We start from the raw sequence: 144179 nt of genomic DNA, 5'->3' as shown, positions 1-144179 counted from the left end.
TCGAGTTGTCAGCCTTCTTATAATTTTACTTACTAGTAGCTCTTTTTATAAGAAAAAGTTTCTATCCAAATGTCAATGATTCAAAGTTCCTAAAAATTTTTTCTTGTTAGTAAGTTGCTAAATTCCATTTATGCTTCAGAAAATCTGGATGCTTGCTTTCTTCTCAGTTAACAAAACATTTTTATCACTTTGGATGCAAAATCGAACAAAAAATGTGCTGTCAAAATTTATAAAAATGTTACAGCAAAGTGAAAAATCATACACATAAGCGACACAGTCGCACCCTTCAACACCAATACACAATCATTTATTCCCAAAAATGCACACATTCACACACACACTCATGTAAATTCCACATAACACTTTTCATTGTCAAAGCGCGCACACGTTGAAAATGGCAGCTTTAATGCCATTTTTGTGCTCTTTGTTCCTGTTGTTGCTGTCGCTGTTATTGTTGTTGCTATTGTTGTTGGGGTTGTCATGCTGTTTTGGCAACATTGTTACGTGTGTCGTCAAAATCGTCTGTCTGTCTGTGCCTTCATTCTCCGATTTACCAACACAAACGACGTGTTAAGTAAGAGAAACTGCCATGAAGGGGATTGACTCAGAAAGTGAGTGGGAGTGGGAATTAGGGGGAATTATGCCTAGGGGCCAAGCCAGGTACACTTGTTTTGTCGCTTTGCCAGCAATCGTATTAACCTTATCGCTAGGCTGATTTATGTATGTAAATTTCTCTGATTCCCTTGGTTTGCCATCATCGAAAAAGTCGCAATACCAATCAACGGTAACAAAGCCATACTGAAAATTGACTAATGGTCTTGGCTTTCCATTTGGTGAGAGCACATAAAAGTACGTCATAGAAGTAAGTCATACGAGACATACAGATGTGTTTCTGTTTACTCTTCTTAACTTTTTATTATGTTAGGGTTATTCAGTGGCTGAAGTAATTCAATACAGTACAATCAATTTTCTCATTACCAATTTAAAAAAAATTTCATAAAATGTCATAGGCATGCTGTCTTATAAAATTTCATTTTCTATTTTAAACTAGTCGGCCGGTGCTACAGTCGAGCATACTCGACTGTCGGAGACCCTGTTCTCACTATGGCAAAAACTAATAATGGAAGAAATTATAAAATATTTAGTTAACTTAAATGCATATTCTATCATATTGGTTACAATGTCTCATAAAACATAAAAGCTTTTCATACTAAGACTTGATTTTCACCCGTTCGTCCTATGACAGCTATATAATATAGTGGACCGATTTGAACCAACTTCAGTTAGGATGTATAAGACTAACTTAAATTAATATTCAATAAGTTTGGTTACGATATCTCAAAAAACAAAAAAGTTGTTCATACTAAGACTTGATTTTCACTCGATCGGTCCTATGGGCGCTATATGATATAGTGGTCCGATTCAAAAAAGAAACATACTTGAACTGCCTGCAAGATTGAGGAATCTACGTACTAAATTTGGTGTCACTAGCTTTTTAATTGCTCTTATAATTTGGATATGAAATTTTTTTCCGATTTGTGGGCGATAAAGGGGGCGTGGCCGAATTTTTAAACAAACTTGATCTGCTTGCAATATAGAGGAACCTACATACCAATTTTGGTGTCTCTATCTCTTATAGTCTCTGAGATCTAGGCGCTCATACAGACGGACAGACAGACGGACAGACGGACAGACGGACATTGCTATATCGACTCGGCTGTTGATGCTGATCAAGAATATATATACTTTATAGGGTCTGCCACGCCACGCCTCCTTCTGCCTGTTACGCACATATTCGTTAAAACAAACCCAATAGACCCCTGTACTTTTTTTAAGTGCGGTATGTAAAAATACTTATTGTTTTAATATTCACTAAATATTATTCTGTCTTAAGAAAATACTGATTATACTGTCGAGTTCAGAGAACTGATTATGACATAATAAAAGTATTCATATCATATACAAATAATTATGAAAATGTCGTACTTTACAGTTCTGCCAGCGGGGTACGAAAACAAAGAAGAGATTATAGAGTATGGACATAGACAGACAAAGATCGATTACATGGAATAGGGAGATGAGATGTGAACATTTCGAGTATAAATTGAACATATTTAGCACTTACTGCAGTCAGTATAGGAAGAGTCATTCATGCAAGAACTATAATACATAATTGGGTTTCTGCATTAATTTCAAAGAATTAAGATATTTTCAAAAACTTTGCATATGCTTTAAGTAGTAACTATTAAGAGGTTGTTTTTAATATAATATCAACCTTTTACTTTACTACTTGCAGAATGTGCAATCAATATCAATCAATAAAATAGTAGATCGTTATTTGTTTATACTCTCTGTAGTGAAAATGAAACGCTTAAGTAGTTGATACAAGGGCGAGTTTGTTAGTTAATCGCATTGTGTAAACTACTTAAATGGCATATTTTTCCATTAAATGCAGAATTTGAAATTTATTTTTACTTATTAGATATGGTTTTTTTAAATGTTAAGATATTTTAAAGTTTTAATCTAATATATGTGAAATATTACACACACAAGAACTCAGATAAAGGCCTGCATACTTTATGTGCTTTCAAAATGTATAAGAAAACTGAAGGTAAAGGAATCTCAGGCCGCTCACAAGCTCGAAGGAGCACACAGATGAACACTTGAGTTTAATAAAACAAAATCCTGCGGCGATAATTTACAACACGATGCTACACAGCAAATTGCTTTGATTTAAGCGTGCCAACGTGCCACGACTCGCACACACACAAAGACACACACACATACACATACACGGCACCGAAAAGGAAATAAAAACAAGCAGTCAACATCGGGACAAGGAAAACCTGCCACAAGATGCTCCTCCCCTGCTCACATTTTGCTTCACACTTGAGTGGCAAGAGAAGCCAAAGGCAAACCAATTCAACATCCGTTTGCCGCTAATTCACACACATACATGTACACAAAGCGTCCTGACAGTAAGGATATATGAAATACGCGCAAATAACGTGTTAGGAAAATTGTGTGAAAATTGTTATATATATTATATCCGTACGCTGGAGCGCTTGATATGATTTCTTATGCTCCATTCACTGCAAAAGGTGTTGAACAGTTTGCCATCGTTTAGTCGGATGAGGATGAGGATGCTGAGGATGCCGATGGTGGCGGATGAGGATGTTGTTGCTGCTAATGCGGATATATAGCTGTAGTTTTATGAGGTGCCATTTAAATATTTTTCCATACACCGAGATGTTGCAAAAAGTAATATACAAATTTAAGTAAATAAGTACGTACAAAAACTTTTAAGAAATATTAAATTTATTAAACTCCTTATACTTCGATATAATTTGCTATAAGTTCAAAGAAATAAGTTGATATTCTGCCCATTTGTCCAATAACTAGTTAAGGTCTCAGTTGATTTGATGTAAAATGTAAGTAGACTTTAAAAAACAGGCCTATGCATAAACAAATATTTCAAAACCTAAAAAATATTAAATTTCCGAAAATATTCAAAATTTCGTCTTTTCATCTTTCATCTTTTCCAAAGATTAAAAACTAATAAAGCTCATACTATTTTCAATTCTTACATCGCATATGATTCCATCGCAGTGCAGACAAACATATAGTACTACTTATATTTAAATTACATGTGTGAGTAATTGTAAAAATTAATTGTTACATATTTTATAGGGTCTTAATTTATATTATTTGTAACAAAATAAAACATTTACTTAAGAAAAGGGTCGCGGGGACGATAGTTGTTCATGAATGCATTTAAATCAAGCTCCCTTTATACATATTTAGTTATCATTAACCACCCATTTGACCCTGTTAGTTATATCAGAGCCAAGCACATCCATTACCAAACCATAAGTACGTGTACAGTGGAATAGTCAGCAATTTGCCACGTCGGAGTTTGTTACCACACCGCGTTGACTGTGCGTACAAATGTTTAGCACTTGTTTAACTCATTTGTAAAGAGCAATAATTGCAATTAGTGGAGCAGGGACAGCTAGGAAAGCCAGAGCAAGGAGCAGGAACGAGAAGGAACAAGCCACATCACGAACTGGAACCCAAACACATTCCTGTCATTGTTGTGTGCACGTGACAGATTTATCCAGCAAGTTAAATTCGACGTGAGTTTCGGGTATGAGTGTGAGTACGAGTGCTTAACAAATGCAGAGTATGAGTGCAGTCATTGCTATTTAATGGAAATTTATTTAATTGCCGACATCGACAGTCTTCAGTTCGTAGTCTTTAAGATTGAAGAGCATTTGCTTGCTGTTTGCACCTTGCAACGTTTGCCGCCAGGTAATGCCGAAAATGTCTGTAAAGTTGCACGTGACTTTGCCGCAAGTTGCAATATTTTCAGCTAAGCTGCAAGCTGCAAGCTCTGAGCCTGACAACAGACCACGGCCAACTTGAAATCAAAACTAAAAAATTCTGAAAGTCACATAGCACAAAGTTTGGCATACTCTCGCACTGTAGGTAGATTGGTTAGCTTGCATCCGTGAGATACGTTTTGGGGGCCGCGTCGCGTCGTGGCCAACTCTGTAAAAGTCACTCACTGTTTACCTAAATGATTTTGTAGTGTTTTTTTCTTATTTGCTCTGCTTTTGTTGGCAAACTTTTTCTTTATTCTATTGGCATAAAAACTAATATTGTGCCAGCCAGTTTATTGGAATTCAACGGCCAAAAAACTTTTTAGCAAGTAACACTCGTATCTTGTAGTTTTATGGAGTCGAAGTCGAAGTTGGCCATGGAAAAGTTGTGCGCATGGAAATCGCAGCTGAAATGTCGTAAAAATCAACGCATCGTAGAATGACGTTAAATGTGCAACTCTGTCTCTCTCTCGCTCTGTAACTGTAATCTCCACCGACGGATTTTGGTCTAGCGGTAAGTTTTCGCCATTTTCTGGCCAAGGCAAAAAACTTTCACATTCATCTGCTAACTGCAAGTATTCGGACTCGGACTCTGATTCGTATTCTGCGTATCCGTAACCACAATCGCATCCACATCCTGTCGCCTTTGCCTTCTACGTGTTCCGCATTTGATATGCACGACACGATGTCCTTGGTTATTGGTCCGATTCCTGCATTCTGCTCCTTTTCCAACTTCACATCAATACCTAACTATTTCATGGGTTCGCTTCGATGGCTCTAATTAATGTTTAAATTGCGAATTTTATTATTCACCGAATTTTTGGTAAGGCTGCTGACCATAAAAATCCAGTCAAATGATTTTGTTGCTCATATTTTACGCGCAATGTTGAATCTTTAATATTCGTCCAGGCTTGCAGATTTAGAAGCCAAAATATTACAAATTTTAGCCGCAAATTTGTACTACACTTAATCCAAATCTACAGATTTTACACTTATGTATATCAAGTTCCCAACTTCATCTTATTTTTAAGCTCTTTCTGAGGCAACAGATATCATCGTGTTACTTGTCTAGCATGGCTTGACACTAACATGACCAAAACTATGCAAATTCAATCAGGTAAGCTGCATTGCGGTTACATGGTCTCTTACGGAAAAAGAGCAGATTTTCTGCACCTTTGAAAGAAATTCTTGAGACGTTGCTGCAATGTAAAGTAAGTTGTGAAGCTTTTCTTCTAGTCATGTTATTCTCTCAGTAACAAGACAAAACAACAATTGCCATTGAATTGACCGAAATCAGCTCTAAACTTAAAGCAATTATCTAGGAGCACAATAAAAAAAGTAACACAATGAACCAAGCAAACCATTAAAGTGCTTAGAATGCAGTAAAGTAGCCCCGTAAAATAAATGTACATATTCAAAATTTCTAGAAATTATAATTAAAATAAAAGGAAGACATTATGTTTTTTAGTATTAATTAATTTTCATGTGCTATACACTATATCAAACTAGTAACGGAGTGTGACGATTCAGTCTAGCCTTAACATTAACTTGAATTAGTTGCCACATAAGAACAGCTTTTATTTATTGGGATAATACATAAATATTTTGTGTGCTTTGACAACTTGGCACAATGCCATGCAAATCAACAGCAAATCGCAGCTTGTTAGTTGAGCGTTCGCCGGTTGCAACAGCTTTTCCGAAATCCATTTCATTCTAGAAAAACAGAGTTTTTTCTTTTGCTTTGAGTGTATGTATGTGTAGGGAGTAAGGGAGGGGCTTTCGAGTGGCTGGTGCACTGTTAAAAGGAAACGATATCAAGTGCCTCAATCAAGTCAAACTTGCAATATAAATTCAAACATTTTCAATTCATTGCATTTTTGTGGTTGTTGCCAGTCGAGCGTTGGCAATGCTATGAATATTCCTGAAATTCCCGACCATTTGTACAAACCTACACCGCTATAAAGTATCCTTTTCTACCAGCTCGCAGCTACCTGGCTCAAACTCCCAACTCCTCCGACAAATTTCAGCGTTTCAATCACGAATATACCTTTACCATTGCATTTACTGCTGTTATTCGTGTTGTTATTGTTATTGTTGTAACATTTACGTAGCACGTAAATTGCAATTCTGAGACAGACGGCAACCTGCAGCAGAGGAAGCAGGAATAGCATCAACAAGCCAAATCGTAGTCGCGGTCAAGAGCAATAAATTGGATTGCGGTTTCAGTACTGCCCCCTTTCGGTTTCTCTCAAGAAAACAAATTTTACTATTATTCGTTTTGATTGCAGACAATTACAATGCAGTTAATTTAATTATGTTGAACCAGCGATTCGTTAAATCAACATTACAGCCAGCGGTTAAGATAAACTTGTAGCCAGGTTTTGGCCTAGGTGGAAGACTTTTGCTTGGTATGCATAGTATTGTAAATGATGAAGATTCACAATATTAATATTTTTTCTTATAAATATCACTTAGATAATGGCAGCTTAATATTTTCTTAATAATAAAATTTATTGGATTGGAAGTTTTAAATCAAATAAAATTAACAACTTAAAACAGAGTTGGCTGTAGAATACTGTTTTGTATCATAGCTATAAATTTACGATTGAGGCGATATCTTTCTATTCTTATTTAGTTGCAAAAAAATATAAATTAAATATTAATAAATTTATTTTATTTAATAAATTGGTTCAGATCTTTTTTTTTGCGCATATAATTGCTTTTCTTTTCGCTACTTATGTTATTATTGTTTTTCATGGTTAATTATGCAAAGATTCATAATTTTATCAAAACTAAACCGTTATTGGCATTGTTTATAAACGAAAATATGTAGATTTAATTGTATATTACGAAAGTTTAGTTTTTTTTATCAGAGTAGCTAAAATTTAAATGTTTTAGCCATGTAACAAGTTTGTGTGTAAACATTTTAGATTTACACGTATCTTACTACCTTTTCTGATAAAATTCACTATTTTACCTCTTGAAATTTTGGCAAACTGCTATTTTCAAGCTCGAGCACAGTATTTAAATCACCATCATCATGATTTATAGTAATTTCTTCCCCGCATACGAATAATCTCTTACCAATACTTAATTATCAGTAAAGTCAACTAACAGCTTATTTGAACGGCCGTTTGACCCTGAGGGAAATTTCTCTCTTAGTTTTTGCGTGCGTGTTTGAGTTGTGACCCCGAGCTGATTCGTTTCTGCTGCCGTTGGCTGCCACAACTTGAGTTAATTTAATAAATCTTGAACAACTGAATAAGCTTTAAATTAATGACCCTGTAAAGTTCATATAAATTATTACGTTATCTTGAGAGTTCGCGCAACGCAGTGTAAGCGTAGAAGTCGAACGGAAGCTGATTCTCTTCCTCTCTCTCTCTCTCTCTCTCTCTCTCTCTCTCTTTCTTTTTGTCTCTTTCTCTGCAACTCATTTTCTCACACACCCACAGTTGGCAGCTGCCAACAAGCTCGGATGCCTGCCACGTGTGCCACATTATGCCAACATATGCCTCACCCACCATTTATGCCAAATGATTTCTCATTTTCAATGCCAACCGGAGCCATAACAACAACGCCAGCAACATATTTTTATGCTTTTTCCGAAATCAAATTTGTATCAATTACAATTGCATTAACATATAATTTGTGGGTCTCTCGAATTTCCCAGCAGATGTTGGCCTGAAATGCGTATTTAAGTGCTTATCAAAATAACTGAGTTAAGCTTTAACATTGCCGACTAACAAGAAGTACGTTTCATTTAACAAAGCCATAAGAATAGGGCAAAAAATTTGTTGTTATTTATTGGTACATAAGATTAAATATCAGATAGTAAAATCAAACTCTAACTAAGTTTATTTATTGTAATATATTAAATAAACCGATTCAAAAACTAAAGTACTTAAAATAATTTTAATAAATTACCTTGAATTTGTTATCGTAACTAATAGCTTCTTAATTATTGCATACTAAACTCAGACATAACGGGAATAAATTAGTGCGCCACCTAGCGATCGTTTGGTAACGTGTATTTGCAAATATGTTCGTAATTGAGTCTCAACTTGAGCTTTCTTACGTATACGTAATATATACATTATATACTTATTATATCCTTATTTTTAAAATAATTCGAATTACTCGAATTATTAAGACATTTTACTTATTAATTGGCGGGGTGTAGTATGCCAATATAATTAAATTCAATTAAATTATTAATCTGTGTCAAAAGCACGGAGAGCACGATGTCTTTAACCTTTACAAATTAACGAATTTAACCCTTTGGGTATATGCCAAAACTTCTCGCCAACTGCAGGACAATATCAACAAAGGTGGCTCCCAGTAAGAAAGTGTATCTGCATACAAACATACTTGTGCATATATGTGTAATATGTTATATGGGCGTGTGGATGTGTGTGCTCAACATAAACTGAAAAGCCCCAAGTAGATTACTAACCAAACAAGGGCTACAAAGTTGCCATTGTAGTTGTCGTCTTGGCCTTGCCCTGGTCGAAAGCCAAGCCAAGCTAAGCCAAGTGTGGATGATGATGATGATGATGACGGTGATAATAATGACGTTATTCCGACCCAATTTCCATATGCGCCAGCCGACGGTTTTTGGCTTAACTAGCCAAACTTGTGAGAAGTTTGCGTGCCAAGTTGGCATAACAGCAAGTCAAACAAACGAAAGCTAACCCGAGACCACATACGGACACATAGCGTACACCTACAGATTCAGATGCAGCACGGGATTCCAGAGATCTCAAATCCCAGCTACGGCTTTCACTGCGGTTACGGGGCAAACTGACTGAAACTTGGCTACCACAAACGGAGGCCAGGCCATGGGACACGCCCCAGCAGCTAATAATATTGAATAAAATTGAATTTGCAGCCTTTAGAATTGTTGTAAAATTATTAAGCACGGGACTGGGTCTTGGTTTTGGCAACAATTTCGTTTGTGGTTGTGCCAAGTTTGCCGAGGATTTGCTCCCAAACTGCCGCATACATAATTCAATTAAACTCTTTGCCACAACGAACATTTTCTGCATTTTCAGGAAATGGGCAAATTGTAATAGTTTTGCAATTATGCGGCAATTGCAATTGCAGAGATAATTGCTTAACTCCAGCGTCTATGTGATGTGGTTTGGCAATGGAAATTGTAAATTTTTCAGTAGATCAAAGTACGTGTGTTTTGAGATGCCAAACTGAAGTTTATGCTCATATATCGAGCATATAATAATTTAAATGTTGAATTATATCTCGCTTGAGTTGAAGCCAATTTCAATAATCAAAAGCAAATATGGAAATGATTCTTCGATTTGTATTAAGCATTCCTTTAGTACGGCCCACGGGACAAACCACAAAAACAACACCCAAAACCCATTAATACAGTTTTCAATTTTTAAATAATAAATAAAGATTCGTATTCCAAAATAATGAAGTATACACTTAAAGCTCAATATTACTAGTATGTTTTTTAATAAGTTTACTTTTATTTCTTTACCAGAGCTTTGTTAAGTCTACTTTAATGCAATAAATTAAGTAAATAATTTCAATATTTATTCAAAGCCTTATAAATGCAAGCCATGCTTTAATTTATCCAAGTAACCATTAGTTATATAAATCCAACTATTATTTTGTTTAATTTCCATAGATTATAGCATTACTTATCCGGACTATAATAAAATATTGCCAATTTGCATACTCTTTTACAGATTTAACTCAGGTCAAAATATGTATAATAATAGAAGTAAGTATATTGTATTCTTTACACGTGAAATTTTTAAGTGTGTGAATTTATTCTGAGTATTATTTAAGCTTGGATTACAAGTTAGATTGGTTAATAATTATATTTAATAGTTTTACTTAATGTTCATTGGAAATGTTATTGTTGAAAAAGAGAAAGTGTGAAAAAAATAGATTGATCTTTTATTTCTTGCATTTGGCAGATTTTTAAGTGACTACATATCAAATTCAAATTAATTTTAGAATTTAATAATATTTCTAATTTGTATATATTAATTCATCAAACTACTAGATGGCAATATCCATAAATAATCTACAAGGAATGCAATAATACTATCAGTATTTAGTGTTAGAAAAATGGTAACTTTAATTACATTATAGTTATGAATTGTGAGTAAGCTCTTGCGAAATGCGAAGATTGCTGCTTATTTGATGCTTTATTTGAATGAAATTGAGAATTCGAATTTGCCAGCTGTGGAAACAGACATGCCACAGATTTTGCCACAATGTAAATATTCAGCTATAAATCCGCAAATCAAATGCAATCAATTCAAATTTCACACTTCAATATTCATTAGAAAATTATTTTGCATTTTTCAACAGTGAAACTGTGTCTGAAGGACCTGCAGCAGCACAGCTGTGGAGCTCAGCAGGATGCGAAGCGAGTGCAGCGGATGGGAAAGGCAAGGCGAGCTGGCAAGGATCCAGGACTTACTTGAAATGCTCAATCCACCAACGGTTGGCCAACAGCAGTAACAAATCGAACATAAAAAATTGCAAATTTTGCACAAAATTAGCTGCCAATTGTTTTCAATACCGCCAACAACTTTGCTGCAACACTCCAGATAAATTGCAAGCGGAAATTGTGGAAAACCAAGCAAGAAATGTTTAAATTGCCGACAGCTGCAGTTGCTTTTGCAGCTGCTGTTCGATGCAAACTTAAAGTGAACAAGTTTTAACAAGCTGGCAACAGCTAATTTATCTGCAATTTATAACAATTAAATACGCCTAAGCAGCTGTACGACCAGCAGAAAACGAGAAACACACGCTGCGTATGCTCAATAAAAAATACTGTGTCTAATGGCAAAAGGTGTGTGTGTGTTGTACACATAACTTAATTATGCAGAAGTGTAAACGTTACCGTCAGCATAGCCATCACACATAGAGTTCTTTGTCTGCGACTTTCCCTGCAAAGCTCGGCAGACAATGCGCCGCTTGAAGTCTTTTCATAAGCTCAAAGTTCATAATAGGATTTAGTTGCCTCCTCATCATGATGATGATGATGCATGTGCCAGCTAGGCAGCAGCAGCATAAAAATGCAGCAGACGTTGTTGTCGCTTATGCTGCTTTATTCTTCTGGCACTCGACGAACAGTGGAATAAACTGACCAAGCTATAATAACTCACATTTTTAAATTTGTTTTTCAGTAGTAAAAAATTTTACGCTTGCTATCTATTGAGCATATTTTTAGTACTTTAATTTTATTAATTTATTAGGTATTATAAATTAAATGTATCTAGTATATACCATTGTGCTATTTTCTGATTTCACTAAGTCCACACACCACACATTGTCCGAGAGTCCTGCTGCGGCTATGAACCAACTGGACATCATATTTAGCAGTGTATTTTTTCCAGTCATGGGGTATTAAAATTTTATTAGAAAATGTGAATGCTATTTCCGATTAGAAAAATATACCCTATGTAATTGCTTGTAAAAAAAAAATGAAGTTAGTTTTTTTTAAATATATATTTGATAAAATCCTCAGAGTAGAGTGTAAAAATTCGTTATCATGAAACTGTTAAATATCTCTGTAGTCTCGTTTGCTTTTAGTGCAGTCGCTACTTTCGCTGGCAGATAAATTATGCACATAAGACAGAAAAAATGCAGGTCGAGTAAAGTTGAGGACAGTAGATGAAATAACTGAGACCTCTGTCGACTTTTCTCCAAAAAAAAAAGAGGGCATAAAGAGGGCTGTCTCTGTGTGCCTGCTTGCATCTTATAATTCTTGTATGAAAATAATAGCCAGACTAAATGTTAGCATGCGATAATGGAAATTCATGTGCCACAGACACGACACTCACTTACCAAAAAGAAAAAAAAAAAGAAGGAAACACTACAAATTAAAGGCAAGAGGAGAACTAAACTATCTACAGGTCATGCATTTTTAAGCAGTTGTCTCATTTCGTAGTTGGGTTGCCCACAGAAACCTTAACCCGAATGTCAGTCAAGTCAAAGTCTCAGTTAAATTAAGGCCTTGTACTCAGCTTCAGTCAGAGGACAACAATTTTGGTACTGACTGCGTAATGTATTGATAAACATTAAAAGCCAATCAGCGTAATGGCTTGTGAAGTGACGTCTCTCGTCTCTTCTTCTCACTTCTCTCAGCTACACACTTCATTTTCAACAGCTCATAAAATTGCAATTGACTTTGAGCTCTTCTTGAGCATGTATATATGTATATATGTATATATAGTAGATCAATTTATTTGTACGTTTGTATAATGGCAACGTGTCTGTGTCCCAGTGTGTGTATGTGTGTGTATCAATTAGTGTCACTGTGTTGGTTCATAAAATTGCGCAGTCACATATGCGCTTCATTAAGTGTATAAATTGATATTTGGTACAAGTTTATGACTGCATTGCAGTAATGTCCTGATTATATCGCTTTTCCTGGATTGAATACTTATGTGCAGTCCTTTGCTTTTATTTGTGGTAAGCACTTACTTCAGTCCTCTCATAATAAAATCCTTCGTGCATATTTAGTAACATGCAATGTGGTTTTAAAATAACAAAATTTTGTAAAATAAGAAAAGTTTATATTTAATATCCGTATATTCCTGTAGATCGGTGGAAATAGAGAGAAAAAGGTCAGTACCAATCTTCAAAAACGTATAAAAAATAAAATTACTTTTTTATAAAAAATAATAATAATATACCTTTTTACGATTCGGCAATTATTTATGTTTCTATCATTTTATCATTACTCGTTATCTTCTGTCATTGCACTCAACTTTATTAATTTTCAGATCGTTCAACGTGTTGCCACTATTTAATTCATAAATTGACTTTACTTATCAATTGATTGATGCACCCAATTCTTTTTTATAAAAGTTTTTTTTTACAGACCACAAATACTTTGTAATCATCAAACAAACTTGTTTATAAAACGCTTAATAAAAGGTTTACTTAAAGGAAATGAAAAACTTTTGACGAACACAAGTCAGTTTCAAGTGTAAAGAAAACGTTGTGAATTTTTCCACTTGAGTCGCACTCAGCTCAGAAAACTTGTAAAACGATACTCATTAAACAACATATTAATTTCAGAGACTCGTTGCAAACATTTTGCGGTACATCAACTTTGATGAAAGTTCGTTTAAAACAATTAGAGATCTCTCAGTGGCGCACTCGAGGGAAATTATGGCAAGTAAAAGTCGAAAATGAAAAATGCAGCACAAGTTTGGCCAACTGGCACTAATAAGCGCTAATTTTGTTAGTCCAGAAAGAGAAGCAGAGAACAGGAAGAGAGAGAGGGAGAAAGAAAAAGAGAGGGAAGACGGAAAAACAGACATTTCTGGCATGCCAAATACGTTGACTGACTGAATGACTAACTGATGCGACTGATGGACACTTTCACGGACTTTGAAGGCGCTGCCCGGACGATTTAACAAAGTCAGTGCAATGCTCAGACACTAATTCCATTCATTAAAAAACTTTTTATTTGCCAATTTTTGTTGTTCTCTTGCCATTATGCAGTTATGCTTCCCATCGTTCCGAGCGCCGCGGTCGTTTAGCTCGCTCTACCAGTCCTGTGGCAGTCCTTATTCTCTTCTTTTTTTTTGTTGAAAACAAGCGAATACAAAAAATAAAATATGATTACTTACTGCTGCTGTACATCATCAGTCACATAATGAAGTTGCAGCTGCTGAAAAATATTCGTAACTTCGTAACTTTCGAGTTTATGGCATGTCCGAGCCATAAAAAGGACTCCACTGGCCAGCCTGACAGCTCCAACTGCTTCTCCTGCTGAGACAACCACCACGCAGAACAGTGCGAGCAAATTAAATTAATTTTCTATAAGCTACGTGGTATGCTAAGCATTTGGTTTCTTGTCAACTGCTTGATACTAAAGTGTTGGTCTATTAGCGAAAATTGCTGGCAAGATCTTGACATTCATTTCTATAATTCATGGCCGAAAGTCTTTTCCAAAGTTTGAAAACATCATTAGCCGAAAAAGTCCCAACGATCAAGTTAAAAATATAATATTTTATAAAACCGATGAGAACAAGTAAAATTTCATAATATTAAATACATAAAATTCCAAAAATTAATTGCAAATGATAGTTAAAATATTAACAAAGAGATTGACAAGACCACAGGAGTGCATAAAAATCGCAGCAGGACATGACAAGGAGACAGGCCACAACCTTTCACAACTCGGAGTCCAACTCGACAGGGAGCCACTGAATAAAGTGGTATTGAGCGCAAGAAGCATCAGGCAAGCCACAACGGAAATCGACGAGCAATAAATTTAAATTTATGTTGCCATTTAAAATGGCATAAAAAATTACTATAAATTTATAACCCAGGCAACCACAAAATGTGGTCAGCCAGACAATAAAAATGTGGCAGATACGAGAAAAATGCGAATAAAACAACAAAAACTATCCGAATCGGGAGGACAAATAAATCAATTTAGACGTGAAGCATAAAACAAAAAAAAAGAAAACAGAACTAGTCAAAAAAGTATTTGGAGCATTTAATTCTCACAGGCTGTCAATTCAATTGAACTTCATTTTGTTTTTTGTGCAAAAAAAAAATAAAGAACCTCACGAAATGAAATTAGAACAATTGAATTGTAAATATCAGAGCGCAGCGTAAAGAATAGGAAAAACTGTGAAAAGACATAAGAGAATGGGATGATAACGACAACGATATCGACAGCGACTTTGACCAAATTGCAAATGTTTGTCACGTATTTTACAAATTCACTGCGACGACAACCGTGTCTTGGTAGCAATGTATCTGTATCCGTATCTATGCCCGTAAGACGTGCATGTGCGAATACGAGTATTCGTAACTCTAGAGTTGCCCCAAACACATGAATGAACAACGTGGGCTTGATACGAGCATTGTGGCCAGTGTGTCGCCAGCCCCATCGATTGCTCATTGATATCCTGTGCTGGTTTTTTTGCGCCAGGGTCGAGTTGAGTTTTGGGTGCCTGCTATGGATAGAATTGAGACCGGTATTACTATGTAGCGCGTGTCTTTATGTGGGGCTGGTTGAGCCACAGAGCATTTGGCTATGACAATTTTGTGCCCGTAAAACAAGCCAAATTATAGTTGGGAATGCAACTTTAAATCGGACTCGATGAAAGCAATTGTCAAAATTGCAAGAGAAAGTATCTGGGGAAATAGGCAACCTAAATTTATTTCTGGTTTATTTACAATGTGAGTGAAATATCAAGTACTATATATGCAACTGGAAATAAATAATATACTACAGACTGAAACTTTAAGATATACATTTAAATTAGATATTATTATTGTACATAGTTTTAAGGCATATGGAAAATGCAGCCAATTGGAAACAGTTTTAACATTTTATAAAGCAACAGATTGCCTAATGGATAAGTAATCCATGGCCATGAAGTGTTATTAGCAAATTAACTGTCAATGGCGGCTTTGTGCACTCGACATTAAGTATACGCCCTGAGTGTCAATAGCTGAGATATCTGCAACAGAAAGGTGAAAGCAAGAGTAAAAATAAAAGTTGCCAAGCCCCATTCAACAAGCAACCATAATAAAAGCAGAGAGAACACACTTATATAGCCAGGACATATGATGAGTATTCCATATGTTTCAATGAATGGGCTTAAAGCCGTATGAAAAAGCGCTCAAAGTACCCGAGAAGCGTGTGTGTGATGGCCAAGAGCATTATTGAGTTAACTGGTATATTTCATTGCAGCTGCAAAAAGTTGCGCATTGTGCGCGTTTAAACGTAATGCGAGTCTTAAACTCCCACCTGCGGATGAGTTTAATGCGCTTACACAACGCACACCACTTGCAGTTTCAATTCCATTCTCAGTCATGCTTGATGTCGAGTTCTGTTCTTAAGTGCTGAGGTGACTTAAGTTACGCAAAAGCTGTTAAGGTATTTATGGCCAGCGTGAGCCATGCCATGAGGTGTGCCCAGGCAAGGCGAGTCAACATCCGGCCCGGCGACTTATTGTGTCTTTTTGGCCAAAAATACAACCTTGGGCTGCTGCTTTTATTTTACAGTTGATGTTTTGCTGTTTCAAGTTGTTGCTTAACAAACTGTGCTTAGTCAACTTGGAGTTTCACATACATACATACCATATATACAATTTATGCACCCGACATCAAAAATCTAACATAAAGAACATGGATAAACTGGGATTGGACAATCAGAATCATAACTTATTTGTTGTGTGTAAAAAGCTTGAAATAAAACAAGACATCCCAACAAATGCTGGTGCAGTTCAAACAGAGAGTAAGTTTTTGTTGAATAGAAAACTTTTAGGTTGAAACGATTTACTTCTTCTTCCTCTCACATATTGTGATGAAAGATCTCACCTTCAAAGCTTCTAAAACATAAGTATTTAGATTTTGCCTATCTCACGGGCTTATCGGTCTGATCATCATCTGCACAAACGTGAAATGATTCACCGTGTCCCAGGAGTTCCATTTGATTCCATTATAATAATTAATCTTATCGTCTTTATAAACTCCGTTAAGATTACTAAAGATTAAAAAAATAATTATTAGATACAGTTTTTTAAGTTTGTAGACATAGAATACTAACCTATGAGCACAGCTGTTGTACCACCAGCCCGACAACCATTCAGCAGCACAGTTTATAGTCGAATTATCATTATCCTGATCGAAGGTACAGAACTTCATATCAAGGTGATAAATCAACGATAAATCATGAACTATCATTTGTTGAATTCCAGTCTTCTTAACCAAGCCACTCGAAATATTTGAGTCAACTTCTTTACTTTTCACCGTAGTTTTACAGTTAAGTTCATCTTGTACATTTTTTATTCTCAGCGATTAATTGATCAAGATCAGCTTTATACTTTGCCAAAAATGTAACTTGCTCATTATCTATTTTTTCATATATTTTCAATTGTTGAATTTGGCCATCAACTGTTGTCTCAAGATGAGCTTGGGTTAATTTTAACTCATTTATCTCATTCATTAACTTTGCGAATGTGATTTCTTTCTGTTGTGCTTCCTTTGTGTACTTTCGTAGCGTCTGTTCAACCTCATAACAATACTACTGACTGTCCTCTGCCTTAGTGATAGAGCAATCCTGTAATGACAACTCAGTTGCTTAAAATCAATTAATTTAATTAATAAACTAACAATACTGCATAAATATCAAGAAACACGGTAAGATTTTTAAGTTATTATTCATTTTTACTGCACGAATTGATTTCTTCAACTTCCATACAATACGATTGAATCTCGACTGATTTTTAGTGAGCGCAGAGAGAAAGATGAGAGCTCTTGTTTTAAATTGAAAAATCTCTTATCGCTTTAAACAAAAGTTCAAATACAAGTACGACATTTTATTATTATTACTTAATACTCGACTAAAAGCAGTCGGCAATAAAAAAAAAATGTTTAGATAATAAAATAAGACTAAAAATTATATTAAGAATTAACAATTAAAATTAATATAAAATTAAATTATTAACTATTGCACTCCCCCCAACCTTCAGATACTTTTTTATTTAGCAACTCAGTCTAATTCGATTAGTTATTCAAGTTCTGTGACTTTTTGCTGGAACACTGCAGCTGTCTCGGCAAATTTATATAAATGCCCACAAAATTGACCTGTGGCTGTCCCTCGGCAATTATAACAAATTATCAAGTCGCTCACACGAATGTCGCCGCAAAGGCAAAATGAGAGAATATGCGGACAGACACAGCTTCCGTTTAGAGTTCGACACACACCTACACACACACAGCTAGACAGGCATTAATTATTCATAACTTGAACTCTGTTTCGCTTGCTTATGCCCTCTCCCAAGTTTCCTGGGCTTCGAGCTGTGGCTGAGACAGAGACAGAGACAGAGAATGAGTCTGAGGCTGAAGCTGAATGTGAGGCTTGTTTGGTCATTGTCTCCATTTCCATGTCGTTGTCTTTGTCTTTGGGGAAATCTGCTGCCTTCGCTGTTTCTGACTGTGTGCCGCACCTGGCCTGGGGTGAACTCTTGCCAAAGTCTGCCAACAGTTACAGTTTAATGTCTTCAAAATGTCAAGCCAACTGACCTGAGGCAGAGACGTGTTGTGTTTTGGTCCAAAATCTTCTTCCCCCCCTCTTTACTCACAGTTTGATATGGCTTTAACACATTTTGAAATGCCGCATCGTGCAACAGTTGCCACGTCCGCTGACCACATGCAACTAATTATGATGCACGCACACGTGTAATCCACTTACAATTACAACGCAATGCTCCAGCTTCTGCTTGGCTTTATTAAGGGATGCCTTGCAGTTGAAGCTGCGGTTATTTTAATTTTATTTGGTTCACTTACTGCATTGCAGCCACGTGGCGTATACTTAATTTGGCGCGCTGCCCATTTCCATTTGCTTCTTAATTATGTTGCAAATCTGCAAGTTCACCCTCCAGCTCCAGCCAATATCCCATTCACATTCCACGTATATGCAACGCTGCAGGGCAACGACGATTACTTTCTTTACCTCCAGTGCTCCCACTCTCTCTCTCTCATTCTCTCTCTTGCATTTACTCATTGGCTGTCTCTATCTCTCTTTTGACCATATCAGCTTACACTTGCGACCACTTCCGCAGCACGCGCGTGTTGGCAAAAATTTGCGAAAATATTTACTTAATTACACGTTGTGCTTACCAAAATGCAAAATGAACCAAAATGAATATGTTCGCTCATTATAGTATGTTCCATGTTCCGCATATTCTACATCAAATTCCGTTATGTTTCTGGGCCAACAGACTATAATCTATTCAGTATACATTAATAATATGTTCATGTTGTGGCTGCCGCGCTCTCAATTTAGTCAAAAGTCTTATATGTTAATACATAATATTTTTGGCACATGTATTAACGATAAGGCAATCAAATTTTCGAAGTCTAACAATAAATACTTACCTAAACACATCAAATATTTTAAAATAGTTTTTAAAACATGTTGAGATATAAGTATTGCAAGCGATAAATATCTTTTAAAATACTTTAAAGCTTCTAAGAAATAATTATTTTTACTTGGTCTATAAAAAAAGCTACTCACATTACCTCTAGTTCTAATAAAAGCATACATCCACTCACTCTTTAGTTAATCAAGTTGGCATCATGATAAAAGCTTACCCATAAATATTAACTAACGATGATATGTTATAAAAACCTAAAAATATTTAAAATATTTTTATGATATGTTAAAAAAACTTAATAATATTTATATATTTGAAATATATATATATATATATATATATAGACATCTCTTTATTTATAATCATGTCAGAAACGTTACAGCCGAGCGCGACAATCTGATACCCTGTACCAGTCCCTACAAAAAAGTATTTTGATTTAAACTAATATATAATTTAAAATAAACCAACGAACAAGTGTATTTAATAAAAATTTCTTAAGATATTTCTGCCACTGCGATCGGCCAAGCCGATTTTAATATTGGCAGTTTAGACAGATAGACAGACGGACGGAAATGTCTCAAACGACTTGACTTTTAACTCTGACTAATATACACATGTATATAATTTACAAAATCTCCTTTTATCTGTTACATACTATTGCACAAAGCTAATGTTGTTCTTGGTACATGGTATACAAACGGTTGCAAGTTATGAATGCTCCCATAAAAGATAATTTACTAGTCTCTTGGTCTGATCATCATCTGCACAAACGTGAAATGATTCACCGTGTCCCAGGAGTTCCATTTGATTCCATTATAATAATTAATCTTATCGTCTTTATAAACTCCGTTAAGATTACTAAAGATTAAAAAAATAATTATTAGATACAGCTTGAAAAGTTTGTAGACATAGAATACTAACCTATGAGCACAGCTGTTGTACCACCAGCCGGACAACCATTCAGCAGCACAGTTTATAGTCGAATTATCATTATCCTGATCGAAGGTAGAGAACTTCATATCAAGGTGATAAATCAACGAATCATTCCCAGCATTTCCAGAATATTTGCCAAGTGACTTGAGTTTGTAGGACTCGCTTTCATCGCCAATTTGAAAGTGATCGTAGCGGGCGAATCGAGTTTCGTTCTCAAAACTCTTCAGGTGTATATAGAGTTCGTGGGGCTGTTCGTTGGTGAGAAGATACAGCTTTTCGAGTCCTATGAAGAAACTGCCTTCCAAATCGCCAAATCCTCTACGATAGTCATTCCAACCTCGTTCGAAGCTTACACTTGCGTCCTTACGTCTCTGAATAACTGTCCAGCCAGAGTCGACCAAATCGGAATCACAGGACACGGGGAAGTTGCGAATATCATGAACTATAATTTGTTGAATTCCAGTTTTCTTAACCAAGCAACTTGAAATATTTGAGTCAACTTCGTTACTTTTCTTCATATTATTTTTATATTCAAGTTGATCTCGCATACTTTTTTTCTTCGTTTCACTTAATAATCGGCTAGTCTTAGTATTCTGAGCAATTAAATTATCAAGCTCAGTTTTATATTTTGACACTAATTGACTTTGCTCAGCATCTTTTTTTTTATATACTTCCAGTTGTTCGATTTGGCCATCAACTGTTGTCTCAAGTTTGGCTTGAGTTGTTCTCAACTCATTTATCTCATCCATTAATTCACCGAATGTTTTTGCTTTTTGATTTGCTTCCTTTGCGTACTGCAAAAGCGGCTTAACAACCTCATAACAATACTTGGAACACTGACTGTCGTCTGCCTTTTTGTTTAAGCATTCCTGTAATAACAATTCAGTTACATATAATCAATGTACTTAATTAATTAACTAACCACGTTATACGCATAACAATAATGTATAAATATCAAAAAAATCGGTAAGATTTTCAAGTTAATATTCATTTTAACTGCACGACTTGATTTCTTCAACTTGCACACAACACAACTGATTCTCCACTGATTTGTAGTGAGCTCAGAGAGAATGATGAGAGGTATTGCTTTCTTTTGTCAACCCTCTTATCGCGCTAACCTATGGTTCAAATGTATGTGTACGTTTCAAAGCTGTGTTATTAAACAGCCAACCACATTACTTAAAGATCTGCTACAATTTATAGAAATAAGTACTCGTATATTATAAATTTTTTGTCTTTGTACAATAAGAAGAAACTTAAATCAAATCAAAACTAGTCGGAAAGGCTATAGTCGAGATTCCAACTACGGGATACCCGTTGCCCATTTCAATATATATTAAAGTACTTTAAAGTAATTACTTGTATTGCTTTGAAAATATCAAATCGCCATTACTGGCTCTCTACTATTCCGATTTTGCTGCGATTCAGTGCAATAATAGATAAAGTTAACTACCACAAAAAACATAGCATCTTAAGAACTGTGGTTGTGTTGTTTTTTTCGTGATTTGCGAGGGAGGAAGGGGACGTGGCAAAAATTTGAAACAAGCTGGTGTATACAGAAATCTGTGAGTCGACTTTGGTTTCACTATCTCTTACAGTCTCTGAGATCTGAGACGGACGGACAGCCAGACATGGCTATATCGACTCGGCTGTTGATGCTGATCAAGAATATATATACTTTATGGGCTGGAGATGTTACATACATTCCAACAAGCACAATATACACAATATACCCTTTTTTTTAGTAACGGGTATAAAAAGCAATTCCAGCACATTCTAAATGAAATTTCAAATATATAATTTTTTGTATGTATCATGAATTCATAAAGTTAACAATTAAGTTTAGAAAAATATGCTTTCTTTCATTTGCACTCTTCTTCTGCCGCCTGTGCTCTCGCAAGTATTTTTTTTTGCATTCTATTTTTATGTCGCGATGTTTAGCGATTTTCTTATAGCAATTGTTGACTATTCAATTGAAGTCAAATTCATATGTTTGCGAAGCATGAGCGCCAGATTGAACTTTCATACATAGACATAAATGCTTATCGCCGCCTTGTGCCCTCTGATAGCTGCGCTTAGCGCTTCATAAACTCGTCGCTGATTTAATAAAATTAAGTTCAACGTCATAAAATGCTTGCGTTAATGCTGTTCAGTTAACATTTTTATGCTTGCCCCATAAGACCGAAGTGGCAAAGTGGCAAAATTGATGCCAACGTTGACAATGAGCCAACAGATACACAAAGAGAGAGAGAGCGAGAGAGAGAGAGAGCGAGAGAGAGAGAGAGAGAGAGAGAGACAAAGAGAAGTGGAGGTAGCAACAGAGATAGTGAGTGTTTGTGTTCCGCTTTCAGTAGGACTGACAGACAAGATTCTATAGCCGAGCTGACATCTGTTGTTTGCAACATAATAATCATTATAATTTATTTTAAAATGCAATTTACGCAGCAACGAGTTGAGTCGAGTTGAGTTGAGTTGAGTTGAGTCGAGTTCAACGAGCTGATGTTCTGCATGTTAAGCAGCGATGAAATGACGAGGACATTTCACTACTGAATTGGATACTGTCTGTTTATGGCGCGGGGGCTTCAAGTTAATTAGCGCTGATTTGGCTTTTGTTTTTGTTTTGTGTTGATTACAACTGCAAAATAAATACGACTATTTAATTATTAACAAAACAAGTCACGTCACAGAGAGCACAAATAAAAATCGACACCGTAACTGAAACAGTAACTGATACAAGTATCCACTAAAAGCAATGTCCCGCCACTTGGCTGTTGCCAATATAGCATTTAGGTCTCGTCGTTTGTTTTGTTGCAAAACCGAAAAAGGTAAATAACAGGAAACATTTTACACTAATTAGCGACGCACGCAAATGGGCGCCATGGTTTCGGGCACGGGAATTGGGGCTTAGGGTTGGGGGTTGAGCATTGGGGCAGGACTGCGGCACTTGACTATTAAAGTCACTGCCATAAGCCTAATTATGTTGTACCACGAGTTGTCGTCAGAGTCGTTTTGTTGAAAGCCTCAATTTCGGTGTACAGTGTAGTGGGGTAACCCCCTCCCTTACAATCTTATACGCGGTTTTAAGCTGCCACTTTTGTGTGGTGGCAGGGGCCCCCTTAATTTGCATTAATTAGTCTTGTAGTCGGATTAGCTTAAATGGGTCAATTTTGCGAACGAAACTTAAATCTGAATTCTCAAATTAAGCTAGAGAATATGCTGAACTTTTTAAATTTAAAAGCTTAACTGCTAGAATAACAAAACAAATATTTGATAACATTTTATATGCACGAAAAATTATTTCATTTACACAAAAATTGTTAGCATTATCATTATCACTTAATTTAATTATAAAACATTTGCATTACTCAATAAAGTTTTTTCTAAGCTAGACTCTGCGTGTTGAAATCAACTTTGTATATATTTAAAACCTTTTAAGCAAACAAAAATTCGTCAATTTTTTCAGTAATATTGCTAAGAGTTCTGATAATAATTTAAAAGATACTTTGACACAAAAAAACATAGAAATTAATTTGAAAATAACTCTTTAATAAAATTTAGCGGCCTTTGAAAAAAAGGTAACATTACTATCTTGAAATGTATCTTCATATTTATGCATTACGACATATAACATAGGCCAGAAACGTTAACAAACTTCACCTGCGAACCATTTTCATCCATCACAGTCGCTGCAGAGGCAGATTAGACAAAGGAAAGCCACAGCATGTGGAACTAGCATTTAGGTCAGAGGTCAGAGGTTGAAGGGGTAAGCTGTAAAGCCAAACTGTGGCCACTTTGTCACAATTTCTATAATGTTAAATCGCTGCAGTTGAAAATGCCGTTGCTCTAATGGCCAAATGACCACAATTCGCGGCTCTTTGTCATTGATTTTTGTCATTTTGATTTTTGTCATTGAGCAACATTCACCGGACAATGGCCAATGACTATGAGTATTGTCCTTGTCCGCCGGCCAGCGGTTGTTTTGGCCATTTGCCATAATTAAAGTGCAAATAATTTTGGACTGGATTGTGTGTTGATGGTGGGGAAAACAGTCGTAATGACGACTGTCAATTTAATTACTAATATATTGCATATTCCTCAACGTTCCATTGGTAAGAATTTCGCATGTCATGCGGTCGTCATTTTGGCACATTGTTTAATTTATTTTAAACATATTTAGTTTGTGGCAAGTATTGCTGTTTGTTTCTATTTTAACAAGTACTTTGTTGCGGCTTTGAAATTTGGGTCTTTCTTTTGTCCAATGCATTTTTAACCCGACATCGTTTTGAAATAAATGCTTGAATCAACTAAAATATTATATATGTTTTTCAAATGCTTTAATGATGATTGTATTTGAAATTAGTAAAGTATTGTTAATAAGTGTTTAAAATTAAATATTTTACTATCTATAATATAGATGTATTTTTTTTTATTTTTGTCATTCAAGTTGATGGCTTTTAAATAGCAAAAACTGATCATTCGTTAAATTTGTATGCTAAAGCTTTCGGCATATTTATTATGATTAAATAATAAATAAACCATAAAATATATTTCTTAAAAGATGGAGTATTTCTTTTTTTTTTGTGAGTAAAATTTAAAAAAAATGTTGGTATTAGTTAATATTAATAGTAAATAAAAATTAATTAATACTTGTATACAATAATTAAATAATAAATTATAGTTTCGTTACTTAATGATGAATATAGTATTTGAGTATAATAAAATTTGTAGAAGTTTTTACTATTTCAGATTCCGTTTCCCATTTTCCATTTAAGCCATGAGCGAATTGCAGCCACTCCTTAAGCGCCCTGTACTTAAATTTCATGACTTAAGCTTGACAAAAGTTCAAATTTATTTGTAATCCATTTCTGCAAAAGCTTCAACACGCTCACACTTATGCCGGGTGTGTATAACTATCTGTCTTGTCCGACTGACCCTCGACGCAGTCGGGCAATTTAACTAAAATAATCCCCATTGCATAATTTCATAGAATAGCTCAACAGAGCAATTTGGAGTGCATATAGTTTTGGGCCGGGCCTAGCCAAGTCTACACAGACATAAACATATTTTACGAGTCATGAGCCGGGTATCCATACAATTTATACCCGTCGTCCGCCGGTCTCCACTCCACAGTTGAAGTTGGCTTCAGCTGCTGCCCCAGAGCCTAACTAGCTGCCACTTTGGCCTGTCATCATGCGTCGCTTTGAGCAGCTGTTGCTCTCTTACTTTTCCCTCTCATTTTCTCCCTGTGTATGCGAGCGTGTGTGTGTATTTTCCCTGAAAAAACTTTATTACCGCACGACCTCGAAAAACTGTAAAACGCTGCTGTCATTTGAAATTTATGTGACTTTTGTGAGCAACTCTCAAACTCACCCAAAGAAACTCACACTCATAGGTTTAAGATGAGACTATATATGGCTGCTCCAGTTTGGCGCTTTTGCCAGTTTATGATATGGCAATGGCGCAAAATACTTTGCTAATTTTTCCTTTTCGGAAATTAGAGCATAAAGTTCGCTCTTAAAACTTGCGACCCCAAAACAGAAGTAAAAGTAGGAGTACATATGCCATCAGCGCCAAAAACCGCGTGCTTAACACTTCTGCATAAGAATCGCAGCTGCAACTAATAAAAGTACATAAAAAAAACAACTTGCTTGTCGGAGCACAACAACAATTTATTTGCATTCGTTAAAGTTTAAAGTTTACATACCCTGTAAAGTTTGTATAAGCATTAAATTAATTTGAGGGAGAGAAGGTTTTCGAAAGTGTGGCTAAGCTTTTTTTTAAATTATTTATAGTAATATAATTGATAATTTCAAGCAGAGCTACTTAGAAAGAAATAGCAGCAGCCATGTCAATGTATTAGTGTGCTCTAAACTTAGAGAATCGGTCGAGGGAATTTGTGGGTGCATTTTAATGTTAGTTATGTTAAAATTTGACTAATGTTGTTTTCATGAATATCAACATTTCCGATTATATATCTATTTTAATTTGTCAAATCTGTCTTAAGAGGAAGTAAAAATGTAAATCCTAATCGCTATCTCAATGCTTCAATATTTCATATTTAAAGATGCAGCATAAAATGTGTATATGTTTTACTTTTTTTTAATATTCTTCAGTAAAGTACTGAAAATACATATATATTTCAATCATAAAATTAAATATTAATGAATATCGGCACTATTGAAGTTAATTACGTATTATCTCATAGTCGAGCCCTCACGAACATTGCACAACTCGCACTTATTTGGTTTATTATTAACACCCACACACACACACACACATACAAATACACATACAGAGAGAAAAGTACAGAGTGTTATAAAGTTTTTCTCTTTTGGGCTATTGTGGTCTCTCTTTAGGTCCTTTGCCCTGCATTTCGCACCATCTCAAAGTAAAAGTTATGAGTTGCAAACAAAGTTTATGCTACAGTTTGGTTTTTGTTGTCTTTCATGTTTTTGTTGTCTTGCACTTGCCAGGAAGCTTTAATTACAGTTAAGCTTAAAATCATATGCAAAGTTTGTCTGAGCTAACACGTAATTGTTATCAATGTTGGCTCGTGGCCAAAGTCAAAAATGTTCCAACTAAAATAAAAATTTAAAATTGACACAACTCTGTGAAGCTACGAAGGAACCAAAAGTACCATAATATCTAAATTAAAGCCATAATGAACTCATGGTTGAGTGTTCATAGAAATTAAAATTAAAGAATAAGAAAGAAAAAGAGAATATAAATTATAAATTTCTATTATTGGTTTTAACAAATGTAAAAAAAGTTTAAATAGCAATAAAGTGCACACTAAATGATAGATAAATAAAATAAAATATGTAAATATGTATGTAAAATAAATATGTATCAATCAATGTTATACCAATTCATCTTCTAAGTTATTTACAGAAAAAATTTACTAAATACTTGTCAAAATTGTTGTTGAAGACAGTGAACCCAAAGCTAGGCATTAAATTCACTCTCAACATAAGTGATGATCATAGCCAAATATGTGCACAGTTTTTATGCAATGCTGCATTCAAACACACAGTGGTTGGGAAATTAATGATTTCAACACAGTTGATGGGAAATGAACGGTTTCATATTTGCATGCTTCAAAATAGCAGCAGGAGCAACAACAAAAGCGCCATCACCAAGGCTGAAATGCATATTGTGTATACGCCGCGTGCATGCGATATTCGCTATGTGCATTGACGGAAATTGGGATTTGTGTTACTGTATTATTTTCTGCAAATACACACATATATACGCATATATTTTTGCACTCATATTTTTTATTGACACAACAGGAAACGGGCATAGCAAGAAGGTGGTTCACATTTTTATGCGCGTGTTCATTTCCGGTCGACTGGCGAACGTGCAAAATAAATTTAACAAAATAAATTGCACAACTCAATGAAAATCTGTAAGTCAAAATAACAATAACAACAGCTCTGTGCCAATAATAATAAGAGCAATAATAATAATAATGAGCAAATGGTATTGGCCGCAAGTGTGCAACAGTTTGTGAGTGTTATTGGCTTTATAAAGATACAATCGCTCACTTGGCTTAAATCGGCAACTTTTTGAACAAACTTTGGCATACTTTAAACTTTAAACACACTCAATTAGATAGAATGAAATGTTTAGCCAACTTTTTTTTGGGGGCAGGACACAGCTTGACCCAAGGGTCCAACTTTTTGACTAGCTGCAAAAATGTTGGTCAAAACTTTTTTTTAACAACTTTTGGCAATTATCTTGTGAGCCACGCTCTGTTCTAAACATTTAACTATATATTGTGTGATGGTATAGTATCATTCTGGACTCGTTCCAGTTGCAGCTGCAGCTGCAGCTTGTCAACAACTCAACTCAGCCTGCAGCTGTTGTTTAGACGTAAGCAGTTTCACTACTTTTTTTGTAAAGCTTGCCAATCCGGTTGAAGAAAACAGAAAAAACAAAACTTGGCAGAAAACAAAAAGGAAAAATCACTTTTTAAATATTTTTTAAAACAATGACACAATGCAATTGAAATGTGCGCGTCTACACACGCCTAATATTGTCAATAATGTGTGTCACTTTTAATCTCTTAAGTGAATTTTTGAGAAGCTCTCACGCTGAAAGCTTTACAAACAAAAATAATTTATGCATAAAAGCCCAAAAGATTATACAGATATTAATAAGCTTGCTTCCTGAAATTTATAACAAAATGTGCTATACTAACTTATTTCTGTTATTTATTGCTATAAAAACGAGAGAAAAATAATGAAAATGAATTAAGTTATAAACTTCATAAATATTGTAGTTCAAATTAGTAATATATTTATTTATGTACAAAATATGTACAAAAAATATGTAAAATAATAATAATAAACGTAAAAATTTATAAACGATGTTAAATAAAAATACAGACAACAAAACTACATATGTTTTTATCAGGGAATCAAACCGAAGCAAATATAGGTTACGGTTTCGGTTCCAGTACGTCCCGAAATAACTATATCTTTCGGTTCCGGTATCAGTACCGGTACGTAACGGCACAACAAATCAATTTCGAAACATTTTAAAATTTTAAGATGTCGTTTAATAATAAATATGACATCGAAAAAATCAGACCTAGAACAATTCAATCCAATTCTTCATGATTTTTTACAAAAAAATGAAAGGTCTCAGAATCAAGTTTAAAGTGTTGTTTTATACCAATTACTATATAAGGAGTTAAATAAATGTGAAAACTTGAGATTTAAAATTTTGAATATTCGAAATTTTAAAGGGGGGACCCTAACCATCGAAATCAAGTCTTGGTCGAAAATAATTAAATTTTCGAAATGAACAAAAATTGAATACAGAAAGAATCAATTGGCCAAATCATGTTCAAAATGACATTCCGTTTGAAAATCTTTTCACTTTTGATCAAGTTATGACAGTTGGAAGTTGGACAACTCTTTGACATAGCAACTTTACCAAAACCGTAACGGTACAAGCGTTTCAGTATTCGGTTCTTGACAGAGAATTTTCATTCGGTTACGGTTTCAGTTCCGGTACTAAAAATGAAACGGTTAGTTTCGGTTAACGGTTCCGGTGTTATTGCCCGGTTTTTATGTTAAAATAAAAGATAACCTGTTAAAGACAAAGATAAAATAGAAGATACAAAATATATAAATAATTTGTAAATAAAAGTTACAAAATAGGTTTTAAGTGTTGACTCCACAACTCTTTTTTTCGGTCCCTGAATAAATAATTAAACATAAACAAAACTGCCAATCTGAAGAGGCTTTGACTTACAACAGGACTCCATAAGAACACACACGACTACCAATAGAAAGCAACATAGGCAAGAGAGTAAATGCGCTCTCTTTAAATAGCTTACTCTCTCTTAAGTAGACTGGAAAGTTCCAGTTAAGTGTTAAGAGCAAAGCAATGCGAAGAGAGTGTATGCACAACGCAGTCATTTTCGAAACATAAACAAAAAGCGACAGGCAACTAAGTAGCCTGCATATGCTATTACACACACACATATGCACTTGCACACAGACACACTTACACTTTGAACAAAATTGGCTTGCACTACAAAGCATGGTCGAAAGGCATTACAAAAACGCCGAAAAGCACATAGGACAATAAACGGGCCATGCGACAGTCGCAATAGCAAAGTGCCAGAAACAGAACAGAAACAATAGCAGAGATCTCGAAAAACAGTAGAGAGAACGGAGAGCATACGAAACAGAACAGAACAGAGACAGAGTGAAATGCAACGCAAAACACTTTGGTAAATAATGGGGTCAACGTGGCATATGCTCGATGTTTGTTTGTCTGTTAAATGAGCCAAATGGACGTAATGCATACGCAGAGAGATGCTGTTGCTCGAGGTGATCAAAAAAGGAACCTCCCTGACATATCTCATTTAAATATAAATAGTATAAGCACATAAAGTCAGCATACGTTTTTAACGCATTTGCTTGACTTGGCAGTTTTTAAAAGTCTTGCCTCAGCTTATATTGTCGACTTTTGTCATGTCACAAAAAAGAAATGTAGAAAAAGCAGAAGGAAATGCATAAAAACTTGTTGAGATTTATCTTGCCACACGCGAAGGATGCTGCAACTTCTACTGCGTACTTCAGCAGACACTTCAACGTGCAGCAGCAACAGCAGCGGCAGCAGCTGTAACTGCATTAGAGCTGATGCAGAGTTGTTGCTGCTGCTTCACGATGCATATGCCAGTTTATTTATGGCAGAAATGTGACTGGCATTGCGGCTTGTGCTGAGCATTTAAGCGCCTTAAAGTATGCAACGCATTTCTTTTGTGCTGCATTCTTGACACTTGTTGTGGCACCCACAATTCTTCTCATAGTCGCATTGTGTGGCATTATGAAAAGTCTCTTGAGACACTTGACTGCCAGAGTAGATGCAATAATGTGCATAATTGGAGGACCTTAAGGTGGAAGTTAAGCATGGAAGTGGGTCAAATGTTATATTTCGTTAGACTGGTTAAACCGCACAGCTACTTTAACAATTTTTTCAAAATTTCCCTAACGTAGATTTTGCTAATCAACTTATAAGCCTCAAAACTGCTAGTCTCACTCTGTGGTATCCACTTTCCGCTCACCACACACACTTCTAATCGCTTTTGCTTTGTTCAAAACCCTCACAAAACGTGGCCATATTGTATACATTGTACATTGAGTTTGCCGCTGTCGTTGTTGCTGCCACTTCGAATGCCTCTGGTGTCCAGTTCGAAACAGTTGGCACATCCGTCGGCATGTTGATAAAAACAATGGACCACAATGTGTTCAAAACAAAATACCAAAAAATTGTACAAATAAATATATACACAATGCAGCACAGTGCAACAAACAAAACGAAAACGATAAATTTTGTCCGAGTATCGAGCACACAAAATATGCACTCATCGGTGGGTTTTGCCAGGCTTCCTGATATGGCGTGAAGCGTGTTATGAAAGCCGTCCAATTGTTGCTTTTCTTGTTGTTTTGCTCACCAAGTGCTTGTCTATGGATTAACAAAGTGGTATATGTTGCACTACAGCCCAAAGTTGACTTATAGAGACCAATTAATACTCTTCTGAAAAAAGGTTGATAAAATAGTGAGAATAATATCAATACGTTCAAGAAAATATTTAAAAAATAGTTATAAAGTAGATAAAATAATCAAAAAGTTTGATAATTTCCTCAAAAGATATAAGCTTAGAATAACTTTTAATGAAATGTTTGAGAAATGAAATGAAATGTTTTACCAAAAATTTGATCTCATAATTAGCATCAAAATCAAATAAGAAAAAATGTAACATTTATAAACAAATTAAAAATAAACAAATTATTTAAAAACTTAAATGTTTATTATATAATTATCTTACTACATTTAATAATCAAATTGAGCTTTCAATCAATAAAGAGAACAGCGAACAATTTAAAGCTAAAGTACTCGGATTTAACTAACAATATGTAAAGCAAAACTGAGAGCTACAATTGAAATATAACCTAAATATGCAGAATATTTCTGCCAGCCAGATAAAAAGTGGAAACCCAATTCGAAGCGAGCCAAGCCAAACCGTACAATACCGAAGAGAAGAGAACGAAACAACTGTTGAGTGCTGTCCGGCAAACGCCCAACAATTTGTATTTGTTAGCATTTAAATAACCGGAAGTGCTTTCCCCCCGGCAACAGCAATAGTCGTAGCAACAACAACGCGAAGAAACAGATCAACAGCAAAACAAATGAAAAAATGTTGGCAAAAACGAGGAAAAACGAGGAAAATGAAACCAAATATTTGAACAGTGCCATTGGGGGAGATCTCGAGTATGGAACGGGAGATGCAGGAGTTTGGGGACTTTGCTCAACTATCAATAACACTTAAAAGCTTTTTTAAATATTTTCTGGTTTTGTTGATGTAGTCACTTTTGTTGTTGCTGCTTGGCATTGCCATTCTGTTCATTTGGTTTTTTTTTGCTCTGGCATATTTATTATTTTCTCCTTTATTTATTAGTGAAAGCTCTCTTTGCCTGCCCCAATCTCAAATGTATTTAAAAATGCAATTTTGTTCGTGTTGAAATGAAAAATGTTCTACATTTGCTGCTGCTTTCTGCCACCAGGGAGCAGTAGCAAGTGGGGATCTGTGGCAACAACAGTCGTTCAAGCAACAACAGTGGCAGCAGCATTATGAAATATTTGCCTAGATTTATAAGTATATCAATATTTATTGATACTACGTCTGCATGAGAGTGTAAGTTTATGTGTGCTCTTTGAAGCATTAGCAAAATGTAATGAAAATATCAATAAGAAGCATTTACATATTACCTAAATATTTATTTACTTTCAGTGCAGAAGTAAAGTTACACAACTAGTAATTTTAGAAATGCTTCAGTAATAAATATTATTTTGTGGTACAACAAAATCTGATTAAACTTTAAAAATAATATAGCTTAAAGTGAAGGGACTGGTCCATTATAATTGTTTCGGAAGCATGTTAAATATACTTACAGCTGCGAAAAAAGTGAAATTAATTGAATGGTACAAATTGACGGCAATCATTAAATGCAGCAATGTTCCCGTAGAACTAAACTCATTATACATATTTATGTACTAAAATCTGCATTTATGTCTGTATATACATATATGTGGTTGTGAGTACTCGAATGTCGGACATAGTTTGACTAACTGACCGCAAACAATTTGTGTTTTGTGCAACAAACAATACCACTAATTAATTTAATTTTATTTTTTAATGTACTCCCTTTATATTTTTGTGCAGCATTACCAACAAACTAGACCAAAAGATAAAGAGAAATGGCGAATAACGCAACGGCAAAAACTTTTACTGTTTTTCATTTTTTTCGGCTAGATAAATTAAAGCGTAGTTGTTTCAATTTACTTATTTTGACACAGAATAATAAAACAATTTGCTTACTTGCTTTTTCATGATTTTTCATGTAAATGTAAATTTTCATTTCAGTGATAAAAAGTTGTATATGTTAATTGTTTGTTTTACGGAAATTGGGGAACGTCTTAATCTGATATCTTACATCTCTTTTGAGATTGTTTTATTTACTTTAAAATAATTTTTGAGGTAATAATACAACTTTGTTGATACTTACTTATCATATAATTAAAAGTATAGCTAATTTATTTATTAAAAAGGGGTCGACAGAGAAAAAAATAATGAAGTTCAGCTAAAATATAGTTAAAAAATAAGAATGTAAATAAATACTAAATTATTATTAATTATATTATAGTCGGGCCTGTTCCGGTTTTCACTTTCGGCAAGATTTATCGAAAGTGAAAATCTTTAGCTTACTATAATCCTATAAAAGTGGAAGTGAAAATCGGAACAGGCCTGATTATTTTAATATCTTAAAAAAAAATCAGAAAAAAATAAATTAAGTTAAAGTATATAAAGTAGAAAAATTAAAATATTGACCAATAGCATATTGTTATAAAATAAAGCCGCTTTTCTGATTGGACAGATGAGCGTAAATAATAGTGTCTACTACAAGTATACAATTAGACTAAAAGAAAGGCTCAATATTTCGAGCTGTTAATCTAATTGAACAAAGCAAAGCATATGCAAACTCAATTAGGCCTAAAAACAGCATCCATAGTTGGCCATTGGCATTGAGCAACAGTTACCAGACGTGCAGGAGTGTGCACATCGAATGGTAGTCGGTCAACACCTGCTGCTGACTATGAACTATAGATACGGACAAGGACATGGACATCGAGATGGAGATGGAGATGGAGATGGAGATGGAGATGGAGATGGAGATGGAGACGAACACGTCGAAGGGATGGCAGATCTGGGCATTCGTGCGTGCGGATGCAGTCTTTGACTAAAAATATTTAAACGCTTGACAGCATTCGACAAAGACGTTGCAAAGGACACATGTAAACGTACAGAGCCTGAACTTGGACTGGCAATTAACTAAAATGTATCCAGCCTTTTCGCACGTTTCGCAATGTGTGTATGTATTTGTATGCTTGTGTGTGAGAGTGTTAGCCATTTCATTTGAACCAGACGACCGTTTTATCTGACCGACCGGGTCAAGCATCAGTTCATGTTATTGACATAAATGTTTATGTTTATTTGTCTATGTTTAAGTATTATGTATATTGTATAATACTTAGTTGTTATTGGGGTTGTTGTTCCTGCTATTGTTGGTGTTGTTCAAATAAAAACAGCAACAACAACTATATGGGCAACATTTTCGAGTGTATTCATATTTATGTATTACAAGTGCCTGCTCGTTTGGCATGAATATCTAATGCGTTTTTCCATCTATTTAATTAAATGTTTTTTGTTTTCATAATTAAACAACATGTAATTATGTTAATTTTGAAAAAATAAATATGCACATTTGTATGCTGTTAATTTTTAATACAATCAAATATTATACATACAATAACGACTTTTTTAAGTTCCTGCATAAAAGAATATAATGCTAACATGCGTGGAACAGATACTCTAATTACAAGAGCTTCCTTGCAGAAAAGCTTTTGATTTAAGCTAAGTGAACAAAGAAAAACTAGACCTCGCAGATTTCCTAACGGAAATAGTGTCAGGGCTTGTATCCATCAAGAAAGGATATCACCAAGTGAACAAATTAGCTGTTCATCATGTTTCGAAAATTAGAAATGATGGTAAACACCATTTCTTTTCAACAAACAAGGAACAAAACTGTGCAAACTGTCGGCAGACGGTATTTGATATTTTTCTCCTAGCTTTCGTTCCTACCAACTTTACTAAATAAAACTTTAGCTTATTGAACCTTTATTTACTTTAAATAAAAATATCAGATTGATTCAACGAATATTTTGATATTGTCTATTCAGTTTGCTATCATGCAAACTTTCAAATTATTTGCCACCCGCCTTGTTGAATTTCAGTATTCTTTTATCGAACACTCAATGCCTATCGTGAAAAACTAAGCAATCATCCCTATTATCAGCTGTTATGTCCAAGAAAACATATGCACAAAATGTGCGCCAAGTATTATATTTGAAATAAGATTTGAATGTTTCTATTTTCTGTCATATCCGCTTCCCAGTCATCGTCCAATTGTTCTATATTGTGAAAATTCTTAAGTAACTTTGTTTGTTCAATTCTTTGTTATTTTAAGAGATATTTTTCTTTATGTTATTATTCGGTTATACCGTTGTACCTGATTGATTTATATACAAATACATAATATGCTGTCTGTTTGTTATCCACATAGTCAATATAAAAATGATGTACTTAAATTAGGAAGTACGTGTATATATCAAAACATATTGGTGGATGTGCAGCAAACCATATTGCTGCAACTGAAAAAGTTTGACTTTGCCTACAATCAATGGTTTGAAAAAATTAAGTTTTAAGGGCATAAGATCAAAGAGCTCAAATATTTAATTAAAATTAATTAAAGTAAATAAAGTATTAAATTATTTAAATGTACTACATTTTTTGCGCCTCTTTGCAGGATTTTTGTAGATTTTTTAGCGTCTTTTCTGTAGTGCTGTAAAGTTCAGTTCGTCAACAGCTGTTTTGTGTATCGATGTCGCTATCGATTGTTTGGGCTGCGGTCCAGGGATGGAACTCCACCTGAATACCGATGAGCTAGCCGGCGCGAAACCAAATCAAAAAAGAAGTTTTTAATTAGAGAAGCTGATGCTTTGAGAAATATGAATAATATTTAAATGTGAAAAAAGTATTTATTTTACTTAATAATCTTAGCAAAAATAAAACCGACTTTAAATTTGTCGTGTTACCACTTAAATTTGGTAGTGTCAAGGACACTATTAAAAAAAGTTATCTTACATTTTGTTTATTACTTTAAATAACCAAACAGCTGATTTATTCTGGGCAAATGATATTTTGTGACCGTTTCACGTTTGGTCGTGGTATTTAAAAAATCTGACACTTTCGAATGTGAGCGAATGCGAAAAAGCCTTTAAAATAGATCTATTAGAGAAAATGGAATTTGCGATAGTTAATAATTTAAAATTTAAATAAATATTAAATATTAAATGAAATATTTTTTTCAAACAGACCTATATATATTTGTAATTGGTTCAAATTTCCTTTGAGCCTTTTTCCTATGTAGATTGAACCACATACTCCCTTGTCAGCTAATCCAATTTGGTGGCAAGTGAATTCAATATGGGCTCTCCCGCTGACCTCATTACACACTTATCCTGACTTTTCCTCCCTCACCGAATGATTCTTCCCTCTGCCTAAAGAAATAAGACGATTTCTACCCACTGCGCATGGATTCTCTCTCACGCTGTCATAAACAAATTAAATCAGTAAAATTGAAAGAGATTTTTGCTCTTGTCAACCAGTTCCATAAAGTAGAGTAGTTTGATCGGACAGAAATATCTCATACTTACTTTATCTCATGCTAGAAGTATAGAAAATAATGTTGCCTACTTTTAGGTGGTAATCAGAAAAAATTGAGTTTAAGCTGAACGGTGGATTTCATGGATTTCTGTCACTCAAATAGTTTAAGATTTCAGCAAATTTTTCCATATAAATTTAAAAACTGTCTATTCTAGTTTTTACAAACGTATAATTAAATATTAAACATTCTACTTCTAATAAGTTTGTAGCCAAAATGATTCATCGGAAGTAAATACATCTTAATGGCAATAGCAAATATTTTTTATTGCTGTCATTATAGAAAGATAATCACGCTTAATCATTAACCAATTGTCTTATAGACATTATAACTCGTAAGCTGCATACGTAAAGCACGAGATTTTTTTTTTCGCAAATAATAGATTTTGCTGACTTGTTGAAAAAAGTAGATAGATCTACTTATAATACTAAAAACTTTTAACTTTAATACTATTGCATTTAATAGAAAATGCATAAAATACACTCACACATAACTAAACAAAATCAAAATCAAAAAATAAACATTATGAAACCGGTTGGTTTTTGCTCAATACACATGCAAAGATATCTATGAGTTCGCACACTGTCTTGTTTATGTTTTGAATGCTCTATAGACTGATTATATACCTAAGACTTTTTACTCAAAACAAAACTCATGACGCGGGCAGCGCTGCCAACGTTACGCTCACAGAATCGAGTGCGTTTTGAGAATGGGGGTTGATGTGTAAATGGTTGATAGTGAATACGCCAGTCGTCTGATCCGTTCAAAAAAATTGTGAGCTGCTCAGACGTGCAGCAGACATTGCCAGAGGAGGTTGGGATTTGTGCCTAATACTTTAAGAAATTCATAAAAACATTTGAAAGATAAAATGGTGTCCGCCGTGAAATGCAGTTTTGCCGTGGCAGTTATGATTAGCTTGGCTTGTTCGGGTGTGTATTTTTGTTACTTGATTCTCAAAAAATGCTTGAGTCGAAAAAACAAGTTTTAAGAAATATTTATTTTGTAATTTGTAGCTTTTGCCATCAAGTGCTACCAATGCGAGTCGCTTACAAAACCCAAGTGCGGCCTGAAGTTTGAGGCTGATGATAGTATGTTATTGGATTGCTCACAAATGGGACCACATCGTAATGTGCAGAACTTCTTCATCCAACGCAATGCAACTGGCTGCATAAAGAAGACCCTCGAAAGTGGTAAGTAATTTAAAATCACAGCCGTATCATAGAGATTTTATTGCATCTGTTAAAAGTTGAATTAATGTAAGCAAATGGAACTCGCATTATGCGGTGCCTTTTTATATGATGTCATTTTATGTACATACATAAGTTCTTCTATTGTTTGACTTTTGCGCAGTTGCTGGATTCGATTGAAGTATTTTAATGCTTTTTTTTTGTCATTTGTCACGATTTTTGTCTGTTTTCGTGTAATTTTGTACAAATGGGAGATTATTGTGGGTGCGAATTTAAATAATAATGACGTAATTGTGCTTGTAGTCAGTTGAAAATTTTGAATGACTACATAAAATATTTTTCAGTTTAGTTAAATTTCACAGGGGCTGCATATAATTAAAATAGTTTGTTAATATTGTTAAATTAATGAATTATTCACGGTAAAATGCGCTTTACCTGAATTCAACAAAGCGAATTGCTGATTAACTCAAGCGCAAAAATACTTTAAGCTGTCGGTTTGCTTGACTTCAAAAGCTAAATGGCAATTACAAAAAACCTGTTGACTCAAGAACTGTAAACATTGCTCACAGATCGTAGCGAATTGTTGTAGTACTCGTATTATTGCCACAACAATGACAATAACAATTGTCACGGGTGCCACAATCGTGTGGCATTGTTAACACCAGCTGCTACATAATTAACACATTTGTTTCGGCTGCAACACAGTGAAAGTTGCCTATTGATAATACATATTTTTACATATACATACATGTTTTCAATTCCATTTTGTTACTTCCAGGTGTGGGTCATCCGCAGATCGTTCGATCCTGTTACTTCGGTGACATCAACAACATTCAGAGTGGTTGCCAGGCGGATCCTGCCCTGCCCTTCGTCAAGCAGCTGGGATGTGATGTCTGTACCAAGGATGAATGCAACGGTTCCGCCTCTCTTGCACCTCTGGCCGGAGCCATTTTGCTGTTCTTTGGCCTAGCCTACCTGTTGGCCTAGATCTCTTATCTTTACTTTTGGTCCTAGCTCTAAACATTTTGTTGTATTTTTTGCAATTTGCTTTCTTTGTATTAACTGCATTTGATTTAATCAGTTCTCATAGTTATGAAACATTATCGTTTAAATTTGTGTCTTTCTTAAATGCAATTGCAAAATAAAGTTATACATTGTATACTTATGACTATTTAAATAAAACCTTAAAAAAAAACTAAATAAAAATAGTGTATTTATTAAAGTGTTAATTATATTAAACAGAAATATTACAAAGTTATGAAAATATATTTAATGGACAAACCAAATAATGAAACACTTATGAAAGTCTTAAATATTGAGTACCATTTAATGCATTGGAATTTAATCTAATTAAATATATAGTACATTATGAGTATTTTTATAATCAGAATTTTTTAGTCATTAAATATTCCATTTGCTTATATAAGTATTTTATAGTATGTAGCTACTATCATCAATGACTATCTTTCATATTTATTTGCATTTATATATATAGATCATACTATGCTAATTACAATAAATAAACAGTGAACACTCACTTTTTACAATTTCCAGTTAAATATTCGGAGAATACGTGCGTAGTTGACAAGTACCCGACGTTTATTTAAAGAATTTACATCATAAGATGCGTGACTCATATCCAATTGCATGCTTCATAAAACTTCGCACAGACCGAATTCACACCTGAGAATTTTTAATTAGTCTGAATAACAAACAGTATTTATTAGTCTCTTCCGAAACTGAAAAAGGTCAGGCAATCCGTTGACCCTCTTGGAAAACGCCCTCATACTTACAAATGAACCTTTGTGTGGGTTGTGCGTATGAATGTGTGCCTTCATTGTTAATTATGCTTAATTGAATTTAATTTCTAGCCGAGTCGAATCTGAGTGAACAAAGTGTTAAACACACACATGTATTACAATGCACAACATCGATAAGGTCAAGAAACTGCAACTTCGACGGGAGCGAGGGAGTTTCCTGCCGTTAAAGCAGCTGCTTCGGCTGCTCAATTAACCCAAACTCATTTGGCATAATTTAAGGGAATTAACCAATTGAAGAAAATATAAAATTATGAAAGAAATGCACTCAATGGTCGCTTGGGAAAAGCCACTTGAACCGATTCTAAGGGCTCTAAGTGAAATTATAATTTTGGTAATGAGAAACTCGATTTCTCCCACAAATAAAGTTATTTAAATTATTTATACTTAAGTGTTAAGACAAAATCGTGATATAATTTATCAATAAAACTATTAAATCTATTAAAAAATATTTCAATTTTAAAAGAAAAGTTGTTATAAAATAACAATACAAAATTATAATAATATGTGTTGTATTTGGTACCAAATGTGGAAATGAACTTTTATTTATACAAATAAAATATATTTTGCTTGAGTCATTTTAAGCGAGAGCTTCTCTTTGGTTTACTACGCAGCATGAAAAAAAAATAAATAATACTAATCGAACGGGATGACAACTTTTAACGACACATGGAAGTCAAACATACACTTTTTCGCTAAAATCAATTTAATATTACTAATTAACAATATTAAGAAGAACTACAGCTTTAGTCGATTGACTTCAAATAAATAGTTTCTATATGCTTATGCTTCGCAAATTCATTCATATTTTCTGTTGGGCAATATAAATACACGTATGTATATATAACACTCTCGCTTCTTACACTTAACTTTAATTAATTATTAATTTTAATGTGAAGTTTTTGCATTAACATATTTATACAAAGAGATTATTCTCTAACAGATTTTTCATTTAATTAAATGGTCAAAATTTGGTTCGCAAGAGTACACATAATTATGTCAATTAATTTTTATTTCTGAAGCAGGAGATGATTTTACAGATGAGTTACATATTTCATGACAACAGCTTACTGCCCTTTAAAGAAAGTAAATAACATAAAACTGGTTTTTACTATTTATTTTAAATGTTGATTAACTCGAATATAAATGAGTGAATATTAATGAACATTTAATAAAGATAGCATAGTGATTTTAGTTATTTTTATCTTACTTTAAAAGTGTCAATGATGTTTGTGTATCTTTGTTTTTCAAACCGCAGAAATTTGGACAAGAAAAGTAAAAACGTAAATAAATAACACAAAACGAATGTGACATCACCCAAATCAAGTTCTACCAAGGCGAGGTATTCACGTACATTTATAAATGTTGCAAAGTTGCGATTTACTAATACATATGTATACTCAAGCGTTTCTGTGTCAATCGAAAGATTCTAAAGGCGGTTGAGTGAATTTAACTCAAAATATATGAATGCAATGCGGTTACTGGCATACGTTTTTGAAAATTCTAGGTTCACCAGACGCTTCGTAGTCGTCGAACCGTACAGGTCTAAAAGTTCCGTGTGTTTTTCAGAGATCCACTTTAATTTCAACTTACAAAAATGGTGTCATGTGTAAAGAATTTATTGGTGCTCACCATTCTGGCTGCTTTGGCCTGCACGGGTATGAAACAGTCAGTGCAGAAAGTATAGAAACACTTTGCTGACACATTCAATTACAGGGTATGCCATCCATTGCTATCAGTGCGAATCTCTGAGCAACCCCAAATGTGGGGAGAAATTTGAGGCCGATTCGAGTTTTTTGCTGGACTGCTCCCGCGTAGCCCCTCCACGTTTTATTCTCAACATCGTGGGACGCAATGCCACAGGCTGCATGAAGAAGACCATCGATGGCAGTAAGTCATGACCTTTGCTAAAATTCGATGATAATTTATTGAAAATTCCGTCATGTCATATACGTTGTTATTTTTTCAATTATCTTTATTAATTTGATTCGTTACATCGCAATAACACAACTGGGCGAATGAGTAACACAGTAATTTTACAGATTTGAAATTGAAAAATGATCTTTACTTGCAGTTAATTTATAAGCTATAAGTAAATATGTATTTTGCAATTCACATTCATAGGCATTTTATTCATGAGTAAAAAATGATATATATTTAAGCCCCAGCCTTTTTTGTTGGCATCAACAAAATATGGAATAAAATGTAGAAATCGTGAGAGCTTTTTGTTTAGCATTTTAAAACAATTATCACTCATCAGTTGTGTTGTTAGAATAAATTATATTTAATGACGGGAGAGGCAATTGTTATTCTCAAGCACTTAAATATTGTTTTATACATATATAATTATAAAATTTTAAAATTATTTTATTACCTTTCCGAATTAAATCTGAAATCCAGTTCAGATAATCAAACTTATATTTTTATTAAAAATTAAGTAAAAAGGTATATTGTGTTCGTTTGAATGTATGTAACAGGGAGAAGGACTAGTCTTCGACCCCATAAAGTATATATATACTTGATCAGCATCAACAGCCGAGTCGATATAGCAATATGTGTGTCTGTCCGTCTGTCTGTATCTCAGAGACTATATGAGATAGAGCAACCAAATTTGGCACACAGATTTCTATACACCCCACGCAGATCAAGTTTGTTTCAAATTTAAGCCACGCCCCCTTCCACCTCCACAAATTGCGAAAAATTACCACACCTCCAGTTTTAAAGATAAAACACTTTTTGTGGTAAATAAAGTTAACTATTATTATTATTATCTATTATCCCACTGAATCAGCAAGATCGGACTAGTGGTACAGCAGTAATTGCAAATTAATGTTTTCAAAGCCAGACAAGTAATTTCTATCAAGTACTTTTATATATATTGAAATAAGTAACGGCCATTCTATGGTCGGGATCTCGACAATAGCCTTTCCGACTAGCTTAATATTATTTTTATTTATAATTAATATTAATAATATTTTATTTATTGTCAATTCAATATTATTGCTTCAGTTAAGCTCGAACTCGGATTATAACATAAAGTTAAATTTATATATACAATCATTTATGCTCATGTAATTAGCTGAATATCGATAGCTTCGATCACTCTTTATTAATTTATACCAGATAATTAATAATCCAATCGAATAAGAGACTTTTATTCAATATTTTAACCAAAATTATATAAAAGTACAAAGTATTTATTAGTCTACTTATATTTATGAGAATTTCTTTAAAATCTCCTTCATTTATAAATATGCTTATCCGCTGCTCCCGACCATATAAAACAACTAAAAATTATAACTAATGCAATTAAAAATTGTAATTGTTACTGAGTTGTTTGAAGAGGGTTGTCTCAGACAATTAAGAGTCTAACAAGTCGTCATCTATATATTAGTCACAGCTATTTTTATAGCTGTAGTTATAGTCGTCAATTACACAGAATGGAAAGCTACCTCATCAAATTTAAATATGGTTTTAATTATAAATAATCGATGAAAAAAAAGGGCTGAGCATTGACAGCAATCTTCAGCTGATCACAAAAGTCACATTCGTTGACCAACGAAAAATGGCTTTGATTAGCATTTGTTAGCAATTCTATGAAAATTGCTTTAAAGTGCTAACAAAGAGTGCATTTAAATTAGCATTCAGGCAGTGGAGATTTATTCAATTATAGCTTTACAGTTAATAACGAACTCTTTTCCCATTTCCAGTACCCGGACATCCGCAAATCCTGCGCTCCTGCTTCTTTGGCGATGTCAGAAACACACAGTCGGGCTGTGAGAACGATCCCACCATGCCCAACATCAAGCAGCTGAGCTGCGATGTGTGCAACAAGGACGGGTGCAATGGTTCCGCCTCCTTGGCACCCATTGCTGGAGCCATCGTCCTCTTTTTCGGAGTAGCTCGTCTCTTGGCTTAAATTGCTGATGAAATGAAAGCTGTCAGCTTCTGCTTTTGTATTAATAACTTCAGCATTCTACAAATGTCTTGCATATCATTAAATTAAATAAACATTTCCAAGTTATTAAGCCGCAATTTAAATTCGAAATCAAAAATACAATCTCAACCAACTCTAGGTACACATTCAAGCACTTAAAATAATTGGAACATAAGTGGAAATATTAAAAATATAATGTAAAGTAAAATTATGGTTATGGCTTTACAATCGTTAAGATTTAGTTGCAATTTGTTCAACTTATGTAATTATTATATTTTTTCTAGATCACATAAAGGTTTGATTATTTAACTCGTCCTTTAACGTAAACACCATCATCATTGTGGTAAATGTACTGAAAAGCTGCAAAAGCTGCCCTTGCGTGTAAGGCCATAATTAAAGCTCCCGCTCACTCCGCTATACACCAACACCCACACTCACATACACTGACATACAAATATATACATTGTCTAGTTTGTTGTGCTCTTTAGCAACTTTGTTAGCTCTCTTTGCTATTAGTAAAAGTGGCAAAGAGTGAAAGACGACTGCCGTCTGCCGCCTCCTTCCATATGTATGCTATAAATTCTATCGAGTATAAGTAAATTTGTTTTTATGGCGCGCGCGACGAGCGCCTGAGGAAAATTCATTAAAATTAGACAATTTCAATAGGTGTCTGCGAGAGTTGACCAAAAAAACATTAGACTAGGGAAAGAGAGTCTCGTCGAAGTGGAATTTGGAAACGTTGCGGCATTTTTCAGTATAATTTTGAACGTGGCCGTCGACTGACAGACTGGTTAAGGCGTCGTGTTTTATAAACAGAACTAAAACAGAAAGTATCGACAACAACAACAACAAGAACACAAGTTTTCATAGTGACCACAGAACGGGTGGATGTTGATAAACGACGGTGCGGAAAATTATGTGAAATTTGTCATAGGCGCTCTATGACTGAAGGAAAGGCGCGTGTTTTCCGTAACGTGCCGAATAAGAGCAGAAAAATAGAAAAATAAAAATGAAAATAAAAATATGTCAGAATACGAGTAATTTATAGAAATATACGACTTACACACAGCGAGAGAACATATGTAGGCAAAAAAAAAACACTTTCAATTCAAATCGTTCGTTTCAATTGCGCCTCGAGCGCTGAGTAAATAAGTTATAAATACAAAGAAAGATTTTACATAAAAAATCTGCATAAGAATTTTCCATAAAGCACCCAAAGACCAATGCGTCAATTAAACCGAAATTCGCCTTAAAAAAACGTGTAAATTTCCATTAAAATTCTATTTATATAAATAAATAGTGTGGCAAGTGGTTTGGTGTGATTTGGATTGGTTTGTTATTCGGTCTTCAATTTGAATTGCTTTGATATCCCGCAATACACATATAAAGAAAACATCGCTGGAAATGCAGTATTTACTTTGGTTTGGCGCGCTCGTCACTCTGCTGGCCACAGGTTCGTTGCCATTTTGTTCCCCCTGCCGCCCACGACGAGACCTTAAGCCATAAATCTTAAAGTGTATATATTTCAATGCCAATAGCTTACGCCATCAAATGCTACTCATGCGAATCCGTCTACGAGGCGAATTGCGGTGAAAATTTTCGAACTGAAAACTATTTCAAGTACGATTGCGACTTCACTGCCCCGCCCCGATTTCTGGAGAACGAGCTGTCCAAAAAGAATGCGACGGCGTGTCTTAAACGTGTTTTCCGTGGTGAGTTTTCTTCAATTGTTTTAAAAGTCGGTTCGAGTATTAAGTTTCATATTTTTTTCGAAGATCTAAAGAATAAATTAAGTTTTATAAAATGAGCTTGGTTTATCTCATGTTAGATGTAAAAGTATCAATGAAATTCATGCAGCGAATTAGAATATGAAACTGAATTGAAAGCTGTAAAAATAAAATTAAATAAATGAGAGACTGTAAAATCGTTCAAAGAATCTCTGACAAAACAAAAGCATAGCAACTTTAGCTGCTTTCAAGTGTCAAAATATATTTTTGAGAGAGCTTAGTAAATTTTTAATTAAGTTTATTAATGGTAAAAACCAGGATAAAATAGAACTTTATGTATTATTGTACAAGAATAATATCCTATGAATTAATTTTGTTGATGAATTTTAGAATGATTTCATTTCAGTCTATTTCCAAGGTTTTTTTGTTTCTAATTCACTGTGAAACACAAAGAACTTATGTATCCCATTTTATCGTTAATTTTACTGTTGTTTGCAAAGGATACTATTGTTGCTCAATCCCAAGTTCATCGTTTTGTTTAGTCTTTATTCCCAATTCGCTGTTAAGTCCACAAGGCTAAAGCTATTTATCGACCCATCCTAAAAGTATGCTACAACATTGTTTCATTTGTTTATTTGACAACCACACTCAGAAAATGGCGTAATCAAATTTGTGCGTGGCTGTTACTTCGGCGAAGTCAACGAGACGGACATTGGCTGTAAATTGGATCCCACACTGACCGCAGTGCAGAATGCGAGTTGTCACGTGTGCGATAACGAGAACTACTGCAACGGGGCGGATCAGCTGACGACGAGGGCGTGGAAGCTGCCTGCATTTGGTATCTGCATTGTAATCGCTGCAGCGCAGTTGCTTAACGGCGGCCAACGTGACGTATGAATAACATTTTAGTATTATGCATTAGTTGTTGCTGAAAATGGCCATGGCAAACAAATGGATGGCACCTAATAAAAACTATATAAATGTAAATTAAAGCAAAAATTTGTTTATTTATCCGCACTGATCTTTGAGCGCATACGTGAGAAATGAACAAGGGCGCGACGCCTCCACACAATGGACTCTGTTTTTCACCAATTTCATGTTTCATGTCAACGTACATTTATTTTCGGCAATCAAAATGCCGCTCATTCCATTTCATTTCATTTCGTATATTCGTCGTACTCATGTGTGGCATGTACTCGAACTAAACGCGCTCAGGCAAATGAAATCCCAAATGTGTTATATGGAAAATAACAAAGAACAAATACAAAAAGAAAAAAACAACAATAACAAAAACAAAAATAAAAACAATATCGTCTCATTCAGAATGCGAATTTACTGAGTTCAGTCTCGCGTGTGCAGTACGTCCGGCTGGTTCTCGACTGACCATGTGACTGAGCGATCAACAGGCTAACCAAACAATCTGGATACTCTTCAATCCATCATCTGTTTGCCATACACGTACCTGGGCATCCCAGTCGCTCCGTAGCATTCAACGATTGGAGATGGCGCTGATGCGGCACACGGTGTTGGCACTTGGCCTGCTGTTCGTCACGATAGCCGCCACAGGTGAGTTGCCGACATACACATTGTTGACATACATTTTTACCCATATGTCGTCATCATCATTATTACAGCTTTGGCCGTTAGTTGCTATGAATGCGATTCCGTAAATGATTCAAATTGCGACGATGAATTCCATGCTGACGACATTGCCAAAACGGACTGCGACGCCATGGAATTGCCGGAAGAACAACGTGCCCTTTATTCACAACGACCGGACACCGCTTGTCTGACCAAGTACTACAAGGACTGTAAGTAATCATCAGTATATACGGTACCTAAAGCCAAGTCTGATAAAAACGAAAATAAATTCTTAAACAACAAAAATGGAAATGAAATAATGGAAACAAATACCTGGAAATATAAAGGAAAAAATTCTGAATATACAAGTTCGAAAACTATAGTTTATTGTTATTTAAAAAAGTAGCTTTGGATTATCTAAGTTTGCTTGAATTTTCTTGTGCAATGATTTATGGATTTTTAATCTGAATTTCTTATTGGCATTTTATATCATTTTTGCTTCCTAGTTGCAAATTTGACTAGTTTGTATCGTAATTCTAATCGATTAGACAATGTTCAAATTCTCAGATCTTTCAATATCTTCTTATTTACAGCGGAAGATGATTTTATATTTGTGCGACGATCCTGTGCATTTGGCGATTTTTCCGTGTGTGATCAGCGTCCGGATCCGGTGGTGCCACATCTAAACTTTCTGGGCTGTGCCTTCTGTCACAAAGATTTGTGCAACGGTGGCCAACTAATCCAAAGTTCTATTGTGGGCATTATGCTACTGCTCTGTGCTTTAATCAACTGAAAAAACGATGTTAACAATCCATTTTTTTTTTTTAAACATTTTTTATTTTATTTGATTTAGTTGTTTGTTTTTATACATCCACTAAAATGATTTAACATACATATAGTATTATATATATTTCATATTATTAATATATAATCGGGGCGTATATTGTATTGTATTTTTGTTTACTGTATGTGTGTATATGTAATTAAATAAAATACAAATAATAATAATAAAAGTTAACAACACGCTATTTAATTCAAACAGCAAACAACGCATAGTTTATAAATATGTATATATATATATATATATATATATATCAGTATTAATAATCATATATTGTTTTAAATTTAAATGATGCATCACCATATAATGATGGGTTATTGTATAAAAATCGAAACCTAACCACAGCTACACATAAATAGAAGAACAAACAGTATAAACAATTGTATGTACAAAATATAATGAATAAGTTGCTTGTTTTCTAAAAGTTGTTTGATTGTTTATTGGTTGGTTTGTTGCCTTTGTCAAATACTGTTCAAATGAGCAAATCTTCCTCTTTTGCCTCTGCTCCTTCGCTCATTAACCAAAAACTAACACAACAAGCATCAACAATATGAATAGTCAACCAAGTAAAGTAAAAACTATTATCAACAACGCAGAAACAAGTAACAACTATATATTTATAAATCTTATGTTTTCTTTTCTTTCATATTTTTGCGTTGATTAACGTTTCAACTTCAAGCTTTTATATGATATATTATAGCGTTATATATAATTTAATGCTGCTTGCATACACAATTTGATTAACAACACAGAGAGTTTAATTTAAGAACTAAAGTTATGTAATTATACAAATATTTTCTTTGAATATGATGCTGCCACAAATCTATTAATGTTCCGCAAATTTGATGCTGCAACACACCTCGGAAATATGTGTAAGGTTTGAGTCTGGGTATTTACGTTGTGAAAAATCCTTAATCATGTGGAGTACCAGCTCCGAAATTTAATTGAAATTATATCTATGCACTTCATGTGAATTAAAATTGAGTAGCGCATAGAATTTGAATCTCATGAGGCAGCTGCAGCAGCAACAGCAACAGCAACAATTGCAGATATTGTTTTTTTGTTCTCTTTTTTTTGGCATAATTTACAAATATATATGTATATATTGTAAGTTTTATATATTTTTAAAATATATTTATGTATTCTGTATTCGTTGTGTTATACTAACAGATTGTAACAATTCGCTTGAGTGGTGCAAGGAGAAGTCGCTAAATGGGTGTGCCAACGCCTACAAAATTGTGCACAACATGTTGAATTTTTGTTATTCTGACTAGAAAAATTCAAAACAAAATTTGGAAAAAACACACAAAATGGCAAAAAAAAAAAAAAAAAAAAAAAAAAAACAGGAGCATAACTGTTCTTGAATTGTTTGCAAAAATTGAGCTTGAGCAATACGTTAATGGAATGAGTCTTACATAATCATTGAATTCGTTAGCTAAATAAGCATAAATGAGATCAATTTGACATGTGTGCACATTTCCCCGACCCCATAATTCCTCCATTTGTCAATCAGAATTTTTTTTACCTTTCTTAGTTGTTGCACGCCCAAATAGCTTCAGTGTTGTTCATAATAGTGGATTGGGCTTACGATTTTTGCTTTTATATGTATGCACGTATGTTTTACTATTTAACTGCACTGCATCTTTAGGAAAGTAGCTTAAAATTTACGAAAATATTTTTTTTAATTATATCATCTAGAAAGTTCCATTTTGCGGCATGGCTTGTATATTGATTTAAGCCTAGTAAGAAAATAAAGATTTCCGATGCAATCTACAAAATAAAAGTTTTATACACATAATAATAATAACATTTATAACAAATTCAGTCAAGTCGGTAAATTTGGTTTACAGAAGCAGAAAAAAAAATAAAGTACAATTACACAAATAAACATAAAAATATTAATAGTAATAATAACCATATTAATCAAAACAAAATGTGTAAACAAAGTAGCAAATTTACAAACTCCATATTCATTAAATTAATTTTCTTGTTTCATTTCGATTTAAGGAATTGATTTTGTTTTGTTTTCGTGTCTGCCTGCCTTTTCAACTCGTATTATAGATATAGGTTTACGATTTACATTTAAATTTACACAGATATATGCATGTATATATATAGTGCTATCATATAGAGTTTGATTTTATATATTATACTTAAGCATAACAGCTATTGTTTGTATAATTTCAAAGCTTTGTGTTTTGAAACATGAACTCACAGAGTATTTCCATATTATAATAAATAATAATTTGTTTTTTTTTTTTCTTGGTTTAAACATTTAACATTAACACGACAATGGAGACAACAACGACTGTTGCCTCTTTTAGATACATATTTATAAAAAAATTGTTATAAATTTTACATTATGCTTATTCACTCTTCTCTATCAACATTTCTTCTGCTTCTGCGACATCAGTGAAATAAATATGTATGCAAAATAAAAGAAAATGTAAGAAAATAAAGTTTAAGACAATTACTATTTTTATATAACTTTTCTTTAGTAAGCGTTAAGCGTTTTTCTAAGTGGAAATATTCCAACAGAAAATATATCTTTGTGATCCTTCTCAGGCGAAAATTTTTAATTTTTGAGGAAGTTCGAGATTGTGTTCAAATAAAACTAAAAAGCAACAATGCATACACACTAATTTCACTGATGTATATAGATATAATAAAGTTTTTGTTTTTATATACGTTAGCATAACAACTATTGTTTGTATAATTCCAAAGCGTTGTGTCTTAAAACGTGAACTCACAGAGTATTTCCATAATAATATAATATAGCAATTTGTTTTTTGCTTGGTTTAAACATTTAACATTAACACGACAATGACGACAACGAAAACTGCTGCTTTTTTTCTAGTTTAGATACATCCTATTTATAAATAAATTTTTATAAATGTTTACATCATTTCCATTCCATTCCATCGTCTCTATCAATATTTTATCTGCTTCTTTCTGCTACTGTTTCCGTTATGGCCGGAAACGCAAGCGTTCCATATTGTGGGGTGTGTGTGTGTGTATTATAACGTATGTGTGTAGGTGAATGGGAGTCTGAGAGGAGCATAGTAGGTGCAGGTTGCTGAGCACTTTACAACATCGGCGGGCAATTTGATTTCATTTTTATTTGTCGGCCTAAGGGCTCACTTGACCTTAGATGCCGACAAAGCCGTAAACCTCCAGTACGCGTATCTCAAAGTCACCCGATGGGCAAAGAGGAGGATTGTTAAAGGTCTTGCAGCGATCCGTCTTGCCAAAACGAATGTTCTCATCCATCCAGATGGCTTGGCCCTCACTGTAAATACAATAAACACGTTAATTATCAGTTGCAGCAAGTAAGATACCCAAACAAGAATTTGCACTCAATTATATAAATATATATAAAGCATATAAATAAAAATGTATCTATTTTAATCGCACTTATTAAATGTTTATTGGCAAAACCGTTTCATAACGGACCGTTAAATTCTTTAAGTATTTTTATAAGACAAGAGCAGTCACATAATATATTGAACTTACCCGCCTCCAATTGTAATCATTTTGGAGTCAGCTGCCATAAAAAGTTCGGAGCTGTGTCCCAAATCGCGATCGCCCTCGATACCCACCCAGGGGTATTTGGCACGTTCGGGATAAAGGGAGAATAAAAAGGTTTCACCGGTGCCAAAGTAAGCCTGTCTCTGGCCCTTGTCATCCTTGACATTTCGCTCGAACCAGCGAGAAGAGCAATAGGCGCCAAATACCTAAGTGAAAAGAGTAGGAATTTATATCATATTTGAGTATGATAAAACGGAATCTTCATACTCACTTCATTATTGCACGTTTTGATCATGAGCAGGGTGGGTTCATGCTGCTCAACGCGTACGTAGAAGGTTGTCAGGGAGCAGCCGTGCTCCTCGGTGGTGTAAAGCAGCACCGGTTGATACATCGTGATTCTTACGGGCAGCCATGACCACAGCGTAAAGAGCTGTGGGAAGGACACAATAGGGGACACAATTGGAATAGTGGCAAATTAGTAAAGCACTCTATCATACACGGATATATTAGGCAAAAAATAAACTACAAGTAACTATTAAAAAAAGGTAGCATTAGCCAATCTTTAAAATCGGGTGAGAGAAATATATATACACAAATACGTACATATATACAGTATGTCGAAGATAAAAATTCACATATTTAATTTTATGTTACATTTTTAAATTAAATAAAAATTATGTGCATTACTTGGCATACGGTATATATCCATGTATATGATATAAGCACACACAAAAAAAACAAAAATCAATGTTTTTGGGCGGGGGGTAGTTACAGAGCAACAAACACAGGTGCGTGAAATATAGAGACATAAATAAAAACATGAACTAAAAGGCCAAACGTACTAAAGCCAGGTTAATACAAGAATTAATCAAAAATATAAACTAAAATATTTATGAATAACTATGAAATTGAAAACTACATTACAAACACAAAAAAAAAATACAAATTGCTATTAATTTTTCGAATTTTTCCATTTATTTTTTTGTAATTGCTGTTTTTGGCCAGCAGCAACAGCGCGCAGCGCTTGAATTGAAGCGATGTCAAACTGTATGGAATGACTGTCAAACTGTCATCCTGCCAAACTGTAAAATGGTATGGCATGTATTATAATTATATTTAAGTGTGGGATCTAAATGTATGGTGATTGCGATACGTGTAGGCTCTATATATGAAGTTTAGTTTACCAATAAATGGGACGCACACACACACACAAACACACACAATTACAATGTGAGAGAGAGAGGCTGAAAGATTTGTGGGGAGTATAAAAGATAGAGAGAGAAAGAGCTATGGAGGAAACTGTTAAGTTGTCTTATAAAACGGCACAAAATGTAACTGCTTTATTGGATAGGGGGAATTTTCTTGGATGGATTCATTCACGTTTTTGAAAGTTTGAAGTGTTGGCTCGTAATAGATATGCTTACAAATTGTCTATCCGTCCAGGTTTTAATGAAATTCGTTGTGCCCGGTAAACCAAAATGCTATGGAAAGAGATGATATATAGCAGTGTCAAAATTAGATGCGTCTCGATTTGAATGATCCAATGAAAATTTTCTACATGGATATATAGATAAGAATTCTTCGGTTAAGGATATTTGGGTTGATTTGATGGGCGGGGCTTTCTGCTGCTTAAACTGTAAACTCTTAACTGCTTAACGACTAATAAATTTAATTATCAAAACAAAAAAAGAGGAAATAACTGAAACTGGAACGGAACAAATGGTAAAAAAAAATGATGTAATTGTAGAATAAAGTGATAACAATTTTTGATAATTGCACGCACTAGCATGCAATGTGGGTTGTGGCTCAACTTCTTAAGGGCATCCACAGACATATTTAGAGAGAGAGAGACAGAGAGAACTGAGTGTGTGTGATAGAAAGAGAGTCGTTTGGAAAGAGGTGCAATTTAAAAGCATTACATTCCATTGATACTCATGGATTTTAAGTGTATACTTTAGCGATATTACAAAAGAAAATGGAAACTAGCAAAATTATCAAATGGCGTTCAGTTACGACTGCTCTCTGGACTTACATCTTCGTTCTTACAGACTTGACTTTTAAGGTTGTGTATGGGATAGACGCCCATGGCGATGGCTCTATGACCGGGCGACTTTTCGCCCTATATAATTAATGTGTAGCATAGCAAAGTATGTACATATGTAGATCAGATTGTGCGTATGATAATGTCAGTTGAAACGTATTGAATTATGATATTTCATGTTGATAAAGCGCACGCATATTATTATTATTTTTGTTTGTTATTTTGTTTAAAGATTTTTAGGTTTTCAGTTGTTATTTTTTTTGATGAGTTTTTTTTTCATTTATAGTTTTGCCAAGGCAGCGCAAAATACAAGAAAAATAGAGATAACAGTTTATATATATATATTGATATAGGTAATGTTAACATAGTATATGGAACAATATTTGTTGTGGCTGTTGTTGTTTGTTTGTTGTTGAGTTTTTTTTTTTGGCCTTGGAGTGCAAAACAAAAAATAAGACTCATATGCAAATTTTTTATTAAACAACGGAAAAGTTTAAGCGGCGTTTTCAAATGTTGTTTTGATTGTTTGTGTTGTTGTATGCAGAAAAGAAACGAGACAAGAAAATCAACAACAAATTGTTCTAGTTATTTAGTTATATTATTGTCTTTAGCATGAAACATTCAGAAAAAAAAATAAAAACTGCGCAAATTAGTTAAAACACAACACAAACATTTTGACGGCAAAACCGATAAATCATTAACTAAATCAATATATAAAATTCAGTTTAATCATTGAAAAAAACATAAACAAATTAGTTTTAGCATGTCCTGCGCATTTTTAGCTATAAAATAAGCAAGAAAAAAACTTTTTATTTAGGCGCAGAACATGAAAGAAGTTTGACTCCTTAAAACTCAGAAATCAAAAAGTTGCAAATGTTTTCTTGTAATTAGTTATGAAAAACAAAACAAGCAGAGTTTTGAACATCAGTCAGCATTATCAATCATATCACATAGTATATATACAATGTATATACGTATACGTAATATACAAATTAATAGCCCCATACCAAATTGCGACAGCTCTCGGAGTGCAGCTTCTGGTTTTGTTTTTCAATTTTATTTCATGTGAGTTGTTGAGTTGTTGTTGTTGGTTTTGTGGTTGTTGTTGTGCAAGTTTTGAAAGAACACAAAAACAATAAATCAATAGAAGAGTTTTACAGTTTTAATTAGTTTAAGAGAGATATAGTACTATTTATAAGTAAGAATTTGTGTGCAATGCTGTGTGTGGATAAAGAAAAACCATTTTCGTTTCTTATTTATTATCGAAAAAAAACCTAAGCTAAAGGACTGAAGAAAACTGAGTACGGTGAAAAGTTCCAAAGACCCTTGAAGACTTGTTAAATATGTATTCATATATTGAAGATGTATGTATGTATGTATATAGTTGGATGTGAGTATGTATTTGCCTAGCTTATATGTGTGATTTCTTCATATTAAGTTTAGTTTAAAGTTGTTTCTTGGATGGATTGGGATAGACTTTTTTTTATATCAAAGGATCGCTATGTTACGTACCTCACGTATGGTCAATGTATGTGACATCATTTGGATGTTGACCTGCGACTGACTAGTAGGCAGATTATCACTTGAACGCGATTTAATTAATTGCTTCGAACCGCTATTAAGCACGGAACGGCTTTTTAGTAGCATTTCAGTCTTGATAAATATTCTAGAAATATACTGGGTACTGCAATAAAATAGGGAAACAAATTAATGTTAAATAAACCCTATTAAATACACCCTATAAAAGGTGTACTCACCTGAGTCCCCTAATACTAAAAGCGGCATGAAGCAGCTTCGCCGGCGATACTGGTATCTTTTTGCAGAACTTGATGAGCGCATTGCCAATGTCGTTTTTAATATTATCCGGACTCCATTCGTTGTTTGACTGGCATTCCTTGTGGAAGAGATTGAGTACGACCAGTGCAATCCGATATAGCACCTTGATGCCCTCATGAAAATAGCAATCCATTATTCGCACCAAATGCTGAAATGGCAAACCAGCTAATATCCACCAGCACCAATCCATAAAAACGCGCTCTAGCTTTTGGCCCGGACAGATGCGTTGGAAATACGCAACGGCACTTTTCTATTAAATTAATGAAAATATATTAATAATTTAATTCAATTAAAAATAATTCAAGTGCTTACTGCATGTTTCTTGGCTATCTGCATGACTGTTTTCCAGGTGACTTCATGCTGCAGTTTGGTTTGATTGATGAATGTCTTCTCCTTGCTGCCCACAAGTCCGGCCAGGCACAAATAGGCTTCCTCCTCTGAAATCAGGGAAATAAACATATTAATTAATCACTACTTTGAAATTTACCAAATTTTTTAAATATTCATTTCTGTATAAGCTGCGCTAATTGAATACGATTGAAGAGAAACTTAGATAAAACCGGAGGTTTCATTAAAAAAAAAAAAAAAACAATTTAATTAATTTTGTTGAAAAAAGGTTCATTCATCGATTTTACGCATGTTTTTAAACATTTTAAGTTTTTTTTATTGTTATTATATATTTAAGAAAATTATAATTTTTTAATACTCAAGTCTTGATTTCTAATGTAGCTTCACTGTAATCAGAATGAAACCTACTTTTAAACTGTTAATCAGGGGTTCCACAGTAATCGAAACCAACCGAAAATCTTCCAATCTTCATTTTTATTTGTGGCACCCCTGTACAAAATGCTTTCTGAGTATATTACCCCTATATATATTTTTTAATTTAAGTAATGTTGTTGCATTTAATACGACAGTTGCTCACAGCGTGCACAGTGCTATCAAATTGCATTTGTGCCGGCAATTAGGTATACAGAGCTAACCTTAGCGACAGCTAAACCCACACATATCTGCCTACCACACACACACACACACACACACAGATACAACACACTTTACCCCTTAAGCTCAGGCAAATATTGTCTCTAATTTAATTACACAATTTCAAATTGCAATTTGCAGTGCAGTTGGTTGTCTGAGGTCGTTTCTCGATCCGCTCTCATCGCTCAATGGATTTGGATGTGGTTGCGGTTGATGTACGTTGTGTGGTTCGAGGCGATTTTCGTATTGGTAGCTGCTGCAAATTGTGCCTCGAGAGAAGGCGTTACCGCAATGACGTTGCAGAAATTGCATTGAAAAGCCGTGCATGTAAAGCATGTTTAAGGCAGGTGTTTGGCTTTAAAAATACTCTATAATATTTTTTGAACCATAATTTTTAATAATTTATAATTATACTTTTAAAATACAAGAATACTTTTGAGTTAGTTAATTGAGAGTGTAGTATGTGCTCAAACTAAAAATAAATATTTAAAATTTTCAAAGTGAATATTGTTGACAATATACTCCTTCAGCAAAGTTCAGACAATACGGGGTATATAATGCAACGCAGTAATTCCGCAGTGCACTTTGACCTTTATTCAATTAACAGATCTCGCTGTTCTGGTTTTAGTTTATGCTTTGGCAATAGAATATTCACTCTCTCTCTCTCTCTTTCCCTCTGTTTCTCTTTTCGTTCAGTACGTGCTCCATAATCAGCTGTCATGTTCCCAATTTGTTTATTAAATTAGTCATTATTGCGCTCAGTCAGTGCGAACATATTTGATTTTTAAATTAGCTCAAGTTATGCTAAAAATAATACCACAGACTTTGTTGCTTCTTTTGCCATAAAATTTAAAAAAAAATTTCGTGAGTGGCTCATTAACAGCGTTAACTGTTTACAAAACTGATTATTATATTATATATATATAAAAACATTTTGTAAAGCATTTAAAATGCAATTGCACAGCGAGTTCTATTTTATCAGTCAATTAACAATCGGCGTTCATTTCGAGGGCTTTAAATGCCATTTAGATAGTTAGATATGACTGTGTCGTTACATTGACTTACAGTAGTAGTTTAACTGATAGCTCACTTACAACAATAACAATTTCTAGATTTGTTGCAGCAGCCAGTTGACTGTTATCAGTTTATGTGACTGCTTCTTATCAGTAATTCAGTTCGGTTTGGTATTGGGCGGTTAGACTTGGATTGTGATTGCCCTTAATAATTATTTATTTATTGTTTCAAATGTTATCAACTGTTCTCAGACAGCCAACAGATACACATCATCATCCTCATCCAGCTTATCTCTGAAATGTATTTGTATCTATAAGTTGCGGCTTATCAGTTACGGAAACACACACACAGTTAGCTTTGATAAGCGACTTTTCACACTGCATTTTTGTTTAATTTTATTTTTATCATTAAATATTTGAATTGCGGTCTATTTAAAGTGTCTGACGCAGAGTGCAAAACTTATGTACACATATCTTTTATCTAGTTGGAATTAAAATCTTGGTGAACAGTTAAAAATGTATTTATCAGTTGCAATTAATCGTGCATTAATTACATATATTAGTTCGTTGTGTTTAACTATAAGTACTCGATAGCTGTAAATGCCACTGGCTATTGAGGTGGCAACTTTGAAAGGGAAGAGGGTTTTTTAATTTTATGACACCAATTGAACCGATAATATAAAACTGGTTCACGAAATCGCAGCTCGTTTCACGTTTACAATTTGACGTCAGTAAAAAGTGAACACGTGTCCACGTAAACACAACTTAGATGCTCAAGAATCTTCCTCATGGCCCAAACTAAATCATGCAATGAACAAAAAACAGCAACCGACGGCTGTTTTAATTTACTCAACCAACCAATAAATAAAAACTGAAAAAAAAACATAAGCAATGTTTAAAAGACAAAAATAGACGTGGCTCGTATAAACAAAAGTTTAGATAAAAGACCTAGACATAATATAAATCTTTAATCTGAGGCGCTAATTGGGTTGAGGCTACGCCATGTGAAGATTGCAATGCCCTTTATAGAACGTGATTGAACGTAGAATCCAAATGATCTTGAAATGCGTTAAAACATTATGTAAGAAAAAAAGCAGGTAAAGTTGCCGTGATTTTTTAAATTCTTCTTAATAAAACATAGCTAAAAATCTTTAAATGTCTGTCTGTCCTTAAATATTAAAAAAAAATGCTTAAGTTATTATAAATCTAATTTTATTTCAATTGTAAATGATTAGTGAAGTATTGATTATTATATTGTTTCTCCGTTTTTTATATAAGTTTAGCTGAAATCAATAGTATAGCCAGCTAAAGTTAATCTTTAACTTCCAATTGAATTATAATAATATAATAATTAGACTAGAGTAATTCTTAAAGCTTTCAACTACGTAAAATAAATGAAAATTTTATAGGCTTCGTTACTGTTTGCCAATTTGCAAGTGAGAGCTTTAAGGAACTCACACCAATGCAAACGAGTCGCGTGATGGTATTGGTGAGCTTTTAGCTTCATGAATATACAAATGTGCAGCACAATGTTTCACCTTTGTGTAGAAGTTTTTAGAGTCGCCTGATATTTTTTTCCCGTAACTATTTTATATCACAGAGCACGTAATGCTCAAGTATTTGAAGAGTGGCTAAGGCAATAGAGTTCGGGCCATATAAAAGCCGTGCAAAAACAAATATGCATAGCTCGACAATGTTTGGGTAGGGCATAAACAGAACAACAGAATAACAAACAGTCATAAAACAAAAGCAAACGCAAAGATGATATAAAAAGTGCGCATTTGTTTGGCTTCGTTGGGTTCGGGATTTTAAATGGGAATCCGAATACGAATTCGTATGTGAATGTGAATATGAATGCGAGTACGAATATATATCAGATGGGTAGCCCAAAAATTATTTTATGTGAATTTTATGCTCACGTGCTGGCGTCATTAGCTAAAATTGCAAATATAAATCAACTAACACGTCAGTAAATGCTATTGATGGGCAACGACGATGTGATACCCTGTAGTTGTAGGCGATGTGTTTTGCACTCTAAAGAAAAATATTCACTTAATTATCTTCTTTTGTGACTATAAATTTTTTATACATTTGCGGAATCTATTCTAAATTCTGTCAGACCCCTTTTGTCAACTTTTACTGGGTACAAGATATAAAAATAGCCAACGACTATTGTTATCTATTCCAGAATTGCTGGGAAAATGTATGTCACATGCCAAACGAGTCTCAACTACTGCAAAAATATAATTCTTTCATCGTTTTGTTTGAAAAGAAGAAAAAGCAAAACAAAATTTGCATAAAATTGAATGACAACGATAACGAGTAATGACGTCAACAAGATGTCGAGAAGCAATACAAATTGCCAATGTAGACACATATATACTTATATGTTTATACTTAAATACACTCTCGTATATATAGACATAATGTACAATATTTTTTTTTTTTTTTCATTGTTAATGTGAGACTCTTGAACTTGAAATGTACAAAATGCAGTTAAAATATTGATTGAAAATGCAATTTAAATTTTATTGCATTTCTTTTTATATTTTAGCAGATTCCTCAGTTGATTTATAAGGGGCATACATAGGGAAAGTTCGCCTACTTTCTCTATATTTGCTTACTTTGTGCGACCTTCAGTGATTTTGGTCAGTTTACATGTTCGGTAATTTTCCATCTCAATTTGTCTGCTTAGTGTAAACATTGGACTTTTGTACCGCATTGGGGAATACTATTTATAGAAACTTTGCCCACTTTCATGATTGTCTGGCCCGGAATTAGACGCTAAAAAACTTTTTCTCGCCATGTAAACAAACCTCTAAAAGCAGCGAGACAGATAGACATAAAGACAGACAATCAGACTGAAAACAAAGAAGAATTAAATGTTGTCAGTTATTAAGCCGACCTCCTTCCATTCCGTTCGACTCGAGGCTTATCAGTCGCAGTTCTATATCAGTTGCAGGTCTGTCATGTGCCTCTCTCTCAAGTAAGTCGCAGAAGCGATCCCCCTCTGTTCATGCCAGGCATAGGTATAATTTTTTTCCAGAGATAATCCATATTCTAAATTAAGTGCTTGACATACTTGAACCCAGATTGAAATCGATTGATTGTCTTGTTATTATTGTTTCTCTTCCACAAATGGGGGGGTGTTCAGAGTTCAGCTCAAGCTGAGATTACAAGCATTATTCTCGATACTATACTGTTAATGAATATATTTATATGTAAAATGTATGATTTTTAGGGTTATAGAACCCGGTCATGCAGCTGCCATTTGTAATCTCAGACAGGTGATTGCAGCATGAGAACTACGGAAATTCGAAAGGTTGACAATGAAACTAAACCGAAACCTTTTTCCGGTTTTAAATATGTACAAAAAGCGTGAGTACTTCCGCAATTCACACAGCTTCCTCAATACACACTTGGTTGTACCTTAAAATGTTTTATAAATATTTTTAACACATTTTATGAAGAACATAAAAGGTGAAATTCTGACATGTTGAGTGAAACCCTAAATATTGAAATTCATTTAAATTGACTCATTTAAAAGTGAATAAAATTTTAAAATAAATTTAAGTTAATCATTTGAATAGTCGATGATCCACACATTAAAACTTTTTTGCAATAAAATAATAAAAAAAATTAAATTGCAACATGAAAATTAATATGAATAAAAAGCGCTTCCACGCAATTGAACTATTCATAAGGAAATATGAGTACTACCCATAGATTTTGATTAATTTATGGTACAGTGTTTGATTGCTTGGCCGGAATCAAGCGGCTCAGCCAATCTCTGCCCACATGCGACCAGATTAAACCAATTTGGAACAGCTTACGTGTAAATGAATACATTGAAATTATTGAAAGGCATAAAAAATATGTTTAAAAACAAACATAAACAATTTATTTGACCAGACGATGTCTACTTAACAAATACGGAAATATTTGCTTAAAGATAAGAAGAATATACAACAAGTACATCGATATTATGTATGGATATATACACATACAATGAGGGCTGGCTATTGATTTTGCTATTGACCAAAACAATTAGCCAGAATATCACGATACACCAATTTGCGCAGAGTCGCGAGTTGCTAGAGAAGCAACAGCAAATGTATGTGAATTCCAATTGTATCAATTATTTGTGTAGTCAAAACTAATGAGAAAAACAAATATTGAAAAATAACCAAAATGAACTGAACAAAGTTTCATCAAATTCCAAGTCTTTGCCACAAATTCAACGAAAGGGCACGTGAGTCACGTGAAAATGTAACAAGATTATGGTGAATGATTTATTCAACTTACCCGACATGAAATGCAAAAGTAATGATGTAATTGGATACAATACTGGACTGTAGGTAATGTCGGGACAATCATAACCCAGCACATTCACAATGCGATCGGCAACAGCGCGTCCCGTGGCTGTCAAATGATACGGCAAACAATGTGTGGCATCCACAAATGCGGGCAACATGATTGGCTTTTCCGACAGCTCTGTGGTGCCAAAGACCTATAAATTAAATATGATTAAATCAATTTCTATATAGCAACGGAATTCAATTGCACTCACCTGATGTACCATCTCCCAGTAGAAGCCATCGAGCATATTTTGCTTGGTCAAATGTTGGCCGCAGAGTGTTGGCCATAATTGTGAGCGAATGGGTGAATTAATTGGCCACGAATTCTCTCTGAGTATACTCTTAACGATGTGTTTTTTGCCCAGTTGCAGCAGCTGTTGAATTTCGGTGTATGAACGCAGAGCTGGCTCTTTGCCTGGAATTGAAAAGAAAAGAAAATTGATTATCAACAAGAGTCAAGAGTTTCTCGATTAGGATAGGTCATGAACTCTAATGCCTAATAATAAATAAAAGAAACATTTTAACTGACGTGCCGCACGAAAGCTCACATTGCAAATCATGCACCAAAGCACTCGTACTTTTAATATATATTTATGTAGTCTACGTGTTATATGTACAATCATATATTATATTAAATTGTTTTGTTAAGTTAACGTTTGTTTGCTGGTCAGTTTCAGTTCAAGTGGCTGCTGATAACTCGGCTAGTTGCTGCTACCAGACCAACGCCACTTAACGCCTTTCCTGACAATGTTGTTCGATAAGAAACAAAAAACCTTTAAAGGCTTGCCCCAAACTAATGCCCTCAAGTTTAAGCATAACAATTGAACTTGCAGCTGGCGGTCAAATAAACTAGTTTTGCTCTAAATAAGTAGCTAAATTTGTCAACTATAACTCAGAAAATTACGCATACGTCAGAGTGGCAAATAAAATACTTAAGTTTGCAATTAATTTGTCTATGTAAATGTGAGTGTTTATTGTATTGTATGATAAGCTTTATTGATAGATGCTTGTTCTACTTATACACACACCGATAGTTGACTTTAAATGGTCTAATGAACTTGCACATGCAATTAAAATTGAATTGAATTGATAACTGAAGTGCAGCATTGACAGTTATCGGCTTAGTTTAAATTATATAGATATTTCTTATCAATGGGCATTCATTTAAAGATAATATGTAATTAAAAATGAATTGCATGTAAACAAAAATTAAACAGTAAATAGATTAAAATTTAAGTACCAACTATTATCAATTTAATTTGCCTTACATTAAATTTTAAGTCCTTATCTATAATTGTGCTCAGCTTTTACAGTTATAAATGTGTTCACTAAGTAATAAATTCAATTAAATGCTAATTAAAATTGAAATTAGTTGAACAAATTTTATGGTAAAAATCATTATGGTATTCAATTAGTTTCTGCTGATGTGAAACTAAATTATTAAATAATGCTAGCCGTTATTGAAATTTAAATACAAATTGTATAAGGATTAAAATCATAAATAATGATAGAATTCAAATTAAAATAAAAGAAAACACAAGTTTCTCTCATCGACTATATAAATTCATTCAATAAAATCTAATACAAAAATAAAAAGATATCACAAGCTTTTGAATGTTTGGTTTAAGTACAGGTATTTTGTGATTAACTACGTAATGCAGAGTCACTTATCAGTGTTGGTCAGCTGCTATTTGGGGTTAAGATGTAGGTTGGGGGAGACTTTGTCAATTGACGCCATCGATGAAGCACAAGACCCGCTCGTGGAGTTATCGATGTGGAGCTGCCATATTGATTAGTTATCGAAAGTGCGGGTAATTGATTGTGCACTGGGTAAACGTTGTCTCATTACGACAACTCGACAGCTGATCGATTTTTGCATGCCAGTTGCTCGTCCGCTTATCACAGTTATCACACGCTGGGTTTATTTGTTATTTGTTGATATTAGATGGCCCCCGGGCCAAACTGATAAGATGTCAAGCCCCAGCGCCAGTCATTAAACAAATTGTTAATTTCAACGAATCAGAACTTTACATTTTATACGGGAATGTAGTTATATCAATAGTTGTACTTTTTACTACGCATTGAAAAATATTATTAATATCATTTAACCAAAATTGACTCGGTTATGAGCATGTGAAAGCTCTGCTGAGAAATATCAAATGACGCGAGAATTTTATACTGATAGATATAAGTGCTATCATGGATAGGGGTAACGAGGGATGTCTACAAAGTGCAAATGCAATAACAATAAAAACTGGTATAATTGACTGTGGCTCGTTTGAATTTCTAGCGTTCGTCTCTGTAATTAATCCCCTGCCTCAGTTCATTTGCATTTGTAGGAGTCTTGCAATAAAATGTTTAAAGAAAAATTCAACAAGATGCACACACATACACACATAAACACACACATACTCGTACATACAATGATGATTTTATAAGGCATTAAATAGTTGTAGATGTGGTAATTTTCCGATCGCCAGTAACAATTTCATTCAATAGTTGTTGGTATATGCATTTTTCTATTCAAATAATTTTCATTTTGTGAAAAAGAAAAAGCTGCTTACAACTGTTTTTAAAATGATTTGCATTATGTGGCTATAAATTTGTAATTGACTATTAAAAAAAGCATTTAGTTTAGTATTTAAAATGCCTTTATAAACATACTATTTTTTTTTTTTTTTAATAAAAATAAATAATTTAGTTAAGCCTGTTTGTACTAATAGCTTAGTATTGAAAATCTTAATCAATGTGTAAAAGTGTTTTATAAATTTGCCATTTAATTATTCATTCAGTTATGTATATAAAATATGAAACTTTTTTGATCAAAAACTTATTAGCTTCCTTATGATAATTTTAAAATATATTTACAGCTCCTGCACGATTTTTAACATTTGTGACGTCAAACTCGCTGCCCTTTTGCAGCTTGAATAGAGTAATTAGCATTATCTGTTTATGCGACTTAGCTAACTAAAAAAACTGTTTTTCGTGAGATACTTAACTACTCTTACTCTTACTGGTAAAAAAGCGCCGACAAATCTATTTCTATTTTTGTTTAATAGGTTAAATTGTTTTATTGTATTGTTTTCTGATCCCAATAAACACTATGAAAGACGCATTAGACTTTTGATAAATATCTCAGTTATTGTAAGATTGTTGTAACTTTTATATTAAGCAAAATTCGATAAAAATTATAAGTATGCTTTGCCGTCGAGAGTTGAGTAAAATATGTAACATTTTATTGAGTTTGCTCTCCAAATTAAATAGATTTTGTTGTGCTTGTTGTTGTTGATTGCTGTTTGCTGCTGTTAATGTTTATGATCTGTGATCTGTGTGGAGTTTATTACCTGGACTAAACTGCCAGCACTGGCATTTGGTTGTTATATCATTCGAGCTGGCCGCTATGAAGAGAGGCAGCTCAAAGAACTTTTCGCACTCGGGATCGACGTAGACGCTGCTCCGTCGACTGCTGAACTGCTCCAAGTCGCGAATGCCCAAAACTTTGCCAACCATTTTTAAGTCGCTTCTTTAGGTTGTTTTTCTTGTTGTTTTTGTCTGTTGTGTTTTACTTGATGTTGTCGTTTTATTTTCTCTCTTTTTTTTGGTTTACTTTGCTTTTTGGCACCGAGTATTTTATTTTTATTTTACTTTATGTCACAGCCACAACAAATACATTTATGTAGATTTTCGGTTGTCTGTTATTTATATTTCGCCGCTTGTTTTTTTTATTGTTTTAATTTATTGCGCTCTGCAATTTGCTTGCCTCGTTTATTCGTCGTGCGAGCGGCGCAGCGCAGCACTTGAATTAAACTTGTAGTACATTCAAATATATCAATTCACATTTTATATTTTTACTGCAATTTTTATTTCATTCTCTTAGCCTTTTGTTTTTGGAAGAATTTCAAAAATGTTATATTAAAATTCAAATTGATTGTCGATTGATTTTTTTTAGTGAGTTGAAAAACATCATTAAAAAATGGTTTCGTGCGTTTTTTTTTTTTTTTTGTCAATCGAAATCAATTCAAATCAAAATCGATTCGATTCGACAAACTCATAAGTCCGTAGGCCTACATACGTCCGATTCGTTTAAATGCGTTCAATGTTCTGATCGGCCGTCAAGTTTATTGCGGGAACGAAACCGAAAGGCACACCAATTGGGGTGGCCAGTCAGCCAGCCAAGAGAGAAAACAAAATCAAGAGAGCGCGACCAGTGTGAGAGAACCAGCATGCAGTCGTGTGTATTTGGAGCGAGCGGCAGAGCGACGCGTCGTGTGATCACTGACTGGCGCGTGCAAGCTTTGCTAAAGCTTGTTTTCTTGCTTCTCTTTGCCTGTGTGGGTGTATTTGTTTTTCTTTGCGATGCACTGCGCTCGCTATTCGTATTCTTTATTATTTGTTTCGTTTAGGTTTTAACTTTTCGTTAGCGCCGACAACGCTAACAGCGACGTCAGCGTCAACAGCTGTTTTCTGTTTTCGTTCTTGCTGCCTGTTGATCGCCCGTTGACAGCTTTAACTCTTAACATGAAAACGAAAGAGTGTGAATGGGAGTGTGAGTGTTAGTAAGAAGGTAAAACTGAGAGAGAACGACCCAAATCTCAGTGTAAATTCTTTTATAAATAGCCCCTGTAAAGTGAGGGAAATTTCGTAAGCTCACGATTTGGCAATGCACATATCGTGCATATGAAATTAAATGCTTGGAAAAGCCACAAAGAATGTTGGTATTCAAAATTCCTGTATACGTTACGTATACGTAACGAGCTCAGGTTGGGAAATGCCTCGATAAAATTTGTTTATGGCCAAGTTTCTATTTTAGACAGCAATTTAAATTTATGAGCCTTTGGCCCGCATTCATTGCCTCAGCTTGCCGGCCCAATAGGTGGCAAGTGGAAAATAGTCAAAATATTTGTGGAAAATTTTTGTGTTAACCTCTGCCTAATACATACCGATTTATTTATGAAGACCACAGCATGATACTGTTTAACAATGGGAAATAAGAAATAATGAAAATGGAATTCATTTTTGAACGCCATATTAGGGAATGCTGAAATTGTCTTTCAAAATGCTGTTAAGTTGAAAAATATTAAGGGAAATTAGGTTCAGCATACAAGTATATGTTTAAATTTAATTTTGAAATTAAACTATTACGTAATAATATAAAGTAATCAAAGTATTTAACAAATTCAGAATAATCAAGACACATTTCATAATATTATATTTTGCTATCCATTCCATAATGTTTTCAACTATTACGATTCATTCAAAAAATTTTTATTTACCTACATGCAGATTTCTTGCTCCATTCATACCCCAAAGAACATCTGTAATGTTTCTGAAAATCTCACGTGATATTTTCTATTTCCTTTGCTGTGAAACGCATTTCAACAACAACGAAAAACATTTTATTTGCCGCTTCCCATTTGTGTTTACCTTTCTTTTTACGCTTTTTAGCATTAGTTGAACGATTCTCATATACACAAATTGATTTTTCACATGTTTCGTCAGTGAAGGTACGTGAAATCTTTTTGCCATTTGTTTACACACTCATTATACATATATGAATGCAAATATATATTTATCGAATATAATGTATATATACCAGTCTGTATGTATAGCATTATATATGTATATTAAAAATAAACAACGCGTGGCCATTGTGAAAATTTGTGTTTTTCATCGTCGCACACAGAATAAGTCAAATGATTAATTAGCCAACCCGTGTTGCAGCAAGAGAATGAAAATATGTATGAAAAATAAAAAAAAAACTTTGGCAATATTCTAAAAATGCTTGAATCAGCTTTTCCTAAAATGTATTCTCGGATGAGTCAAAATTTTGAATTTCGAATGCCAACAATATCTTGCTCAACACCTTTAAATTTCCTAAAGATCATTATTTTTAAAAACGTAGGACGGAATAAATCAAATGTCTTGCAAACACTAATTTCCGTCACGTTTCGCCGACATTTTAATTGGTCAACAACAAGTATAATGTATAACGTATGCGTCATATTAACTTAATAGTAGTATCTAGATAAAGGCTATAAAAAATGAACCTTTGGCATTGTTGCGCCATAACAGAGATGTAATACATACTTTCGTAGGGCCTCGATTTCGTCGTATGCTTTTAGCTATTTAAAATTCATTTAAACAGAAATAAAAGTTCATATTTGCTTAGTAAACTTTCGCTCAATCACTGAAAGGTGTAATGCTCTTAGCTGTTACCAGTTCTTTCTTATCATATATAAGTGCAATAAAGATATTTTCAGTTGAGGGGACTTTTCTGGACTTTTGAAACTATAAAAAAGATTGCTCTAATAAACTGCATACAAAATAATCAAAGTAATTTTTGACTCAAGAGTTTTTTAAATGAGAGTAAATTATTGGCAAAGTTCTATCAAAAAGACTAGAAAAATTATAAATATAAAGTTTTTCATTGGTTGAAATACAAATATTTAAATAATTATGACTTAATAATCGTTGCAACTGATAATCAATTTATTGTAAAAGGAACGCTTTAAAAGTCATAATAAATGGCAAACAATTCCGAGATTAATCGCGGTTATTAAGTTAATTCGCAGTTAATTGAGTACCTATTAAAGATTACTATTTATAATATCAGATATCTTTATAGAACAAAACCATTTCAGTCTCTACTACTTATAATAAGTATGCCGAAATGTGAGATATGGACAAAGATTGTAGTCCAATTTAAGTGTACTAATTCTAATTGACGTAGTTTATTAACCAATTCATGAACAGATTCTAACACACAACTCACGATTTCTTCACAATTATTTGCAAGGTTTGTTAATTGATGGACACATCATGCGCGCCAAAGAATTTATTCGTGATAAATATACCAAAATATAGTTAGAATCTTGTGGCAACGAAAGTCAAAAATGCTCCAAATTACTAATAAATAAGGTAGGAGCTGAAATTCAAATGGAAGAAATCAACATCAAAATGCGAAGTTGCGGGAATTCTTTATAAAAAATAGTTTATAATTTCTAATAATTGTTAAAATTAAATGCCTGTTTTCTTGGTTAATTTTTTGATAAGCTCAAAGCTAAATTTGCACAAAAGCAACGTATGGCATTTACATTTATCCATAAGAATTTCCGAGAACTTTGCGGCATCGAAATAAAATTAATTTGCGCACTTCTATTATAACTGCCACAGAAAATTATTATGGAATAACGCCAATTTAAACATAAATATTTGCCCGAATAGCAATTGCAAAATTATCTTTACACTTCTTCAAAGAATTGCATTTTCCCTGTAATTCCTATATCGTATACAGAAATACATACTTAGGTATATGTATTTCGCATTTACTGACATTTGCATGTCAAGAGAATTGCGAATCAGAAGCAAACTGCAAGATAATTTGCAATTGAAATCAACAACAATAAATGAGAAACAAACAAATAAAATTATTGTGACATGATCTAATGTGCAATTTTTAGTACAACCAAAAGAAAAGCGGAAACAATATAGAAAGGAAAATGCAAAGAAAATTAACAAATTGCGGGGAAACCTTATTCCTCAAGCGCTTGCATGGGAGGTCAGGTAAATTGCAAATGCAGTTTATTAGACCTTTTTCTTTGAGGTGCTTCAACTTGACTGGTTGACGCTTGACGACATTCTCGAAGCTGCCAACTACAACAATTATAATAACAACAATTGCTCATTCACAACAACGACAACAACAAGACAACCGCCGGCAGCAGCTAAATTTAAGTTTGCTACAAACCAAAGAAACCGCAACCCAAAACACGTTCCACCATTTTAATCTTTTTTTCTTCGGTCTTTCCTTTATTCATTTGAATTTTTTTTTAGTTTATTTAATTTTGTTGTTGTTTTATTTTGTTTTGGCAAGATAAACAGAAAATTCGTGTTGCGGTTGTGTCTTGTTTCGTTGATTTTCACAGTGACAAAGTTTGCTAATTGAAACAACGCGTCTTCGAAAATAGATTTAAGCACGCGCTTGAAGCAAACTAATTCCAAGTAATATGCTAAATTTACCTCCAAATTGACAACAGTTAACCCATTAAGTTGGCGACATTTAATTCTATATTTCGCCAAAAAGTGTGCTATAGATTTGACCATGAATAGAGTACAAAGTGCAACTCGAAATAGACCCCAGAATTTATTTTAAATTTGATGTTGAATATAAAAGAAACTTAAAATTATTTAAAAGCTTGTCTTTTGAGCAGCCGAAATTGTAGCTTTTTTGTAATTTACAGTATTTGCACCTAATAACATTCATAACATTAAACATATTTTTAAAATTAATATTTTTATTTAACTGTTAAATAAAATGTTAAGCAATTTCTGTATTTTAACTAACAAATAAAGACGACTCAACCTTCAAAAAACGTAAATATTTGATATGAAAAATTAATAATTTACTTTATCTGTCCATATATCTCAGTCATTCTTTACTTGGATTATAGCAAAATTATTTAAAGAGCTTTATATATACTGAACCATATTTAACCTATACATGAACCGGTTCACAACAGAGCAAAAGGGAGAGCACGCTTTCATGGGAGTTCTCTCACAGCACACTTGGACTATTGCACGATTTTAATCAGTTAATCAATTAAATTATTTACTGCTCTGAATGAGCAATCGTCCCGTTGCATATTTAGCATGTTTCTAAAAATAAATACGCACAATACACATAAACATTCATAAAGAGACAGAGACACAATTCAACGCGCATGAAACTCAATTAATATTCGACTCTGATGGAGTAAAAATTAGCACATTCAATTCCTTTTTTTCTGAGCGTAAACCAAAACCAAGAGCTCATGACAAAAGTTCAGAAAATAAAGCACACATATTCTGCAAAGAATTCTTTCTTTATTTCTGGGTAGTTTTCCATGTGAAAAATTGAATAAGTTCTGATCTGCTCCGAATAATTTGCAAATGCATAATAATTAAATTTGCGTTTTAAGTGGGCGGCTTTTACTGCACAGAAAGACACGAGCAGCTGCCGTGTCAAATTTGTTTAGTATTTAATCAAATATATGATAATATAATAAAAATATCAAATGGACAAATTTAGCAATTGATTAGTTTATTGGCGACTCTTTGAGCCTGGCACAAAACCGTAAAAAAAAGAAATTTTATTAGAGACATGTGCCAACAAATTGAAGTTACTTTTGATCTGGTTCTATTTTATCATGATTTGTGTGAGATGCATTAAAAAATCACAATATTAAATGGGTTCAAAATTAATTAAGGTTATGTTTTTACGTTGTGTTTTCATTTGGTTTGCTGCCAATAAGCGTGCAAGTAATTTGCATATTTAGAATTTTTGTATTTGCCCTAAAGCCACAAAAATAATTTATATCAAGAGGCATTCCAAAGGTAATGAAATAATGCACAGTTTCTGTTGCAAATATATATGAAATTATCAATTCTTTTTAAGATTTTATTTATGTTTATGTTTTATTTTGTTTTTCAACTTTATCAATTTATATCAAGAGGCATTTCAAAGTTCCAAGCTTCAATGAAGTATATTAAAATATTGTAGCTACAAGTTTTAAGAATTTATAAAATATCAAATATTTTGAATTCTAAAGTATCTTTTAGTCAAGAATAAATTAATTTTCATACGATTTACAGCTCAATTATTTTGACTGAGTTGCGTTCTACTTATTAAATATCCATTATATCGATATTTCAGTAAATCATCCACAGCTGCGCTTAATACGCGCCGTATGCGTAATATTTGTAATGTGATTAATTGATTGACTGACTAACTGATCAAATGACGAACTGGCTAGCTGGCTGACCAACTGATTGGAATTGAATGCACGAGACACAGAGACCGACAGTTGAGTTATGGCAAGGTGCGATAATTAACAAGTTGTCATTTTAAGTCCGATTTTGGTTTAATGTGCATTTCGATTGCATTTTTGGAGGCTACAGCACGCACACACAAACACACTCACGCAAAAGTGTGTGTGACTATTTACATAACAAAAACACACACACGAATAGAGTGCGTATGCAATCTAAACATACTTAAAGTAATTTTATACAGCAATCAACTGACACGCGACTCGTTTCGTTAAATGTTCGTTGTGTTGTCAATATGTTGTTCTTATTGTTGTTGTGGCAAATTGACAGTTGAACGGTTGACAACTTTTGGGCAAAAGGCGCGCGTCCCGAGCTTTTGACGACAAACGAAACCGCAACGCCCGAGGGTTGAACTGAAACTGAGCATACGAACGCGATCGCCGCTCAGTCATCAGCCACTTTTTGCCACACAAGTCAAGCAAGAGTTAAATAGAGAGCGAGCGAGAGAGAGAGCGCCAAGCAGAGAGGAGCAGCGTGAGATAGCGAGAGTTACGTTTCCTAACGAACAGGTGCATAGCGTGCGCATCAAATTGTGTTCCCAAAACATAAGAGGAAACGATGATAAAAAGCTCGCAAAAGTTTATTCAATTAGAAAATCAACTCTTCAAATTAGACAAAGAAGCTTTTTGGCAATTTGAGGAGGAGAGAGGGAGAGAGTTCGTTCAACTTCACTTGATTCCGGGGGGCGCGACAGTAATGATGAGCTGAGAGCTGAGTAATATCTTTATACTGCTGCTCATTTTCTTAACAATTATTCTTTAACAATTAACATTGTTGCTCTCTTCCAGCTATCGACAATTCAATGAGCCATAAAAGGAATCGCTGCACATTTTAAATGATATTGGAATTTTTATTTATATAATTTATCGAGTTTATGCGATTGCTGTTTCTTATAATTGTTTATTGAAATGAGCTCTAGTGGCAAAATCGAGTGTGCTTATTAGCCATGGTTAAGTCAACTTTGTTGTCATCATGTGATCTCAGCTTCGATTGTTAAATTATCGTTGTTGTTGCTTCAACTGTTGTTGTTATTGTATTGTGCAATGCGCAGAGAAGTGTGAATCAAATTTGACATTTTCTATAAACCAATGTATCTGATAGCAGTTAACAAAGGTAATAAACTAAGCCAATAAACACTCAAAAACTACAAAAACATTTAAGGAAAATGTGTAACAGCAAAATAAATTAATAAAATATATCTTAAGCAGGGAAAGCATCGAAAAAGAATTCTTTTTACTTAATAAAAGTTTAATAATAAAAGTTTAATTAATAAATTTAAAGACATCATATATTTTTTATTTTAATTATAATAGCTCAGTTTCCATTTATATTAAAGAAAATAATAATATTCACATTTTTGAATTTTTATAATAAAAATTGAATGCCAATAAACAACTAAAATTGCTATTCAGTTTCATTTTTGTTCAATACAAGCCTACAGTAGCGTCCATAATTGTCATACCGGCTATAGTCGGACTCTCTTGCGTACAATTTTGTAGCATGCTTTTAGGCAGTTGATCTAAAAATATTAAAAAAGCATTGCATACACTTGTGCATAAATTGTGCCTGTTACAAATTTATCTAAGTGCAGTTAACATAAGTAAGAGTCTCCTATTTTCACTTGTTAACCGCTGCCATAATATTTAATTAGTATGCGCAATACCATAAATGTAAATGACAAATTAAAGTAAAAAACTAAATAAATAAAAGCATTGCACTTAACGCTGCGATATAATAAAAAAATATACATATGTAGTATTTATTATAAACATTACATCATATTTGCAAAAATAAATGGGGCAGCTGCATTAAAGCAATCGACGCTTTCTCTCTCTCTCTCCCTCTCTGTCTTCTCCTCTCTTCGATCCGCTTCTGCTATGGCTTCCTGTTATCTTAACAAAGCACCAACAGTGTTATCTATTAAGTAAATAAGAGAGCCCAACGAAAGCTGCACAGTAAGAGCTAAAGATAAAGAGAGAGAGAGAGAGAGAGAGAGAGAATCGGAGATGGGTTGGATTTCAAATATCTAGCAATCTTTTGCCGGCTGTAACTAAATTTAAACCTACGTTGTGGTTGCATGTTGTTGTTTTCGTTGTTGTTATTGCTCATTTTTTTATCAACGAGTATTTGACAATCGAAGAGCATGTAAACAAAGCAATTCGAGAGAGAGAGATGTGACGACACTAAATGCTTGACCTCACCTTAGACACACACACACATACAGACACTCAAACACACACAAGCAATGATGTGTAATTACTAATTAGTAGAGACAATAAGATAAAGGAAAAGCGTAGGGAAATGTTTAACACTATTTTTGTTGCAACATTTATCGATTGCTATTTAATGAATGAGCCACTTTTAATGAAGGTCGTTTGCCTCTTTCAGTGCCAACGATATTGGATTGGAAATTTGTAAAGGGTATGGAAATGGAAATGGGAATCAACGCCTCATTGCTATCAATCAATGGTGGCGGCTGGCAAATTTCAACAGCTGTTCCCGTCAAGCACTACAAATATTTATGACTTTCAATTAGACGTGTATTTGATTTTTACGCTTGCGAATTGTTCAAGCGTGTACAACATATAATATAACAAACATTAGCAATAGCTGTTCAATTTCTCAATTGTGATTACATGAGATTTACCACATGTAACTAAGTAAGAAGGAATTGATTCATAAGGTTAATTTAATTCCATACACTAATATGGCTCAAATTTTTATTTTTACCCAAATCGATAAATTTAGTCAAGTTCTCATAGGTATATAATAGAAATAGTATTCAGAATTTGGTATTTGCAAATTGTATTAAATGTATATAAAATCTTTTACAAATGCTTAAACTTGTCTTTCATTTAATTCAGACTTTTAAAAAAAATTTAACTTAAAGCGTTGATAGCTAAAGATCACATGGTTGAATATCTTAAAGCTATCTTAAGTCTAGTCCAAAGCTAAGGCAAAGTTTGGGAAAAAGCAATGAGAATTCTTCGAGAACTCATGAGACGACAGTCGCACGCAAGCTGTCGTGACTTGGCATACAAATACAATACACGCTCGTTTATACACTCACACACTCCCACACAAAACACACACAATGTTGGCAGTTATTATTAATAAATCTACGACGACACACACACACACACACACACACACACACACACACACACACACACACACACACACACACACACACACACACACACACACACACACACACACACACACACACACACACACACACACACTCAACAAGCTCTCTAGATGTTGATTGTTTTATGTGGATGCGGATCAAAGAAACAAAAGCACATAAAAATAAAAAAAAAGAGCGCATATAAAGTGAAGACAGAGGAAGGGACAACAAGTGGGCGTTTCATATCACTAACGGATTTGATCTCTCAACTTTGCTAAAAATGAAAAGAAAAAAAATGGTTGGTGATCTTTAAATAAAGTTCATGTTATGCATATTTGAAATTTGACAGAGCTCATGGAATTGCTTTAATCATTTTAATTGGACTAATCTAATCATAAAGAAAAACAAACAAAATTTTAACTTGAGAGAGCGGGAGAAAACAAAGCATATCCCAGAATAGAGTGAGCATGCAACAAATATTTAGAAGCACTTGCTATACCCTGCTTTTAATCTTTAATCCATTCGAAAGTTATAAAAATGTTCAAGTGTTTTTTTCTGATTTCCAATTCAATTTTATTTTTGCTCTGGTTCATTTGCCAGCGGTCAAAGCGGTCAAATTTTAAAGCAACAAATTTATTGAAAAGAATTTAAAAGCACAACAAAAAGAAACTAAACAAAATGTTTGCTTGAAAAAAAATATAATACATGAGAATGAGAGACAGTAACTTATAAGAAAAGTTACGAATTGCAATCGCCCCCGCAAACATAAATAGACAAATCCTCTTTTAAAAACTCATAACAACTAAAAATAAAAACCAAAACAAACCGTAACCTACCAAATTGGCAAATTCACAAAACAAACTGGTTTCTGCCAGTTACAGAATCATCTTCAATGGATTCCTCACTAGGCATTCGCACACTTTTCGCATATTTTTAGAGGAGGCACGTGCTCAACTGACGTAGCAGTTTCTTTCAAAAGTTTTTACAGAGACAAAGAGAGAGAAAGAGAGAGAGAGAGAGAAATACAGAAAATATTTTTTTCTCGATCTTCGCATTCATTTCATTTCAGATTTATCGATTGACCACGCAGCGCGTGTGGCACTTATGAAATATACATATCTATATATATATACAAATAGCTATAGAGATAGATATAGAATATAAGTTATCATCTGATTTGAAGGAAATTTTAAAAATATTTGCGAAAAACAAAAACAAACACCTATAAAAAATACTTTTCATCGTATTTGGAGAGGTACACAGCATGTCTCAAAAATGTATATTTTATGGTTGTTTTTTCTAATTCTTGTTTTTAATTATGAAAACAACAACATATACGATATAGTACTAAATACCATATAACTTAAGTCTATACATAATTCAAACAAATCTCTCGTCGTTTCGCGTCACAGGAGCAAAAATACTTTCGTTGTGTTTTGCGTAAGCAAAAATTGTGCTTGGCAAAAACAAATAAATATCAAATGTTAAGCTCATAAAGATGATGTTGAATATTAGTATATATCCGATAATGCATATACAGTAATATATATATTTGTATATATAATTGATGTTATAGAGATGGCACGCGGCCATTGACAAGCTCTTTGACATATTTTTGCAGATACAGTAGAAGTTAAAATAGGAATAATAATTTATTTGGATTGAATATAGAAATAGTTTTTGGAAAGTGTTTTTAGATTCGTCAAATTTTTTGTCTTTAACAAAAGTGCGTAGATAAATCATATTAATCATATGCGATGATTAAATGCAGCAACTCACAAAAAACTTTTAATTTTCGTATCTTAAATTCGAGTTCAAAACATAAAAAGTACAAAATGCTGACTAATTGGTTATATCTATATTATTTTTCATTTGTCAAGGATAGGTTCTAGAAAACTATAAATAGAAAACTACAGTTAATCCATTTTTGTTTAGTGAAAGAATTTTAGTTATAATTTCCTTAGCATTTTACATTCAATTTTTATCAGAATGCAAATACGAATTATCAACTTAAGGATAAACGTGAAAAATGAAAAAATAATATAGTGTGGAGAATGGCAGAAAAGTAGAATTTATTTTTAAACAATTTAATTGGCAGTTCGCCAGCTGCCATAAAAACGTGAATCGTTTTTGTTTTTCTTTAAGCAACAATCAACAGAAAAACAACAACACTAAGAGCTACAATAAATATAATGAAAAATTCTTTAGCTTTATGTCAAAAATATATATTTGTATTAAAGCGATATTGCAATCGGATTTTCCCAAAACAATTTCGCATGTGTCGCATAGAAAAAAAATTTCGTCAAATGATAATTGTGCCAATAGAAGTCCCGAATCGAGCCAAAAAACAAATACACTATGCTCACACGGACAGTTTATATCCGTATGTGCAAGGCCTGTTTACAATATATGCGTTTGTATATATAGAGAGAATGAAATTGAATTCAAAATCAAAATCAAGGCCAATGCCGTCAACGACTGAGAGGAGCCTCCACTAATGGATTGGATTGGCCGCACAATTGCATTTCGAACTGCAATTGGCATTAATGCAAATTGGCATCTTGACAAAATATGAGTGGGAGATGGGCTCTAAAATACAATATATGTGTATACATTATGCATATATGTATATGGACAGCTAATCTGAGCTATTATTAAACTACTCTCGTTGGACGTGGCTCTTCAAATATTGTGCAAATGTAAAATTTAATTGCCTTTGATGTGCCATAAAAATGAATTGATTTTTGGCTTTTTCCATTTCATAAAAATTATCGCGAATACAAAATTGATTTTCATATATTTGCGACAGTGGAAAAATTATTGGAAATACACAGATTGATTTCTTTTTCCTTTGTATTTTTACTCACTTAAATTTTCTGAAAGTTTTCTAAGACAATTTTATTTTAATAGATTTTGATTTATATCTGTTTTTTTTTTTTGTGTAGTTTTCTATTTTCTATTTATCTCCAACTTCTTTTTATTTGTTGTGTTGCTTACTTAAAAATGTAGGTCAATGAGTTGTATAACCTTCATTATCAGCTCATATTTAATTTCTATTGATAAGTTGTGATTGCTGATTGCGCTACCAGACCAACGGCAAAATTCTTTAATATTTATTTGGCGGCCCTTTTCAAAAGGCAAATACCACAAAAAAAAAATGAGTCAGCAAAGTGCAAAATTTCATAATATACGTGTATATATATGTATAAATATTCACATATAGAGTATATGTAAATTGCAATTTGCATTTTTCAATACAAGCGCAATATCAACGAAATTCCATGGCTCATCGAAAATAAAACCGAATTGAATAACCCAAAGATCAACTGAGCGTAGCCCAAAATCAAAACAAAAACAGAATTAAAAACTTTTAACATTCCCAGTAAAAGGGTCAAATTATTCAATCAACCAAAAAATAAAAGGCAATAAATTTAGTATTAAGCATATGCTCAATCAAATTGCAAAATGTTGGCACTTTCAATAAATGAGAAAACTAAAAAATTTAAGAAGCAGATACAGAACAACTTAAGATAGTCGTGTAAATAAGTATTTAATGGGTACTCGTATATCAAATATTTTTCAACAAGCATTTAATTTAGCTTTGACAACATAACATATATATGTTTTAAAATATATGGTTTATTGATTATTACCATAAATGTTAGAGTGTGTTGAAATATAAAAAGAGAGTTGACTTTTACGATCCATTATTTAAAATAAAAATCATAAACATAGTTTCTATTTCAATTTCCTACAGGTCATCTTATAGTCCAGCTTATTCATTAAATTCATTTGTAATTCTCGATTGCCAATTCGATTGAATAATGTTTTGATGGTTATGTTTACCAAAAGTTGTTAACATAATTTGACATGAAGCCTTCGAGCGATTTTCTCATTTTTTCTCATACCCTTTAACACTTAAAATGAGTGCGGTATGCTAAACTTGCATACCAGCTGTTTATATTGTGAGAGTTATCGATTGGCCTAACTACAGGGTATCTGCTAGTCCTACATTATTTTCACTTCTTTTCGTTTTTGCTTGCGTGTTATAATGGCAAGAAAAAAATCATATAAAATAACAGATTGATATAAGAAAAAAGCAAAAGCAAGTGTGGAATACATCGTACATTAAATCCAGTCAAACCGTTCGGGCCAGGCCAATTGGCCGGTTCGGTCACTTTTTAGGGGGCAATGTGGAAGCAGTTGGCCCGGCCCGAACAGACGGTACAGCCGTATTAGCCGTAATTATTACAAATGCCTATATTTTATTTATTTTGCTATACGAAATTGTTTTGTGCGTTTGCTGCTTGTTTTCTGTTTCTTGCGCTGTTTATTGATTAATGTATTTTTGTCGGCGGCAAAGCACAAACAAATAATATTTCATACAATACATAATGCAGCATTTAGAAAACACGAGTTCCCATTAAATTCTAAATAAAAAGATATCTATAATAGCTATTGAGATCACATGCCTCATTTCTTGTGCAGAGTAGTTAAAGATCGAAAATTCGTCTGTTTTTTTTACACTCTTTGCAAATGGAGCTCATTAGAATTTGAACTTGTTGCTACTCGTATTTATTTTATCAGAATTTATGCGCCTTTTCTTCACTTTTATAATGCATCTATATATCATTTTTGTTTATTTGCTTCAATCCTTAGGTGTTTGTTTATTCTAAAGGCTCAAATTATGACCGGAAAGTGTAGATACCACAAATAGCTTTAAATTGTAAATATTACATTTAAAAAGTCAAATATAAAATATTCTTTCATCGAACAAGAAAGTTGTACATATTATAAATTATTTAAAAGCATTCATACAACTCACCTGTTGGCTTTGGTAGATTGTAAAAATCGAGTGTTTTAATCTCCGATGTTTCCACATGTGGCGCGAATCCTTCATATAAATCACTCTCCTCCACAATGCCGCTCAACTTATCGGCCTGGGCCGACGTATCCGCACGATGATAGGGCATTTTCTTTGCCAGTTTTACTTTCTTTGTAAAATCCGTTGTCGCTTTGTTTTTTTTATTGAGCAAATGCTATGCTCAGTTTTAATCCTTAATTCTTAGAATTGTAGTTGCTATTCAAAATTTGAATTACTTGTGCGCAGTTTTAACCAAGGTATGATATAGTTATAGTTAATGTGACTAGATCAACTAATTTGTTTAGTTTGTAATTTCTTCTTGTTATTTTTCTTGGCTATGCAAAACTTATGGAGACAGAAACACTCCAATACGATGATGCCGCGCGGAATTCATTATAATGAACGATTTAAAACAAATTCTGCGATAGCATAGTGCTGAACGAAATGAAGTCTAACGCTCAAATGTCTGAAAAAAATAAAGAGAGATACAAGATTATTAGTATACGATAAAAAGTTTTTAAGCCCAAAAAATGTTCAAACAATTTTACTGATATACAAACAGTAGGTAAAAAGAGAACTTATCAAATAGAACAGATAACTCATTTTGTCTTTATTATACTTTCCAATGTTTGGCATTCCAAGTTATCGAACATAAACAAAATCTGTATAATACAATCAACAACAATCAATCAAATAAACCGATATACACATTTTACAGATATAAGTTGTTGAGCATGTTATTGCAGATATATAGTCCTTGTCACTCACACCCTCACAAAGATCAGAATTCAAGAATTGGTTCAATGACACACAAGTGAAAACAACAACTCGCTGAACATTTCATTTCATTTTGGGCCAACAACAAGAAGAACAACAAGAGAACACAAAATTTATTTCAGATTGTAGACAAGACAGGCACAATGCATAAGGCGCCTCAGTACCATAAAATACATGAAACGGCAGCAATAAAAACTCAACCGGACAGTGAGTTAAATGTGCTATATATAAATACACAACGAAAATACTTATGAGGCTCCCAAATGTCGCCCTCATCTTTGCCAATTGTCGACTCACATCTCAAGGGTGAGGGTGGTCACGGTCACAACAGCAACCAGTTCTGAGATTCCCATTCTGACGCTGATTCCTCCAATCTGATTTCAATTACAATTTCGATGTTTCATCTAAAATCCAAAACCGGCACAAATATATCTGTATTGGTAATTAAAAACAAAAACGTAAAGTATATGGCTGCAAATACAAATCATTAAAAGACATATATAAAAATAAATGTCAGCTAATACATATTTATTTAAGGACTTGCAAAAATTCTTTAGACATATTCAAAACACTACTGAGAAAATTTTAAAATTTATTCAAGATTTTTGAAAAACTCTAAAAGCATAGTAACAAGTTTTTTACTTAATTGTTTGATAATTTGATCTACTTTATGAGTTTCCATATTAATTACTTTTTTCAATAATAGATGCGTTTTAATTGAAACTAAATACTACGACATACACGACGTATGCTTAATAAGCTTAATATTAGGCTTAAGAGGTCGCTCATAAAATAAATTATAATAAATAACAAATAATATTAAAATATGTTTCAAATGCATTAAACAAAATATATGCATAGTCAACTGGCTTATGCAAAAAACAAACACATTCATCTACACACTGCGTATACTTAATATTCAGATGCAGTGCCGAAACTTGCCGGCTAAATGGCAACCATAATCCGCACACGCCAGACTAAAAGTCCATCAATATAGTTTTTAAATATTTTTCCGTATTTCGATTCTGCATTCTTCTCGACGCGCATAATTTTGGTCGAGTGCTTTCGTTTCATCGCCTGTGCCGTAATTCGCATGTTAAATAGCTCCCCTCATTCCACTCGCTACTGTTGGTAAGTAAAAACAAAAGCTAAATGCGAAAATTGAATTGCAAATTTCAATTGAAATTCTGCGCACGTATCAAAAAACCAAACGAGCAACAACAACAAAAATACGAGATCAACAACAACAACATCTTTCAATTTCATTTGACACTTTTAATGATTTCGCTTGTCAGCAACAACATTTAACTGAAAGGGGAACGTTGGGGGGAGCTCACATTGACTGACTAGACAGACGGGTCTGATAAATAGATCGTTGCGTTCGACGGACTTGTCAGAGGTGTTAAATGCTTAGAATGTGAGAGACAGCTGCCTGCCAATTCAACTTGCAACTTATCAAGGAACTGAAACGATATCAAAACCCAAAACAGGGTTGCACAAAACAAAACAAAAACTTTTGAAATTACTTACATCATGACAGCATTCTGTGCAGAGATTCAAGCTCAGCTTAGTTTTTATTTTAATAAGGTAAAGTACATTTGGGGTAAAATACTTGAATATTTCTCGAAGTGAAATCATAGGGGATATACACTGCGAATTTTCAGCTTGCCATTGTTATCAAATAACATTTTCGACAACAATAAAATAAGTCTATAGAGAACTTCAAAAGATATATATTTTATAGTTTTCAGAAAGACAAATGACATAATTATTGCTCTAGAAAAAATTCTGTGCTGTTACTTAGTCAGACATTGTGTTTGTACCTGCCGGAAGTTGGGTCATAGCCTCAATATCAAACTTATAAGCCAACAAAACTGACGATCCCCATTCAAGTTTAATTGTTATACTACAGTAGCCTCATTAGGGGCTTTCATAGGCGCATTTTACATTTAAGTATGTATTTAGTTTACTTTGAATTCATGTGCAAATTTCATATGTATGTCAATATTATGATAGTTTTACATTTCAAGGTGCCTCAATTTATCAACAAGTATTAGGTGTACTATAAAGTTATTAATAAACGTTCAAATAACAAACGTTTTATTTGTTTATTATTGAATGTCTTGTGAGACATTTGTTGACTTTTGATGCGTGTGCAATTGGCAATCATTCGTTTATCGTTATCTATTCTCTGGCAAATGTTGAAGCTAATTTAAGCTAATTAAATCAAATCAAATCAAGTCAAATGAAATCACAGTGTGCACAGAGTCAGCCAAGCAACATTTAAACGTTTGTCGCAAGTCAATTGAATTCAATTGGACAACAAAAAATTGTTGTTTTTACATCATTTGATTACCCGCCCTCAAGAGAACCCACAACACAGCACAACACTGCATAACACACAACACATAGCACAACATGGTGCGGCTAATTAAAACGTTTATGCAAATTAGCTGACACGGGATGTCATGTCGCATTGGAGGTCAGTTTATCTATCTATCTCTATTTTCCTCTCTCTTTTTAAATATCTAACTATTACTATCTCTCTCATTGCGACAGCTGCGCAGATTAAACATGGCGGCTGCCGCTGGCCAAGTGTCAGTGTTAAGTTGTTCACTGACCGCAGCATCGACAACTCAATTGTAAGCATAAAAACAGTAAAATTAGGGTATGATAGACAATATAAATAGTCAAACTGTAACAACAGTTAAATCTCTATAGATTTCTCATTTACATTTTTTGGGTAACTTCTAATCAAGCAACTGGCATATTTTGACTTGTTCTAAACATAAATATTTAGCACGATGTAGCTTTGACCTTTGCCTCCTATTATTTACATTTCCTAGGGTAACTTCTAGTCGAGCAATCAACATACTCTTTTACATTTTGCAGTTTGCAAATTTATAAGCAAGCGCCAAATGTTTGTGCTAATACAAAGCACATTCGGTCTAATCACTAGACAAATGAAGAAATACACATAACTCAAGCTCGCTTACACAAGCTGCCTGCTATGCAACGCGTTTGCTGTTCACCCACGCGAGTGACGTAAGTGTAACATGGCATAACCCAAAGATGAATGGAAATTTTACTCGACTTGCAGTTGTCTAAACAATTTTTACGTCATTTTGTGAATTGCACTTCTCGCTTAAGGAAAACTTTCCATTGTTTTCCTGTGCTATGAAAAGTTATAATTGTTATTAGACTGACGTTGCGTCGACGCCGTTTTCATATCAAAGTGCATCCACTGCATGTTTGCACAGGACACACCTAATCTAATCAGAATCTGAGTGGTCAGCAAGTGAAGCGTAAATTTCATATAACCAATATAAAGTATACGTACATAGAAGAAAATATTTAAGCAAGTAGATTCACTCGATAGTATATTAATTAAAGACCATCAATAAGAATATTAAGATAGATTCCTAACTTTTAAACAAAGAATCAAGCCGAAACCAATAAAGGTTTAGGTTTCGGTTCCGGTACGTTCCTAAGCAACTATTTCGGTAAAAGGTTCTATTTCAGTTTTCTTCTTTCGGTTTCGGTATCAGTACTGGTTACTAACGGTACACCAAATCAATTCGAAAACATTTTAAAATGATAAAATGTCGCTTTATAGTAATTATTACATCGGAGTAAATATCTCGATCTAGAGGAATACAATTTTTTGTACGAATTTAATACATTTTGAATGCCGAATAAATTTAGACCAAACCATGATCAAAATGACATTCCGCTTAAAAATCGGTAAAGTTTTGACAATGTTATGATAGTTCCAAGTTAGTCACACCCTTGACCTAGCAACTTTCAAGTCAAAATAGTTCTTAATTTTAACATGAATTGTTAAAAGAAAATGAAAGGCCTCAGAATCAAGTTTAAAGTTTCGTTTTATACTAATTACGATATAAGGAGTTGATTAAAAGTAAAAACTTAAAATATAAAATTTTTAATTTTCGATATTTCAAAGGGGGGACCCTTACCATTAACGTGGAACCATGGCTATGATGGTCGAACAATAATAAAATTTTCTAAATGCAAAAAATAAATGCAGTATGAATAAAGAGACCGAATCATGATCAAAATCGGGTCAGTTTTCTTTAAATTATAACAGTTGGAGGTTATAATTTTTCAGTTATAACTTTGACCTAGCAACTTTACCACAACTGTACCGGTACAAGCGTTTCGGTTTTCGGTTCTTAAAAGAGAATTAATTTCAGTTACAGCTTCGGTTAACGGTTCCGATACCGGCTACGGTGGTTTTCCCTGCTTTTAACAAAGCAGTAGTAATCAAATATATTAAAAATCGGAAACATTAATAGTTTATATTATTCTATATGTTAAATTTAAATAAGTTAATACATGCTAATATCGATAATATATTGTCTTTAGAAGGTTCATTTAGGTTAGGCGAACCTTCTTCAGGCTCAGTTGACATAAAATGTACTCAGAGAAGTCTTAAAATTAATAATAAAAGTATTTTAAAAATTTGTTAAGGCCATCACTAGCGACATTTAAAATTATCAGTAATTTTGTTGATAAGGTCAATTAGTCTTTACTTGAAAATACTCTTGATGTAAAAACTAATTACATTAGTAGTTAATTGTGTTATTGCCCAGGTTTATCAAAAATTCCCATCGTAAACACCTTTCAAGCCATATTTAATTATAGTTGAGTTGCCAAATAGGTCACTAAACTGAACCGTCTATACGTTTTATGACTTTTAGACACACTTGGGCTAAATTTGCATAGGATTTTATGTTTAAGGTATAATGTTTTGAGGGCCTTGCCTACCGTTTAGAGTAAGTGTGCTACAGAACTAAACTAGGCTAAGTACCTGGCAGCTGTCACTTTTCACAACCCTCTCCGGCTGCGAGTGCACTGACTTGGCCATGCCCACCCACGCGAATCTCCAGGGACATAATAAAAAAGGCAAGAAAACGAAGAAGAAATTTAGAAATTGTGTCAATTTAGAAACAGGCAAAATAAAAGTATACAAAAATATGAATCATGTCATCGTATGCTTTAAGTAAGACCTTAAAGTACATACAGTATGTCAAGTAAATGTGTTGACAAAGATAATATTCAAATATTTAATGCAAAATAAAGAAAATTCTTTTTGATTTGGTTGCCAATAATTTTCAGTACCAATTACAAAATAAATTCTAATATTCCTTATGTTTTGCAAAATACAATTAAGTATCGACATTTTTTTTTTTTGTTAAAAGTGTTATTTGACAAACTGTACATACAAAACAGTCACTGAATGTGGGCCAACAGAAAGCATATTGAGAGTGTCGCGCTCCATGAAGGGGGGTGTAATGTATATGTGCGTGTGTGGGTGCGACAGATGGAAAGGACACTTTGCGTCAGCAGCATAGCAAATAGAATTACGTAGTGAGAGAGCAAAAGGGAGTGAAAGAGAGAGAGAGAGAGCAAAGTGATGGTGGAGTGTACGCAGTGTGGGCGAGGTTGTATTTAAGAGAGCAAGTTGTGGAGAGTGAGCGCAGGTTGGAGTGTGGAGAGTGAGCGCATTGTAAGGTTGAGTAAATCAATGAATGAACTCATCCAACATACGCGTGTGCGAGCGAGACAGATAGTGGGCGACAAGTTGCTGAATCAATTTATGCTCCCATCGCCGCCGTAGTTGCTGTCGTTGGGGAGAGGCAGAGGGCAATCAAAGGACACGCACAAGCGGCGCCAAGGAAATCAACTTGTCAACTTTGGCAAGGGCAGTCACAGACAGACAAAAGTTTATTTCAGCCAAGTCGAAACAATTAAATTGGAGCCAAAATTCCAACACCAAAATAGACCCCTAACCCTACACCTAGCATAGCACAGTCCAAAGGACACAGCGAGCCTTCAGGCTTGACCTAATTTTACGAGCTACCTGTTTTCCTTCCCCGCTCGCTGGCCAACAAATTGGCCAAGTTTTGTGGCAGACGCTGCGTCGGTAAAAATGCCAACATCCAAGGTTTTTTTTTTCAATTTAGTTTTTTTTTTTTTGGCAACACAAAAGGAAAACCTGTATACTGCACTTGCCGCAACAACAACAGCGACATCAACAATGAGTAGAGGAGGGTCATTGAACCATGGCACATAAAAAACAAAACTGCAACTGCAGCAGCAACAACAGTGGCAACAATTTTTTATTTTTTTACTTTTTGTATTTCATAATAATTACATACACGACGGCATAAGCGCAATGTAAGCGCACTCTTGGCTAGAAAAATCACGTGCATTGGCCCAGGCACAGTTATTTTTGCGGGCCTCAACTCTTCTGCTTCTTCTTGCCACGCTACGAAAAGAAAAGCAAGAAAACTAACATAGCATAGCGAGAAGCAAAAAGCGATTGCCAGAAACAAAAGTAGGAGGAATACACAATCGACTGAGAAAGACCCTGTACATATGCAGCAAAACGGAAGTTTTGCACTAACATCTGATTTTATATCACGATTATAATAATATTTTTCAAAACTCAAAGCTCAAGTTTTAAAATGGATCTTGTAAAAAATTCACGAAAACAAATAACAAAATAGTTAAATCAACTTTACTTTGATATAGAAAAGCCTACAAAAAAGTTTGGTGTTTCGAGCTCTTATAATCTCTGAGATCTAGGTAACCATACAGACTAATTGGACCCTTTGTACTTTTTAAGTACAGGGTCCGAAAAGAGAAAAAAATTAAATAATGTTGCATGTGGGAAATAAAGAAATGAAGCGGCAGCCAGTTTGCCAAACAAAGGCAGCGGCAACCGATTCAACATTGAAGCGAGTTCGCTTCACTTTTCAGCCTTTGAACACCCAACAAATCTTATGTAAGTGCAGCACATTTTCTTGAAATTTTTTTTATTTTCTTTCCAATTTTCTTTTGCTCAGCTTTGTAAAAAAAAAGTTTTATTCGATTGTTGGCAAAATGCAGCGACAGCGTGTATAGAGAATTATTCTCTCATATGGGAAACAAGGGGAGCGAAACAACATGAATCATCGCAATCGTTGAGTGTCGGTCTCTTTCTACTCTTTTACTTCTCTTCTTTCCGTTATTTGTGGTCAACATGGCGTATGAAGGAGCTGAGTAACAATTATCGTTACGCATACGTCATGTTGGCACAGCATTTTTCAACATTACTCGCATTTAACGATGCATGTTGAACATTTCGTTTACCTAATCGACAAAATATGTACTAACAAGTTAAAAGTAATGAAGTTTACTTGCAACTTAAAACTTTAATGAAAGCTTAAGGAAAAATTGCTTAAATCTGAAATATTATTTCCGAAATAGTTTTATTAAGAGTATTTGAGTAAATCAAAGAAAACTGACTCTAAAATTACGTGTATTTTACACTTTTATATAAAATTTCTGTTGTAGTTCATAATAATATTTTACACATTATATTATCCTCCATGGTTACAAATTTGTTTAATTTAAAATTTAAGTTTATAAAGTGAAATAAATATTAAATTTGTCATGCTAAAAATTTTTGATCAATAGCTTTAACTCCGAATATTATTGCAATCATTAAACGCATAAAAGCACTTGAATTTTGTTTCCATATGTTAATAACTTAATTAATAAAGCCAAAGCGACAAAATTATAACGTCTGTCGTCTAATTGCATGCTACTGGAATTCTCGACACTTGCTAATCAAACGAAAATATGTTAAGTGCACTTATTTTAAGGCCATTTGCGGAATGGTCAATGAAATCTTAATAGCAACTTTAGTGGCAATAGCTGTACCTAAATTGCAGCTAATTACAGACACTTACGGCATTTTATGGTTGGCCCCATATGTTGCCACACTTAGAAAACTAATGGGCCCGAAAATATGAAATTGATGACCAACTAAAAACGGCAAATAAATGAAACGGAGCGACGATATTGTTACAAAGAGACGAAGGGAGAACTAGAGATTAAGAGTATATGCTGTGTACAATATGATGTAAAGTGTAGCGGCCCATATCGAAGGGATGGGGGAACTTGAGGGGTCTGCTTGGGACTCTTGCTCGTCTGGGGATCTCGTCAAGGCCAGCGGCAAACAGCAGGGTTGCCTGTTGCAACTTATTTACATTGCAACACAGACAGGGGCAGAGACGAGAAATAATAACAACAAAACAGAATGACCAAGTGTTCGTTTGTTTAAATAAATGTTCAGACAGTCAGAGAAATATAGCCATAAATGTCGATGTGGCGCAAAACTTATAAAATACTTGCATCTAAACACAGAACGCAATTGCTGATATTGTCTTTGCAACCTGTGTGTGGATATATGTATTTTTTATTTAAAAATTTTAATTTATGGCAAAGATGAGGTTGAAAATTACTTTAATCGAACAAATGCTGAAAAGAATCATAGTATGAAAGTACATAAACAAAAATACTATAAAATTTGCGATTGGACATAATTCGGATAATATATACTATATCGCCCGGGCAAAAAATTGGCAATTGGTAACATGGTAAGCATCTTAGACTTATCCTGGCATTCAAAGCGACGAGGGTAAGAACGGATTAACAATCTGTGTCTATCTTTTAATTATTAGTCGTATTCTAGAGATTTGAAGGTGATAACTTCTTGGATTTTTTAAAATATTGTGTGTATTTACGGTTTTTTCGAGCGTCTAAGCTATTAAAGATAAGTATGGTTGATTATAAGTAAACTGTGTATATCGTATAAATTCATAATCTACTACATAGTTGGGTATAAGAACTTTACCGGGTATAAAACGGATAAAAGTATACTTTTTTGCACTTTTTTTTAGCAGAAATAGGTGTTTAGATCGTAAATGTACTTGAAAATGACACTCAATAACTTTAAACGATGACGGATAACGTAAAAGGAACAACAAACATGTTGCTAATCTATACAGCTTATCAGGCTTTCCCCATGGTAGAAATAGCTGTTTATATAATATAGATGACAAGTATAAAGAATTGCTGTGACAAAAATGCTAACAAGTTTTAAAATGTATCTTGAAAACGCTCGTCGATGGCAACAAAATATGCAAAAGAGACGAGAATATAGATTGATAAGATAGACTCGTACTACTTATGAACGAGACGAGTACAAATACTAGGCTTTCGTTGAGGTAGTTGGTAAATTCAACGCCGTTGGTTTGCACCCAAAAATTAATATAGAATACAAAATATGCTGATAAGAAACATTAAGAGACTGAGTCTCTAGGGTTTTTGCTGTCTTTCTCTGTTTCTCAGTCTGTTCATTTTGGTCACATTGATAAGCTATGTTAAATAACATGGGGAACGACTCTGTCACGAGTCGTTCTCGTTCTCGTTGTCGTTGCCGCTATCAAGCGCATAAACCAGCTGAGCATTTGACTATTTTTAGTAACCCAAAGTTGCTGACATTGGCTGTAAATCTTGGCAATGGCAGCACTCAATGTAAAAAGGGGGCGGGGCGAGAGAATATTGCGAGATTACAGGCACGTCATCATGAGACACCTCACGGGAATTTGTTACTTTGTTATTCCATCTGCTTATTTTTTATTTTTATGACTGCAGCCCATAACTTCATCATCCCCATCAATCAGCAACAGTTGCGGATTCAATCGCTCTTCGATTGGAATTTTGTCATATTTTATTTTTTGCAATCGATTGACTGTGAAATTTCAAGATTTAGCTAAGGGGGGAAAACCGGTCCGATGTCATCATGATTTCATTTTGTACGTACTTATGCCTGCCATATTTTTTTATATTACGGCCAACTGTGTGTGTTGCCAAAATGTGTAAAAATCGTATAGCAGACAAAAATAAAGCGCTGACTACAGATGTGAGCGTGTAACACGAAAATCTTTAAAGTCAAATACTTAGACCACCTGAAAAACTCTACCCTTTTTTAATAATTAATATTTATTTTATGTTACGAAGATCATTACAGTTTAGATTTATTGTTATTATTCGTGAATATTTCAATTATTAACGACACTTTTAATACACTATGAAGAATATGTTAAGTTTATAATGAAAATGCTTAAAAATAGATATAGCTTTTATCCGAACTCTAACCATTATAGATTTATTGATAATATTTTCATGTATTACTTATCACTAATAAATCTAAAGATAAGAGTGCTTTTTCCAACATATTAAGAAGTTTTTACAGTTTGTTAATAATCATCATCCACAAACGATTTATTCATGAATATTTCTACCTTTGAGTTACCAACTTTTTTAGTCACGCGCTCATCTCTAGTGCTGACTCAGCTGACACAAGTTGGCTTGTACAATTGTTCTACACTTGTTTGGCATTCCAGCGAACTTCAATGATATTCGAGAGCTCAAAGCCTCAGCTGAGCGCGAGACTTCGTGCAAACTGAAACTCACTGCACCATCACGTGCTTTCAAATATACGAGTAGTCGACTTATCGCCCCGTTTCGACTTTGCAAATCGCCTCTGTAGTATTTATTTTATATTTTTCGTTTTTCATTTTATATTTGTATTTTTGTAAACAATGGGAAGGTTTGTTTCTAAATATTTATGGTGTCGGCTATTAGACAATACCATTTCAGGTTGCGCACGAGTTACGTTTCGGCCAAAGATACTTTTTTTTTGCTACAGAGTTCATTAGTTTCGAGTGGGTGTTGTTTTTTAATATGTATTTGTAATTGTTTACAATTGCACAGTGTACACTGACCAACTGCTTAATATAGCTTCTGTATTGTGCGATCACGTTCCCCAAATGCTTTGAGACATGCGTATAAAAACTTGTTAATTTCACAAGCACGTAAAAAGATCATTGCACGATTTGCGTCATTATCGCATGAAATGCAACAGTTCAGGAGGAGGATATGCGGAGTAATTATAAAAATCGAAAGACAGGAAAATGGAACCGATCTACGAAATATTCGTCTAAAGAAAATATTGTGGATAACAACGAATAGCCGAATTGAATGCATGTTAAATAAACATACCTAAATCACAAGTGTCAAATTATTTGTTTGCATACTATCCGTCTGATGAAATTGTAGTGCAAACCAGTGGATAATAATACTTGTTAGCTGAATAAGTTTTAGCTTTATGAAACGTAAAGGTAAAAAGCACATAAAAAATTGATCGGATAACAACGGATAATAAGCAACAATAATCAAGTAAACGGTTAATCTCTTATGAAAAACAAAAAAATTGTTCAGATATGAATATAATTTAAATAAGAAAAAAAGCTGTCGGATAACAATGATCATTTGAAATTATACAAGTATCAAATACATATTATGTTCAGATATGAAAGAATTTAAGACATAATTTACATTTGGTACATGAGTTCAGCTAGACTGATTGTTTTTATAATATCGTTATCGGGATTGTCAAAAAAAAGTCGAAAACGAACAGTACCAAGTAAAATATTTAATTTATAACTAAGCCTACTGTTTAGACTTGAAAACAAAGCAGGAAACATTATTTACAATATAGACAAACGATTGCTTAAATTATGTTCCAAAAACTATTTGATTACGTCACATGCTGTGGAGTCTAAAGCTTAGACTCTAGACCTTACCCAAAGTCATGTATATATTGCAAAATATTTGCACGTGCACAAATTCTAAAAATGCTCGGCTAATTGTTGGGGTATTGTTATTTTCGTTTTAGTTTTGCTAAGAAACCAAAACTAATTAATTAGTAGGCATATGTGACCGTTGGCCGCACACAGATGTGAACGTGACATTTACAGCTGCCTCAAGTCTCCAGCCTCAGTCCCAACACGAGAACGAGTCTGAGTAGCAATCGCAATCATAAGACGACAAACAAATCTTTTTAAATTATGAAGAGGCGTGCGAAAAATTCCTCAACTAAAAGACGCCCACGCAACTGGGACAAAAAATTGTTCGAGAATAAATTGAATTAGCGAAGTAGCTCATGATCCCATAGGGGATACATGTATTGAAAGCGCGTCAAATTTGCAAAAGAAAATAAACAGAAAAGGAAGAGAGAGAACCGGAGAGAAGGCAAAACAATGATGGGCTTCTGAAAACAAAGTAAAGCCCAAGAATTTGCTAAGCAAAGTAAAATTCTAAGCTGGGCCTGGTCCTCCTCTTTGTTCAATTCTGGTGTTCAATTCAATTAAGCATTGGCTTATGGATTTGAACGGTGGTTCAAAGGAGAAAGAGAAGAGAGGGAACTTCTTTTGTATGTAATTCACATTATTCAAATAATGTATAATATAATAAATGCCTGTATGAAAAATACAATGGGCAGAAACAAGTAAACTACGCGCCATTGTCATCAACTCGAGTTGTTAAAGCCGCTGGCTCGTTTACCTCGAGAGAAGGAGAGAGAGAGAGAAAGAGAAGGAGAGAAATACAATGAGAGAGACAAGAGCTAGGGGCATTGGGGACCCTGGCTGTTGCTTTTGCTTTCGTGCAGTGAGGCCGGATGTTTTTATGGAATCGAGCGCTTCACTATGCGAACTGAACTTATCTCAATGAAGAGTGACAACGGCAAATGAAGGAACGTCTCTCGTTGATATCGTTTGCTTTAGCTTAATACGGAATATGTCGCAACGGATAATCGCAACGGGCAAATGGTGCACACAATGTGAGTACTTTAAAGCCTAACTGCAAGCCACTTGTCAACAATAAAAATACAGCTTATCCGAGCGTATTAAAGCAACGCGGATAATGGCGGATAACTGACAACAGGTCATGACATTTGTGTCGCATTCGTTTAAGTAAATTACAACTTATCCAACTTTTCGCATAGCAACAAAAAAATAAATGTTGTTGTGGTGTAGCAAATCAGAGCGATAACTTTGTTTGAGTTTATCCGATCATAATAAGAATGTTTAAAAAAAAATGTTAGCAACGGATAGCAGGTCAACATGCATAGTAGATGTTTCCAGTTTATGGTGTAGATAGCCATCATAAATTAATGGTCTATCTGTCAATCAAATCACGAGTAATACAATTTGGAGGACAGTAATGGAATGTATGAGAAAAATGGCTTGGCAACATTTAGTAAATATACCTAATCAGAATACAGGCCATAAATAAACTGTTGATCCATGGACTATCAAATACAAGTCCCGATAACCTGTACAACACACATAGACACACACACACACACGGACACAATCAAGGTCATTGAATGGAGTGTAATGTTAAATCGTTTACACTTAATGTATTATATGAATAAATATATATATAAGTAATATAAAAATGTGCCCATTTAGTTATTAACTTTTAGTATTCATTAACTGAACAGACCAGACAAATGTGCATACATACATATGTTTTCGTTTTTTCATTTGCTTTTGTTGTTGTCAATGATGGAGCCACCGTCAATGAAATTACTTGCACAAATTAATGCCGTACAATTTCCCACATCAGAGACGGACAGAGCCAGACAATTGATTGTCGGCTTGTAGTGGTCGTATATATAGATCTATATATAAACACACACTTATACTGACATGTTGAAAAACTATATCTGATATGCGTTATTTTTTTTATTTTCGGCTTTCTCTGTGTGTAGGAAATTGTGGGCGTATTTTTTATATTTTTATGTTATTCTGTTGCGTTATTAACACATTTGAGCCGCACACACGAATTGTACTTGATTTATTAAATTTGATTGGGATTTATGAGCGTGTGGGGGTCTTATAATTTTAGATCTAAAGCTTGCGTATTCACGAAAATTATATAAAGTTTATAGCTTGGCTATAGGACGATCATGTGATCGATGAAGCGAGTATAATTTAGCGAGTTTAACTAAAAGCGTGAATAATTCTACATTAGTTTATTTATTTACGGATCAATTAAAAATGTGCCCAATCCTGTTTTTAGACTATTGTGAATATGCGCGGAGAAGTCTAAAATGTCAAATACATATTAAAATTTAGAGTATATGACACTAGCGGATAACATTTCATTGTTGATGATACAACTTATAAATACGGATAATATTCTATTTGCTCTATAATTCATTATAGCATACAGAGGTGAATTATAAATGCAATTACACGTATAACATTTCAGTAGTACTCCACCGAGTGATTATCACTACAGATAATATTGGATAATTCTCCAACATTTTTACATACTGTGCATATCAAACAAAATTTGTTTAACCCAACTGTAGATTACAGAGTATTAATAAAAGGGTAAATTAATTTGGTAACGGATAAGCTTGGATAACAGTTCAATAAATTTTTATACAAAACATATATAAATGAAAAGCATGTGATTTATTAATTGAATTATTTTTAAACCATTATAGATAAGAGAAGTATTGCGTTTTCATAAACAAGAAAACAGCGAATAAGTTTAAGCTTTAAATGTACTAAAATCAGTTAAAGAACATTATCCAATCTGCGCCAGATATCATTTAACGCTTGTTAAGCCAGTGCATTATACTGGCGGACAGCGTATAAATAGAGCAATCGTATGATAGAAGACAAATAATGTTATATAAACTGTGCCGGATAATATTACTGTCAAATTGAATTAAACGAGCTTAATGCGGATAACACAAATGGCTGCTTAACGCTAATAAAAAACAAATCTAGAATCAATCTCTTTAAACCAATAAAATTAGTATGTGAATTAAAGTGGCAATCAAATCGAATCCAATCCAATAAAATTCACAGACATTGCATAGCAAGTGACAAAAGTGAATTATTATCTAAGTTGGTAACCCAAAAAGCTGATACAAAAGTCAAGCAACTAAATAAGTATGTATGTATGTACCAAATATATTTATTTGGCAGGTCAACCGTCATGGATGTAGGGCTGTCACCTATAAATAACGCACAGCTCAGCAATTTTAGACAACCGAAAGAATAACAAGAACAACAACTAAAACTTATCGATTTTTGTGAAAGAAAAACAATCACCTGCCAGCGCGACACACAAAGTCCAATCATGGGGTGAGTTTTTCATTGGGTTAGTTGGTCGTTTCTTATGCTCAAATAGAAATAGAAACACAAATAGATAAAACAACTAACAAACTAAAAGTTGAATGAACCGACTGTCATGCTAAAAGACTTGAGACTCGCCACGATACGACGAGCTATACGAGACCCAAAACCGTTCTGACTTCTAATAGTTTGTTGTAACTTTTAAGCTGATTTTTCATCGACTCACGATGATTCACAGCATAAATCAAATCGATCGTCGTGGCGGTTGTAGTAGTCGTTGTTGTCTAGGCACGTACACAAATCATCGGCGACATTCGCGATATACTATTTGAGATTTGAGATTTCAGTTTACGCTCTGTCGACTTATTGAAATCGATTGATTTTGCCCCTCCTCGGAGGCGTTTTCAGTTGCATGTCCATTTATTTTTTTTTACTTTTTTCATTCCCTGTCCTAGAAGTGGAAGCATAGGGTATGGCAGGTTGCGAAAAAAAAAATTGGGAAACAAAGACGAATTTTTAGCTCTTACCGTTTGGGCTTAATGTTGATAAAAATGCACTTTGAAGATATACAAGTTTCCTTCATTTCAAACAAAAAATCTTTCTGATCAAAACCACTCGAGTTATAGTAGATCTGATCCATGTCAGATAATATAGATTGGCTAAATAAAATAATAGAACTGAACCACAAAACAACAAACACAATTCTTAACTTTGAGGTGATTGTAAAAATATTGTAATACAATAGCATATAGTGTATATCATTAAAATTATTTCGCAATCTAAGCCTACAGAGTATGTCTTCGTCTATCACTCTCTCTACACGGTTTTATCATGCATAACTGTTTTTTATTCGCTTGGATTGGATCTGTAATAGCTATATTTCTGCAGTTGATTGCTTAGTTTCACGTACGCGTACATTTGAAAGCTTAAATGAATCGGACACAAGCTTTAAAAGTCGTTTTGCAGTATTGGTCGGTCACGTGAGCGACTTGGACCACCGCGCCCCTTCAGATATAGACGGATCCAGTTTGAGTTTGAGTTTTGGCGATTTGAGCGAAAGATCCAATGGCAATTTGTGACAGCTACCCAAACATAATTTGTCTATTCATTTTTGAGATACAAAACAAAATCTTTGCTGTCTGCGAATTTAGGAAACATTTTTTTTTAGACTCACTCCTGAAACCTGTTAAGCAACTTAATTGGGTCGTCGGAGGCGAGATAAGATAAGACCAAGCTATTTGCCATAGAAATTGATTTTAGCTAACTTTTTTTTGTCGTTTTTCATTTGCTGGTAAAATTCAGTAAAGCTCAAAAATTAAGCTGTAAATTAAGCAATTACCTTGTTTATTATTGCCATTGGCCGAAAAATTTGTAAAATTATGGAATTTTCAGTATAAAGAGTAGGGCAAATGTTTAGAGTGCAAACTTTACGGTTTCAGCGGAAAATGTGGGTGAAACTCAAGACTTACAATCTTCTCCTCTAACGATTGTCTTCATTGCATTTTGAGCTTATAAAACGTTCAAATTTCAGCTTTTAACAATGACAACAACATAAATACTTAAATAAACAAAGTGTAAATTTGTGAGTCATTTAACTGACAATCCAAAAAAAAAACGTTTTTTCTTCTTCTTTTTGTATTTATAAGTTAATTTTATGAACATAGATAATGAGAGATAGCTACAACACACACTCGAAATAATGAACTTATCAGTGGAACGTGCTTTAATCATACAGAAATAGTAATTCTATATTGTATGATGATTCAAAGTAAACTGCAAAATTTGTCAATATTTTTATAATATCGAGGAATTGAAAAGTTTCAGCTGTAATATTTTATATTATTACGTGTATGCAAAACATCAATATTTCAGAATTTAACTCAGTAATTTTATCAATAATAAAATAGATAAGACATAAATATTTTATTGCACTGATCAGGATCATAAATTTTAAATCTTCCGTTTCACGGCTAATTTAAAACCCTCTCCACAGTTATAAACTAAATATCAAGTCAAAGATTTTGTTGCAAAGATTAAAAAAACTGTCGTAAATTGTGCAACGTTTTAAGTGCCAACCCAAGAATTTGTTTATCTTATCAGAATCAATGGGTCCCCATAAAAAATACATACATACATATGTAGATTATGAGCCTAAAAAACGTAAAAATAATTATTCAGGTAAAAAAAAAAAAAATACCCAAAGTCATTTAAATTTGTGATAGAACTTTACTGAGTCATCGAACAACTTTTTAGGATCAAGATTATATGAAAACTCGGGAAACACAGCTTTATAATCTGAGTCATAGAAAAGGTCGGCATTAAATGAAATTTTTGCATACCCCGGATGTAATTCTAATTTTAATTTTTTCTTTACAGTTCATAATTTATATTTAATTTTATTTTTATTTTTAACTTTGTCTTGCCGACTGCTTTTAGTCGTGCATAAATAAATAAATAAAAAAAATAAATACATAAAGGCAACATGATGCAAATTCTGGAGTTGCTGTTGGAAAGAGCGAGAGAGAATGAGATGCATTTACCTGATGGTGGCTGTGTCAGTTGTTGTTATTATTATTTTCGTTGCTTTTTCGTCTACTCTTTAGTCCACTTAGCTGTCCTTCTTCTTTTTTATGCTTCGATGCTGCAGTTGTCGATATTTGTTTTCGTTTTATTTTCGGTTCTTATGTTGCACAGTCTTTCTCTTTTGCACTCGCACTCTTAGTGTTGTCTCTGTTTTTTATATTCTGATTATTCTTTTTTGGTTTTTTTTGCTTGCTGCTTGCACACACGCGTTTTGTTTTGCTTGCCTCGTTCGTTTTCGTTTTCACTTTCACAGGTAAATGCTACACAAAAAGGAAGTGGTGAATAGAGAGAATTTCATCGGCTGCACGCACACAATATTGTTTTTTTTTTTACTTTTCTGTCTTTGAGCTGAGAACAGAAATGCACAATAGGACCTCTTTATTTTTTCCTAACACTCGAAGAATCGAGCAAAGTTGCGACGACTACCTTGCGCTGCGAGCGTTAAAAATCAACTGAATTGTGACGTTATGGCCAGGCCGCCACTGAGGCGTGAGCGCGCTTTTGATTCCGTTACAGGAGAGGGACAGAGGAGACGAGAGCGACAAAGTTGCGCAAGTGTGCGTGTATGAATGTGGGGAGCAGGCAACCCAAAGAAGTCACGCTCTCTCTCTTGCTCTCTGTGTTTCTGCCTCTGCTGTGCCTCTCAAATAGAGCGACGCATATGAAACGCTCAACATGTGAGTGTAATTATTTATTCTTATTTGTTTATTAATTTATACTAATTTACCGGCTGATTAGTATATAGCGTTGCCCTTACGACAACAACAAGCGATATGAGCGACATTCTGATTGGTGCTGCTGTTGTTGCTGCGTAAAATACCAAATAAATGCCAAATATTTGTTGGATGCTGCTCGCTGCACAAAATGCAGCGCACGCTCTCTACACGTGGTTCTTATATTGCAACTTCACGCAACACAAATTCCCAAACACAAGCACAACATACCCACACACACACATGATTACCAAAACGGAACACGTCACAATAACAACAACAACAACAAGCACAACAGAACTGAGAGTTGCGCTCAGTTTAGCACTGCTCTCCCTCTCTCTATCACGCTCATGGTGTGCGTTGTTGTTGTAGTTGTTGGCTGGTCAAAAAAATCTTTTATAAAAGTTATGCGTTTATTTTTATTGTTGTTAGCGCTTGTCTGCATTTAGTTAGCACCTTTCTTTATAAATAATCGCCACACAAGCCGTCACTTAATATTTTTTAACGCTTTTAATACTTGCCAATAAATAAGGTTAACAAAATATTTAAGCAAGTTTTATATTTAGCACAATTTTTGCGTATCTTTTCAGCATACATATATGTGTGTACGTTTATGAAATTAATAAATAAAAAAAATGTGGGGCCCTCCAAAATTTACAAGTTTGCGAATATGTGTGAGACAGGCCTCCACACGCACACAGACACGCACACACATTACATTGCACACGCAGATTAGAAAAGCGACACAATTGTGATTTGGCCTAAATATCACAGCATCAATTAAAATAATATTGATAAACATAATCTTTAGCATTCACATTTTACACATATTCTTACACATATCCTGACATGTTTTCAATTTATTTATTTCTCATTTCTTACAATAAATAAATAATACCACTGTTGTTTACTTCGGAGCAAACTGAATAGTCGAATTGTATTTTACTAACGCACACACACAGACGCGAACGATTTTCGACAGTTTTAAAACGTGTGGCAACCTTGGCTTATCGAAAAAGGCTCCGTTCCCATATTCCGCTCAAATTGCCAAAAAAAAAATTTCGAATATGTCTCATTTTTAAGTTTGTGTGTTTTGCAGAATTCTTGCTAGAATTAGTGAGAATTTCTGATAAAATTAAATTAAATTATGCAACTCCCCGAGGCACCCGGAACACCCAACAATCATAAAAATTATCGCCTTTATTTTGTCTAATATCGAATAAGAAACTAAATAAAATTTGAATTGATCAACTAAAGAAGATTTACATGGCGCGCCGGGACCATTTAACGATCCGTTGCCGACTTTTTATTGTAACGAGTGGCAGCCTTGGTTCTCAAAGAAAAGGGGACGATAGTCAGTTATAGGTCTTATTTTGAAAATTTACCTTTTTTTGGCACTTAACCTAAAGCTAGAGCTTAAAATTGTGTATGCATTTTTGTTAAATTTTGTCAATTTATTAATTTAGGATCCAAACCCCGCCTGAAGACAGATCCGCAAAAATCATAAAAAGAAAAGTGCACTGGCTATACTAGATTTGTTCGGAACTAGTTCGAATGAATGAATGAAGACGGCCTTGATTGTAGCTCTAATTGTCCGCCTGAATGGCAGCGCTGTGCAAAACAAAAAAAAAACGCGGTCTTTTTGAATTCATACTCGACGAAATTTAATCTCTGCAAGTTTACAACTACGGTGAGTCTTGTTCTCTGCGCTTTTTGTATATCAATTAATTATTAAACATATTAATGCGATTTTAATCTCAGGCATTTGCAAATATCATGTTGCACATCTCGTTGTTCTTTTGATTCAAAGCGAAAGTGAGACCCGCCGATTTGTGCGTGGTTGTTAAACGCAAATGTTTGGCATACGTTTTCTCCACATTTTGCAGGTAAACGGAACGCACATTGGAGTAACTGTGAATGAAAAGGATTATCAAATCAAAAAAGGTTCCTTAAGGATATTTTAATTATACTGACGTTAGCAATTGCTCGGGACGTTGCAGTTGCATGCAGAGTTTGATGCCGCTGTAGAAATCGAGATCCGCCTGGAGACTCAACTTTGGCTCATGGGTGAGTGTGAAATCCTGCTCGAGTTTGGCATAAGTGAATCCCACGGAAACGTGACTCAGGACAGCGCTGCCCGTGCTGAACAAATGACGAAAGGGAATCAATTAAGTTGAAATTAAATAGGTTAACCGATTAATGCCTCACTTTTGTTGTATCTCCGTTTGGGCATTGCGATTCCACAGACTGAAACCGACTTTGCCATTGAGATCGACACTTCTGGCGCCCAGGACACGCCAGTGCAGCGTTGCACCCGATGCCAGGACAATATATTGCTCATGATCCTGAGCCAGTGTCGTCGCCTGATAAGCTGGCGTCGAATCTGATGCACTGCCGCCCCAGACATGACCCATGAGCTCGGTCTGGCCAGTGAAAAAGATCAAGGGACGCAGCTGGGCGCCTTGGACACTAATCTCCATGCCGGCGGTGACAGTTTCCTCGCCCTGCAGCTCATCATCGGCAGGAATGCGATCGTTGCCATCATCCGCATCGCCATCTCCAACTAAAGAGCCCAATCCGGCGGTGTAAACGCCCAGTTTAAAGCTGCTCGCCTGATCCCGTCCAGCGTGCAGCAGAAACTCCACGGATCCACGCTTCAGGATGCCCTGATAAACCTCCTGCGTACTCAGAAGCGTCTCATTGAAGGCGGGCGACTGCGAAAGTTGTCGAGTGAGCACTGTGGTGAGACCTGCAAGGGATTTCAAAAAATTTTGTAAAGCCAGAGATTGAAACTATTTTAAGTTTTTAAATACAAAATATTGTACATCAGTATAATGATTTGTATCTAAATGTGATATTCAGAAAAACTCTATATTTTCTATTAAATTAAAAGTTGCAAAAAAGTATTGATTAATAAAAAGTTTTTAAATTAAAAGTTACGAAATAAGACTTATTTTTAATTAATTAATAAAACATTAGATTATAAAGTAAAAGTTACAAAATGAGACACACTTTTGAGTTTTAAATATAAGATACAGAATGACAAAAAATTAATATTTTTAGTTAAAAAAAATAAAGATAAAGAAGAACTCTTTGAATTTAAAATAAAAAAAAGTGTTGTTTGACCCACTTGGCGAATATTTTACACTTTTTAAAATTAAAATGAATTTATTTTTTTAATGGGAAACAGAAGTAATTAAAAATTTTAGATTTGTTAATTATTGTTTAAATTGAAACTAAATATTTAAATTATTTTTTGAACGCGTCGATCTCAGAAACAATAAGAGCTAGACACTTCAAACTTGGTATGTAGGTTCCTGAAAACCATACGCAGATCAAGTTTGTTTTTATTTTTGAAGCGGACCACTATCTCATATAGCTCCCAAAAGAACGATTCATCGAAAATTAAGTTTTGGTATGAAAAAGTTTGTTTGTTGAGATATCAGAACTAAACTCATAGAATATGCATCTGGGCTGATATTATACATCCAGACCAAATTTGGTTCAAATCGGTCCACAATATCATATAGCTGCAATAGAGACGCTCAATCGAAAATAGAGTCTTAGTATGAAAAAGTTTTTTGTTTTTTGAGATATCTTAGCCAAACTGATAGAATATGCATTTTACATAGTTTTGTCCATCTGACCGAAGTTCGTTCAAATCGGTTGACTATATCGTATAGCTGTCAAACGAAAGATCGGTCAAGATTTTTTGAGATATCTTAACCAAACTGAAAGAATATGCATTAATGTTGTTTTTTTACATTCTGACCAGATTTGGTTCCATACATCATATAGCTGCCATAGGAACATAGGCACAGGGTATCCTACTATCGAGCGTGCTCGACTGTAACCGCCCACTTGTTAAATTTTAATTTCAAATACGAAATAAATATGATCAAAAAGTAATGAAATGCTTTTTTTTTGGTTTTTCTAAAGAATATAAAAAAATTAGACTCGCAGCGGACTTCTATATCATACATATATATGTAGCAACCATAGGAACGACGAGTGGAAAATGGACTACAGGGCTGAGCAAGAAAGTCGACCCCTTTCTTTTCTGTTTTTGATTAAACTTTTGAGATATCTTAGCCAAACTGATAGAATATGCATTTTACATAGTTTTGTCCATCTGACCGAAGTTCGTTCAAATCGGTTGACTATATCGTATAGCTGTCATACGAAAGATCGGTCAAAAATCAACTTTTAGTATGAAAAAGTTTTATGTTTCTTGAGATATCTTAACCAAACTGAAAGAATATGTTGTTTTTGTTGTTGTTATTAATGTTGTTTTTTTACATTCTGACCAGATTTGGTTCCATACATCATATAGCTGCCATAGGAACATAGGCACAGGGTATCCTACTATCGAGCGTGCTCGACTGTAACCGCCCACTTGTTAAATTTTAATTTTAATTTCAAATACGAAATAAATATGATCAAAAAGTAATGAAATGCTTTTTTTTTTGGTTTTTCTTAGGAATATAAATAAAATTAGACTCGCAGCGGACTTCTATATCATACATATATATGTAGCTACCATAGGAACGACGAGTGGAAAATGGACTACAGGGCTGAGCAAGAAAGTCGACCCCTTTCTTTTCTGTTTTTGATGAAATTTTGATGCCCATGGTTGTTATTTTGTGTCCCTGGATGAGATAAAATAATGAACAATTTAATGATGGATAGTTACCCTTCTGTCCCAGCACATTGTAGTTGTTGACATGGTCACGTTGGAGCAACGCCGTTCGGAACATGGCCCGGAAACGTGGACAGATCTCGGCGAGCATGCGCAGCTTTTGCAGCAGATAGGTCTTGATCTCGAACTGTCGATCATTGGAGGCGAGGTAATCTAGGAGTTGTCCCAGCTGCTCAGCACTGGGACGCATGTCGAGGAGCACATCCAGTGCTATGGTGCGAGCGGAGCTATCGAAGCGTCGTTGTCGCTGATAGAAAATGCTCTCAAATTTCTGGCGATGTGACGTCGCATAACTGGAAGCTGGAAAGGATTTGAGAGCTTGCAAGGCAGCCACCGATAATTTGGGTTGCTCCGACTGCGTCGCCTGTTTGAGCAACTCGTCGATGGTCAGAGGATCACGTAGATTCTGCAGAGCGCGTATATAAAGATCTGGATCCTTAGAGGTGGCAAGTCCATCGAGCAGATGATCACGTATCTGTTGCAACAACGGATCGTTGACATCAAATCCACTCTGACGGGTCAATGTGGCAAGCGTTTGGAGCACGCTGTCCCTGAGATTCGAGTGCTTTGCATTAATCTTCTCCTGCTGCACCAAATCGAAGAGATGCTCGATGATTTCGCGCTGCGGATGCGTTGCCACTGCCAAGGATTGCAGATACTTTTCCAGCCTATCCACAGACTCTGGGGTTGTCCCCCTTCCTCTAAAGAAATGCGCAAAGGTGGCATTGTGTGCCTCATAAGTTTGCACGGCGCCGAGAAGATCCGCCAGTTGGGAGCTCATATGGAAATGCGATTCCAGCAGCTCCAGAAGCTGCGGCTGCTTTTTGATCCTTGCCAGCGGCAGCAGCTGCACAAAGGTCAAAGCTTGCGAGGATTTGCCCACATCCTCCGCCTTCAGTTGCTTCACATTCTTTTCAAATTGCTCCTGCAACTGATTCAAATTCAAATTCAATAAGCGATTAACGATCAATTGTTATCGATACTCACTGTTTGCTCTTTCAGCTCGCCGATTGCGCCATCTACATCGGCTTCCAGCGGAAACACGCGATACCATTCCAACAGACTCTCAATGGCCGCTTCCAGTGTGGAATGTTCCAGCTGCTGCACCTGCTCGTCACCCTGTGCCACATGTTGCAGTCGCAGGTTGCCACGCACCAAGCTACCCGCATCCGGCTTCGCTGCGAGTGTCAAGCGATGCGTCTCCGTTGACTCGGCACGCAGCAGAGTTCCAGCCGAGGTGAGTTCGTATTCCACTTGCTCACGGGAATGCTGAGAGACACTCAGCGCCTGTTCGGGATGGTCGTTCACCCGCAAATCCCAGAGAGCGCAATCCGTTTTGGTTTTCACCACACTCGTGGGGGATTTCACGTTGTACTTCACACGACAATGTCCGGAAACATCGAGTTCGCTCTCGGAACTAGACGAGAGTCGCAGCTGCAGCAGCGACGCAATGCCGCGTTCCAGATTGAGCAGCGATTGATCCCGCGATGTGTGCGCTATCACCTGCTCCGGCTGACCTTTCACCAGCGCTATGTAGAAGGGTCTGTCCGGCAGACTGCTGATAACACGCTCCTTAAGCTGAGCTTTCGCTTTTCCCGGCGCTCTCACACGATTCTCACTGAGGTGAATTTCCAGCAGCTGCTGGTCATCCTTGCTCCACACAGAGTTCACCCTCAGCTTGGTCTCAAAAGTGTAACTCACCTCTTCTGAGGTGGATTGCTCGGCATTGAGTTGCTCTAATCTCACTTTGCTCTGCAGCTCAAAAAACTGCTGCGTTCCATGGGGAATCAAAGAGGCGCTTGCCGTAGCTGCTAGAGAGAGAGAGATCGAGCGAAAGAGAGCAAAAGAGAGAATGGTACACGTCATTAGCAACTAGAATTAAAACTTTCACATATCTGAGCCTGCTGAGCTTCAAAAATATTGTGCGCCAAAAAGGTTCAAGAGTTTATCAACAAGTTGCCGCTGCGCTGCGTCGCTGCCGACGCCGCTGCTGTTAAATCAGCTGTCGTTAGTTTGTGTGTGTGTGTTTTAGTTCTTCTTACTGCTTTTGTTGTTGCTTTCAGTGCGTGTGTGCGTTACAACAAAAAGTTCATTCAACTCCAGCTTTCTACGTGCTTTGCATTTGTTTGTTTGCTCAAATTTCTTTTACTCTTTGCCAATTACTCACCAAAGCAGGTGACCAACAACAGCAAACAGAAAGTCAATCCACTGTTGTTATTGTTGTTGCTGTTGTTCGTTTGCCGGCGCTGTTGCATTTTTGTTGTCTTTGTTCTGCGGCTTTTTTGCACACACTTTGCACTTGAATATTGTACACTAAGCCGATCAGTTTTACATTGATTGATCGTTTATTTATTGGCGTCTCTCGCCGATTGTCGTAGCTTTCAAACGATCACACTTACTGAGACTGAATATGAACGAGCAAAAGACAAAACCAAAAAGCATATGTTCTTTTCTTCCAACAACTTAACAGCTAGCTCATCTGTTGATAACAGAAAGCTGCTGTGCTTGGCTGGAATGCTGCCGTTACTTGTGTTTGCAGTATTGCAGAGTCTTAAATAAACAATTTTATCAAGTATTACAATTTAATTTCTATTAACTGTTAATAGTGTTTTTGCAACCAAAAATTAACTTCAATTGTACATACGTAAGCGCCAATGCTAAATTTGTAATACAGCTGAATAACAATGCTTAGCTGTTGCTAACATAATCGATTATTTAATTATGCGCCTTTATTTTATTGCTGTTAACAAACAGCGCACAAGCATGTTAAAAGTTTGGTATTTAAAAACTACTGCTGCGCTAAGAGAGTTGCCATATCAGTGAAAATAGAAATTTGAATTTAAAAATATAAAACGGTTGACAATTTATCAATTCGCTTATCTACATTTTATAAATTGCAGCAATCCACATAAATAAATATGCACTTGAATAAACATTAACAACAGATCGTCAATTGGAATATTTCATATCAATAAGCAAATAAACAAGAAAGATACATATTGTTAAATAAAAGGGACCACACACACACACAAGATATTCCTCCCTGCTGCCTGCAGCTGCTTATAATCTTTGTTATTTCATTTAATTTTATCTTTTATTTACACAAATGAAGCGACCACAGGGTTTAATTAACCGCAAAAGTGGAACCCTAAAAAAATGCAAAAGGTAAATAAGAGAAGTAAAAAGTAGAAAGAGCAGCAATAAAATTGAAAAATATTGATGCGTACATATGTATACACAGCGTGTGTGGGGAAATAATAAGGTAAATAAATATATACACACACACAGAAATAACTATCTATAAGGCGATAAGAGACAACAGTGACTTAAGTGGGGGAAGCAACGGACATTGACCGTCATTTCCCTCTCGCTCGGCATTTATCAGCAGCAGGAGAGGACGTCGACGTCGCCGTCGACGCAGCGTGAGTGCGCCTGTCACTTAAAGCAAACATATGTTTCGTTACAAATTGAAAGAGCGACTGCAACAACTTTAACTTTGCTTATCACTGCCTGCTGATGAAAGCAACAAAAACAATAAACAGCAACCAAGCAAATGGACAACAAAACACAACAAACAAATGAGAATTAACAAAAACTAAATTTAAGCACGTCTTGCTGTGGCTTTGAAAGCAAAAGAGAGAGAGAGAAGAAAGAGCATGCGTTTCATTAGCTGCAGCTGCAGTTGCTGCTTACTGCGGTCGTTTGACAAGGTTAACGGCGCGTATGCTCGGTCTGAGGGAGAGCAAATTGGGAGAGACCGACAGCATTGGAATAAAGAGCACAGAGTGTAAGTGAACTGACTTTTCACTGCGATTGACTTCTATGCTTAAAGCTAGGCACTAAAATAAAATCTATTGACTGAAAATGGTTAACTAAAATACATTAAGTTTTAGTTAGGTTTCGAATATGCTGTCATATAAATTGATTGACTGCTTAAAGCATAAACATATTCTTTAATATGTCTTATCGATTCCCCATGCTCATACATATATGTACTTCATTATGTGTGAGTGTATGTTACTACGGCTAGCTACTTTCGCCATTTTGCCTGCTTCTAAGCTTCGCACCTGCAATCGCTGCTAGCGCAGGCTAACGCCGACGCTGGCGCCAACGTTGCGTCGCTGCGACGCGGTGTGAACAGGCAAAGGCAAACAAGCAAATAAACAAACAATCGAAGTTCGGACGACGGGGCGTACAATGTGCGTATGTGTGTGTGTGTGTGTAGCTTTCGGTCAAGCTTTTCAAAAGGTTGCCATATCTATGTGTGTGCATGTGTTTGAGTGGGTAAGAATTAAAGCGGGCAAGAGAAGCGAATGCGAGCAAATGCGAGGGTTGCTTGGCGTGTGTGTTTATTTGAGTGTGAGTGAGCTGTGGTTTGTTGTTGCTATTACTGTAGCTGACCTCTCCACTGTAATGGGGAAAGTGGGAGCGAGAAGGGACGATGGCTAGCTGCTGGCCCAGCAGGAAACAATTAGCTCTAAATAAAATTTCAAAATAAGCAACTGTTTGCGCTTAAATCCGGTGGCCAGAACCAACTAAGCGAGCTGTGTGTGCACGCGAGGGCTTTTAGGCCCAACAACAACAATAACAACAACAACACAATCGCAACATAAATAGATACCATGCTATCACTTAATTACGGTATTTAAATGAGCAACAAATGATATGCTACAAATAAGCACACAACCACACAACATATACACATACACACACACACACACACTCACTCACAGACACACTAACACGAACTTACAAACTGAAACGGGCGCTGAAAACTATGCAACATTTTGTTTGTTGATAATAATTTCTGATGAATTCAATTCCTGCAGTTTTGGTTATAATTTGGTACTTTTCATGGCTCCATTTGGTATGTGAAAATGTAATTGAAAATTGTAGGCGGACAAACGCTAATTGGAATTGTTGCATTATGCAAAAATTGCAAATGCCGGCCGCAGAAAATGCTAATTAAAATGTATGCAAACATATTAGCCACGTTTTATCCATTTTTTTTTATCAGCCACGTAAATAATTTAATTAACCAATTTAACAAAGCACTAACAAAAATATGCACACAATATCAATTGAGCAGATAGTTCTGCAATCCATTTCCATATCCAATTGCAAAACGCAACTGCTGACCCAATTAGCAAAAATAATTTCCTCTAAAATAAGCAAGAAAAACATTTGTAGCCAAAAATTGTTGAAATTCGGACTGGACATAGGTCAAATTATGCGTAGATAAAACGTTTTCAGGTCGTAAAACTTTTGTCGACTCCCCTGAAATGGAAATAATTTTTGTTTCTGTTTAACATTTCAACAACTTAATCCGTGAGGGGCTTTAATTAATGCGCTTGCCGTTTTCCAACTGCTTTTCATACGGCATATGCATTATGTTTCAAACAACTACATATTTACATTTTGCATTTTATTCACATAATATTTTGGATAGGAAATATCACAGGAGAGTGCTTTATTTAAGCAAGAGATTTTAATGTTGTTTTTTGCGACTTGACAAAGCCAAGCTGATTTATTTAATGCCACATAATAGTATTTTCGGTAAAAGCTCTCGATTTCCCCATATTCGTGTGCTCTTATCACCTGCAGTCATTTAAGCTCTTTTCATTTTTGTTTCAGCTTTTCGAGCTCGCGGGAAAACAATTGTTAATAAATAATTTCAGTGTAAAAGTGGAGTTCACAAGTATTCAAAAGACTACCCAATTGAAATAAAGTTCAAATATAAACCCAAAACCTTACCAAAAATTCATTTAGTATATTCGGAATTTAAGATGCTTTTACTTTATGGATTTCTTGAGTTTCAGACCTCCGTATTTTCATTATTAAATTCATTCTATGTAGAAAAATGCTCATAATTGCAATTTACTTTGCTTAATATTCGAATATATATTAAAGTCCAATTAATGATATAATGTTTGTAAAAAAATTGAATGCATTTCAATATATCATTACTTCAACCAATTCTTCAGTATCAGGTTTCCGTTATGTTATTCTTAGATTTATTAGTATATCTGAAAAGTGCTTGTTCATTTATTCCCTCCAGAATATTAAATTGCTTATTTTTTATGTTTTTACCCCGATTTTATTCTTAATGAAGCTCACTTTCAGCTTCGTTGGGAGTTGACCAAAAAATAAAGCTTAAAAAACTTTTTGGTCCGCCCACGAAGAATTTTGTTTTTGTTATTAGTTTTGTTTTTGAGTTTTCCTCTATATTTTTGGGTTATTTTGTGTCCTTATTCGCATGTAGTGCAAACATAAGTACGTACATGATTTTAAATTTTTGTGCTAATGAAAATGGAATATCCAAAAGCAAGAGAGAGAAAGAGAGACACACACTCACACATGCATGCATTTATACAAACACGCAAATTATGCAAACGGCCACCGCAAATAACATAAATTTCACAAACTCGGCGGCCCGCAACGCACCTGACGAACAGGAGAAGTGATGAAGAGGAGATGTGTGGGGAAACGGGAAACGATGAGGCAACAACAAAACGACGACAATGAAGGTGTTGGGCAACGTCGTCGCATAGAAATGTTAACAGTTGCATTTATGAATGTGTGCATACAAACACGCCTATGTATACATATATACACGTATATGTGCATTTGCGAGTGTGCATTAATCAGCATTCGTGTGTGCTTTGGCGTATTTAAAGCGGGAATAACTTCATATAAGCAACCGCTTCTTACAACATCTTTTTTCTGGTGCTCTTCAGTCAGGCGAACCATAATAATAACAAAGGCAGCTTACGAGAGCTGACAGCACATTGTCAATACAAATACAGTAGGCAGAAGGAGAGCAAGAGAGAATGAGAGCAGATGAGCTTCACAGAGTTGTCAACGGCAGCAACCAATTGGCGTAAATTTGCATTGGCAATCAAGAGAGCAGCACGAGAGTGAAAGCATAACGAAGATCAAATGCTCTTAAAAACATATGCGGAAAGTAACAACAAAAACACTCAAATATACTTAATATGCAAAGAGCAAGATTTCAGTGTGCCGACATGTCGTTAAGAGTTAAAGCTTTAAGAAGATTGAATTGAGCAATCTTGATTACTTTAATAATAATGCAATAAAGAGCCATATTACCCGCATTGATAGTGTACAAAAAAATCAGCGGCAAGCGCTTAAAACTAAAGATCAACAAAGCGTTTAAAATTATGGGTTCCCACTGTTTTCTGTTGTTGTGTTTCGTGTGTGCTTTCTGGTATTTCCTCAGCACCTTGCCGCCTGCCTCTCTTGCCATAGCTGCTTTTTCTCATAAGTTTCTGACATTAATGCGCTTAATTAAAGCAGCGCGCGAGTGTCAACAACACAGAGAGCGGAGAGCGGTAGCGGGAGAGAGCAAGAACAACGACTCACATACGCAATTTGCATTATCCCTCACTCAGTAGGGTGCGCTCAGTGCAATTCCCTTGGGGCCATCACATAAACAAAATGGCAGGCGAAAAAGAAGAGAACTGCAAGCGATGATTTTTTGTATGCTCGTGTGTGTGTGTGTGTATTGGTTGAGCGCGGGATTAAATCAAATCAAATTGAAGCCACGAACGGGCGAATGGCGACGACAAAGCAGAAAATTAAACTGCTGGAGCTGGAGATTTTGCATTCCCATTCAAACAATGCAATACAAATTGGGTCAAAGATCAAGTGGAGCTCAGCGTCGCGTCGCGTCGACAACAGCAACAGCAGAGTTGTGAAGCGGGTAGAAACGACGTCGACGTCGACGTAGACGTCAACGTTGACGACGCAACGGCGCGTGGCATGTGCATGAATGCAGTAGCAGAGGCCAGAGAGGACAGAGAGCAGAGAGGGCGGATGAGAGCATAGGTCGCCTGCCAGGCATGATGGATATGCACACAAGCAAGAGCAGCGAAGGAAGCAGCAAGACGGCGCAAGCAAAAGATTAAGAAATATGCGCGTCAGTTTTCTATGGGGCGCCCCATTGTAGTTGCTGCTGTTGTTGTAGCTCTCCATGTGCATGGGTATGCATATGGCAAGTGGCAGAGAGACGAAGATGGAGGCAAAAGGAGAGATTGCAACTGCGGGCGCTTTGCTTGTCAGCGCCACAGCTGTGACTAAGCGGCGCATAACTACCAACTGTGAACTACGAGCCAAAGCCGCTCTCCACACTCTCTACTTCATCCTCAGCCACTCCCTCTCTCACGCTCACGCTCCCGCTCTCTCCCCTTCTGCCGTTCTGTCAAAACACCGCTTTGCCTTCTTTTCGCTTTCGCTGCGCGAGGTCTGCGTATTTTTTGTCTCTTTTTTTTGCCTATGCATTTTTCACTCTTTTTGGCATGCTCGTAGGCGTTGATGATACCAACAACAGCATGCAGGCAATGCATGCACAGTGTGCAAATAGTGCAGTGAAATGTAATAAAATTTGTAAAGCGATGCATGACCATTTAATGTGGATCAAGAAGATCTAAAAATTAAGGTAAATATTTCTTGACATTATTATTAATGATTTTGAGACCTTTCTTTATTTTGTGAAAATCCTGGCAAAAGTCTGACCAACTTCAAACTGTCATAACTTTATCAAAACTGATCCCATTTTTAAGTGGAATGTCATTTTTATCATGTATTAGCCTCTAAATTCATTCTGCATTCAATTTTAAGCTTTTCCAAAAACTAAAATTTTAAGTTCTCAATTTTAAACTTTAAATCAACTTCTTATGTAATAATTTATATAAAACAGCAGCTAAACAATTTAAAAATTTTTCAAATTAAACTTTTGCACCGGTACGTAACGGTACTGATACCAAAACCCTAAGAAGAAAGCCAAAATAAAACTCCTTACCGAAATCGTTGCTTTGGAACGTATTGGAACCGAAATCGGAACCGATATTAGCTTTAGTTTGACTTCTTGATTTTTATTATTATTCAATTTTATGTTTTTATAATCTGTCAACATCTTCTTTTAAGTAGTCAATATAATTTCCTAACTTATACCACTGTGCGCGCTGCGGACGTTGTCGCCGCCAGCGAGAAACCATCAAACTGCCAAACTGCACGAAAATATGCAAAAACGGCCAAATGATTGGGGCTCAGTTGTGCTCACTGCAGCAACCATTCCATTCCATTCCATTCCAATCTAGAGCCCCAGCTCCTTTCCTCTTCTTACTTCTCTTCCTCATGCTTTGTGCGCTTCTCTTTGCTGTGTAGGTCGTAGGTCGGGTTGAATTCTGGTTCCACAGTACCCGAATCCGGGCATGCATGCAACGAAAATGAAATTAAGTCAAGACGGTAGTCACATTAATCGACCGCACAGCCGTCCCAGCAGCTCCCTCCCCTTCCTCCCTCCCTCACCTCTTCTTGGCTTCTCTGCGACCCACTGCCACTTCCTCTGCCGCTGCCGCTGCCGCCCACCACTTGACAGCAGCGGCTTTTGCTGGATTTATTTTCCCTTTTGTTGTTGTTGCTGCCGTTGATTTCCACTTCTTAACAACAATTAAGCGCGCACATAAGTCAAAACCGCAACAACAACAGCGCACAACAATGGGAACAACAAAATGGAGCACACAAAGTGGAAAAAATAAAGTACAAAAAAAAAATCAAATCTGGTCTAGTGGAGTTTGCGTCACTAGTTTAATACTCTGTAATGCATGCAAAATTCATTTTTAAAATATAAATATTAAAATAGTTGGGATTATTATTTTTAATTAATCATTTAATATCAATTACGACTTCATATTTCAAAAGGAATTTAATTTTTTCCTTTTGTTTAAAAAAGTTAAGAACTGGGGTTTAATGATTAAATGAAATTCAAGTCTGTTTTGGATTTCTCGAAAAGTTATCTGGAGTTGGAAAAGTATTTAACACCGATAACTAAAGCAGGGTGTACTTTAATAAACATATTTCCAAGAAAAATATCTCTAAAGACGATTTCGTTGATTTCTATTAATGTTAAATTTTTTTGTTTTTCATATTTAATATTTTACATAGTGTTTATTATGTCACTCCTTAAAATATAAAAATATATTATAAGGATACTGGCTCAAATTTTTTATTTTATTTTTTTGATTAACAACACTTTGAATGCATTCTTTCATTTTGTTAAAAAGTCTAATATATATTTTTAAAGTTTTTTAAGCTTTGAAGCGTTCCTTATTTGAGTATTTGTTTAGTCCTTAAAGCCGTTTAGTCTATGTCATCATAGACAACTTTTTACGCATTTAATGGTTTACAGGGTATAATAAGCGGTCAAGGCAGTGGCAAGTACTCGTCGCACATAGTAGCAAAAAAGCCATTTCCTGCAAACAACTGTCGTCGACAGTCACGCCCACCTTTCGCCCACCCTAACCAATGGATATTTTAACAGGAGCTTTAAAGCTGCTCCTCCCCCCCACCCCTTTTCGCTCTTTTCGCTCCATTGCCGACACTTTCTACCTATCAATGCAGTTCATGTCGTCCACTGTTCATCGACCGCACAAATAATTGGAACTTAGTCTAGTTGAGAGGTGGGAAGCAGTGGGAGGGCGGGGACAAACAATCAGGGGGCACTGTTAGGTTAGAGAGGGAAGGTGTGTGGAGCGGGGAGTAGGGGGCGGGGTCGCTGCCAGACACACAATGAGCCGTTGCCGCAGCCTCTTGAAGTGCATTATCGTCGTTCTTGACGTTCCTTTCAGGGGCATGAGAGAGGGTGCGGGGGAGTGTGGCAAGCAGCAGCATCTTTGCGGTGAAAGCAGTTTCAGTTCCGAACCCCTCCTCCCATTCATCTACAAATGGCAGTTCTATTGTCTCGCCCTGCGGCTGCATTGAAACCCAAAATACGCACACTCAATCATCGTTTTTGTCTTTTTAATGGTGATTTTCCCTCTCTTTCTCATCTTCTTCTCGTTCTTTTTGTTCTCCTCCTTGGCCACGGCGTCACTTTGGCTGCCAGCCGCATAATTATTGCCATTAGAGTGCGTCTCAATTGAGCTGAGAGAGCAGAGTTTTCCGCAGTTGCTTTTCCAGCAGCACAAACGACGCGTGTCATTGCGGTTAGCGCACAGTGGGTCAATGCAGCAGCAGCAGCAGCAATGATAACGGTAAGGTGGGGGCTTAAGCCTGTGGCAAGACCTGTCCCTGCCACAAACAAAGTGGCCTAGGCCCAAGTGAAAGTTCTTGACAATTGTGCATCATTAATATTGTCTAAAGAGCTGCTGCTGCTGCTGTTGTTGCTGCTGCTGTTGTTGCTGCCTTTGGCATTGCAATGGCAAAGTTGGTAATCGAAATTGGAGTTGGAGTTGCACTTGGTGTCAGAAACGTGGCATTGTTTGTTGCCAGGTATGGCATGAATTTCGATATTGCATGCAACTTGGCTGATGGAGTGAAATCTAGCTGGCAATTGAAGCGACTGCTGTTTTTGGGTCACTTTTGCCCATTTGGTTGGACACAGTCCGTGATGAACTTCCAAGACAAATGGAAAAACTAAAATCACTCCATCTAAAGAAAATGAGCACTCAAAGTTGTGTAATTATTCAACTGCACAAGAAATATGAACTAACTTTTATATTATATATTTTTTGAAAAAATATTTCGTTGCTTTATAAATGCAGTGTTCTTAGTAATTGTCTTTTGATAAATGTGGAAGTGATGATGTCAAGTTAATCTCATTGAATTATAATGACATACCTGCTGAGAAATATTATTATAAATATATTATCCTATACGAAAGTTAATACATTTAATCATTACGATTATATTAAAAAAATAATTTTTTATTTACTCAGTTTTTTTTATTATTTTGATTAAGTTAAAAAGGCGAACGTCATAATTCACAGTGATTAGATGGCAAAAATTAGAAACATAGAATTCAGAGTTCAGTTCTGTTTAAATAATCTTGTTAATTTTTTTTTAATAATACTGTTTTTTTATTTATTGAAATCTAAACAAGTTTCTGGAATACTTTTGTCCTGGTTACCAACTTTATATATCCCTCTCGTGCAGATTCCATAACTTTGCTTAATGTCCTCTTAAATTAAATTTAAATTAAATTAATTTTTGGATTATTTCTTAGAATTGCCTAACCTTAAACTTCCATAACTTCTCTTTTAAATAACATTCAACATTCCATTTCATTGAAATCGCAAGCCTACTAAAAATCAATACAAAAATAAATACTAATTAAATTATATATAGAGACTAAAAATATTTTGTCGATTAAATAGCTGTTATGGAATCCTAGGGTCATTAAAGGTGTCCCAATAAACAGCCTACTGCTGACCATTTGAAACTTGATAACAAATTTAAAAATACGCTCACATTGAAGGTCTGTAAAAAGGTCAAAATAAAGAAATTACATTCGAGTCACAACAAAGGCCGGACAGCTGACCTCAACTCAAACACAACACAACACACACACACACACACGCAAATATACACAGAGAAACACGTATGTGTTGATATTAAAATAGCATTTGCTTTGGGCTGATAACAACATGATGAAGAATGTCTTCATTATTGTTAGACCGACGCCCTGTAACTTTATCTATGTGTCAATTTATATTTGTTCGACGAGCCATTATATTTATTATTGTTGAGTGTTTCTGCGTGTGTGTGTGTGTGTGTGTGTGAAGTGTAGTTTGCATGTTTGCGTCTACATCTAATGAATAATAAATGCGCCTGGTAATCGTAAACGTAGCTGCACTTTGACCTTTGCTGCTGCTTCTTCAACTTTGTCTCGTAAAAAAATGAAATGTATTTTTTTCTCATCCTAATCGCATTTTGTTGTCTTATTTGTTTGCCTTTGTGTTTATCAGTGATTTCACTGTGGGGCGTGAAACATTTTACTGCTGCTCTTGAACTCTGAACTGCTTCCTCCACCTCCCACCTCACCCTTCACAAACTTCTTGTCTAACAATAACTCGTAACGCCCTATTCAGCCAAATAAATGATGTTGTACATGCTAATGCGCCATATACGTTGAACTCTCAAAGTACTCCGTGATTTGAAGGCTAAATCCATTTGCTGTAATTTCGAATAATGTTATTGGTCAGACCAGGCGCCTCATAAGTATGCATTAATTATTTGTATAACTCATAAGCAACAGTTTATTTTAATCACAATGTTGTTCTTATTTAGACAAAGCTATTAATAAACAGCTGTAACATTAAGTGGCAGCTAAATAATAAAAGTTGTTTCAGCAAACAAGTACATATTAGCTGGATATGTTTGTTAGATCATGAAGATTATAGTTTGTACCACCTTATCGGATTGAAGACAATTTAATTTATAAGAAATTACATACGTACTATGATCTCCATAATAATTCACTCTTAACTAATTTTTAACCTAAAAAATATGTCTTTATTAAATAGCAAATAATAAAAAAATAATTTAAATAATTTTTTTTTACCACTTTATTTAGGTATAATATGCATCTAACATTTTACTTAAACTTTATTTTTTTGTTTGGTCTTAGAAAAAATGGTATAAACAATTTTATTATAAAGTCATTAATGGACTAGTCTCATAGGTAATCATTTCCAATGTATGCATCAACTATAATCACAAATCATACATTATCCTAATATTTCTTGAGTAAATCCATTTAAAAGCACCTACTGTGTCATACAAATATCTTTAAACATTGCCAATACAATTGTAAATAGAATTCAATTATCGCTTTTAATTGAAAATTGTGAGTTCGCATGCAAAAATCGTAGCCTACTTCTATGCGATGCTTTTGTCAAAGGGTTTTTCTTACTTCTCTTGGCTTTATAGGCAGGTCAATCAACTGTCAATGACAGTGCAAAAACCCCATATTGTGACTATTGTGATATTTATAATGTTGTTTTTGTTGATGTTGTTTTTTGTTTGCTGCTATTAAGTGTACAGGCTTTTGTCTGCTTTTGACATGTTTTCGCCTTTGGTTTTTGGCCTCATTTGTGAATTTGTCTTTGACAGCTTGAAAAGCTTTTGTGTGTATTTTTGAAGTGCATTCAAATTTCGGTTCATGGGCCGCGGTTCAACGCCCCACACGCCCCAAACGTTTTGTGTTTGTCTCTAATTTGACAACTATATCGCAAAACACACACACACACACCCATACACACACACACATACATCCCCACACTCTCAGAAACATTTGCTAAATATTGAAACATTTCTGCTTTTGTCTCTTACTCTTTTTTATTTGCCTTCATGGATTGTTTTACATGCTTGTTTGTCCTTACACATACGCACACACACACACACACACACACACACACACACACACACACACACACACACACACACACACACACATGCATACAATCACACACATACTGAGAGCTATGCATATCTATAAATTCTCTATATGTACACATGTGTATTTTGTATTTTGTGCAGCCAACAACAGCAATACCAAAAAAATTGTCAAGATATTTGTCATTTAGTCAATGACATTTATTTTTATGTTCTTTGCTCGTTTTTTCTTTTCTTTTTTTATACCCTCTAATGGGCGTGTGTGAGAGGTAACTAAATAAATACATCTCTTAAACATTTATGCATAAGAATAAATATGAAATTTTATTTTTAATAACACAAAAAAAAACAATTTAAAAACAAATTTATTTTATGAAATATGTAATAATTTGAAATTTATTAAAATAATTTCATAGATGAAATAAAGTAGGCTGATTGGGAATGTCCTAATATTACTCACAGTATATTATTATATTGATTATCTAAGTTCTACTATTTTAAAAAGGATTTAAAATCGAATCCTCAATTAACTGCTCTCATTTGTTAGCAGTCCCATTATTTTATTATAAATTGAAAAATAACAATAATATCATTGCAGCTTATAAAGATATTTATAGGGTGTATACAGTTGATCATAATGATATTCTATATATTCAGCTGATGCATACAATTTATAGATGTATAGTTAACTTTTTTTTGAAATTTGGTGTTTCCACAATGCGACAATACCCAATGCTGCTGTCCATTGTCGTTGCCATTGTTGTTGCTGTTGCTGTTGTTGTTGTTGTTGCTGCTGTAATTGAAGCATGTAATGCAAGCACCCCGCCCTTTGGCATCACCCTTCAAATTCCCTACCCGACCCCTCTTAACTTGTCACACAAAAGCTTTTGGGAACATTTTGGCAACTGCTGTTCTCGATATATAATGACCTCGAGGCAATGGCAATGGCAGCAACACCAGTAACAACAACAACAACAATAACAACAATAACACGAACAGCAGATATACAAACGAGCTTTGCCTTTTGGTTGAGTGCACTTTGTCTACATGTAACTATGTGTGACCGACCAAACGACAGATAGACAGACAGACGAAACGATTTTTGTTGTTGTAGTTGTTAGTGTTTGCTCAACTACATAATCATCTATTAGTATTTACATAAAACAACACTTGTTTGCATTTAAGCGGCAAGCGCCAAGCGGATTATTCTCAATTCTTCTCAGCAGCAGCAAACCGACAAAAAATCCCCAAAATACACACACATAGCATAAGTAAAACAGGTTTCTTTCCTTAGCTTGCATGTGGCTTTTCAGGCAACAATTGGCAAATATAAAGTACTATAATTGATGTATTGTATATTGGCTTGAGATTTAATATGTGGCAAGCACATGAGGCAAGTGAGCATTTAAGACTGCACTAAGTGTCATTCAAGCATGCCTTTTACTCATAACATAGAAATCATATACATGGATAAATAAGTCTCTAAGCTGTTTGAATACTTATCGGATATTTATGGTTCAAGTGCTTAAAGCAAACACTAGAAAAATTCAGCTGACAAAATGCTTTTTCATTTATAAATAAACTAAAAGTTTGAAGTGAAGTGACGATTGATTATGCAATTTGTAACAATGACTGTACAATTAAAAAAGCTAAAATATATTTTTGGAATTTTTTTTAGAAGTTGTAAGTTTCTATTCATATTTATTGTGGTTTTCACGAGGTTTAAAAATGATTTGAGCAGAGAAAATTCTCTCGAGAAAGGAGATAAAATTTAATACAGCTATTTAGTGATAAATATAATATTGACTAATTTCTTAAATTTAATTTACTAAAATAATTTGACATAATTTTTAGCATAAATTGAAAAAAAAAATCAATAGGCACCTAACTAAACTACTATTAATCATAAGAACCTCTACTATATGCCGGACTAAGAAATCAATTAAAAATAATATTTAATTACTTTGTTATTATTATAAAAATTTATATACAGTTACTAAGTTCCTATTTGAATCAATAGAAGTCTGTAAAGTTACTTTCATTAAAGTTATCTTGAATACTTGCAATTGACATTTGCTTAAGTTATGAAACAATCATAGCATTGACTTATAAAAAAATGTATTTAAAGAAAACAAAAATGTCAGAGACACTTTTCTACTTATGTTTCCGAAGGCAGTAGGAAAGTGCCTCTGGGGAGTTGACACAAAAATCACAGATACACCCACACATACACCCACAAATACAATCGAGTTCGAAATAAAGCTGCAAAATGTTATTCAAGCTGCAACATTGATAAGCCTTTGTTGCACTTTCTGTCTATCTTTTGGTTTCTGTCTTATTCATAATTAAAGCACAAGTCCGGCCTAAAGAATCTATAGCATTGATGTTCGACTTATAAAAGTTTCATTGTGTATGTATGTGTGTGTAAATGGACATGTATGTGGATGACATTTTGCATGCGCTGCAAGTGCTCAATGTCTCAATAACTGTTGGGAAATGCAAATATTTTCCGTTCTTGTTCTATGAAATTTAAACATGAATTTTAGTTATTTATTGTTTTGTTATTATTTTGCTAGTGTTGTTGCTGTTGTTGTTTGTCTCTGCGCTTGTGGCAAATGCATTTTAATATTTCAGCATTGAATTTGTTATGCAAAAATGTGTGTCTATCGCATCAGTCAATGCGATAACAATGCACAAGCAGAGCACAGATATGCGATAAATGAGTAAATTGAGAGGAATTGGAAAATTATGCATACGCAGTGTTGGATACGGCCACATAATTTAGCATTTATTATTACATATTATTATGATTATGATTATGTTATTTAATTTAATTTGAATTCTGATTTCTGCTTGCTATTCCACTCGCACACACTCCCACTCGCTCTCGCTCTCGCTCTTTCTCTTTCGGTCTGTCAGTGGATTATATGCTAAACTCTGTTGAGTGACTCTGCCAAGTGTTTGGCACTCCAAACATTTTGAGGGTTGTCTAAATGCGTTTATGTGTGTGTGTGTGTGTGTGTGTGTTGCCAAAATGTCTTCGATAATAGAAAATATAATCAAAGCGCTATAAAAATGACATTTAACATGCGGCGTGCGTCGCCAACGCGTCTCGTCGCCTCTCAACTTCTCCAACTCCCCTCGTCTTGTCTCGTCTCGTGTCTTCTTCTATTTCTTGGGGGGTTGTCTTTGGGTCTGGTGCGGTTTTTATTTCATTTCACTTCGTTGAGGGTTGGAACTCAATTTACTTGAAAACGTATCAAACAGCAAATTTTATGAATTTACAACGTTTCGGTTTTTGCTTCATTCCCCTCTTAAAAAACCCCCCAAAACCAAGCAACCCCTCCACTCATGTTATACACATTTTTTCCACTCTCTCTCTCTCTTTTTCTCTTTTTCGGGGTCACTGCGGGGCGACAATTGTATGCGTGTGTGTCATGTAAGTGTAATAGAAAGCAAAGTTGATGGGTTGGATCCTTTGCTGGGGCACAAAGGGAACTGCTGCTAAACCACAGCAGTAACTGTAGCAACTGAAGCAACTGAAGCAGCCGTAAGGCAAATGGCAAGAGTAACCACCGACCAAACTAAATGACTTTGAGGTGTGAGAGTAGCTTGGGCGGCAAACGCCTCTTGCCTTTGATAATGGGGACATTGGTTTGTGGGACTAGCTGTCAGTGGCTGCTCTTTAAATCTATGACTGTGTGGTGACATTCACTCTGTGTGTTTGTTAGACAAGTTTAGATAGCAAGCCAATGAAAAAAATATATACGTGACAGTCAAATAGAATACATATTTAGAAATTGATTGATATGAACTTCAGTACATTGACTAGAATGCACGGATTAAAATGACAATGAAGGTTGTTGGTTAAAGAATGAGCAGAATATCAAATGACTTTTGTGTTACAATCTGACGAGCAAGACAGTAGCAGTCAAGAAAGTGCATTAATTTGCTTGTGAAATTGTTCAAATGTCAATAATTGGCTAAATGAAAGTGACCATGAAGTGACGAAGATTGTTATTTATAGTAATAAATAGATAATTGTGAAATAATTTACATATACATTAGTAAGTTTTTTTATTGTACTTCACGTAATATCCAAGTATATCAAATTCTATCTATTTCTGTTGTTTAGTAATTATGTAAATTTTGCAGATATCAATACATATTTATCTAGCTTCTAGCACACTATTACTCTATAAATTTCATTTGTTAAATAAGCAATTTCCATAGATTCTGTAATGTGGAAGGGTTAATAAAAAGAATATTTTTGTTTAAGTTTTATGGAAATCTGACTTTTTTTAACATAGAAAAGTAATAGAGGAAAGTATTTTTTTAGAGCACTTTCATCGCTTTATATGTTTTTTTTTTACGTATTTAATTCAATATTGCCAAGTTTTTTATTTTTATTTTATTGTTTTCATTAAATGTACAATATTAAAAAAACAATTTCCATAGATTCTGTAATGGCGCCACCTACAATGTGGAGGGGTAAATAAAAATAATACTTTTTTTTTTAATTTCATGGAAATTTGATTTATTTTTTAACATAGAAAAGTTATAGAGGAAAGTATTTTTTTTTAGAACACTTTCATCGCTTTAAATGTGTTTTTTTTTACGTATTTAATTCAATATTGCAAAGTTTTTTATTTATAGGAATTGTGTTCTTGAAATGTACAATATTAACAAATATCAATGTGAAGGGTTAATGAAAAGAATAATTTTTTTTAAAACTTCATGGAAATCTGATTTTTTTTAACATAGAAAAGTAATAGAGGAAAGTATTTTTTTTAGAACACTTTCATCGCTTTAAATGTGTTATTATTTTACGTATTTAATTCAATATTGCAAAGTTTTTTATTTATAGGAATTGTGTTCTTGAAATGTACAATATTAACAAAACAATTTCCATAGATTCTGTAATGGCGCCACCTTCAATGTGGAGGGTTAATGAAAAAATAATTTTTTTTAAATTTCTTGGAAATCTGATAGGAAAGTAATAGAGGAAAGTATTTTTATTTAGAACACTTTCATCGCTTTAAATGTGTTTTTTTTTTACGTATTTAATTCAATATTGAAAAGTTTTTAATTTATAGGAATTGTGTTCTTGAAATGTACAATATTAACAAAACAATTTCCATAGATTTTGTAATGGCGCCACCTTCAATGTGGAGGGTTAATGAAAAGAATAAATTTTTTTTTAAATTTCATGGAAATCTGATTTTTTTTAACATAGGAAAGTAATAGAGGAAAGTATTTTTTTTAGAACACTTTCATCGCTTTAAATGTGTTATTTTTTTACGTATTTAATTCAATATTGCCAAGTTTTTTATTAATAGGAATTGTTTTCGTTAAATGTAAAGTATTGCGTGCATTTCTTAAAAGCTCTCTTAAATTGAACTATTTTTTAGGTAATATTTTTCAGGTCTGCTTGGTAAATTGTTGCTGTAGCAGCTTGCTTAGGCTTTGTAAAGGAAAACGTAGAATTTTCTTTAGTTTTTCATGGCAAACTTTTCACTTTGGCTATTTAAGTGAAGGCGGTGTCCAAGTTTAAGTGGCTTGTGGCGCTTTTTAGGTGGCACGTTTCAAACAAATTCTCTCTCACTCTCTCTATCTCAATTCCACACAGACACGGATACAGCAGCCATTCTCTTAAGTGACTGTGTGTTGGTCATATGTGTGTGTGAACACAGGTCTGTGTGTGTTGGTGCGTTTGAACTTTGCTGCAGTTGATCAAAAATTCATTTTCAAAAACTTGCCATAAAAATGCGAGTTTTATGTACGTGGATGTGTTGAGAATGTATTTGTGTGTGTGAATGTATTAGCTTATGTGTTAGAGTACGTATGTGTGTGTGTGTGTGTCTATGAATGTGTAAGTCTCTCTCTGCATAGTTGATGCAGCAACTAACTTGAGACTTTATTACTTAGCCCAGTGATCAGTGTTGTTGCTGCTGCAGCGGTTGTTGTTGTTGTTGCTGGTGTTGTTGTTGCACGTCGCGCTCGTCGACATGTCGTTGACAGCGTTGTTAACATTTTTATAACCAAACTTTATGCGTTCTACCTCCCCCTTTACCCGGTGAGACTATTTTTCGGGACTTGCCACCAGTGTTGTCAACTATTAGCCACAAAAACAGGATCAACCGACCAGAAAAATGAGAAAAAAAATGAAGGAATAAATAAAATGTTATAGGCCATGGCCACTCACATTTGCCACATTTGCTCACATTTGAATGTGGCTCACATTTAAGTTTCCACGACCAAATGGGAAACTGTTAACGCATTTGATATTCACCCAAAACAAATCAGCTGTTCGGTTTCTGTGCACGAATTATAAAAAGCTCACAATAACAACATTTTAATATTTATTTTGATGTTATAATTGGCACAAATTTAATGCCTACCGTTTTTATTGAAGAAAACAGCTGGATAAGGTGATAAGTGTTTTTTTTCACGAGCTTATCGATAAACATCGCGTATTCGATAAAACAATACTGAAATTCGCCGGGGCGATTGTCAAAAAATTGGCCCATTTAATATGAATAAGCCAAAATGATCATTCGGATTTTGTACTGAAATGAAGTCCACATTCGTGCCAAATGATGAAAATGGCGTCGAATGTGCCAAATGTGCTGTCGTGGAAATAGGCTATTAGAATATAGATGCAATGCAAGTCAATTTACTAATAAAAATTCATTTAATAATGAAATTAAAAAAAAAAAAATAAAAAAAAAACAACCTAATTATATGAGATTTATTTCTTTACTAAAAGAAAATTATTAGCTTGTAAATTAAATTTAAAATTAATCAATATTTAGTGGAAAAATTAAATAAAATGGAAACTTTGTCAATAATGGTGAAAGTGTATAGTATTTAAAAACAGATCAATCCGAAAAATGGCTAAATGGGGCAACACTGTTAGCCACTGATGTTTTATGCACGCACGTTGCACGTTTCGCGCTGCACATTACACAGGTGGCACGGGTGGCACACGTTGCTGCGTGTAAAGTCAAAGTTGCAGCTAGAGCCAAGCGACCTCGGGTCACATTTAGCCAGTCAGTGAGGCAGACAACAACACGTGGCAGCAAGTTGCCTGGTTGCGGCAGCTTGTTAGCGAAAGTGTTGCAGTTGCCACATCATGGGATGATGGCAGTTGGTATTGTTAATGCTGTTGTGGTTGTTGTTGCTGCTGGATTTGACGGCTTCGCGTTGACACTTTTTTGGCCTATTGGCTTTTATATGTATGTATAGCTTTTCTTCTTGTGGCTGTTGTTGTTGCTGTTGTTGTTGTTGTTGTCATCATCATGATGATGACCTCATTCTGTTACCGCCGCCTTCGCGCATTTTAATTTACGAAACTATCTGCGCTCTGCAAAGTTTGTCTGTCACTTTGTTGCTGTTGTTGCCACCATTGTTGTTGCTGTTGTCTATTTGCTGGCTGGGCTTTCTCGCTTGTTGGCGGCATTGTTATTTGCACACCAAAAACAAAAACTATGCGACTTCCCCTCACGCCTCTTTCCTTCCCCTCTACCCCTCTCTCTCTCTCTCTCTCTTTCACACTCTCTGTCTCTGTCGTCTCGCATTTTGGCCTGATGTTATCAGTTCGATCTGCGCATTTGCATGCCAAATGAAGGACGGGCCAAAAAGGGGGAGATGGACTGGGGCCTATGTAATGTTTGGGTAATGCCTCTTTTTTTTTAGAGGTCATGATGGTAGCTTTGCGTCAACCCAAAGTGGCTGTGCATATGGCCAGAGGATGTGGGAAAGAGGCCAAAAGGGTCAATGGAAAAGTGGGGCGGCCCAAGTGCAAAGTGTGTGGAGTGAGAAATGAGACAAGAGGCAACTTCTAATGGGCCTCGTCTGGGTGCCTTTTATGTGGCATGTAGCAAAAAAAAAGAGATAGAATGGGAGATGTAATGTTGTAAATTGACGGCAATCTTAAAATGGATAATCAAGCTTTGAGATAAAAATGAGCGCATTTTATATATGGAAATATTACAATTAGGAAATGTCTCACATTGAGCATATATATATAGTTCTATATTGGTAGAGTAGAGTTACAAACATATAAATCTATAGATAAGCATTATCATTTATATATGATAAATTAAGTATTATAGATTCAAATTATTTACACATGAATTAATTAACTTATGTGAACATACCGACAGGATTTTAGAAAAAATTCCGTTTTTCTATGCTTTTGCCGATTTCTAAAAAAAAAAAATAAGGCAGGTGTCTATTATAACGATTGTTTCACAAAATATCTCTTCCAGCTAAAAAGAGCTAATCAAAATGCTAAGAAAACAGATTAATTTGAATGAAGTTTAAATATATTTCATAATAAGTGAAAAGAAATCACATGGAAAAATCGTGATCGAGTACTTAAGCCAATTAATTACGAAATTAATGCAATTAATTTAGAGTGTACAATGTACATAGATACTCGATAGATAGCTACATTAATCTTCTTTAATACAAATTAATCGTTTTAGAATACTCCGTTTCATTCGCATATTTTTGTACTTGACTATTTTTAGATAAAGGCAACTTTTATTTCGCATAGGTTCGTTACCTCATGTTTGTTGCTATCATTATGAAAACTAAAATTCGATTAAACCCTTTTTTTCACTTAGCATGAAGCTGTCAATATGCAATCAAATCACAAGAGAAAATATGGGGAAAATCTTTTGTTTTTTTTTTACCTTTTTGTACTTCAATTGTGTAAAAACGAAGAGAACCCTCGGAAGTGCCCATAGATAACTTGTAGGTATAGAAATTGCAAATGTTGTGAATTTCTAACGAATCAGAATGATTTATTTTTAAGTTCCCAACAATTTTACTAAGTACAATTTCTTGAAATATATATATGGTCTTTGAATATTTCTTCTTTATTATTAATTGGAAAACTTTTTTAGGAAATTCAAATGCATGTGTATCTCAACTTAAACTGTATTCGTTTTCAGCCCCTTTCCTTTTTTGTTTTCTATTATTTTATATAAAGCATAATTTCAATTATAGATTACAATCGAAAATTCACTTTAAAATATTTCCAATGAATTAGCTCTACTCCCTTTTCAATTTTTTCATTTACCCCCCGCTTAGTTCAGCGCGTTGTAATTTCCTGCTGCATATGCTTTTAAATATTTATTGAACTCTTTAGTAAGACATGACCCAAACATTGGGACCATCAATTTAATTTACTGAGTTGCATGCAGCTTTTGAGATTCATTATTTAAGAGGCACCACACACACTATGTCACAATGACACAGATTCCTCCCCTAGAGCCTTGCATTTTATGATATACAATTGTCTCAAATTACAGCTGACAAAACTTTTGCCACAGTAAAATAAAAACAAGGAAACCATCTGAGCCTTCTTCTTCTGGAATTTCAAAATAATCGCGTTGTCTTTGATTCGTGTAAGCTTACTCAAATTAATGTCACGGCAGGTGGCCGAAAGGTGGGACAAGAATCCGTTGCTGTAGCCAATTAAAAGCCATATTTTTAATTGCATTTCCTTGCCATGTGTCATACTCAGTTGTCATTGATTATTTTCATTTTTTCCTTGAACCTATTATGGTAAATTTTGCAACTGATTTGAGCAGACGTTTTAGAAATTGCAACTAAAACTAATACTTCTACTACCGATATATCTGTGACATTTCTAATTAAAAGCTATCATTAAACAGTAAGCGAAACTGACATAAAAATAACAAAAATATTTTTTAAATGGAGATGTATTTTAATTTAATTTAGAACATGAAATATTCAATCCAAATCAATGTTCAGTATTATATGGTGGTTCATTATAAAAAAATGGATGCTTATAATAATAATATCGATTATTTTATTTTCGACTTTCGTAAAGTGTATCTTTTCACTCTAAATGTAACCAGTAATTTTTTTTTTATTTGATGCTATTTTAACGGTTGTTGTAATTGGTTTATTGATACACCATAAAAGTGAGGGCAATGTTTAATGTGTGTGCACGTTGTATAATGAATACACAAATGAATAACCGTGTACATAATACACATAAAGTTTGGCCTGACTATTATGTTTGTTTAAACTTTTTGTCGAGCTCAATTAAATATTGTTTATTTAATTCGTGGCAGTTGTGCCTTTTAATTTTAATTAAAAACATATTTTTTTAATGCATTTCGGGATGCTGTCGACAATGAAATGAAACACAATTGAATTTTCAAAGTGGAAGTCGTGAATAATGCAAGTTTTCATTCTATGTGAATGAGGTTATATATTATATTGAAAATGAATCTACGTATTCGCGTATATATGTGTAGATACAATCATGATATTGAATAAATGTGAAGTTTATTTGATTACAAATGCATTAAAAAAGTAGAATACATGTTGTTATCGGTTTTTAATTTGACCATCAATATATTTAAATAATTATATGTAAAGATGGTCTTAGACTTTTTATTTATTTTTTTATTTTACGTAAGCTAAAACAGTCTACAAAAATATGTTAAATATAACAAAATGTGAGATCAAATTAAAAATCTAATCAATTTTAATCTGAAAAAAATTGACTAAAACTGAATCAAATGCGAAGAGGACATTTTTGTTAATGATTTAAGAATTCAATTTTCGTTTTAATTTTTTTGGAGCGTTGTTGATTTCAAAAATATCATCTGTCACGTCGACTTTATAAATTTATACAAAGTAGATCATAAAGAAAGGCAGAAAACGGGCTTAGAATCAGTTGCTTTTAAAGTGAGAAAAATTCTCGGAAGAGTTAATGCAAAAAATAATAGCGTTTAATGGACGGTATCTGGAACCCACATAAATGTTCGGGCTACCAGTGTTAGCCACAGCATGAAGCGTCTACAAACTTTTTGGGAAGCCAAAGTCAATTCATGAAAGTTATGAAACCCGCTTTCAGCAACATTCCAATGTTGCTATCGTTCTGGTTGTTGTTGTCGTTGTTGCTGTCGTCGCCAAACATCTCATGGCATGCCAAAATAAAAGCCAATCTTAAGAGACGCCCACGCGACAAAGCCGATGCGAAAAAGAAACCCGGCCAAGACGAATGCGAAGATGAAGACGAAGACGAAGTTGGGAGAGATGCGTTTAACTGTAAGAGATGATGGTTTGGGTCGACCAAAGCCGCTCCTTAGGCCCAGCCTTTGTTGTAGTAATATCAAGGCAAATATCTCAAATTTCAATGCACATTTCAGCCAAGAGTTGAAAACGTGGCAAAGGCAACAAAGTAAAAAAAAAAAAAAAAATCATATACGAGCATATACTATATATAAATGTCGACCGGCCTGCTGGCACACATTTCAGCATCATCATCTCAGAGTCGAGCCCAGCCCAGGAAGCTGCAGTGCAATCGGAACCATGACTGTGACTGAGAACCTCAGAGAATGAGATGGTTCTCTGGCCCAGTCTGAAGGGTTGTCCGTCCTGTTGCGTCGTCGTCGTCGTCATCGTCGTCGTCGTCGTCATCATCGTGTGTGCCGCCCATCAAACAAAACAGCTAAAAATGGTAGGAAGTCCAAATGTATCTTTGTATCTCATTTTGAGTATCTCTAAATATGCACGTGTGTGTAAAAGAGTAAGAGCTATCTATGACTGTGTGTGTGTGTGTGTGCGAGTGTGTGTGTGTCTGAGCATGTGTAACCGCAAAAAAAAAGGCAAGTACTGAATGCACTGAAACTGGCTTGATAACTCGACTCTCGACTCTGGCCTCACGGCTCACTTAGTCATCAACGCAGAGGGAAACCGCAACGTGTCCCATTTAAAGAGAACCAAGAGTAAAAAGATAGTGAGTGCTGCGTACCCCAATGGTCATAAAGCAACAATAGCAACAACAACAACAACAACAACAGCAACGGCCGGCGATATCCTTGAGTGCCCTGGCCGGTGCCAGTGCCAGGCCATTAGCCGCAAACGAGAAATGAAGATTATCTAAAAGATACATGCGACGATGGACAACGGACGATGGACGATGGACGTTAAACCAACCCAGCCAGCGAGCTGAGCGAGTTTCATTACAACGAAAATTTGTATACCCTATAGCACAGGGAATGTTTAGAAAATGGGTATGACGTAGTAATTTATTTTTATAGAGTCAGCTGTCAATTCTGCATTTAGGAATATTTCAAAAATTTTAAAATAAAATAAAATTTGGAATCTCAAGAATTTGAGTTTAACAGAGTAGCTGAACAAGATCAAGATTAATTAGAACAACAGTGAGAGAGGAAATTTAAGAGAGTGATAGAAACAGCAGTTTTGATCTCTTTTATTCATTATCCATAGACAAGTGTTTTGTAATTAAACTGCTTTTTTTTACACACACAATCTATCTCATTTAATATCACCTTATTGAGGTGTAAGTTTTAAATGTTTATAGGATTCGCAAGATTCCTTTAAACATTGACCTATTGCCTTAGCTCGCTGATTTGAGAAAAGCATTGCATTATTAATCGTATACGTTCGTAGTTATCTGTCCCATCTAATTTAATTTAATTTTGTTATCCAGAGTAGTCAACTTTCACAGGGATTTTGTAGGCCCCTTAAGAAATTATTGGTCTGCTGTCAACTCATGTTAATCTACTTTAACCACTCTTAACCCATATAATCTTCCCCAGAGAACATACCATTTATAGCTCATACTTTTTGACGAATATTATATAATTTAAAAATATATCAAAAGCTGTCTAATACGCTTTATAATATAGGGTTATTATCATGTTACATTTACACGGTATCTGCTAGTCGAATTCTCTCAAGTGCATGTCCAAATTTGACAGATCAACTCTAGAATATTTAGCTTAAGTCAAATTCTTTTCTTTTCTTTAATTATAGTTATGAATTTTAAGTTTATATAATTTTACTAAAAATTCCAAAATTTCAAAATAAGTACAGTTGAGGAAAGAAATAATGGCACAACTAAAATATTAAAAAGCATGCGAATTTTCCAAAGATTGGAATTTAATTTAGTTCAAAAAGATGCTTGCTGTTTGATAATAATATCATATGTTTAGCTTCAGTTACAAGTTATGTGCTAGTCGAGCACACTCTTCTAGATTGGGACTAATCTGTTCTTTTTTTTGCTGTTCAACGCCATTGTGCGGACATCTTCCTCAGTTGTCGGTTGGTGTCCGAAACGCAACTTATGCTGCAGCCAAAAGCTGATGGCTATGAGCCGCCTGCATTTCATTTCGCATGCATTAGTCGACGAAGTGGGGAGGTGACGTGATGAGAAGGGGAGGTGGAGGGGAGGGTGTGGTAGTGGGAGCTGAGCCTGGCACGAAGCGGCTTTTGTGGTCTGGCATTGGAGGCGCCATTGTTTGGCATACTTTACACACATACACACACACACACAAATTACATCCGCATATATATGCATATGCATGTGTGTGTGTGTGTGTGTGTTGCGCCTAGTTTTCGCATAGTTACAGTTACTGGCCGCCAGGCAGACAATGGCACACAAAAGCTACAACTGCAACAATGTTGATGATAACGACGTTGATGATGATGACGATGATGAAGATGAGTTGCCTGTGTTGCATTGAACTTATTGTTGCCTTTGTTACCCTCGTTGCTCGTTGCTCGTTGTTATTGTTGTTGCTACATTGCATAATTGTTTTATTAGCTACATTTGCCTAAGCCAAAATCCGTGGCCAGTTTTGTGGACTTTGTGTATCTTGCAGATACAAGTACGTGTACACCCAGATTGCTCTTTCTCCTTTCTCCCTTGTTTGCAACTTTCGCCACAACTCGTTACCTTGCATAAAGAGTAGATCAGGTCATAGGTAACAATGCAATAAAGGCATATATTTTGCATTTTTCTGCAGCTCATGTCTAGCTGAAACCATATTTGGTTTTCATTGTTATGTGACATTGCTTCAATTTCGTTTCTTTGAAATCATTTGCTCTTTTTCTGGACATGCCAATTAATATATGTACATTTTTTTGTCTATTCATACTGTGTGTCATGCTTCACTGCATTTGATTTTAAAATGGAAATTATCGGCATGCACTAGTTGTTAGTATTATTGGTATTGACACAAACAAAGCAAAAGTGGAAGCTTAGTATGAATTGAATGCTTAAAATCAACAACTAATATTTTAATTTTAAGGCCAATTTCAACAATTATCCATTAGTTATCCATTTATTTTATTTTAAGGATGAAATTTCGTATAATGAAAGGGGAGATCATTTAGAAGAAAAAAATTTACATACATATCACCCTATTTTATAATTACAAAGAATCAAACCGAAACCAATAAAGGTTACGGTTTCGGTCCGGTACGTTCCGATACAACTATTTCGGTAAAAGGTTTTATTTCAGTTTTCTTCCTTCGGATTCGGTACAAAAACGATACACCAAATAAATTTTGAAACATTTTAAAGTGATGAGATGTCGTTTTATAATATTTATGACATCGAAGTAAGTTTTGAATGCAGAATAAATTGAGATGCCAAACCATAATCAAAAGGACATTCCGCTTGAAAATCGGAACAGTTTTGCCAAAGTTACGACAGTTTGAAGTTGCTCAAGCCTCTGACCTAGGAATTTTACAAGTCAAAATATTTCTTAGTTTTGGCTTGATTTTTTACAAGAAAATTAAAAACGTCAGAATCAAGTTTAAAGGGTGGTTTTATACTAAGTACGATATAATGAGTTAATTAAAAGTAAAAACTTGAGAATTAAAATGTTGAATTTTCATAATGTTGAACCATGACTATGATGGTTAAAAAATAATAAAAATTTCTTAATGCAAAAAATTTAAATGCAGTATGAATTAAGAGACCGAATCATGATCAAAATGGCATTCTGATTGAAAATCGGGTCAGTTTTCTTCAAATTATGACAGTTGAAAGTTTGTCAACTCGAGTATATTAAATTAAATAAAATTTATGATATTCTCTTGAATCCGTAACGATCCTTTTGATATTTTGTAAGGTTTGACAGCTTAATTTTAGAGTTTAAACTATAACTATAAGCCACAATTTGCTTAGCTGGCAGCACGCAAATTCTTCTTGGTTGAAACTTTCTACCAACTATTGATAAGCTGTTGGTTGCAGTCAATGCTGGACTCGATACTGGATTATTAGTCCCGCATCTCAAACTTCCGGCTGCAATTTAACTTGGCTCAAAGCGATTTAAAATTTGATTTATTGCAGCTGAGCGCAGCATAGATAACCAGACAGAGAAACAACAATGTTAGTTGGCCAAAGTTAGCTGTTGTCGCGGTTAGTAACTAGCAGATACATGTGTATCTGTATCTAGCGTTTTGTATCTTGTAACAACCCTTGACTCTGATGGGGGTTCAATAAGCCAATAAAATAGTTTGTTACCAAGCAAAGTAAATAAGCAGCTCTTTGACTGCCTTGCTCGCCAATAAAAATGCGACAAATAAAACAACAGCAACAATAACCACATTGCCGGCTGCTGCTTTGATCAATCAAGCGTCAAAATTATAGCTGCATGTTGTGCCCCGTGCCACCATCGAACCATCAGAGTCTCCGTTTCCATTCCCATTCCCATTCCCATTCCCGTTTCTATCTCCATCTCCAGCGGGAGTCGCGGATGCAATTACAAGCATTTCCACGTGCCGCTTCATTGGAGCTTCAGCTTCAGCTCACGGCCTGCACTGACAGTAGCCGTTAGTTAGTAGCCCTTCCTCTCTTCCTCCATTTCCACTTTGTCCCGCAACTCTCTCATTCTCACTCCCGCCTGTCGCTGCTCATGGCTAAATAGAAATTTATTGGTCACTGTCATACGCCTAATGCAATGAAAGGCAATCGAGTGTGTGTGTGTGTGTGCACTGAGAAAAAAATTAACTAACACAGTGGCTGCTTATAGATATAAAAAACTGAAGAGAACACTTTTATAACAAGCAATCAAATTATGTTGCTCGTCTGATAGATAGTCGGCGTTCAAATTTAAATGAAATTTTGAAATTTTAATTCAATTCTAATTTAAGACTTAAACATATTTGTTCATTGAATTTTAATTCATTAATTTCAACTTTTTAATATAACTTTCCACTATTTCAATATCTATATGAAATGCTCTAGTATCGAGGAGAGTAAGGTATCTAATGTACTTTAATGTTATACCAATTTTTTCGTTTTCATAAACATTTTTCTATCACTAAACATAGACATTAGTTGGCAATTCTAGTGTATGACTAAAGGCATAAAACTAATTTTTTATATTTGCTACTAACATATTTTCTAATGCGAAACTGATGATAACATTTAGATAAAAAATGAAATAATATTTTTATGTATTATATTTCATTATATTTGTTCTATTTGTTTATAAATCATTTTATAATAAAAGTTATATGAGTGCTAGAGAAATTATTTTTATTATTGGGTAATATCAACGTAAATATTACTTATAATTTGATTATATTAGTAGCTTTCACACGAATTTAAAAATGTAATCTCTTACGTTAATGCTTACGAATTAGATTTTAATAATAGTACTTATTTAGTTAATTATTTATTCGTTACAATTAATATATGAATATAAATATTTCCAATGTATTACACAATTCTTATATAATAAATTAGCAATTTAAATTGGATTGGTTTAATTTACCCCAAAGTTGGCATAGAAACGAACGCAATTCTCAGTGCGTGTGTGCATGTGTGTGTGTGTGTGTGCGGGTTGTTGTGGTGTGTGGATGCAGCTGCATCCTGTCCTGGGGTTAGTCTGTTTTGTTGTCAACACTATCGTAACACCCGTTGCTGTTGCAGTTGTTGCTCAAGTGTCCACTCTCATATGCAACGCCAACGGCAACATGGGCGTTGGGCAGAGGCAGAGACAAGGGTTTGGGAGGAAACTTTTCCGTAAGGCCTATATACTATATGATGGTTGCTATTATGCGCCCAACGTGGCGCATAATGCAGATAATCTAGGGAATTAGGTAAAAAAGCTGACAAAAGGCAAACAAGCGGCAGCCAAGTGGCATGTTGTAGATGTTCCAGTTGCAACAGTAACAGCAGCAATGCAATTTGATATCCTATTACGTAAAGTAACTGTCAAGTCGTTTGGGCAACAGAAACAACAAGAACAACAAGAAGTAGAAGCTGCTGAACGAGAACTCGAAGTGACTCAGAGCGATTATCTGAGAAAGGCAAATGTCCCTTTTTTTCTGTGAAGGATTTACGCACAAAGGAAGCGATAGCCAGAAGGCGAAGTAAAAAGTAGCTAAGCGAATTAAATAAGTAAACTCCCAAGTAAATTAAATGAGAGGCAGACATAGAAAGAGACAGACAGCAAGAGACAGACAGCAAGAGGCAGACAGAGAGAGAGAGAGAGAGAGAGCGAGACATTGCTGATAAGGCGCTAAGCCTCGACGATGCCGTCAGCAACCGCAGCGAGAGAGAAAAATGTTTATAAAAATGAAATCACTTTTAATGAGTCATTCAAGTGGCATGAAAACGAAGAGCAGCAGAGGGAAGAAGAAGAACGGCATACACTGCAGTTGAAGCGACCAGCAGACCTGCCACTTGCCACTTGCAACACCACACGACTACTGCTGCTAGCATAAAAATAATTATTTTTACAGAGCAACAAACAAAAAGACTGCAACAACCACAACAACAATGCACATATAAAGAGGATGGCAAAAGGCAATAATAATTTCGCGTTGTGGATGTTGCAGGAAGCGCTGTCCATTGTCCGTTGCCAGTTAGCAGTTGCCGCCGTCTCACAGGAAATCACAAGCATCCCTGGCAACAACATAGCGTCCTCTTAGTCCTGGTCCTGCTTGTGCTTCTGCAGCAACAAGTTGCCTTCTTTCTCCTACGGCCATTTCACTTTGCTTTTCATTTTATTACTAATTTTAATCATTTTATTTTTGTATTCTTTTTTTTTCGTTTCAGTATTGTGCAGAGCTTTGCAAATTATAACGACAGCTACCAAAGTCAGTCAGGTCCAACAGGAAGCGGTTGTCCAATCGGTATGCAGCAAGGGCGGGGGAGTTGGCATGTTGCAAGTTGAGGGACAGACAGCTGTAGCAAATGGACACTTAATGAAACGCAACGACAACAAATTGTTTAAACATTATTTGCGCTTTCATATTTCAGTTTGTCTGCAGCGCTTCCTCCCCCACTCTCTATCTCTCTCTCTCTCTCTTCCTGTATTCGTATTCGTATCCTTATTTTATTTTCTTTTACTTTATTTTGCGTTCTTTACAAGTATTATTGCACATAAACAGCCATTACCAAGCACATAATGAGCTCAGCCCAACAACGGGAGACTTAACACAAAGTAAGCGCAACTCAAATGCTTGTTAAACTGAAATTATGCAAACCTTAACTAAATTATGTATTAACAACAATGATGAGATATATTCCGAGTGTTCAACAAGTAATGAGTAAACATTATAATTTATAAATTCAGTTTATTTTTCTCTTTTGGATTCCTTAATATTTTATTTACATTTTACTAAAGTACTAGTTTATATGAATCTCTATATTACTGATTTCTTTTCGAAACACAAATGGCTCTAGTTCGAGTCTAAAATTAATAATAGAGTTGTAGAAATAATCTTATTATTCAGCCAACTTTATTTGATTTAAATGGATCACAAAAAATTCCCTATCTTTTTGTTACAATTTACTATTTATGAACTTAAGGGAAATAGTTGACATTTTTAAAATACAATTAAGTAACTATTTGAGATTCACTTATTATTAAATTAAATATTAATTAGAACATTTAATTAAAAGGGTTAAACAACGGTTTCATAATCTGGTTCAGTGCCATTAATACGCATCGCTGCCATGTTATGCTGCTTATGTAAGATATTATAGTATTCAAGGAGGCGCTTTAAGCCCTGGTTAGTGACTTCCTCCAACTCCTTAATGCGTTTGGCAGTGCTGCAAAAAAAAGTTCATAAAGTTTGTAAGCTTTATTGCAGGATAAGAGAAATGTTTGTTATAAAAATTAATTTCAACTCTTATTTTTTTACCAAAATGTATAATTAATATAAAAAATGTAATAAAATTAATTTTTTCATATAAAAATTAAATTTTACTATGAAATTCAAAAATAAAATTTTAATAAATATCTGTCCTATAACGACATGTGATGTAAGAAAATTATTATTTTAGATTTTTATACGAAAAATTGAAATTTAGTTATTTTTTAAATGGTTTTTTTTTTGTTAGAGGTAAAATTAATTTTTTTTAAATAAAATTTTATTAGCGATCCCTGCATTGTCGGGCTTAAGACTCCATTTCAACTCACCGTACCAACCGCCCAAGTAGATAATCTGGTTGTGATATGCTATTAGGACATCTGTGATAATTTATTTAACGGAAAAAATTTAATTTATCTCAGTTAAGTATCTCACTTTTGCTCCATTTGACGCATGGCAGCCATTTCAGCTGCCTGTCGTGGATCTATGCGCTGTTCTGATCCATGTTCACTTTTTACATCCAAATCAATTAAAGGTCTTTGTTTGCGCTTACCACAAACTAGCAGATATATTAAGTCGTAGATATCTCTAATGAATAATTTAATGACTGTTCCCAATTGAGAGGGACGTGTCATGACAACCTGTTTAACCTCATCGTAAGTGTTGATCACAATGGCCTGGTACGAAAGCATCAGCATAATATACACAAAGATAACGAAGGATATGTAGTAGATCCATGTGGTAATCTGGTTATACTTTGGCATCTTATCGTACTGCGCATTGCCCACAGTCCATCGCACCATGGTCAATGTTGAGGTAAACAAATTGCAGAACTGTGGATCGTTGCCACCAAATAAAGTCATGCCACACTGTGCATAAGCCATAAATACAACAAAGAGTATTAACAGAAAGCCAGTTATTTCTTTTATGCTCTAAAAAATAAATATGAAATTAAAATATGAAAAAAATAAATATATAATATACAAATATATATAAATAAATGGTATACTTTTTATAAAAATATCTTAAAGAAATGTATCTCAAGAATGTTATAAAATAAAAAATTTTAAAAAAATGTATAACGTCTTTGAATTATTAGAACTCAAAGCTGAAATCGATGTGTTCTTTCTCATCAACAATTTGTATCTTTGAGTTTGGATACACTTATTTAATTTTCTTTAAACTTCCATATGTCTACTCATATAGTAATTTGAAATTTGTGACTACATACCTTTCGCATCAAATATACAAATATGACCATTGTACGATTAAAGACCATAAAGTGTAGCAGTCGAATCCAGACAATGAATAGGACAAATCCAGCAATATTATTATATATTATATTTATCTCCCAACACATATCGAGACTAATATACTGATCGCTACTCTTCACATGGCGCATTACACCCTCTATTATGATAAAGTGTGTGAAATTTAGAAAAAACATCAAAAAAGACAACTAAGGGTGATTTATTAGACTTGGTTTTCAGTTGATAATTTCAATTACCAAACAGCACGAAAAGTCTGCCAGATTAATCATGACTCTTATATAATTACAAAAGCCCATTGCATTAATAAGAAAAATTTCCCTGTAGCTGCTGGAACAGATAAAAACGTAGTAGGCAAAGGTAATAAAGCTCATTAACCAGGATGGATTATTGATGAAAGATTCACGTCGAAGAGTGCGCAACTTTACCATGGGTATACAACTACCTGTAGGAGGAATCTCTACCATAAATCTATGGGATCAGCATCATAAGGCAAGAAATATATATAGTGATAGATGTTTACTAACTTAACCAACTCAAAAAGACGAGTGTTCACATGATATAAACTAAATTCTAGTAGAAGTAAACGCGTGCCATGATTAATCCAATTTTCCTGTCTAAGTTTCTTGACCAACTGAATATTTTCTTCATTGTCATAGCTGAAATTTGTTATATATCCGGCACCAGAATATATCTCGAACTCTCCCCAGAGTGGGGTCGCACCGGCCTTAGACATGCTTTGCCACTTGATTCCCTTGTACTCGTCACGATTCTCAGTTAACCAAGTGTAGGGCGAATAGCATTCTGGCAAATACTTGGAGAAAACTGGATGATACTTACACTGCCCCTTTTTGACACGTATTTGCCTAAGTCTCGGTGGTCCAAGCAATACATTTCCATGCATTATCGTACGATTGCTAACATTCCCAAAAATCGCATCAAACTGTCTTGTCTCATTGGTGAACTTATATATATATGCCGAATCGTTTCGATTAAAATCTCCTTGATCAAGCAGTGGTAGAAATTTAAATTGAACAAAGTCCCAAAATTGTTGGTAATTGTGAATGTTATTAAATATTGCAATATGTCCCGGCTCTATAGCTGCCTCTCTCGAGGCCAACTGTTGACCCCACATCTTTGAATAAAAATACATTTTAGAATCGTAAGTTGTTTGAGTTACTGTGATAATATTTGGATAAGTTTTAAGCATCAATTCTCTCCCACTTAGCTTACCAATTGTGGCTAGTCCCAAGAATACTAAATATATAAAGAAATCCTGCACAGCTTCTCGTCCCTCCCGAATTGTATTATATTGCACTTTCTTCGGCCAGCTAAATAATTTAATGGCTTTCTTCTTAACAATCTTTAGTTTCGATGACTGATCTATCTCAGGTGCAAATGAAGAAAGGTCGTCGTTCATTTTATATTTTTGATTAACTATATACTTGTCTAAATCTATATATCAGCTGACAACTATTAGCAAATGTTGCTTTTCTTAAATTTGTATTCATAGCAAATGAATTTCAAATCAATCGGGATGGATTTTTTTTTGAGACTTTAAATTAATTAAATTTTGTAAATTGTTTTTGTGGTGTTTCTAATTCGAGCTATATTAATACAAATATTTTTCTTGCAGAAGTTTCAGTTTCTTCAAAAAATTTCCATACTTTTTTTTGCCTATTCCCATAAGTCAAAATATAACTTTATCTCTTGCTCGACTTCTACACCTCTTTTTCCACCCAAGTGGATTACATTTTAATGCAAGAATAAATAACTCGTATAGTTATTGTTTGCGTTTTATCTATATGCCACAATTATCTTGGATTATATACTCCCAATTTGTCAATTTAATTGTTAATCCAGCTGTAAATGATTTCACTAAACGTACTTGGTCAGCAAACATTGTTATTATTATAATTAAATATATATATTTTCCTGTCATTTCATTTCTTTTTACACTGCGTTTCCTATTAAATCTCCATCTCTCACTCTTTGGCTGGGTCGCTTTGCTTTGTCGCTTTCTTTGAGGCTCCTCTGTCAAGTTGCTTTTATGATGCTTTGTTTTCCGCGCCAGAGCTACGAAAATGATTTTGTAAAACGCGATGCCAAATAGAAAATCATCATAATTTTCCTTTATTACGAGAGTTTATATCCATTTGGCCGTATTTGTTGTTGTTTTTCGGTTTTCTGTTTCTGTTTTATTTTTATATATTATGGACAAAGTTTGCCAGTTGCCAACGTTGTTGCTTTAATTGCCATTGTCATGATGGTTAGTCCTTGTTGTTGTTGCTGCTGTTGCTAGAGTCATTGTACTGCCCACAAACGACCAAAGAAAGCAAACTGCCCCGCTCATCAAGTCAATAGAATGGCAAAGCAACTTTCCAACTCCTTTGATTTGTTTTTCATAACAACGCCATCACGGCAAAGACAAGAAAAACAGAGGAAGGAAAACTTTGAAAGACACTTGCCATACCCTAAGCAAGGAAACATTAAAAGGTGTGCTGAACTTTTGTAAGCCAAAAACATTTTTGAGTTATTAATGGAAAGCTGTTGGCCTCACTCTCGACATCTCTCTCACCATCTTTATCTCCTTTGGCTTTTATAAATAGAAGTGCTAACTAAATGTTATGTTTTCATTATGCTTAGGGAAGCAACAACTTTTGAGCCAAGTTGCAGGCAGTTTCAAACTCTATCTGCGGCTTTGTTTTCCTGCAGGTTATTGGTTTAGACAATATTTTTTACTTTTTAGTTTTGTTTTATATACTTCATGTCAACTCCAATTTGTTTGCATAAAGTGCAGTTTTTAACTAACTTGTCTAACGCAACTAATGAAAAGATTTGTTATGAGTTTTGCAGGTGCAAAAAGTGGCGGCACAACTCTTGTCTTCGGATTTATACACATAGCCAAAACAAAAAAAGAGGAGGATAGAACGAGAAATAGCTAAAAGAAACAACAAGTAGCAAAAGGTAAATAAATATTTGAAGAACTTTTTATGGCCAGGCTATTTGTTTGGGTGCAAGTTGAAAGGACTTGGCTGGCTGACGTCTTTTCAAAGTTTTCTTAGACTATTTTTAGTTGCACTGAAATTTTCCGCAAAGTTGTCGTAGAAAATTGATCAGGTAATTTTCAAGCTAATTTAACAATATCTTCTGAAATGTTCTGAGCTTAAAATGAAAAATCAGCTGACATTGTCTCACAAAACTAGTTTCTATTGAATTTTCATTGAAATTTAATACCTCTTTTGTCTTGTTGTGTTCATAGGCAGTTAGACTCTTTTTGGCTTTGTTCACAGGCAATTGGCATATTAAGTTACCGATGGAGATTTTGTTGTTAATCTGCTAAAAATAGTCTGTAGTTTAGATAATTAAGTCAACTTGAAAAGACGCTGTGGCAACTGATTGATTGACTTTATCTTTTCGTCCGTACCTTATCAACACTTTGCCTTCATTTCAGATCTTTCTCCACTTCTTCCTCTTACTATGCTGTATTTGGCTATCTTGATGGAGCGAACGCATAAAATACGACTATCTCAGGACAGAAAACAAGCTAAGAGGCTGGCCAAGAGCTAGCATTAAACACGTTTTAAGCTGCATTCACGTAGGCCGTAGCGTTATCTTTATTGATGCATTTGCTGGCAGAGCACTTCCTGCCCTTCCCCCCCCTCTTACCATTCAACGACTGAAATGTAACATGAAATTGCTAAACACGCTAGCAAAGTTTGATTTGAAATGAGAATTTCATATGTTTGTTTTTTTCTATTTCACATTACAAATATTTTATTTTGCACATTTTAGTTTTGGTATTTTAAAAATTATTGCTTGAAAACATTTTTGTAATAATAAATAAACTATTTACATTTATTTTCGTAATATTTACTTTGCATATATACAAATATTTTACATTTTAATAACTAAACAAATTTATTGATTTGCACACAAAATTTTGCTGCAAAGTGAACTTATAGAAGTTGTAATTGGAAAAACACACATAACTAACAAGTTGATATGTTGAGCATCCAATAGATTAACGTCATTCATTCGCCTCTGGCCCGTATGAGTAAAGAAGCCGTTACAGTCACCTACATAAATAAATGTGTCAAGAGTCTGATTAACAAAAGTAGCTTGGAGAGTGCTCTGAATGAAACTAACCACTTGGTTGTTATTGAGGTTGCCGGTCTTTCAAAATATTTCCATCTCGAGAGTCTTCAGCAGCTGCTCCTAACTGTTCTCAATGATAAATGGTGGCTGGCAAATCAATCATTCGGTTGTTTTAACATCAACTCGCAACTGCTGCAGCTGTTCCACTGCAATGTCACCCGCATGTTAAACATGAAACACTAAAAATTATCGCAGTTAAACTAACAGTGGAGAAAAAAAAGATTATAAAATATTTGTATAATTTGATTAATAGAAGAGGAAAAGCTGGTCAATGTATGAAAATTAATTATTTATGAACAAATGCAAATCAAAATTAATTTCATTGGAAAACATTTTCCACTGATTACAAGCTCATCAATTTGTAATGAACGAACGAGCTGGAAATAAGAATTTTATAATATTAAATACTGCGAGAGGTGGAAAAAATGTAATTTTAATATTCATGTGAATTATTCAATAAGCTGTAAATTAAAATCAATAGATTAATTATAATAATTATATTTAGCTTCGACGCTTCAATTTTCCAGACATCCAAGGCATCCTCCAAACCAAAACCAAACTACAACAAAGCAAGACAGCGCCTGTGAAAGAGAGAGAAAATACCGAAAGAAGCTGCCGGAAAGAGGCGAGCCACATTATATATGTATGTTTGTACGAGTATTGGGAGGTGTGTGATGGGAATTTTAAATTGGGTGAGCGACGACGCCGCCATTTGGGAATTCGAAATGTGGGCACACAATAAGATTGGATTAACTAGCAGATATCCTGCGATTTCGGACTGCTTTTTTACAGCGTTTATGTAATTTTTGCTATTAAAATATTTCAAACATATGCACATTTTTTATGTCAAATGAACCCAAAATTTTAAGATCGGATAACTGTTTTTGAAATGATTTTCAGTATTATTTAATTTAAATAAAGAAAAAACTATCTGCATACCATGTTCATTAACATTTTTTTTACAGAGCATGGCTCAAAACGTTCTAAAAAGTATTTTGGTGTCGGGGCCAAAAGGTTAGCAGGCTAAAACACAACACACAGAAAGAGAGAGAGAGAGAGAGAGAGATAGATAACGAGAGAGTGGGAGGGAGTTTAAGGTAGGAGTTGCAGTAAAAGTGAAAGAAAACATAAAAGAAAAATATATAGAAAAGCTAAAGCTTAGCACAGACCCGGAGTCAGGTGGAAATGGATTCTCAAAATTGGGTTAATTGATGCTTAGTGTTTTGCCAATGTGTGTGTGTGTGTGTGTGTGTGTGTGTGTGTGTGCTAAGAATATAAGAGTTGGGCGTCTGGGCGTGGTTATTTAGCTAAAAGTGGCTAATAGTTTTTCGCCAAAGCAGCATAACAGCAAACGGAAACGGAAGCCGGAAATGCGCACAAGAAAATTCACACACACACACACACACACACACACACACACACACACACACAGTTATACATTCATATATAATTGCCAAAATGGCGGCGTCAACTCGAAATTTGTTTGGGGCGTTGAGAGTCAAAGAGCATGTAATTAGCATTAAACCATTTGTCGAATTATACACACCGGGACTTCCCAGATCCGTGAGATTGGCATTCAGTGCGCCTGGTGGTCCGCCCAATGCTGTGGCAGCTCCTGAACTGGAACCAACATTACTACCACTTCCTCCAGCACCATTGCTGCCAGCTGCATTGTCCAGTGCCTGGCTAAAGTTGTTGTTGTGGCCGAGTAGCATCAACAACAGCACTAGAGGCAGTTGCAGTTGCAGTTGTAGTTGCCGCATCGACGACAATCTAAGCGACCTCATTTTGCAATTTGGTATTTTTGCTATGTGTTTGTTGTATTCCAGCACCGGCATCAACATGTTCCATTTGTTGTTGCTCGACTGTGCGGCTCTGTTGGCGTCAATTGTGAATGCTCTGTAAATGAATTTGGGGGGAGAAAAAAACAGGAAAAAAACTTCAATCGTTGAGTGAAAATTGCGTTAAGGATTTCACTGGTTTTTCATATTGATTTTCGCTGTTTGTCAATTTGGCTTTTGTTGACTGGTGTTTTTTGGCTTTGGTGTTTTTGGTGCAAAACTTTTGATAACGCTTCGACACTTTTTTTTTGTAGTATCTTATTGTTCACTAATGGCACTTTAAAAGTTGTGACTCGCTTATTGACACTGTAGGTGAACTATACAAAATTTTATCACACTTTTAAGAAAAAGTATCTTACTGTTACAAAAGTATCTCACTGTTTATTTCAAAGAATTTTAGCAGTAATTGCTACTTTAACATTTATATTGCATTTGTATCTTACAGATACAAATGGATTTCACTGAGCAAATTCAACCCAAGCCGTTGTCATCAATTTTCTTAGGCTCCGTTTTTGTTTTTTGCTGCACTTTTCACACTTTCAAATGTATCTCACTATATAAATAGAGTTTAAGTAACTGTCACTTGCAGTGTCCTGCTTTTCACTATTCACAATGGCATCTCACAGCTACAAAAGTATCTACGGTTGCAAATTGCATTTTTGGCACGTAAATTCCCTGTATTTTATGCACAGCATGCCGCGTCATTGTCATTAAACACTCGCGAATCGGGACACACCCTCTGCGCTAATGTATCTTGCAGATAAAATTGCAGAAATTGCATTTATTTGCGATTGAACATTGTTCATTATTTTGTTTTTTATTTTTTGTTTTCATCGACTTGACGGCTTTTTAAATTGTATCTCACAGATACGAATGTA

At 34.6% G+C, this 144179-nt stretch overlaps 9 protein-coding genes across 17 annotated transcripts; 4 read left to right on the top strand and 5 right to left on the bottom strand.

Annotated features, from left to right (window-relative positions):
* Positions 1 to 16539: 16539 nt before the first annotated feature.
* Positions 16540 to 21259, bottom strand: LOC117781278 (ficolin-2-like). Its single transcript, XM_034618030.1, has 4 exons — positions 21138 to 21259; positions 20278 to 21084; positions 16951 to 17024; positions 16540 to 16887 (listed from the first exon to the last, which is right to left on the bottom strand). The coding sequence occupies exons 1-4, from the start codon at positions 21204 to 21206 to the stop codon at positions 16764 to 16766; spliced, it is 1074 nt and encodes a 357-aa protein (XP_034473921.1). The 5' UTR covers positions 21207 to 21259; the 3' UTR covers positions 16540 to 16763.
* A 16188-nt stretch (positions 21260 to 37447) lies between these two features.
* LOC117780436 lies at positions 37448 to 38926 on the top strand. The gene is made up of 3 exons (XM_034616972.1): positions 37448 to 37508; positions 37593 to 37769; positions 38545 to 38926. The coding sequence occupies exons 1-3, from the start codon at positions 37448 to 37450 to the stop codon at positions 38751 to 38753; spliced, it is 447 nt and encodes a 148-aa protein (XP_034472863.1). The 3' UTR covers positions 38754 to 38926.
* A 2195-nt stretch (positions 38927 to 41121) lies between these two features.
* Positions 41122 to 43618, top strand: LOC117780437. The gene is made up of 3 exons (XM_034616973.1): positions 41122 to 41241; positions 41300 to 41473; positions 43294 to 43618. Exons 1-3 carry the CDS (start codon positions 41181 to 41183, stop codon positions 43500 to 43502), a joined length of 444 nt encoding a protein of 147 aa, XP_034472864.1. The 5' UTR covers positions 41122 to 41180; the 3' UTR covers positions 43503 to 43618.
* A 647-nt stretch (positions 43619 to 44265) lies between these two features.
* LOC117780435 lies at positions 44266 to 46246 on the top strand. Its single transcript, XM_034616971.1, has 3 exons — positions 44266 to 44973; positions 45059 to 45232; positions 45900 to 46246. Exons 1-3 carry the CDS (start codon positions 44925 to 44927, stop codon positions 46142 to 46144), a joined length of 468 nt encoding a protein of 155 aa, XP_034472862.1. The 5' UTR covers positions 44266 to 44924; the 3' UTR covers positions 46145 to 46246.
* Positions 46247 to 46579: 333 nt separating this feature from the next.
* Positions 46580 to 47648, top strand: LOC117780438. Its single transcript, XM_034616974.1, has 3 exons — positions 46580 to 46813; positions 46882 to 47058; positions 47422 to 47648. The coding sequence occupies exons 1-3, from the start codon at positions 46750 to 46752 to the stop codon at positions 47619 to 47621; spliced, it is 441 nt and encodes a 146-aa protein (XP_034472865.1). The 5' UTR covers positions 46580 to 46749; the 3' UTR covers positions 47622 to 47648.
* Positions 47649 to 48169: 521 nt separating this feature from the next.
* LOC117780434 (GTPase-activating protein skywalker) lies at positions 48170 to 98017 on the bottom strand. 8 transcript variants are annotated; one of them, XM_034616970.1, is made up of 12 exons: positions 97466 to 98017; positions 79249 to 79753; positions 61639 to 61841; positions 61374 to 61578; positions 55387 to 55511; positions 54996 to 55324; positions 54751 to 54922; positions 54246 to 54275; positions 53230 to 53316; positions 51469 to 51627; positions 51183 to 51403; positions 48170 to 50958 (listed from the first exon to the last, which is right to left on the bottom strand). In XM_034616970.1, the coding sequence occupies exons 2-12, from the start codon at positions 79394 to 79396 to the stop codon at positions 50817 to 50819; spliced, it is 1821 nt and encodes a 606-aa protein (XP_034472861.1). In that variant the 5' UTR covers positions 79397 to 79753; positions 97466 to 98017; the 3' UTR covers positions 48170 to 50816. The 8 variants fall into 8 exon arrangements, with proteins under 8 accessions (XP_034472861.1, XP_034472857.1, XP_034472855.1 ...); XM_034616966.1 differs by lacking the exon at positions 53230 to 53316 and having other exon boundaries at positions 97466 to 98016; XM_034616964.1 differs by lacking the exons at positions 53230 to 53316; positions 54246 to 54275 and adding an exon at positions 52622 to 52678 and having other exon boundaries at positions 97466 to 98016.
* A 1843-nt stretch (positions 98018 to 99860) lies between these two features.
* On the bottom strand, positions 99861 to 105313 carry LOC117780433 (microsomal triglyceride transfer protein large subunit). 2 transcript variants are annotated; one of them, XM_034616960.1, is made up of 6 exons: positions 105088 to 105313; positions 103908 to 104731; positions 102915 to 103851; positions 100430 to 100970; positions 100196 to 100363; positions 99861 to 100132 (listed from the first exon to the last, which is right to left on the bottom strand). In XM_034616960.1, the coding sequence occupies exons 1-6, from the start codon at positions 105173 to 105175 to the stop codon at positions 99979 to 99981; spliced, it is 2712 nt and encodes a 903-aa protein (XP_034472851.1). In that variant the 5' UTR covers positions 105176 to 105313; the 3' UTR covers positions 99861 to 99978. The 2 variants fall into 2 exon arrangements, with proteins under 2 accessions (XP_034472851.1, XP_034472852.1); XM_034616961.1 differs by having other exon boundaries at positions 103908 to 104728.
* A 30527-nt stretch (positions 105314 to 135840) lies between these two features.
* LOC117781631 (polycystic kidney disease 2-like 2 protein) lies at positions 135841 to 136878 on the bottom strand. Its single transcript, XM_034618416.1, has 3 exons — positions 136470 to 136878; positions 136364 to 136414; positions 135841 to 135993 (listed from the first exon to the last, which is right to left on the bottom strand). Exons 1-3 carry the CDS (start codon positions 136835 to 136837, stop codon positions 135846 to 135848), a joined length of 567 nt encoding a protein of 188 aa, XP_034474307.1. The 5' UTR covers positions 136838 to 136878; the 3' UTR covers positions 135841 to 135845.
* A 642-nt stretch (positions 136879 to 137520) lies between these two features.
* Positions 137521 to 138240, bottom strand: LOC117779822 (polycystic kidney disease 2-like 1 protein). The gene is made up of 2 exons (XM_034616143.1): positions 137830 to 138240; positions 137521 to 137773 (listed from the first exon to the last, which is right to left on the bottom strand). Exons 1-2 carry the CDS (start codon positions 138204 to 138206, stop codon positions 137521 to 137523), a joined length of 630 nt encoding a protein of 209 aa, XP_034472034.1. The 5' UTR covers positions 138207 to 138240.
* Positions 138241 to 144179: the final 5939 nt, after the last annotated feature.

Source organism: Drosophila innubila, assembly GCF_004354385.1.
Source record: "Drosophila innubila isolate TH190305 chromosome 2L unlocalized genomic scaffold, UK_Dinn_1.0 4_B_2L, whole genome shotgun sequence".
NCBI classification, from domain to species: Eukaryota; Metazoa; Arthropoda; class Insecta; order Diptera; family Drosophilidae; genus Drosophila; species Drosophila innubila.
This window is presented reverse-complemented; position numbering and strand designations above follow the sequence as displayed.

Bases quoted from the DNA above. Each gene is read 5' to 3' on its own strand.
- LOC117780434 (XM_034616970.1), bottom strand. From the start codon at position 79,396: ATGCCCTATCATCGTGCGGATACGTCGGCCCAGGCCGATAAGTTGAGC. The intron at 55,512-61,373 runs GTAAGTTGAATA...CCCTGATTTCAG, and splicing joins ACTTTTGCATTTCATGTCGG to AGGAGGAAGCCTATTTGTGC. The intron at 54,276-54,750 runs GTACGTAACATA...AAACAAAACCAG, and splicing joins ATACATTGACCATACGTGAG to AAGCTGCACTCCGAGAGCTG.
- LOC117781631 (XM_034618416.1), bottom strand. From the start codon at position 136,837: ATGGTGCGATGGACTGTGGGCAATGCGCAGTACGATAAGATGCCAAAG. The intron at 136,415-136,469 runs GTGAGATACTTA...AAATTATCACAG, and splicing joins ATGCGTCAAATGGAGCAAAA to ATGTCCTAATAGCATATCAC. The intron at 135,994-136,363 runs GTGAGTTGAAAT...TTTTTTTTGCAG, and splicing joins CTACTTGGGCGGTTGGTACG to CACTGCCAAACGCATTAAGG.
- LOC117780438 (XM_034616974.1), top strand. From the start codon at position 46,750: ATGGCGCTGATGCGGCACACGGTGTTGGCACTTGGCCTGCTGTTCGTC. The intron at 46,814-46,881 runs GTGAGTTGCCGA...TCATTATTACAG, and splicing joins CGTCACGATAGCCGCCACAG to CTTTGGCCGTTAGTTGCTAT. The intron at 47,059-47,421 runs GTAAGTAATCAT...TCTTATTTACAG, and splicing joins GACCAAGTACTACAAGGACT to CGGAAGATGATTTTATATTT.
- LOC117780437 (XM_034616973.1), top strand. From the start codon at position 41,181: ATGGTGTCATGTGTAAAGAATTTATTGGTGCTCACCATTCTGGCTGCT. The intron at 41,242-41,299 runs GTATGAAACAGT...ATTCAATTACAG, and splicing joins GGCTGCTTTGGCCTGCACGG to GGTATGCCATCCATTGCTAT. The intron at 41,474-43,293 runs GTAAGTCATGAC...TCCCATTTCCAG, and splicing joins GAAGAAGACCATCGATGGCA to TACCCGGACATCCGCAAATC.
- LOC117780435 (XM_034616971.1), top strand. From the start codon at position 44,925: ATGCAGTATTTACTTTGGTTTGGCGCGCTCGTCACTCTGCTGGCCACA. The intron at 44,974-45,058 runs GTTCGTTGCCAT...CAATGCCAATAG, and splicing joins CGTCACTCTGCTGGCCACAG to CTTACGCCATCAAATGCTAC. The intron at 45,233-45,899 runs GTGAGTTTTCTT...AACCACACTCAG, and splicing joins TCTTAAACGTGTTTTCCGTG to AAAATGGCGTAATCAAATTT.
- LOC117780433 (XM_034616960.1), bottom strand. From the start codon at position 105,175: ATGCAACAGCGCCGGCAAACGAACAACAGCAACAACAATAACAACAGT. The intron at 104,732-105,087 runs GTGAGTAATTGG...CTCTCTCTCTAG, and splicing joins GTTGTTGGTCACCTGCTTTG to CAGCTACGGCAAGCGCCTCT. The intron at 100,133-100,195 runs GTCAGTATAATT...TTTCATTCACAG, and splicing joins CGTCCCGAGCAATTGCTAAC to TTACTCCAATGTGCGTTCCG.
- LOC117780436 (XM_034616972.1), top strand. From the start codon at position 37,448: ATGGTGTCCGCCGTGAAATGCAGTTTTGCCGTGGCAGTTATGATTAGC. The intron at 37,509-37,592 runs GTGTGTATTTTT...TGTAATTTGTAG, and splicing joins GATTAGCTTGGCTTGTTCGG to CTTTTGCCATCAAGTGCTAC. The intron at 37,770-38,544 runs GTAAGTAATTTA...TGTTACTTCCAG, and splicing joins AAAGAAGACCCTCGAAAGTG to GTGTGGGTCATCCGCAGATC.
- LOC117779822 (XM_034616143.1), bottom strand. From the start codon at position 138,206: ATGCATGGAAATGTATTGCTTGGACCACCGAGACTTAGGCAAATACGT. The intron at 137,774-137,829 runs GTTAGTAAACAT...CTGATCCCATAG, and splicing joins CGTCTTTTTGAGTTGGTTAA to ATTTATGGTAGAGATTCCTC.
- LOC117781278 (XM_034618030.1), bottom strand. From the start codon at position 21,206: ATGAATATTAACTTGAAAATCTTACCGATTTTTTTGATATTTATACAT. The intron at 21,085-21,137 runs GTTAGTTAATTA...TTGTTATTACAG, and splicing joins ATTGTTATGCGTATAACGTG to GAATGCTTAAACAAAAAGGC. The intron at 17,025-20,277 runs GATAATGATAAT...ACCTTCGATCAG, and splicing joins AGTTCTCTACCTTCGATCAG to GATAATGATAATTCGACTAT.